General features: G+C 43.3%; 1 protein-coding gene across 3 annotated transcripts; it reads right to left on the reverse strand.

Annotated features, from left to right (window-relative positions):
• Nucleotides 1-4,209: 4,209 nt before the first annotated feature.
• Nucleotides 4,210-121,262, reverse strand: cacnb3b (calcium channel, voltage-dependent, beta 3b). 3 transcript variants are annotated; one of them, XM_034172342.1, is made up of 14 exons: nucleotides 121,180-121,262; nucleotides 33,926-34,045; nucleotides 31,222-31,344; nucleotides 30,362-30,483; nucleotides 30,123-30,175; nucleotides 29,808-29,827; nucleotides 29,563-29,643; nucleotides 26,904-26,962; nucleotides 26,641-26,741; nucleotides 26,352-26,503; nucleotides 13,681-13,776; nucleotides 13,418-13,591; nucleotides 4,510-4,557; nucleotides 4,210-4,429 (listed from the first exon to the last, which is right to left on the reverse strand). In XM_034172342.1, exons 1-13 carry the CDS (start codon nucleotides 121,216-121,218, stop codon nucleotides 4,528-4,530), a joined length of 1,170 nt encoding a protein of 389 aa, XP_034028233.1. In that variant the 5' UTR covers nucleotides 121,219-121,262; the 3' UTR covers nucleotides 4,210-4,429; nucleotides 4,510-4,527. The 3 variants fall into 3 exon arrangements, with proteins under 3 accessions (XP_034028233.1, XP_034028232.1, XP_034028231.1); XM_034172341.1 differs by lacking the exon at nucleotides 121,180-121,262 and adding an exon at nucleotides 87,442-87,506 and having other exon boundaries at nucleotides 4,210-4,411; XM_034172340.1 differs by lacking the exon at nucleotides 121,180-121,262 and adding an exon at nucleotides 87,442-87,506.
• Between the last annotated feature and the right edge of the window lie 22,917 nt (nucleotides 121,263-144,179).

Consider the following 144,179-nt stretch of genomic DNA (forward strand, 5'->3'; position numbering starts at 1 on the left):
GGAATGTGACCTAGGAATATCCTTGATATTTTTACACTGAGTGACCTAGATAACATTATCACATATTAACTTCATGCCAAGTCAGTGTTTACATGACGGTTATATATATTAACTTTAAGTCTGAGAGTGTTAAATTTGTGATTTCAGATGAGCGGTGTCTCTTCAAATAATATATTAATATAGTTGTAAATATTAAGCAATTGTAACCAGTTTTTAGTGATTAAATGAATGGAGATATTATGGCTTGAAGCCATGGTAGCTTAACGTTATGACTGGAAATTGTGCTAAATCTTACTAATATACACTGAAGCGTATTTCTGTCCTGTTTTTTTGCAATGACCAGTCAAGACGCCTGATAACAAATGTACCACCAGAGGTCTCCCCACACTCATGTCTTTCAGCTCATAGTTCTTTTTGCATAAATGTAAAAAATACAAACTTTTCTCAGCAACATACTTTTGAAGTTTCATTTATGTCCTTTCACTCTGTCATCAAGGCACACGCATCTGTATATTTCACACTGTCTGCATTAATGCATTCATTTCCCAAAGGAAACACTAAAAGCATTTCTATGCAAATGGCTCACCTTACCATGATATTTTAGATTGCACATAACTAGGGATGTCCCGATCAGATTTTTCTGCTCTCAATACCGACACAAGTCACTTATTGAGTATCTGCCCGTACAGAATCCCGATATGATGCTTATATTTTCCGTGATATTACATTTTGCAACAAACAGAATGGACACACATTAAAGTCTAGCCATCATATATGGTTGTTGCTTTAACAGCTCTGCCATGAATTAAGAAAATACACCTTCAATTCAACCTGCTTCTTAATGTTTGTATTCATTTATTTTATTTTTTAAAAATTAAGTAAACAGATTTTTTTTATGTCTGAAAAGAATTGTAAAATGTAATTTAATGTAAAAAATTGTAATGTCTGTAGAATTGTAAAACTAGGACACTAAGAGTAATGGTGATTTGTTAGTTGGTAAATATTATTAATGTTATTATTATTATAATCTTTACTATTATAATAAAAATATTATTATTATTATCTCTGTTGCTAAGCACCTGTAAACATGCTCTGTAAAGAGGAGAAAAACACAACGAGGAATGGGAAGAGAACTTTTTTTTTGAAAATTGCTATCTGACTAACTGGGAGGAAGGTTACATCACATGCGCTGTCCATCAAAAACAGAGCGTGTGTGTATAAGTAGTGATATGAAATATGTTTTTGAAACTCTGACCATCTCAGCTGTGAGCGCCTCTTATCACTTTGTACTTATCTAACAGAGGGATAGAGGCACTGCTGATCACTTGTTGCATATTTATAAAGCAAACCAGAGACAACACATGTACATTTATATGATGGCTTGGATTTAATCTGATTTAATTAACCAATACTGATAAAAAAAAAAAACAAAAAACAAAAAAACAAGCCTTTATTGGACTGATTTTGATCAGCTCCAATCAGATCGGGACACCCCTACACAATTTATTTATTTACCTATTTTTGTTCTCTTATTTTAATGAAGAAAATTACATTTTAAAAATTGCCAATATAATTTCTGAAAAACGATCAAAGAAAAAACATCTATGTGGGCTTTAAATTATGTTTGCTGTGACATACCGTGCCTGTAAAAAGTAGTAATCCCCTGAGTTTCTATGTCTGTGTTTTTGTTTTTACACCAAAATGAACCAAAATGATAAAAAAAAAGATATGACCTCCAAATTTAGCAACTGCATGTCAGTTCAATCAATTATTAAGAAACTAGCTGGGGTACCCGGCGCTACCCGGGTTAACCTGTTTTAGACATAAGCCAAATGCCAATCATTTTTACTTTGATTTTATTCACAGTTTTAATCAATTTTTATGCCCCATTAAATAGACACATCAATACAGACATAATTTACATATTGACTTTCACTACTGATCACATATTTGTGCATAATGCAGTGCAATGTGTGTGCACAAACATGCACACACAGTCTGTGAGAGTCTGGCACAGCTATGAATGTATGATTGTGGCCCACTGGTTAGCAGGACGGCAGGGTCATTTAAAATAACTGTGGTTTAATAGCCTGTGACCTGGTTTGATGAAAATACAAGTTAATACTATCAAAATACTTTACTTACATTCCCTGAGGCAAAATGAACAAACACACAAAGCATCCAAATTCAGTTTTAGAATACATTATATAGCCCACTGTCTCAATTTGTTAGTTGATCGACTTTTTTTTTTCTTTCTGTGTGACAGTTTGTGAATGTGAGCATGTTTTTACAATTACAGTTCCTATAAAAAGTAATATTTATGGCATCAAATCAAAATCAGAAGCATGAGGCCTCTCAGTACAAAATAAAAAAGCTTTAATTACAACCTCAAAATAACACTGACAACATGATTTCTATATATATATATATATATATATATATATATATATATATATATATATATATATATATATATATATATATATATATATATATAAAGTATATACATATACAGCCCTGTATATGTGTTGGCCATCTTGGTTTATTTAATCCCTTTCTTCAGCTACTTTATGTTAAGCACCTGACTGTCCTGTACAACTCAGTTTGCCTTCATGTCTGAATACACTCATTTTATGTTTGTAAAATTGCAATGTAAAAACAGTGAAATACACCACTACCTCAATTTTGATTAATTGATATTTACATTTACTGTTACCTACCTTTTGTGTGTAATTTTGTTATAAATTAGATTGCAAAACAAAGTCTGCATGAAGGACTTCAAATGTGTTTGTCTTTCAACCAAGTATTTCCACTTAGTTTGGGGAGTCCACCTCTTATAGTTCTGCTGGACAAACTTTAGCCCATTAACTATTATATTTATAAGACATCAGCATTACAAAAACAAATGTTGGGCAGTTGTTTTGATTAAAATGATTGGCATTTGGCTTATGTCTAAAACAGGTTAACCCGGGCAGCACCGGGTACCCCAGCTACTGTATATATATGTATATATATATATATATATATATATATATATATATATATATATATATATATATATATATATATATATATATATATATATAAATCATGTTGTCAGTGTTATTTTGAGGTTGTAATTAAAGCTTTTTTATTTTGTACTGAGAGGCCTCATGCTTCTGATTTTGATTTGATGCCATAAATATTACTTTTTATAGGAACTGTAATTGTAAAAACATGCTCACATTCACAAACTGTCACACAGAAAAAAAAAAAGTCGATTAACTAACAAATTGAGACAATGGGATATATAATGTATTCTAAAACTGAATTTGGATGCTTTGTGTGTTTGTTCATTTTGCCTCAGGGAATGTAAGTAAAGTATTTTGATAGTATTAACTTGTATTTTCATTAAACCAGGTCACAGGCTATTAAACCACAGTTATTTTAAATAACCCTGCCGTCCTGCTAACCAGTGGGCCACAATCATACATTCATAGCTGTGCCAGACTCTCACAGACTGTGTGTGCATGTTTGTGCACACACATTGCACTGCATTATGCACAAATATGTGATCAGTAGTGAAAGTCAATATGTAAATTATGTCTGTATTGATGTGTCTATTTAATAGGGCATAAAAATTGATTAAAACTGCGAATAAAATCAAAGTATTTTCTGAAAGTGTCTCAGCACAGGTGATACAGTGTTGGCTGGAAAAAGTTTGGATGAACTGAAACAGCAGCATGCATCAAACTCTGGAGATGGAAGACATATAGATTTGGTTTTCTGTCGCATTCTACTCTTTGGTCGGAGACGGAACTTTTACCAGAGTGGAAACCTCAACAATGTTGTATTTTACTGATTGTGTTGGTGTGCTGTAGTACTGCATAATGACATACACTGATTTGTGAGTGTGTGTGTGTAATTTGTTGACGATGGGAGCTGGACCTGCCTGTTTCCTGATGTCTCAGCATTAGAAAAAAGCAGGGAGGAGGTATGTGGTGAGGGTTTGGGTGGGGGATGAGGTGGGGTGGGGGTGGGGGGCTGCACTCTTGTACTGTTATGCTGTCAGTAATGTGCAGATGTAGATGGCGGCCCTGAGTTTGTCACATTGTGGTGAGAGTTGGGAGTTCTTTCCGAGGGTGCAGCAGAAAGGCAGTGGTGTGACCCTGCATCTGATCTGGTGGAGGCCAAATCTTTCTCCTCCTCACCCTGTGTCTTCCTTTCTCCTCTTGCTCTGGCACACCAGCCTCCTGCTCCTTCTCGCTCAGGGGGCTCACCTCTTGGTCTCCACTCCACCCCTTTTTTAACCAGAGAAGGCGGTGGCTGGCTACAGTGAGATAAGGGTTGCTGATGCTGCCCCCTGGTGGCGCCCCAGTTCCCGTGCTCTATGACCTCGTAGCGTGACCCCAGTGGCGAGCACAGGATGTTCCTGCAGAGGAGCAGGAGGCTTCAAGAGACAAAACCAGTGGGAAAACAAAGTCAGCTTGACAAAATGTAAAAAATATAAGAAAAATTTGTTTTCCTCACCTGTGTTTGTGACAGTGATCATTCTATCAATTCTTGAGTCTCAGAAAACTGGTGCAGAGACAGAAAGAAAGCAAGAGGTATTCATTAAATGTAACATAAATAACATCACCAACCTGTATCTGGTTCTGTGAGTGCTATATGGAGTGGGGACAGAATCTCTGAGTTTTTCCCAGTGAAAACTGGTGTTCATCAGGGGTGTGTTTCTGGCTCCTAAACTGTCCAGTTCTTGCACAGACTGGGTACTGAGTAAGGTTGTGGAAACCTGCAATTTAGCTGCCTTTGTTGGTGAGGAATTATATACTGGCCTTGACTTCATGGACCATGTGATCTTTGTGGAAGCAATGGATGTGCTGAGTGCAGCACTTAAGAAGGTGAAGTAGGAATCAATGTGTCTGGGTTTGTGATTGTCCTGGATTAAGACTAAGATCCAGGGCCCGTAACTCCTAGTGACATTATTCTAAGAAAAATCTTAGAAATCCTCAAATTCTTAGACATTTCTTAGAATTCTCCCTTGGTAAGATGAAAGTTGACCACAGAGCACCTTAGGCCTTCAGAGAGCTCCTAAAGCCTGGTTCACACGACAGGATTTTAAAATTATCTGTAGGTTTCCAAAACCTGAGAGACCACACACGTGAAGATAAAAAATCATGGATCTAACAGGTTTGGTCGTACAGTGTGTAGTGTTCAGCCACACGGTAATAACAACAACACCACACAAACAGATTTCACACACAAACATTTACAGTTCAGAAAGGAAATCTTGCAAAATCTCTCAAGATTAAACGTGACTTCACAGTAAACAAACGGAGGTACTTTGTGGACTATTTAAAACAGAGGAAAAAAATGATAAGGAGTGGAGACAGCGCGACCACCGGACTTTCTGGTAAGTCAGAACAGCTGTTTTGATTTTATTTTCCGCTCCGTACATTCGTCACCTCGCTTTCTGATTGGCTGCACGTCACATTCAGCAGGTTGTGTGCTCGTTTGTGGTCGGAGGACACAACACACGCCACGATATCGGGCCAAAAAAATCAACATGTTGAATATCCCCAATTTGCGATCGGAGCGCCCCTGACGCCCTTCCTTCCGCTCTGAACACACCACACACGGCAGGAATATCTGAGAAGATTATCTTTAGCGTCATCACGATTGTCGGGGCGTCCTTAAGACTGTCGGAAGGGGAAGATCGGCCTAATTATCCTGCCGTGTGAACCCGGCCTAAGGTGCCAAACTGGTAAGAGCACGGAGGAGGATCTTTAAGGAGCCTAAGGCCGAGTTCACACTGCAGGATAATTAGGCCGAAGAAGATATGAAAGAATGAAATGAAATTAAAGAAATTAAGAAATTTCTTCTCTACAAGAGTCTAGACAGAAGTCAGACTACCAGAGCAAGAATTTTAGCTGAAGAAGCTTCTGCAATTTGAAGCGAAACGTCCTCGCATCAAGCAACCCAGTCCAGTCGAAGATTCAAGCTTCTCTACTTCACGTGTGTGGTCTCTCAGGTTTTGGAAACCTACAGATAATTTTAAAATCCTGTTGTGTGAACCAGACTTAAGAGTGTCTTAAGCAGAGAAGATGGCAGAAAAGACAGAGGAAGCAGAGATATTCTCTGTATGTAGGATTATAGTAAGTCAGTAACACACTACCCGCTTGATCTACGTAATTATTTTATGTTAACTTACTGTCTTAATGTATTTATAAATAGTTTAGGTTCTTGTTATCATATACACACTATTATATTATTATTATTATTATTATTATTATTATTATTATCATTATTATAATCATCAGTATTATTAATATTTTTCTTTTATTATTACTTCTATTTTGTCATTTGGTTTTAAATGGACCACAATGGAAATAAGTGTTTTCACTTTCTTGTGTCATGCATGTATTTTTAATGTATTTACAATTATATTATGTAGTTAAAATTGACTAAAAAAGCTCATGCATGCACACATGCTTTTAATATATAAATATTCAGCATATGAATGACGTACAGTCAAACATTTTCAAGCTGTGTAACAATTTATTTAATTTTGCTGAGTTTCATCATCATGACATTAAATTATTTTCACGATTACATGTCTTAATACAGTTCAGGTTATATGAGCGGTTGATTTCTCTGTCCATTCATAAATAGGAGGGCAGAGCGCATTTGTTATTTTTTTTATTTCTCCTCCCCTTTCTGTGACAACCAATCACAGCTCTTAGAGGACTAGCAACAGGGTCAACCCCACCTCCTCACAAAGATAGAAATTTCTGTCCCCTCCCGCTCAGAGTTGCTCTCAGACACCTCTTCAATCTCTCCTAGACTAGGATTCCTTGCCAGCAAATTTTAGGCTACGTTAGGAGCTCTTTGAGAGGACTTTGAGTTGCTTTGCAGATACAGGCTCAGGCTTTTACCTACTTCCTGAACTCAGTCATCAGAAGTGTTGAACTTTCACAGTAAAATCACCAGTGTTAGTTTTACACTGGTGATTTTGCTGTGTATAGAGAAGTTCTCTTATCCTAGCAGTGAAGTGACATTTGTGTCTCTGGTGTTGTGTGGGCCGCCAGAAGAGGAGGTACTGCTGGCCCACCACCAGAGGGCGCCCTGCCTGAAGTGAGGGCTTCAGGCACGAGAGGGCGCTGCCGCCTCAGGAACAAGCCGTGGTGACAGCTGTCACCCATCATCCGTGACAGCTGTCACTAATCATCCAATCCACATCTGGAATAAAAGCAGGAAGACACCTCCACCACACTGCCGAGATATCATCTTCTACCAGAGGAGTACCAGTCCTTTTTGTGGAGGCTGTGCAAGACGGCACTCTTTTTCCTCTGAGGGATCGCTGCAACGTATTGAGTGAGAGGTGGAGGTGGAATTCCCACCAGGATTGTTACTGGGTGTTCACACACCCACCCTTGACTGTCTTTGCTTTCTGCCAGCAGTACCAGATCCGACACGCCGTGAAGGTGGCCACCTGGGGACTTCGGGACTTGGCAGCTCCAGTATTCCTCGGGTTCGGTAGCAGTGGAAATCGTGTGGTTCCGGTTCGTTTCCAGACGGGCGTCTCCTATCGTCGAGCCTGCCCACACGACACCTTTATTGATTGACTTTTGCACATTCTGTAATCTGCTGTGTTTGGTTGTGTCATTCACAACAGTAAAGTGTTATAATTTGACTCCTTCCATTGTCTGTTCATTTACGCCCCCTGTTGTGGGTCCGTGTCACTACACTTTCCCAACAGGATATCTCGGCCAGTGTCATGGTCACCAGGCTGTTGAACAACCAATGGGAGAGCAGGGAGCGCAGGCGTCTGCAGGAGGCGTGATTGGTGAGCTACAGCATATTCTCACCGCCTTTACGGCTCGGATGGATCAAATAGCCGAGCAAAACATCCTCCTGAACCACAGGGTGGAGGCTCTCTCCGTGCAAGTGGAGGCGAGCGCTCAGGGCGCTGCTGCAGCTCCTCCTCCTGCCGACCCTGTGCTGGATATAAATGTTCCAGTGGTGGTTCAACAACCCCTCTCACCATCCCCTGAAGCATACATAAGCCCTCCTGAGCCGTACGGAGGTTGTGTGGAGACGTGCGCAGACTTTCTTATGCAGTGTTCGCTCGTCCCGTCATGTACGCGTCAGACGCAAGCAAAATAGCTTATGTGATCACTCTGCTTCGGGGAGAGGCACGCGCTTGGGCTACGGCGCTTTGGGAGCAAAATTCACGGCTCCTTCACACGTACACTGGGTTTGTGAGGGAGTTCAGAACTGTGTTTGATCACCCTAACAGGGGAGAGACCGCTTCAACTGTGCTGCTGTCGATGAGACAGGGACGCCGAAGCGCAGCTGCTTATGCAGTCGACTTCCGTATCGCGGCTGCGAGGTCCGGCTGGAATAACGCTGCGCTCCGCGCCGCCTTTGTAAACGGACTGTCATCAGTCCTAAAGGAGCACCTAGTGGCCAAGGATGAACCGCGGGAATTAGATGGGCTTATTGATCTCGTTATACGGTTAGACAATCGGTTGGAGGAACGCCGTCGGGAACGAGACGAAGGACGTGGCCGGGCGCGCGCCATCCCTCTTCCTTCCGGGTCCGAGAAAGGTCCGCCCTTCCCACGCTCCCTGGCCTCTACGTCCCGTGGGGCGACAGCTCCCCCTGCTGACGAAGCTATGGACACGACCAGGGCCACATTTAGACCACCTAATAGACAGAGGAGGTTTCCACGCGGGGCGTGTTTTGTTTGTGGCTCAAAGGAGCATCAATTGAGCAATTGCCCCGAACGGTTAAACACCAACGCCCGCCCCTAGAAACTGGGCTTAGGGTGGGCCAAGAAATTCACGTGGGACACACACATATTGCCGCACGGCTCCTAGTTACAATCCTTAGTGGGGATTTAACCCTTCAGGCCCCAGCACTGGTAGACACAGGGTCAGAAGGGAATCTGCTAGACAGCAGATGGGCCAGGGAGGTAGGGCTCCCTCTGGTGGCGCTACCTACACCATTGCAGGTGCGAGCACTAGATGGCACCCTACTCCCTTTAATCACACACAGGACACCACCAGTAACTCTGGTAGTGTCAGGGAATCATAGGGAGGAGATTGAGTTTTTTGTGACTCCTTCTACCTCCCGTGTGATTCTGGGGTTCCCCTGGATGTTGAAACACAATCCCCGGATTGATTGGCCGTCCGGGGTGGTGGTACAGTGGAGCGAGACCTGCCATCGGATGTGTTTGGGATCCTCGGTTCCTCCCGGTTCCCAGGCTATGGAGCAGGTCAAAGTTCCCCCCAATCTGTCGGCGGTGCCGGTTGAGTACCACGATCTTGCTGACGTTTTTAGCAAGGATCGGGCACTCACTCTCCCCCTGCATCGTCCGTACGATTGTGCCATCGATTTGTTGCCAGGTGTGGAGTTCCCGTCCAGCAGGCTGTACAACCTCTCCCGACCTGAGCGCGAATCAATGGAGACCTACATCCGGGACTCCTTAGCTGCCAGGCTGATCCATAACTCCACCTCTCCGATGGGAGCAGGTTTCTTTTTTGTGGGCAAAAAAGATGGCGGTCTTCGTCCATGCATTGATTATCGGGGGCTGAACGAGATCACGGTTCGCAACCAATACCCGTTGCCTTTGTTGGATTCGGTGTTCACCCCCCTGCATGGAGCCAAAATCTTCACAAAGTTGGATCTTAGGAACGCATACCACCTAGTTCGGATCCGGAAGGGAGACGAATGGAAGACGGCATTCAACACCCCGTTAGGTCATTTTGAGTACCTGGTCATGCCGTTCGGTCTCACTAACGCCCCGCGACGTTCCAAGCTTTGGTTAATGACGTCTTGCGGGACTTCCTGCACCGATTCGTCTTCGTATACCTGGATGATATACTCATCTTTTCTCCGGACCCTGAGACCCATGTACGGCATGTACGTCAGGTCCTGCAGCGGTTGTTGGAGAACCGGCTGTTTGTGAAGGGCGAGAAGTGTGAGTTTCACCGCACTTCTTTGTCCTTCCTGGGGTTTATCATCTCCTCCAACTCCGTCGCCCCGGATCCAGCCAAGGTCGCAGCGGTGAGAGACTGGCCCCAACCTACGAGCCGTAGGAAGCTGCAACAGTTCCTCGGCTTCGCAAATTTTTACAGGAGGTTCATTAAGGGGTATAGTCAGGTAGTTAGCCCCCTGACGGCCCTGACCTCATCAAAAGTTCCCTTCACCTGGTCGGATCGGTGCAAAGCCGCGTTTAGGGAGTTGAAACGCCGGTTCTCGACTGCACCGGTCTTGGTGCAGCCCGATCCTAGTCGCCAGTTTGTGGTTGAAGTGGACGCCTCTGACTCAGGGATAGGAGCCGTGCTATCCCAGAGCGGAGAAACCGATAAGGTTCTTCACCCGTGTGCCTATTTTTCCCGCAGGTTGACCCCAGCAGAGCGGAACTATGACGTGGGCAATCGAGAGCTCCTTGTGGTGAAAGAGGCTCTTGAGGAGTGGAGACACCTGCTGGAGGGAGCATCAGTACCTTTCACAGTTTTCATGGACCACCGGAACCTGGAGTATATCAGGACCGCCAAGCGACTGAACCCCAGGCAAGCCCGCTGGTCACTGTTTTTCGGCCGTTTTGACTTCCGGATCACCTACTGCCCCGGGACCAAGAACCAAAGATCGGATGCCCTGTCCCGGGTGCATGAACGGGAAGTCAAGACCGAGCTGTCGGATCCACCGGAACCCATTCTACCGGAGTCCACTATCATGGCCACCCTCACCTGGGACGTGGAGAAGACCATCCGGGAGGCCCTGGCACGGAGCCCGGATCCCGGAACAGGACCGAAAGACAGATTGTACGTCCCACCAGAGGCCAGAGCTGCCGTTCTGGACTTCTGTCACGGGTCCAAGCTCTCCTGCCACCCAGGGGTGCGTAGGACCGTGGCAGTGGTCCGGCAGCGCTTCTGGTGGGCGTCCCTGGAGACTGATGTCCGGGCTTACATCCAGGCCTGCACCACCTGCACCAGGGGCAAGGCGGACCACCAGAAGGCACAGGGACTCCTACAGCCACTTCCTGTGCCTCACCGCCCCTGGTCCCACATTGGTCTGGATTTTGTCACGGGCCTCCCGCCGTCCCGGGGACACACCACCATTCTCACGATAGTGGACCGATTCTCCAAGGCGGCCCACTTCGTGGCCCTCCCGAAGCTCCCGTCGGCCCAGGAGACGGTGGATCTCTTGGTCCACCATGTTGTCCGGCTGCATGGGATACCAACAGACATCGTGTTGGATCGCGGTCCCCAGTTCTCCTCGCAGGTGTGGAGAAGTTTCTGCCGGGAACTGGGGGCCACCGTAAGCCTCTCGTCTGGGTATCACCCACAGACTAACGGACAGGTCGAACGGGCCAACCAGGAGTTGGAGCAGGCCCTTAGGTGCACGACCTCCGCACACCCGACGGCTTGGAGTGAACATCTGGCCTGGATCGAGTACGCTCATAACAGCCAAGTGTCCTCTGCCACCGGCCTCTCCCCGTTCGAGGTGTGTCTGGGGTACCAACCCCCTTTGTTTCCTTTGGTGGAGGGAGAGGTCGGTGTGCCCTCGGTCCAGGCCCACCTGCGCAGATGCCGTCGGGTGTGGCGCACCGCCCATTCGGCCTTGTTGAGGGCCCGGATGAGAGCTAAAGCCCATGCAGACCGTTGACGGTCCCCAGCCCCCGCATACCAGCCCGGGCAGGAGGTATGGCTTTCCACCAAGGACATTCCACTACAGGTCGAGTCTCCTAAACTAAAAGACCGCTTCATTGGACCCTTTACCATCCTCAAGGTTCTCAGTCCTACCGCAGTGAGGCTCCAACTCCCGGCCTCACTGCGGATCCATCCGGTTTTCCATGTCTCCAGAATCAAGCCGCATCACACCTCACCCCTCTGTGCACCCGGTCCGGCGCTGCCTCCTGCCCGTATTATCGACGGGGAGCCGGCTTGGACAGTTCGCCGGCTCTTGGACGTCCGTCGAATGGGCCGGGGCTTTCAGTGTTTGGTGGACTGGGAGGGGTATGGACCCGAAGAACGCTCCTGGGTGAAGAGGAGCTTCATCCTGGACCCGGCCCTCCTGGCCAATTTCTATCGTCGCCACCCGAACAAGCCTGGTCGGGCGCCAGGAGGCGCCCGTTGAGGGGGGGGGTCCTGTTGTGTGGGCCGCCAGAAGAGGAGGTACTGCTGGCCCACCACCAGAGGGCGCCCTGCCTGAAGTGCGGGCTTCAGGCACGAGAGGGCGCTGCCGCCTCAGGAACAAGCCATGGTGACAGCTGTCACCCATCATCCGTGACAGCTGTCACTAATCATCCAATCCACATCTGGAATAAAAGCAGGAAGACACCTCCACCACACTGCCGAGATATCATCTTCTACCAGAGGAGTACCGGTCCTTTTTGTGGAGGCTGTGCAAGACGGCACTCTTTTTCCTCTGAGGGATCGCTGCAACGTATTGAGTGAGAGGTGGAGGTGGAATTCCCACCAGGATTGTTACTGGGTGTTCACACACCCACCCTTGACTGTCTTTGCTTTCTGCCAGCAGTACCAGATCCGACACGCCGTGAAGGTGGCCACCTGGGGACTTCGGGACTTGGCGGCTCCAGTATTCCTCGGGTTCGGTGGCAGTGGAAATCGTGTGGTTCCGGTTCGTTTCCAGACGGGCGTCTCCTATCGTCGAGCCTGCCCACACGACACCTTTATTGATTGACTTTTGCACATTCTGTAATCTGCTGTGTTTGGTTGTGTCATTCACAACAGTAAAGTGTTATAATTTGACTCCTTCCATTGTCCGTTCATTTACGCCCCCTGTTGTGGGTCCGTGTCACTACACTTTCCCAACATCTGGTTCTTCATCCTTTGAGAGCAGGAGATGCCTGGGAAGAACTTATGGAGCCATGAGGTCACTGGACAGAGGTGTTTGGTGATGATGCTGATACCTTTACAGGAGAACCAAGGTTCAGTTCCTTAAGGTACTGGTGTTTCCTGTTTAATTGTATGGCTGTGAGACCTAAGGCAATGATAGCTACCTTTGGCATTCGGTCTCTTTGAAAGGTCCTTGGGTACCACTGGAATGGTTGCTTAGAGAGACTAATGTGAGGAGTACTTGCACTGTGAGGGAATGTCAGCTATGACATTTTGGCCACGTGTGTGCTTCTTTGTCCATGATCCAGTGCATAAGTGCCTCAGTGAGGATCCCAGCAGCTTGAAAAGGCCAAAGTGATGTCCATATTTCATCTGACTGCAGTAAATAGAGGTTTACTTTTGACAGATGGGGATGGACTGTTGGTCTGCCTGAGTGGTTACCATCCAAACCCAAGACAATTCTGTGGCGTGATGGAAGCAGCAACCACAGCGCCAGTACATTCTCAAAGACCTGACCTAAACATAAATAAAACATTAATAAGCCCAACATCAGTTTGGTGCTCATCTACCTGTTGGCTGGAGTTAGCTGAGGGTGGGGTGATCACACTTTGGTCCAGTAAGGGGTTGTTGACTGGAGCAGAACAAGGGAAGTGAGTGGCACGCCAGTAAATGTCCAGATACTCTGCCAGATGTTCACATGCATCTTCCAGCTGGTTCTCATCAAGAATCACATCAAACATTTCCTAGCAAGTGAAAAAAACAAGTTGAGATGCATCGCGCAAATATGGATATGTTCAGTTAACATATGAGTGTGTTAGTGTAAGTGACGTACAGGCGGACACTGAGCCAGCTTGTCCCCTGCCATCATCTGGACATTGAGGTGTTTGCTCTGTGACTTCCCTCGTGACTTGATCAACCTCTGAAGAACCTGGGAGATGAATCAGAGTCAGTCAGGCAATGAAGAAGGTTGAGGGGGCGGCTGGAGCCTATCCTAGTGGTCCCTAGGTGAGAGGAGGAGTACACCTTGGACAGGCTGCCAGACTGTTGCAGAGCCAATAGATATAGGACACACACATTCACACTCACACCTACAGCCAATTTAGAGTCACCAATTCATTGTCTTTGAAATTAGGAGGAAGCCGGAAACCCACACAAATACGGGGAGAGCACTGTGTGTATACGAGGGCTGTCAATAAAGTTACGGTCCTTTTTATTTTTTTCAAAAACTATATGGATTTCATTCATATGTTTTTACGTCAGACATGCTTGAACCCTCGTGCGCATGCGTGAGTTTTTCCACGCCTGTCGGTGACGTCATTCGCCTGTGAGCACTCATTGTGGGAGGAGTCGTCCAGCCCCTCGTCGGAATTCCTTTGTCTGAGAAGTTGCTGAGAGACTGGCGCGTTGTTTGATCAGAATTTTTTCTAAACCTGTGAGACACATCGAAGTGGACATGGTTCGAAAAATTAAGCTGGTTTTCAGTGAAAATTTTAACAGCTGATGAGAGATTTTGAGGTGATTCTGTCGCTTTAAGGACTTTTCACGGTGTGAGACGTCGCGCAGCGCTCTCAGGCGGCGTCATCAGCCTGTTCAAGCTGAAAACCTCCACATTTCAGGCTCTATTGATCCAGGACGTCGTGAGAGAACAGAGAAGTTTCAGAAGAAGTCGGTTTCAGCATTTTATCCGGATATTCCACTGTTAAAGGAGATTTTTTTAATGAAAGACGTGCGGACGGGTCCGCGCGTCGGGACGCAGCCGACGCGGTGCGGCGGCACAGGAAAAACACCTCCGTGTTGATAACCATTTGTAAAATCCAGGCGGCTTTTGATGGCTTTCAGTGGAGTGAGTATATGAGAAATTGTTTAACAGGCAGGACATGTTCCAACTTGTCCTTAAGGCTTTCAACAGAGGTGTTTTTCCTGTGGCGGAGCGTCGCGGCGGCTGCGTCCCGACGCGCGGACCCGTCCGCACGTCTTTCATTAAAAAAATCTCCTTTAACAGTGGAATATCCGGATAAAATGCTGAAACCGACTTCTTCTGAAACTTCTCTGTTCTCTCACGACGTCCTGGATCAATAGAGCCTGAAATGTGGATGTTTTCAGCTTGAACAGGCTGACGACGCCGCCTGAGAGCGCAGCGCGACGTCTCGCACCGTGAAAAGTCCTTAAAGCGACAGAATCACCTCAAAATCTCTCATCAGCCGTTAAAATTTTCACTGAAAACCAGCTTAATTTTTCGAACCGTGTCCACTTCGATGTGTCTCACAGGTTTAGAAAAAATTTTGATCAAACAACGCGCCAGTCTCTCAGCAACTTCTCAGACAAAGGAATTCCGACGAGGGGCTGGACGACTCCTCCCACAAGGAGTGCTCACAGGCGAATGACGTCACCGACAGGCGTGGAAAAACTCACGCACGCGCACGAGGGTTCAAGCATGTCTGACGTAAAAACATATGAATGAAATCCATATAGTTTTTGAAAAAAATAAAAAGGACCGTAACTTTATTGACAGCCCTCGTATATATATATATATATATATATATACATACATATACATACGAGGTCTGTCAATAAAGTAACGGTCCTTTTTATTTATTTTTTTTTAATTATATGGATTTGATTCATATGTTTTTACGTCAGACAAGCTTGAACCCTCGTGCGCATGCGTGAGTTTTTCCACGCCTGTCGGTGACGTCATTCGCCTGTGAGCACGCCTTGTGGAAGGAGTGGTCCCGCCCCCTCGTCGGATTTTCATTGTCTGGAAATGGTGGAATGATTTGGACTTTTTTTCCATCAGAATTTTTTCAGAAGCTGTTAGAGACTGGCACCTGGAAACCATTTGAAAAATGTATCTGGCTTTCGGTGAAAATTTTACGGGCTTCACAGAGAATAAGGACTGTTACTACAGCTTTAAGGGCAGCTTTAAGGGCGGCTTTAAGGACGGCTTTAAGGACGCTCGGCGCGCCGTGCTCCGAGCTGCGACGACGAGGCAGAAAACGCCAGATCATTTCTAAGCTGATGGCTCTGTGGATACGAGACCGTCGTGTGCACTTTCTCTGGTTATCACAAGAGCTGGACATCAGCCATTTTCCAGCAGATTTCACTTTTAACAAGAGATTTTGTCATGGAAAGCCGCTGGAGGCTTTGTGCTTAACGACCGATTCGCTGTTTGAGTGAGACAAAGGAACACCTCCGTTTCGGCATGTCAGAGGACAAGTTAGGACAAGCCCAGCTCTCCACAATTTCTCTGATACTTACTGGACTGGTAAGCATTGAAAGCCGAGATAGGCATGTCCCAACTTGTCCCATGACACGCCGAAACAGAGGTGTTCTTTGTCTCACTTATACAGCAAATCGGTCGTTACGCACGAAGCCTTCGCGCGGCTTTCCATGACAAAATCTCTTGTTAAAAGTGAAATCTGCCGGAAAATGGCTGATGTCCAGCTCTTGTGATAACCAGAGAAAGTGCACACAACGGTCTCGTATCCACAGAGCCATGAGCTTAGAAATGATCTGGCATTTTCTGCCTCGTCGCAGCTCGGAGCGCGGCGCACCGAGCGTCCTTAAAGCCGTCCTTAAAGCTGTAGTAACAGTCCTTATTCTCTGTGAAGCCCGTAAAATTTTCACCGAAAGCCAGATAAATTTTTCAAATGGTTTCCAGGTGCCAGTCTCTAACAGCTTCTGAAAAAATTCTGATGGAAAAAAAGTCCAAATCATTCCGCCATTTCCAGACAATGAAAATCCGATGAGGGGGCGGGACCACTCCTTCCACAAGGTGTTCTCACAGGCGAATGACGTCACCGACAGGCATGGAAACCTCACGCATGCGCACGAGGGTTCAAGCTTGTCTGACTTAAAAACATATGAATGAAATCCATATAGTTTTTGAAAAAAATAAAAAGGACCGTTACTTTATTGACAGACCTCGTATATATATACACACACACACACACACACACATATATATATATATATATATATATATATATATATATATATACACACAGTGAGGAAAATAAGTATTTGAACACCCTGTGATTTTGCAAGTTCTCCGACTTAGAAATCATGGAGGGGTCTGAAATTTACATCTTAGGTGCATGTCCACTGTGAGAGACATAATCCAAAAAAAAAAAAAAATCCGGAAATTACAATGTATGAGTTTTTTATAATTTATTTGCATGTTACTGCTGCAAATAAGTATTTCAACACCTGCCAATCAGCAAAAATTCTGGCCCTCAAAGACCTGTTAGTCCGCCTCTAAAAAGTCCACCTCCACTCCACTTATTATTCCAAATTAGAAGCACCTATTTGAGGTCTTTAGCTGCATAAAGACACCTGTCCACCCCACACAATCAGTAAGACTCCAGCTTCTCACATGGCTAAGACCAAAGAGCTGTCCAAAGACACCAGAGACAAAATTGTAGACCTCCACAAGGCTGGAAAGGGCTGCAGGGCAAATGCCAAGCAGTTTGGTGAAAAAAGATCAACTGTTGGAGCAATTATTAGAAAATGGAAGAAGCTAAACATGACATGTTAAACATGTTAATCTCCCTCAGACTGGGGCTCCATGCAAGATCCCACCTTGTGGCGTTATCAATTATCCTAAGAAAGGTGTTGTGTGGGCCGCCAGAAGAGGAGGTACTGCTGGCCCACCACCAGAGGGCGCCCTGCCTGAAGTGCGGGCTTCAGGCACGAGAGGGCGCTGCCGCCATGGACACAGCCGGGGGTGACAGCTGTCGCTCATTACCTCTTGACAGCTGTCACCCATCTACTCAACATCATCTCACTCCATAAAGACCAGACTTCATCTCCACCTCGTTGCCGAGATATCATACTTCATAGGAGGTAATACTCTCAGCCTTTTTGTGAGATTTGTAACTCTGTTATTGTGAGAATTTGCAGGAGAACCGGTCGTTTGTGAGGAGGCTGTGCAAGACGGCGCTCCTTTTCAGCTGAGACCGCTGCAACATATTGAATGAGAGGTGCAGATGGCATTCCCACCGTTGTTGTTACTGGGTGTACACACACCCACACTTGACTGTCTTTGTTCTTCGCCTGCAGTACCAGATCCGACAGTCGGGGACGGTGATCACCTGGGAATTCGGGACTTGGCGGCTCCAGTATTCACCAGGTTCTGGGGCGGCGGAAATCGTGTGGTTCCGGCTCTTCTCAGGACAGACGTCTTCTATCCTCGAGCCTGCCCACACATCACCTCTGTGTATTGACTGTTATGATATTCTGTGATTGTCTGTATGTTCGTTGTGCACATTCACAACATTAAATTGTTACTTTTTGGCTCATCTATTGACCGTTCATTTGCGCCCCCTGTTGTGGGTCCGTGTCACTACACTTTCCCAACAAAAGGTGAGGAATCAGCCCAGAACTGCACAGAAGGAGCTGGTCAATGACCTGAAGAGAGCTGGCACCACTGTTACTGGCACCACCATGCACAAAACCTCTACTGGTGGTTGGCTCTCACTGCGGTATTGTATCACTTCCTGTTCCGGAGCACAGTGGTGTTTTGCTGTATCTGTTAGCTGTTTAATCTGCACAGTTAGATTGATCTAGTTAACTAGATAACGATTTGTTTCACAGTGTAATCTTCACGTGCCTTAACTAAAGCACTCCCTCTGCTGAATCACCTCTAAATTATTTACACATGATTCACTTTGCGTGTTTTTAGGAATCCGCTAGCTTAGCGCAGCTACTAGCTCTTAGCCGGTTTAGCATGGCGGCTTTTCCTGTCTCTCCCGCACTTTTCTGCTCTGGGTGTGAAATGTTTAGTTATTCCTCGGCCTCCTTTAGCAGTAATGGTACTTGTAATAAGTGTAGCTTATTCGTAGCTTTGGAGGCCAGGCTGGGCGAATTGGAGACTCGGCTCCACACCTTGGAAAATCCTACAGCTAGCCAGGCACCTGTAGTCGGTGCGGACCAAGGTAGCTTAGCCGCCGTTAGTTCCCTCCCGGCAGATCTCGAGCAGCCGGGAAAGCAGGCCGACTGGGTGACTGTGAGGAGGAAGCGTAGTCCTAAACAGAAGCCAACCCATTCACATCTCTAACTGTTATTCCCCACTCGGCAACACACCCGCTGAGGATCAAACTCTGGTTATTGGCGACTCTGTTTTGAGAAATGTGAAGTTAGCGACACCAGCAACCATAGTCAATTGTCTTCCGGGGGCCAGAGCAGGTGACATTGAAGGAAATTTGAAACTGCTGGCTAAGGCTAAGCGTAAATTTGGTAAGATTGTAATTCACGTCGGCAGTAATGACACCCGGTTACACCAATCAGAGGTCACTAAAATTAATATTGAATCGGTGTGTAACTTTGCAAAAACAATAGTTTTTGCAAAGTTTTGCAAAAACTGTAGTTTTCTCTGGGCCCCTCCCAGTGACATGTTTAGCCGCATGTTCTCCTTGAATTGCTGGCTGTCTGAGTGGTGTCCAAAAAATGAGGTGGGCTTCATAGATAATTGGCAAAGCTTCTGGGGAAAACCTGGTCTTGTTAGGAGAGATGGCATCCATCCCACTTTGGATGGAGCAGCTCTCATTTCTAGAAATCTGGCCAATTTTCTTAAATCCTCCAAACCTTTACTATCCAGGGTTGGGACCAGGAAGCAGAGTTGTAGTCTTACACACCTCTCTGCAGCTTATCTCCCCCTGCCATCCCCTCATTACCCCATCCCCGTAGAGACGGTGCCTGCTCCCAGACCACCAACAACCAGTAAAAATCTATTTAAGCATAAAAATTCAAAAAGAAAAAATAATATAGCACCTTCAACTGCACCACAGACTAAAACAGTTAAATGTGGTCTATTAAACATTAGATCTCTCTCTTCTAAGTCCCTGTTAGTAAATGATATAATAATGGATCAACATATTGATTTATTCTGCCTTACAGAAACCTGGTTACAGCAGGATGAATATGTTAGTTTAAATGAGTCAACACCCCTGAGTTACACTAACTGCCAGAATGCTCGTAGCACGGGCCGAGGCGGAGGATTAGCAGCAATCTTCCACTCCAGCTTATTAATTAATCAAAAACCCAGACAGAGCTTTAATTCATTTGAAAGCTTGTCTCTTAGTCTTGTCCATCCAAATTGGAAGTCCCAAAAACCAGTTTTATTTGTTGTTATCTATCGTCCTCCTGGTCATTACTGTGAGTTTCTCTGTGAATTTTCAAACCTTTTGTCTGACTTAGTGTTTAGCTCAGATAAGATAATTATAGTGGGCGATTTTAACATCCACACAGATGCTGAGAATGACTGCCTCAACACTGCATTTAATCTATTGTTAGACTCAATTGGCTTTTCTCAAAATGTAAATGAGTCCACCCACCACTTTAATCATACCTTAGATCTTGTTCTGACGTATGGTATGGAAATTGAAGACTTAACAGTATTCCCTGAAAACCCCCTTCTGTCCGATCATTTCTTAATAACATTTACATTTACTCTGATGACTACCCAGTAGTGGGGAATAAGTTTCATTACAGTAGAAGTCTTTCAGAAAGCGCTGTAACTAGGTTTAAGGATATGATTCCTTCTTTATGTTCTCCAATGCCATATACTAACACAAGGCAGAGTAGCTACCTAAACTCTGTGAGTGAGATAGATTATCTCGTCAATAGTTTTATATCCTCATTGAGGACAAGTTTGGATGCTGTATTCCTCTGAAAAAGAGAGCCTTAAATCAGAAGTGCCTGACTCCGTGGTATAACTCACAAACTCCCAGCTTAAAGCAGATAACCCGTAAGTTGGAGAGGAAATGGCGTCTCACTAATTTAGAAGATCTTCACTTAGCCTGGAAAAAGAGTCTGTTGCTCTATAAAAAAGCCCTCCGTAAAGCTAGGACATCTTACTACTCATCACTAATTGAAGAAAATAAGAACAACCCCAGGTTTCTTTTCAGCACTGTAGCCAGGCTGACAAAGAGTCAGAGCTCTATTGAGCCGAGTATTCCTTTAACTTTAACTAGTAATGACTTCATGACTTTCTTTGCTAATAAAATTTTAACTATTAGAGAAAAAATTACTCATAACCATCCCAAAGACATATCGTTCTCTTTGGCTGCTTTCAGTGATGCCGGTATTTGGTTAGACTCTTTCTCTCCGATTGTTCTGTCTGAGTTATTTTCATTAGTTACTTCCTCCAAACCATCAACATGTCTATTAGACCCCAATCCTACCAGGCTGCTCAAGGAAGCCCTACCATTAATTAATGCTTCGATCTTAAATATGATCAATCTGTCTTTATTAGTTGGCTATGTACCACAGGCTTTTAAGGTGGCAATAATTAAACCATTACTTAAAAAGCTATCACTTGACCCAGATATCTTAGCTAATTATAGGCCAATCTCCAACCTTCCTTTTCTCTCAAAAATTCTTGAAAGGGTAGTTGTAAAACAGCTAACTGATCATCTGCAGAGGAATGGTCTATTTGAAGAGTTTCAGTCAGGGTTTAGAATTCGTCATAGTACAGAAAAAGCATTAGTGAAGGTTACAAATGATCTTCTTATGGCCTCAGACAGTGGACTCATCTCTGTGCTTGTTCTGTTAGACCTCAGTGCTGCTTTTGATACTGTTGACCATAAAATTTTATTACAGAGATTAGAGCATGCCATAGGTATTAAAGGCACTGCGCTGCGGTGGTTTGAATCACATTTATCTAATAGATTACAATTTGTTCATGTAAATGGGGAATCTTCTTCACAGACTAAGGTTAATTATGGAGTTCCACAAGGTTCTGTGCTAAGACCAATTTTATTCACTTTATACATGCTTCCCTTAGGCAGTATTATTAGACAGCATTGCTTAAATTTTCATTGTTACACAGATGATACTCAGCTTTATCTATCCATGAAGCCAGAGGACACACACCAATTAGCTAAACTGCAAGTTTGTCTTACAGACATAAAGACATGGATGACCTCTAATTTCCTGCTTTTAAACTCAGATAAAACTGAAGTTATTGTACTTGGCCCCACAAATCTTAGAAACATGGTGTCTAACCAGATCCTTACTCTGGATGGCATTACCCTGACCTCTAGTAATACTGTGAGAAATGTTGGAGTCATTTTTGATCAGGATATGTCATTCAATGCGCATATTAAACAAATATGTAGGACTGCTTTTTTGCATTTGCGCAATATCTCTTCTTCTCTTTTTGCTCTGTATGCACCACTCTGCATTTAATCATTAGTGATTGATCTCTGCTCCCCTCCACAGCATGTCTTTTTCCTGGTTCTCTCCCTCAGCCCCAACCAGTCCCAGCAGAAGACTGCCCCTCCCTGAGCCTGGTTCTGCTGGAGGTTTCTTCCTGTTAAAAGGGAGTTTTTCCTTCCCACTGTCGCCAAGTGCTTACTCACAGGGGGTCGTTTTGACAGTTGGGGTTTTTCTGTAATTATTGTATGGCTTTGCCTTGCAATATGAAGCACCTTGGGGCAACTGTTTGTTGTGATTTGGCGCTATATAAATGAAATTGATTTGATTTGATTTACTGTTACAAGGTTACTGTGGGTAATACACCAAGACATCATGGGTTAAAATCATGCATGGCACAGAAGGTTCCCCTGCTTAAATCAGCACACATACAGGCCTGTCTTAAGTTTGCCCATGACCATTTGGATGATCCAGAGGAGTCATGGGAGAAAGTTATGTGGTCAGATGAGACCAAAATAGTACTTTCTGGTCTTAATTCCACTAGCCGTGTTTGGAGGAAGAAGAATGCTGAGTACCATCCCAAAAACACAGTCCCTAATGTGAAGCATGGGGGTGGAAGCATCATGCTTTGGGGGTGTTTTTCGCCACATGGGACAGGACACAAATGCAAAACTCTCACAAACAGATTGGTGTAAGGAAAAGGTTTAATTACAAGCTGGGATTCGGTACACGGGAAGTCCAGCAGCGATGCAAAGGTACAGTCAGGCTTGAGGCTGAGGCTTGGTCGAGAAAACAGGCAAAGGTCAAATTACACCGCGTGGTGGCAATCAAAGGCAGAGACAAAATCGTGGTCATGGACAAAGCAAGGTCAAATACCGGCAGGCTGAATTCAGGGCAAAACAAGGCAAGGTCGTGAGTGCTGGAAAGTGAAATCGTTCAACAATCCAGCAAGGGACTGTGAGACTGTGAGGGCTTAAATAACTGGTGAGGTAATTAGTGGAACACGGGTGTTAGTGAAGGTTCTGGAAGGGGCGTGACCAGGGAAGACAAAGGTAAGTGCAAAAGAGTGAAGGCAGGAAAACACAGTGGAGTGATGAAAGAAACAAAGACGTGAGCAAGTGCAAGAGTGGGAGTGAGTGAAAATACAAAGCAGACAGAAAAAGTGTGAGACAAAAACACAATGGCTGGTGCAGTGATATGGAGTGGGAACATATTTGGGCAGGCGTGAAAGAAACATAGAACAATGAACAGAGCTAAAACAGAATCATATATAAACCAGACCTGACAGAACTAAGTAGATGGCAGTAAACAAAGAAATCAATTATCTTAAAACTATAACCGGAGTGAGATGGCTCAAAACATAAAAGTGAATGCAATAAACAATGGTGAGATGACAGCATAAACCAAGACTAAATAATGAACAGAATGACAACAGCCAGTGACTATAAGATATAAATAAAAGGACTTAACAGATAAATAATGACCAATACCTGTGACAAAACAAAATACCAAAAATGCGATAAACCGAACTGTAGACCAAAGCATAAACACAAACAAACTAGGACTGAATGTTGTGAAAGTGTAGGAACACGGACCCACAACAGGGGGCGCAAATGAACGGACAATGGAGGAAGTCAAATAACAACACTTTACTGTTGTGAATAAGCACAACAAACAGCAGATTACAATAATAGTCAATGACGTCAATTCACAAAAATGTGTCGCGTGGGCAGGCTCGAAGATAAGAGACGTCTGTCCAAAGCAGAACCGGAACCACACGATTTCCTCCGCCACCGAACCCCGGAAATACTGGAGCCGCCAAGTCCCGAACTCCCAGGTGGCCACTGCCTCCGCTTGTCGGATCTGGTACTGCTGGCGAGGAACAAAAACAGTTAGATGTGGGTGCGTCTGCACCCAGCAACACGTATGGTGGAAAACCACCTCCACCTCTCGTCGGAAAAAAGGAAACAAAATATCTGCTATCCAACACACAAAGCAACAGGTCTTCCAGTCATGAAGACAACAAAGTCGGCTGAGTACGTTACCTCCTCGGTAGAGCGATATCTCGGCAAAGAGGTGGAGATGTCGTCTTGCTGATATACCACTGAAGATCAGATGATTGGTGACAGCTGTCGTAGGTGATAAGTGACAGCTGTCACCCCGGCTGCTCCTGTGAGGCGGCAGCGCCCTCTTGTGCCTGGAGCCCGCACTCCAGGCAGGGTGCCCTCTGGTGGTGGTGGGCCAGCAGTACCTCCTCTTCAGCGGCCCACACAACACTGAAGTGACTAAGTGAACATGAATGACAAATACCAGGATAACAGAAACAAAACCAATTATAACATAAACCTGACGAGACATGGATAAACATACCAAAGGCAGAGAATATAGACGAGGACAGAAGGCGGACTAATAACAGATGGCCCTAAAGGGCCAGATCCTGACAGTAAGAAGCATATCAAGGTTCTGGAGTGGCCTAGCCAGTCTCCAGACCTAAACCCAATAGAAAATCTTTGGAGGGAGCTCAAACTCCGTGTTTCTCAGTAACAGCCCAGTAACCTGGCTGATCTAGAGAAGACCTGTGTGGAGGAATGGGCCAAAATCCCTGCTGCAGTGTGTGCAAACCTGGTGAAAAACTACAGGAAATGTTTGACCTCTGTAATTGCAAACAAAGGCTACTGTACCAAATATTAACATTGATTTTCACAGGTGTTCAAATACTTATTTGCAGCAGTAACATACTAATAAAATATTAAAAAAATCATACATTGTGATTTCCGGATTTTTTTTTTTTTTTTTTTGATTATGTCTCTTACAGTGGACATCAATCAATCAATCAATCAATCAATCAATCAATCAATCAATCAATTTTTTTATATAGCGCCAAATCACAACAAACAGTTGACATGCACGTAAGATGAAAATTACTTGCAAAATCGCAGGGTGTTCAAATACTTATTTTCCTCACTGAGTATATATATACATATATATATATATATATATATATATATATATGTATTAGATAGTAAAACACATATATAATGGATTCAGGTGGACCAGCCGGTTTTGTCCGTTATAATAAAAATCTGGTATATGTATAAAACAGACAAAATCCATTATATGTATGTACTGGATTACAGTAGTTACAGTTAGGAGGCACCAAACGATCTACAGGGAATCCCCAGCACCAATTAGACTTACGTATTTCCTTGATTAAACACCTGACCTTGAATAGGGACCTGCCTCATTTAATGACCAGGTCAAAACTTCACCTGAAAAAAATAAATGCCTATCTTAATTAAGCGGCGAACATTATGCCCATTAAAAAGTTTACACTTGGTTGAGTCACTCTTTTTTCTAAGTCTGCTGTGGAGTGGTACCTTCATTTCCTAAAGCCTGATTTTTGCTTCTACAACTTCGTAACTGTGGCGATACAGTGATGTTGATGTGCGTGTGACCCTGTTAAAGTTCTCTGTCTCATTGGTGGGTGTCTTAATGCAATTTACCATGAACAGTGGCTTTTTCTGGATCAGTTTGTCCTTCAACAAGCCTCACTTGTTTATACAATCATCAACCTCCAAACCAGTGTTCCGGTACGTGCAATTTTCCTCCACGAATTGCAGGTCATCTGAGCGTCTTTTTCTGGCTCATTTTAAAATATGACGGGAGAGGAAGGAGTGAAAGCGTAAAACGTAAACTAAGGAGAGGGTTTGCAGCAACACTGAGGGCTCTGATCTAAAACCATTGTCTTTTGTTTTCCACATCCAGGGATATGAGTGAAAATTAACACCATATTACAGTGTAGGCAGCAAGCAGCATTTTGTTAATAATCACCAGCCTTGAATAAAGGCCTGCCCCGTTTAGGCACCGGGTCTGAGCACAGTTTGAAAAAATAAATGCTTGGGCTTTTAATCAAGGAAATAAGGTCCCACTTTCCTCGAATCGGCGAGTGCCAGTGCTGAACTTCATTTCATACCTCTGTTGCAACTGGGCACGCCCAGACTGCTCTGTCTGGTACACGTGAGGAGTTTTTAATGGAAATACTTTGTGATGGGATGGGATGTTTTGTCCGATGTGACTGAAAATCTGCTATACAAAATCAATGTTTATTACATGGAAAACCATACAAATCATTGAGACTTTTGCTTTTGTCTGGTGAATGTGAATACCTGGTTTATACGATTATGGTTTAGGCATGTTCTAATGTGGGTATATATATATATATATATATATATATATATATATATATATATATATAATACCTGATCACTATTATGTGTTGTATTGTATAATATTGTATCTCTGTATTGCCGTAATAATGAAAGTTTTCTGTCAGTGTCTTTGCTTTACTTTAGGTGAAGAGACTTTGACATAGACGATGATGGGAGCCAACGATGTTTTGAGGAGCTGTGCTGGGTGGTTGATGGTGTCTGCATCAAGAACGACCAGTTGAAGAGACTTGGCCAGCTCAAAGATCCTCTCAATCTCACTCTGCACCTCAACTGTGAGGAACCCATGCATACAGCGACAGTCATGTGAGATACACGTTTACTTCAGATCTGACACAAAGAAGCTGATGCATCTATTTTTACCCCGTGTTAATCTTTATTTAGCAGAGGATAGATCAAAAACTACTCACCCAGACTGGAGCGTGTGTTGGATCGTTCCATGATGGCCTTTTTGTTCAGCACTGAGCGCTTAGCAAGTGACAAATCAGCAGTCACCCTCGTAATGGAGATCCTACAAAAAAAGTTATCACAGCCACAACTGTTCCATTTCAAAAGATGAGATAAAGTGCATCTAAAAATACACCATCATGTGTCTTTAGGAGGATGTGCATCCACAAGCAGCTTTTCAAGCTCGATCACAGCACCCCTATGGCACCCAGACATCTGCACTGACCTGCCATCAAATCTGTGCTTCAGGAAGTCAAACAAGGCTTTCTGCATCATGTCTGTTACCTAGGAAACAGGTAGGAGAAAGGAAGAGTCAGTGTTCTGTACATCCACTCACTCGTTCTTTGTTTGGGGAGAATGTTAAACAGAAATATGCATTGTCAGATGGTGATGAGCGATGACAGTGGATAGAAATAGATGCATCATAGAGGGTGCATGTGTGCATGTGTGTGTGTGCACGTGCATGCACGGAAACAATAGAGTCTATTTGTAAACAGTCCTCATGAATGGAAATTGTTTCTCAGCAACAAGAATATATGGAATTTGAAAAATAGAAAAAGAATGCAAGAGAGGAAACAATGGCAAGCAACAGAATAGGAGAGAGAGAGAGAGAATATACAGGGAAAGGAGTGGGATGGAGCTGGTGTTCACTACGGGAGCATCCTTACAGCACATTGCCAAAGTAATGAATGAATATTTCAAATGCACACAAAACAAACAACTTGGCACACAGCATTCGCAGTCACAGCAGTACGAGCAAGGCAGACAGGAAAATGTTGCAGCGCTGTAACCTTCTGTTCAATTACACAGCAAATACTGCCAAATTCAGCTGCATTCATCTTCAGTTTGGAGAAGGGACAAATGCTGCATGTGCAATGCATGATCTTGATCTTATATGTGATCCCGCATGTGAGTGCCCCCTTGTGTGTGCTGTGACTTCATCATATGACTGTAGCATTTAGCATCAGTGCTAATGCAATCATGAGCACAAATGTGTCATGTCAAATTAAGGACATTCATCCTGGGCTATAAAAGCAAGCCTAATGAAATAATAGAGCGGCACCAAACAGTTATATGCTGCTGACATTGTTAATATCTTTTTCCTTTTCTGAATAATCAGTTAAAATAAATCAATAAATCATATACAATAAAAGAAAATCAAGTCAAATAAATCAGATTGCTTTTCATATCAGATTTGACCTATTTTCATATAAAAACAAGATAAATAAACAACAGTCTCATTAACTGTGAAACAGGTGAGGTCTGGTTAAATTGTTTTTATTTTCTTCTTAACATCTTTGTGCAAGGACTTTAAACTGTGATCATTCATTTGTCTAAGTTCCTACAGACACCCAGACAGACACCCTCTCTACTTTTAAGATTAGGCTTAAAACTTTCCTTTTTGCTAAAGCTTATAGTTAGGGCTGGATCAGGTGACCCTGAACCATCCCTTAGTTATGCTGCTATAGACTTAGACTGCTGGGGGGTTCCCATGATGCACTCTCTTTTTGCTCTGTATGCACCACTCTGCATTTAATCATTAGTGATTGATCTCTGCTCCCCTCCACAGCATGTCTTTTTCCTGGTTCTCTCCCTCAGCCCCAACCAGTCCCAGCAGAAGACTGCCCCTCCCTGAGCCTGGTTCTGCTGGAGGTTTCTTCCTGTTAAAAGGGAGTTTTTCCTTCCCACTGTCGCCAAGTGCTTGCTCACAGGGGGTCGTTTTGACTGTTGGGGTTTTTCCGTAAGGCTCCGTATGGCTTTGCCTTACAATATAAAGCGCCTTGGGGCAACTGTTTGTTGTGATTTGGCGCTATATAAATAAAATTGATTTGATTTGATTTAAGTTCACAGTCTGTCATCATGTCCATTCTGTGGCCAAAATGAACAACTGCTACATTACATTTTTACTCCCATTATCATTTTGCAATACATATATTTTTCCCTGGTTCAGTATTGCAGTACAACTCCTCTGGATGAGGCTTTGATTTACTTCCTGGACTTGGCCATAGACGGCTAATCTGCAAGTTTAGCCGTCTATGTGAAACGGTGATTCTTATCAATTACATTTGTTCTGCAAATCTGATTGGTTGAGATTTCAGACCATAAAATATTCGACCGTTTCACATTTGATGTATAACTCTGCCCTAACTGCATTGCTGCACAGGTGTCAATAATGGAGCTGTCAGCTGAGAGTGACAGAAACTAGTGTAGTGACGACGATGTGAAAATGCCTGGATTTAATGGATTTAACTAGATTAACTGATGGATTTAACTCAGTGCAGCTGACGAGATGGAGAAATCTGTGGGTCTGCTCACAGAATTTCCAGTTTGGCATGAAGACACTGTTGTTATGGTAAGCTTTGACGAGCCAACCACACCCTTTCACAACAATTCGCTGAATTAATTACTTACAGAAAAATAAACCATGCAAACGATGGAATTGTTTTAGAATGGGAATAACATTGTTGTGTCTGATGATTTGCAGACGTTTATGTTGGATTTTACCGTTGCAAATTGAGTTTTACTGGCGCGTGCGAGTAAAACGTCGTAAATCATCAGACACAACAGGATTATTCCCTAATTAGACAGCTAATGTTAGGTGACTTACCTTAGTTGACTAAATAAGCTTAGTAGACTAAAAAACTAGACTGTTTTAAAAACCAGGCCTAGGACCTGGGGCGGGTCAGTAGTGTGGTAGATGCAGTGATGTGCAGCTTCAGCGTATGCTCCCAGACCTGACTTGATTATTGCATACAGATTAAATATTGTTACTGAGTACATAGTTGCATTCAGTATAAGGTCAGCTACAGGTCATTTTCCAACATATTAAGCATCGTGATAGACGTCAGCACATTCAGCCTGTAACGTTGACATGGTCGGCTCACCTCATAGCCTTTCAATGAAGGACCCACCAGCACCACTGGCCGCATAGATGGAACCACATCATATGGAGGAACATGCTCAGTCTGCAGAGACCATGATACATACACGTGAGCAGCAGGGAAGCCGGTATCACACATCTGGCTCATACAGCAGTGCGTTCAGAAAGACAGTAGCAGTGCTGTACAGTAAGTGTGTTTCATGTTGTCCCTGAATAAAGCATACAGCTCATTCGTGGTGACAGACGTACCTGTTTCTGCTTCTGTTTGGCTTCAAAAACAACAGAACAAACATTAAGGAAGAGGAGAAATGCTAGATTGGTGTGACATTTTAGCAAAGAGCACATGCATGGCACCCCGTGTCGGTCAGAGATGAAGCTCAAGATCTGAGCCGGTAAGGATGTTGATCTCAATTCATTTTTAAGGAACACTATTATTTTGATGTGCAAGTGAAATCACATTCAGGTGATATTTGCCATTAAATGTTACTCTTTAAAGCAACATTTTATTGTTTGTGAAACTGTGCATGCCGTGCACAGCAGCAAGATTACATTAGTTCCACTCACCTGCAGACGGAGGGGTAGACCTCCAGCCTCCGGAGGAAGCATTTCCTGTTTTCCTGTTGAGCAATAAAATGGGAAGCTTGATGATGCAGAAATCTCCCCAAGAGGTAATTTAGGAAGAACAGTTTCCAAAACAGATGAGCACAAGAACTAGTTATATCCAAAAAGTTTTTATACAGCCAATGTTTCTGAGAGGACTCGATTGAAATCAAGACAAAGAGTGGGTCAGTGTGACCTCTGACCTTGCTGCTTGTTTCTGCTCCTGTTTGATCCTAATGGCTTCCAGTTTGACTGGGCTCGGGATGAAAGTGATGTCCGCCCCTTCTTTCACCAGCCTGCCAATCCACCAGTCGTTGTTGTATTTCTGCACAAGACACAACCACACCTTTGGCATTTGTCAAGAAAGAGACTCAGAGCTGATGTGTTGCTAAATGTCTACTGGAGTACCAAGAGTGCTTTCATTTACAGTTTCATTTCAATTTGACACAAAGTTTACTTTTTGGTACAAAATTCAAGTTGAGTGTCTCAGTAACAGTTTTATGCTGGGTGGACAATGATCAATTCATTTTGGGGAACAGTGGGGCACATGGAAACACAGAGCAAAGAGTATAGGAGCCCAATACGAGAGAAATGCCAGTCAGCAAATCTCTCATAATGTTTGACGTCACGTTATGGTCCAAAGTGGATTCCGTGAATTACAACCATAAATATAAGTCATTTCTTTCCAGTAGTCACGATGCTGATGGTTTGTTCAAAAATCCATTATAAATATTGGTTTTATGCTTTTTCAGAAAAAAAAAACAATATGATTGGCTTTTTTGTTAAATTTGGTTCAATTACATCGATCTACAGTGCATCCAGAAAGTATTCACAGGGCTTCACTTTTTCCATATTTACGTCTGCCAAGGATGTAATAAAATCATCTGCATTTATTTATTAATTTGTCTGTCTTTTAAAACTTTTAAAGCTTTAAAAAACTAAGCTTAATGCTTTATTATGTTATTCTTGCCAATGTCATCGACCATAAATAAATAAAAAAAAATTGCACATTATTAAATTTTATCGATTAAATCATGAAATCCACAGTCCTATCTTCACTCACCTCTTTAATGTGCAGAAAGTCTTTGGCTTCAAAGTTAATAGCAGCACCTTGGACTGGACAATCTTCATCAAGGGCCCCACAGTAACTCACATTAGTTTTTACTGCAAATGCTACTGGTTTAGACTGTTGACAAAGAAATAAAAAGTGGCATATAAATATTGAGGTAGTTAAAGAAAAAAAATCAAACTTTGTCAGGGTGCTGAAGTTTCTTCACTTTTTTAAAAAAGTGTGATACATTTGCAGTTTTTAAAACCTTGTGTGCAGTAATGACTTTATTTGCTAGCTCACACACATTTATATTTATGACTGTAAGGACAGCTGACTCACAACATGCAAGATCATCAGTGTTTGTTGAAGTTACACTTTTGGTCATTTTAAAATCATCCCATAGCCTCTGACATGCTCTCCCAAATGATTTATTCACCTTTGCTTGTCACTGAGCTATCTCTTCATTGAGGTTAGCAGAGATGGAGATCATCCTTCCTCTATAGCAAAAATTTCTTGACTGGCCTAAGCGGTGTGTTATCTACCAGCAGATCAGTGCAGTTGGTTGACGGTGCTGGCTGGTACAAAAATTGACACTATAGAGAGCACATGCAATTCATTGGGCATTATTAAGGGCCCCTTCACACGTAGTGTGAAGTTTGGGTGAAGTGCATACTTAGTGTGCATGACGCAGGAATCGTGTGCAAACTGTCATGTCGTCCCCGCCTCCAATGCCTCGTACACCGGTTGCTACAACTATTTGCGCACACAAGCACTTGAAAGACAAAGTGTGCACTGTGCGAACCCATCACACCCTCTCGTGGCAGGTGTCGGCCAAATTCCAGGTGACATGCACGAACATCTAACACTGCTCACATGGCACTTAGAAAATATGTGGCCAGTTACACTCTTCACACGACAACAGAATGCAGACAATCACTGTCGTACTGCTGTGAACTTTGTCTAAGTTCCCCATGAGTGACTGCAAACACACACACTGACACGTGGGTGTGTGCGATCCACTCACGGGAGGTGTGGCTTCAGACAGAAGCAGCTGTGGTGATCTGTCATTCTGGACGTTCCAGCTACACAACACCTACTGTGTTTGGACAATCATGGACTAACAACTGTCCATTGTGAGGCACATGTGTCTGATTGCTGTATTTCTGCGGACATAAATAAAAACATATATCGCCGTGGTGGCGACAAGCTGCAGCAAGCGAGCACGCACACAGAGCGGACACTGACAGACCCCCAGGTTGAAACGGAACGTCAGATCAGAACACGCAGCCATGTTCTGTCTGGTGACATGATCTGACCGTCACGTCACCCACGTGAGCTCTATTCCACATGATGCGATGTCTGTGCTTCGGTGCGCCACCCACAAGATATGCGTGATGGGCAGAACACACGCACGGCTGACTGGACGCACCTGACCAGTAGATGTGGACATCAGAGCACACTGCTTCTCATTCATGTCATTTCATGACTGTATGTCTGTGACCATGGGTCATCACCAGAGGAACAGGCAGATCATATTTGTATTGCTCGCTTGATAAATGCAGTGTTTTTATATGGTGTGGGATTTAAATTTTTTTTTGTAATACTTCCATGTCCTTGCTGATATGAGGCAGCTTCCCTCAGCTTTCAGTGTGTTTTTCTTTCTTTTTTTTAATTATTCCACTTAAGTGCCGTGATGTGGTTCCACACTTACCAGCTGGTTTTTATTTCTTCCACATAAGCAGTGCCATGTGCTGCACCTGGCACTGTTCCTGCTTGACGGACACCGGTGCATGTATGAACTCTTGCACCGGGTTCGTGCATGCCTGCCCGTTGGCGCGACGTTTCGTGCTCCATGTTTCGTGTGCTAATTTTGCACAAGACCTCAAGTTGGGTTTGAATCGACATCCTTTTGGTTATGCACTGGCAAAACTCTACCACTGAAAACTCACCTCATGTGTCACAAGACCTCCTTTTTATTATTTCTCACTAAACTGATGGACAAGTAGAGATCAACACTGGTATGACAAACTGGAAAATAACCGGCACAGAGCTTTGGTCTCATGAGCACGAAGTGTGGTGTTCTAATCCCACCAAAGGCTACAAAGATATGTCTCTCAGGAAAAGCACCCACAAGTACTTTGCACTCTCTTTTGTGCTTGTTTACATTCACTACTGGTTTCATTGACAGTTGCTTGAATCTTCCTCAGCTCTTCAGATCTTGCCCTTACATAATTCAGTGATGAGTATGGTTGTTTTCCAGACAGACTGTTCATGTGTTTAGCTTAATGTTGATTATTAGCTCCCTGAATCCTTGATGCTGCTCAGATTGTTAGGAGTGGATACCTGAAATGACAAATCCACATCCATCAAATCAAAATGCATAACCATTTGCTATGAATGGCCAGTGAGTCAATGCGAACATCTCTGTCTGGGCTTAGTATGGAGGATGAATTTCCAGTAACAAAGTTTCACAAAATAAAGAAAATATAAAATGATTTTTCCAAAAATGAAAAACATGTTGTAAACTGTTAATAGAAATGCCTATAGAAATGTTTATATAGTTTAAAATATTTTGTGATAGGGATTTCAATCTTAATTTTAAAATGTAATTTATTTTATTTTGCAGCGGAACTACTTGTACCGATGCACTTTTGAAAAATGAAGCAAGACAGACCTGACTAAGGCAAAACCTGGACTTTGACTTCATAAATCTCACCTTGGCTCTCTCCAGCTGCTGCTGAGCCTGGCGCTCGGCTTCACGCCGAGACGCCTCCTGGTCCTCCTCCAGGGACAGGTCGGAATCCGACGGTCGACTAGTGTAGGAATCGGCTGAACCCTAAAGCAAGGAAAGCAGAGACCATTACAGTCGAGCAGTATTGCAGTCAAGACCAGCTAAACCAAGACCAAATTGTGACGGAGACCAGTTCAAGATTAAGGCAAAACCAATAGTAATGCAGGGTGAAACCGAATCAAGAACTGGAACAGACCAGTAGGCGTCCCACCTTACACAACACATTGATAATAAAATGTGGAATATGCACTTCACAAGCACAATTGATGATCCACATTCCCATCAAAACTATATACAAACAAACACTAAGAGCTGAAATCAGTCTTTATTCAATACTGCTTTTCCATATTTTACCATCCATGATCACAATAAAATTTTTAGTGTGCATCAGGTTTTGTTACCCCAAGTTCTACACCATCCACTGGACCCCAAAAATTAACTCCCAGAAACACACAAATGGATACTAGCTGGGAAACTTGAAACAACCTAAAATTCCACTTTTGCTAGACTGCACAGTTGATGTTTGATGACTATTTTTGTGTACTCTGCTTGTTCGACCTCTGCTATTGTTAGAATGGCCAAAGGCAGTGGGTCACCCCTCTGAGACTGGTCCGCTTCAGATTTCTTCCTCAAAAACACCAAGGGGGGCTTTTCCTTACCATGAAGTGATTTGGGGTGATTTATGTTGTGATTTGGTCCCAAAATCAACTGAATTGAATTACAATAACTACAAAACAGAACAAGTTTTAAATATCAAACAAATATTGTAGCTTAGGGACTTGCAAGTACAACATAATGACAGAGGATTTAGCAATTATATGTAAAATGTTACTTATATATTATATTACAGTAAAGAACAATCATTGAGAGTGTCACTTCCAAATATTAATTCTAAGTTTGCTTTTGAATGAATGTGTCAGCTTGTCAGCAATGATGTTTGACAATCTCAACTTTAATATATTTCAAATACAGTTTAAATTTCAATTACATCTTTTACATCTACTTTGAAGACCTCTGGAATACAATTAGCACCAGAAATGTCAACTGCTTGCTTAACAGACAGCGCATGCGTGAGCGGGGTGCGCTCGAGCATTTGGAGCTACGCAGGAGTCTAAAACATTTGGTCTTTTGCACTATATATTTTGGGAATTTTAATCCTTGTTGCACTCTGCTTTTTTTTTAATGATTTTTGATTAAACAAATGGGACCAAAGAAAGTTCAAGCAGCTGAGGATCTCGATGACATCAAACGATCTCTGGAGTTTTTGTCAGAAGAGGTTTCCGCTGATGCTGAAAAGGATAAGCGGATTGCTTTTTTGGAGAAACGAGTGTCGGACTTAGAGCGGTACACGTGACGGAACGATGTGATTATCATCGGGCTGTGGGTCAAGCCACGCTTGTATGCGTGAGCGGTGACAGCAGAAGTTGACGGGGCCGCACTTGAGAAACAGTCGGATTCCGTTGAACAACAGGTGGCTTCTTTTCTTCTGTTCAAGGCAATAGAGGTTGACCTGAGTAACGTGGAAGCCTGTCACTCGCTCCCCAGGAAGAATAGCAATGACAAACAGGCCATCACCATGAGGTTTTTGAATAGGAAGTACAAGGCTGCTCTGCTGGGACAAGGAACGAAGCTGAGAGGTTCCAACATCTACATAAACAAACATTTGACCAAATGTAATGCAGACATTGCTAGAAAACCCCGTATCCTGAAGAAGCAAGGAAAGATCCAGACAACGTGGTCTCCAACTGCAATCAGTGTAGCGGAGGCACATTTTACCCAGAATGCAATCTGTCTGTGTTTGTTACAAAACTTCAGAATTAGTGCATTATTCAACATTAAAAGATATATGTGATATCTTAACTTTGCACAAATGACAGAATTGACATTAATGGAGTTATTCTATCAGTATTCATTTTATTTACGAGGGCTGTCCGTAAAGTATAGGTCCTTTTTATTTTTTCAAAAACTATATGGATTTCATTCATATGTTTTTACGTCAGACATGCTTGCACCCTCATGCGCATGCGTGAGTTTTTCCATGCCTGTTGGTGACGTCATTCGCCTGTGAGCACTCCTTGTGGGAGGAGTCGTCCAGCCCCTCGTCGGAATTCCTTTGTCTGAGAAGTTGCTGAGAGACTGGCGCTTTGTTTGATCAAAATTTTTTCTAAACCTGTGAGACACATCGAAGTGGACATGGTTCGAAAAATTAAGCTGGTTTTCAGTGAAAATTTTAACAGCTGATGAGAGATTTTGAGGTGATTCTGTCGCTTTAAGGACTTTTCACGGTGCGAGATGTCGCTCAGCGCTCTCAGGCAGCATCATCAGCCTGTTTCAAGCTTAAAACCTCCACATTTCAGGCTCTATTGATCCAGGACGTCGTGAGAGAACAGAGAAGTTTCAGAAGAAGTCGGTTTCAGCATTTTATCCGGATATTCCACTGTTAAAGGAGATTTTTTTAATGAAAGACGTGCGGACGGGTCCGCGCGTCGGGACGCAGCCGACGCGGCGCGGCGGCACAGGAAAAACACCTCCGTGTTGATAACCATTTGTAAAATCCAGGCGGCTTTTGATGGCTTTCAGTGGAGTGAGTATATGAGAAATTGTTTATCAGCTGGAGATGTTCCAACTTGTCCTCAAGGCTTCCAACAGAGGTGTTTTTCCTGTGGCGGAGTGTCGCGGCGGCTGCGAGCCGACGCTGCAATCCGCCTGCACGTCTTTCATTAAAAAAATCTCCTTTAACAGTGGAATATCCGAATAAAATGCTGAAACCGACTTCTTCTGAAACTTCTCTGTTCTCTCACGACGTCCTGGATCAATAAAGCCTGAAATGTGGAGGTTTTAAGCTTGAAACAGGCTGATGACGCCGCCTGAGAGCGCTGCGCGACGTCTCGCACCGTGACAAGTCCTTAAAGCGACAGAATCACCTCAAAATCTCTCACCAGCTGTTAAAATTTTCACTGAAGACCAGCTTAATTTTTCGAACCATGTCCACTTCGATGTGTCTCACAGGTTTAGAAAAAATTTTGATCAAACAAAGCGCCAGTCTCTCAGCAACTTCTCAGACAAAGGAATTCCGACGAGGGGCTGGACGACTCCTCCCACAAGGAGTGCTCACAGGCGAATGACGTCACCGACAGGCGTGGAAAAACTCACGCATGCGCACGAGGGTTCAAGCATGTCTGACGTAAAAACATATGAATGAAATCCATATAGTTTTAGAAAAAAATAAAAAGGACCTATACTTTACGGACAGCCCTCGTATACACCAAACTATAACTCAGGAGGGCTTTATTTTCCAAGACCTCGGCCTGATGGCAGCGCTGTGATTTTAGAGTTGAGTTTTTTTTTTTGGCTCTTCTCAGTTGCGTCTGTGTTGGAAGCCATGTAGTAAACTGGAGCTTCCAGCAGGGAGCAGGACAATGAAAGACAGAAGTGCTGACTCATTGTTTGGGTCTGTTGTCGCGTTTGATGCTTCCAGAAGCGATCCCGGTGTTAAAGCTCAAAATCAGCATGTTAGTAGTTGCAACTATACCAGAGACTTTGCTGGAATTTATCGGTTATCTGTAACTTCCGATATATTTTTGGGTGGTTTATCGTTTTATCTTCATCAAAGATAACTTTTCAGTTATCTGATTATCTGTTATCGAAGTTCATTTTTTGGTTATCTGTGCCCACCACTGGCTGCATGTATAGAACACTAGGTTCAAACATGGAAATCTTTAGGGCGTGGTTTGAGGAAACATACATCTTCAACCCAAAAGATCTTCATCTATGGAGATTTTAATATTGATCTGCTGAACCCCCCCCAAAAAAATAATCAAAAGTCAACTAAAGAATTTATTGGTACAGTATACAGTCTGAGTCTCTATCCTAAAATTACCAGACCTAACAGAATGACAGCTCAAAGTGTCACGTTAATAGATAATATATTTACAAATATAATAGATAACAATACAATAAGTGGATTATTAATCATTTAGCAGTTTTTGTAGTATATGACAACTGCTACAAGAAAGATAAACACGATATTGGACAAAGGTTTAAAAGAGTGAAGACGGAGGAAGCAATTAATGCATTTAAAGAAGAATTGTTGGTACAGACCTGGGAGTCAGTATTAAGGGAAGGTAGCATTGATAAAGCATATGAAGATTTGTTGTATATTTTTAAATCATTATACACTCAACAAAAATATAAACGCAACACTTTTGGTTTTGCTCCCATTTTGTATGAGATGAACTCAAAGATCTAAAACTTTTTCCACATACACGATATCAGCATTTCCCTCAAATATTGTTCACAAACCAGTCTAAATCTGTGATAGTGAGCACTTCTCCTTTGCTGAGATAATCCATCCCACCTCACAGGTGTGCCATATCAAGATGCTGATTAGACACCATGATTAGTGCACAGGTGTGCCTTAGACTGCCCACAATAAAAGGCCACTCTGAAAGGTGCAGTTTTATCACACAGCATAATGCCACAGATGTCACAAGATTTGAGGGAGCGTGCGATTGGCATGCTGACAGCAGGAATGTCAACCAGAGCTGTTGTTTGTGTATTGAATGTTAATTTCTCTACCATAAGCCGTCTCCAAAGGCGTTTCAGAGAATTTGGCAGTACATCCAACCAGCCTCACAACAACAGACCACGTGTAACCACATCAGCCCAGGACCTCCATATCCAGCATGTTCACCTCCAAGATCGTCTGAGACCAGCCACTCGGACAGCTGCTGAAACAATCGGTTTGCATAACCAAAGAATTTCTGCACAAACTGTCAGAAACCGTCTCAGGGAAGCTCATCTGCATGCTCGTCATCCTCATCGGGGTCTCGACCTGACTCCTGTTCATCGTCGTAACTGACTTAAGTGGGCAAATGCTCACATTCGCTGGTGTTTGGCACGTTGGAGAGGTGTTTGTTGTGAAAAGTGTAATGACACGGACCCACAACAGGGGACGTAAATGAACGGTCAATGGAAATAAGAAGTAACACTTTTAATGTTGTGAAATGTGCACAACGGATACAGATACAATTCAATACTACGGTCAATTATAAAGTTGGAGTCGTGTGGGCAGGCTCGAGGATAGGAGACGCCTGTCCAGAGAAGAGTCGGGACCCACACGATTTCCACCGCCAACGGATCTGGAACACACCGGAGCCGCCAAGTCCCGAGTCACCAGGTGGCCACCGTCTCCAGCTGTCAGATCGGGTACTGCTGGCAGGAAGCAGAAACAGTCAATAGTGGGTGTGTGAGCACACACCCAGTAAACAGTCAGCAGAGTTCTTCTGATAAATTGAATCACTAATTGAAGAAAATAAGAACAACCCCAGGTTTCTTTTCAGCACTGTAGCCAGGCTGACAAAGAGTCAGAGCTCTATTGAGCTGAGTATTCCATTAACTTTAACTAGTAATGACTTCATGACTTTCTTTGCTAACAAAATTTTAACTATTAGAGAAAAAATTACTCATAACCATCCCAAAGACGTATCGTTATCTTTGGCTGCTTTCAGTGATGCCGGTATTTGGTTAGACTCATTCTCTCCGATTGTTCTGTCTGAGTTATTTTCATTAGTTACTTCATCCAAACCATCAACATGTTTATTAGACCCCATTCCTACCAGGCTGCTCAAGGAAGCCCTACCATTATTTAATGCTTCGATCTTAAATATGATTAATCTATCTTTGTTAGTTGGCTATGTACCACAGGCTTTTAAGGTGGCAGTAATTAAACCATTACTTAAAAAGCCATCACTTGACCCAGCTATCTTAGCTAATTATAGGCCAATCTCCAACCTTCCTTTTCTCTCAAAAATTCTTGAAAGGGTAGTTGTAAAACAGCTAACTGATCATCTGCAGAGGAATGGTCTATTTGAAGAGTTTCAGTCAGGTTTTAGAATTCATCATAGTACAGAAACAGCATTAGTGAAGGTTACAAATGATCTTCTTATGGCCTCGGACAGTGGACTCATCTCTGTGCTTGTTCTGTTAGACCTCAGTGCTGCTTTTGATACTGTTGACCATAAAATTTTATTACAGAGATTAGAGCATGCCATAGGTATTAAAGGCACTGCGCTGCGGTGGTTTGAATCATATTTGTCTAATAGATTACAATTTGTTCATGTACATGGGGAATCTTCTTCACAGACTAGGGTTAATTATGGAGTTCCACAAGGTTCTGTGGTAGGACCAATTTTATTCACTTTATACATGCTTCCCTTAGGTAGTATTATTAGACGGTATTGCTTAAATTTTCATTGTTACGCAGATGATACCCAGCTTTATCTATCCATGAAGCCAGAGGACACACACCAATTAGCTAAACTGCAGGATTGTCTTACAGACATAAAGACATGGATGACCTCTAATTTCCTGCTTTTAAACTCAGATAAAACTGAAGTTATTGTACTTGGCCCCACAAATCTTAGAAACATGGTGTCTAACCAGATCCTTACTCTGGATGGCATTGCCCTGGCCTCTAGCAATACTGTGAGAAATCTTGGAGTCATTTTTGATCAGGATATGTCATTCAAAGCGCATATTAAACAAATATGTAGGACTGCTTTTTTGCATTTATGCAATATCTCTAAAATCAGAAAGGTCTTGTCTCAGAGTGATGCTGAAAAACTAATTCATGCATTTATTTCCTCTAGGCTGGACTATTGTAATTCATTATTATCAGGTTGTCCTAAAAGTTCCCTAAAAAGCCTTCAGTTAATTCAAAATGCTGCAGCTAGAGTACTGACGGGGACTAGAAGGAGAGAGCATATCTCACCCATATTGGCCTCTCTTCATTGGCTTCCTGTTAATTCTAGAATAGAATTTAAAATTCTTCTTCTTACTTAAAAGGTTTTGAATAATCAGGTCCCATCTTATCTTAGGGACCTCGTAGCACCATATCACCCCAATAGAGCGCTTCGCTCTCAGACTGCAGGCTTACTTGTAGTTCCTAGGGTTTGTAAGAGTAGAATGGGAGGCAGAGCCTTCAGCTTTCAGGCTCCTCTCCTGTGGAACCAGCTCCCAATTCAGATCAGGGAGACAGACACCCTCTCTACTTTTAAGATTAGGCTTAAAACTTTCCTTTTTGCTAAAGCTTATAGTTAGGGCTGGATCGGGTGACCCTGAACCATCCCTTAGTTATGCTGCTATAGACGTAGACTGCTGGGGGGTTCCCATGATGCACTGTTTCTTTCTCTTTTTGCTCTGTATGCACCATTCTGCATTTAATCATTAGTGATCGATCTCTGCTCCCCTCCACAGCATGTCTTTTTCCTGGTTCTCTCCCTCAGCCCCAACCAGTCCCAGCAGAAGACTGCCCCTCCCTGAGCCTGGTTCTGCTGGAGGTTTCTTCCTGTTAAAAGGGAGTTTTTCCTTCCCACTGTAGCCAAGTGCTTGCTCACAGGGGGTCGTTTTGACCGTTGGGGTTTTACATAATTATTGTATGGACTTGCCTTACAATATAAAGCGCCTTGGGGCAACTGTTTGTTGTGATTTGGCGCTATATAAAAAAAATTGATTGATTGATTGATTGATTGATCGATCTCTGCTCCCCTCCACAGCATGTCTTTTTCCTGGTTCTCTCCCTCAGCCCCAACCAGTTCCAGCAGAAGACTGCCCCTCCCTGAGCCTGGTTCTGCTGGAGGTTTCTTCCTGTTAAAAGGGAGTTTTTCCTTCCCACTGTAGCCAAGTGCTTGCTCACAGGGGGTCGTTTTGACCGTTGGGGTTTTACATAATTATTGTATGGCCTTGCCTTACAATATAAAGCGCCTTGGGGCAACTGTTTGTTGTGATTTGGCGCTATATAAAAAAAAAATTGATTGAATTGATAAAGGGAGAAAACACCACCTCCCAATCACACAATATCCACAGTCGTGCAGATCCCCAAATTACACTTAACCGTTGAGGAGCGGGAACACCAACTCCTCCCGACTTCTACAACCTCAGCTCCAGCTGCAAGTGTAATGGGTTACGTCTGCAAACTCAGAATTGATAATTAAACAACTCTCCAAGCCTAGATGCAAAGGACGTTACAACTACGCTTAGCTGCAAGCTCAATATGTGCAAACTGCACAAGATGGCTGAGTCGTTTTACCTGAATACTTCAGACGATTTCTCGGCAGGGGTGGTGTCTTCTCCAGGCTTTTATGGATGGCATAATGAGGTGATGAGTGACAGCTTTCAGAGGTCCTGGAGGTCCTGGAGCTCCTGGCGGCGAACTGCGCCCTCTGGTGCCTGAAGCCCTTCTACAGGCAGGGTGCCCTCTGGTGTTGGGCCAGCAGTACCTCCTCTTCGGGCGGCCCACACAACAGGACCCCCCCCTCAACAGGCGCCTCCTGGCACCCGACCAGGCTTGTCGGGATGTCGTTGGTACAAATCGGCCAGGAGGGCCGGGTCCAGAATGAAGCTCGGCTTCACCCAGGAGCGTTCTTCGGGTCCGTACCCCTCCCAGTCCACCAGATATTGGAACCCCCGGCCCCGTCGACGGCCGTTCAGAAGCCCGCGGACGGTCCACGCAGGCTCTCCATCGATGAGATGGAGAGCCTGCCTTCTTTCTCTTTTTGCTCTGTATGCACCACTCTGCATTTAATCATTAGTGATCGATCTCTGCTCCCCTCCACAGCATGTCTTTTTCTTGATTCTCTCCCCTCAGACCCAACCAGTCCCAGCAGGAGACTGCCCCTCCCTGAGCCTGGTTCTGCTGGAGGTTTCTTCCTGTTAAAAGGGAGTTTTTCCTTCCCACTGTAGCCAAGTGCTTGCTCACAGGGGGTCGTTTTGACCGTTGGGGTTTTACATAATTATTGTATGGCCTTGCCTTACAATATAAAGCGCCTTGGGGCAACTGTTTGTTGTGATTTGGCGCTATATAAAAAAATTGATTGATTGATTGATTGATTGATGATCCGGGCAGGAGGCGGCGCTGGTCGAGGAGTGCAGAGGTTGGAGGAGTGACACGGTTTTATCCGGGACACGTGGAAGACTGGATCTAAGCTGGCAGCCTCAGCTTCACTGCAGCTGGACTGAGGACTTTGGTGATAGGGAAAGGTCCGATGTATCTGTCCTTCAGTTTTTGGGAGTCCACCTGCAGAGGGATGTCCTTAGTTGACAGCCAAACCTCCTGCCCGGGCTGCTATGCAGGGGCCGGGGTACGCTGGCGGTCTGCATGGTCCTTAGCCCTCGTCCGGGCTGTCAGAAGGGCAGTGCGCCACACCCGACGGCATCTTCTGAGGTGGGCCTGGACCGAGGGGACCTCGACCTCTCCCCCTATGGCTGGAAACAATGGGGCCTGGTACCCCAAACACGCCTCAAAGGGGGAGAGGCCGGTGGCAGATGAGACCTGACTGTTGTGGGTGTATTCGATCCAGGCCATGTGTTGACTCCAGGCCATCAGGTGTGCGGAGGTGACACACCGCAGGGCCTGCTCCAGGTCTTGATTCGTCCGCTCTGCCTGTCCATTGGTCTGAGGGTGGTACCCGGACGAGAGGCTCACGGTGGCCCCCAGTTCCCTACAGAAACTCCTCCACACTTGCGAGGAGAACTGGGGACCACAATCCGAGACTACGTTCGTGGGGATACCATGCAGATGCACGACATGGTGGAACAGGAGGTCTGCAGTCTCCTGGGCCATCGGGAAATTTGAGAGGGCCACGAAGTGGCCCGCCTTGGAGAACCGGTCCACTATCGTCAGGATGGTCATCATACCCTGGGACGCAGGGAGACCCGTGACGAAGTCCAGGCCTATGTGGGACCAGGGGCGACGAGGCACCGTCAGCGGCTGGAGGAGTCCTTGGGCCTTCTTGTGTTCTGCCTTGTCCCTGGCACAGGTGGTGCAGGCCTGGACATACTCCCGGACGTCGGTCTCCATCGACGCCCACCAGAAGTGCTGCCGGACCACTGCCATGGTTCTTGGCACCCCTGTGTGACAGGAGAGCTTTGAACCGTGACAGAAGTCCCAGACCGCAGCCCTGGCCTCTGGTGGGACGTACAGCCGGTTCTTAGGTCCATCTCCGGGGTCCGGGTGTCATGTCAGGGCCTCCCGGATGGTCTTCTCCACATCCCAGGTGAGGGTTGCGACGACAGTGGACTCGGGGATGATGGTGTCCGGTGGATCCGACAGCTCTGGCTTGACTCCCTCTTCATGCACCCGGGACAGTGCATCGGACCGTTGGTTTTTGGTCCCGGGGCGATACGTGATCTGGAAGTCAAACTGACCAAAGAACAGTGACCAACGGGCTTGCCTGGGGTTCAGACGCTTGGCGGTCCGGATGTATTCCAGGTTCCGATGGTCCGTGAAAATCTTGAAGGGAACCGTGGCTCCCTCCAGAAGGTGTCTCCACTCCTCAAGAGCCTCTTTCACCGCTAGAAGTTCCCGATTGCCAACGTCATAGTTCCTCTCAGCCGGGGTCAACCTGCGGGAATAGTAGGCACAAGGATGGAGTACCTTATCGGACTTCCCACTCTGGGACAGCATGGCTCCTATTGCTGAGTCAGAGGTATCCACTTCGACAATAAACTGGCGATCAGGGTCAGGCTGCACCACAACTGGTGCAGTCGAGAACCGACGTTTCAACTCCTTAAACGCGGCTTCGCACCGATTTGACCAGGTGAAGGGGACTTTAGTGGAGGTCAGGGCTGTTAGGGGGCTAACAACCTGACTGTAGCCCTTAATGAACCTCCGACAGAAATTCGCAAAACCGAGGAACTGTTGCAGCTTCCTACGGCTTGTTGGTTGGGGCTAATCTCTCACCACTGCAACCTTGGCCGGATCAGGGGCGACGGAGTTGGAGGAGATTATGAACCCCAGGAAGGACAAAGAAGCGCGGTGGAACTCACACTTCTCGCCCTTCACAAACAGCCGGTTCTCCAACAACCGCTGCAGGACCTGACGTACATGCTTAACATGGTTCTCAGGATCCGGGGAGAAGATGAGAATATCGTCCACATATACGAAGACGAACCGATGCAGGAAGTCCCGCAAGACGTCATTAACCAAGGCTTGGAACATCGCGGGCGCATTGGTGAGACCAAACGGCATGACCAGGTACTCAAAGTGCCCTAAGGGGGTGTTAAATGCCGTCTTCCACTCGTCTCCCTCCCGGATCCAAACCAGGTGATACGCATTTCTAAGATCCAACTTTGTGAAAATTTGGGCTCCATGCAGGGGCGTGAACACCGAATCCAGCAGAGGTAACGGGTATCGGTTGCGAACCGTGATCTCGTTCAGCCCTCTGTAATCGATGCATGGACGGAGTCCGCCATCCTTCTTACCCACAAAAAAGAAACCAGCCCCCATCGGGGATGTGGAGTTCCGGATCAACCCGGCAGCCAAAGATTCCCGGATGTAGGTCTCCATTGATTCGCGTTCCGGACATGAGAGGTTGTACAACCTGCTGGACGGGTACTCAGCGCCCGGTACCAAATCTATGGCACAATCGTACGGACGGTGCGGGGGCAGCGTGAGTGCCAGATCCTTGCTGAAGACGTCAGCAAGATCATGGTACTCAGCTGGCACCGCCGCGAGATTGGGGGGGACTTGAACCTCCTCCTTGGCTAGTACACCGGGTGGAACCAAGGATCCTGAACATTCCTGGTGGCATGTTTCGCTCCACTGCGTTACAACCCCAGACGGCCAATCAATCCGGGGATTGTGTTTTACCATCCAGGGATAACCCAAAATCACCCGGGAGGTAGAAGGTGTTACATAAAACACAATCTCCTCCCTGTGATTCCCAGACACAACCAATGTCAATGGCTGTGTCTGGTGTGTGATTAATGGGAGAAGGGTGCCATCTAGTGCCCGAACCGACAAAGGTGACGGTAAGGCCACCAGAGGGAGCCCTACCTCCCTAGCCCATCTGCTGTCCAGCAGATTCCCCTCCGACCCCAGTGTCCACCAGTGCTGGGGCATGAAGGGTGAGATCCCCACTCAGGATCATAAGTGGGATTCGTGCGGATTTGCGGGATTTCCCCTCGTGAGTGTTATGGCCCACCCTTAGCCCAGTCTCTAAGGGCGGGCATTGTAGTTTGACCGTTTGGGGCAATTTCTCTGTATATGCTCACTTGAGCCGCAGAAAAAACACTCCCCACGGGCCAGCCTCCGTTGTCTGTTTTCTGATTTTACTTTAGCCCTGCTCGTGTCCATAGCTTCGTCAGCAGGGGAGCTGTCGCCTCACGGAGGGCTCTGGCAGTGGCGCGGGGGGACGACGACATCCGTTCGGACCCGGAAGGAAGAGGGACGGCTCGTGCCCGGCCACGCCCCTCGCCTCGCTCCCGGCGATGTTCTTCTAGTCGGTTGTCTAGCCGTATAACTAGATCGACAAGCCCATCGAAATCCCGCGGCTCATCCTTCACCAGCAAATGCTCCTTCAGGACCGGAGACAGTCCATTTACGAAGGCGGCGCGGAGCGCAACGTTATTCCAGCCGGACCTCGCTGCCGCGATGCGGAAGTCGACTGCATATTTGGCTGCACTCCCACGCCCCTGTCTCATCGACAGCAGCATGTTCGAAGCGGTCTCGCCTCTATTGGGGTGATCAAATACTTGTTTGAACTCCCGCACAAACCCAGTGTATGTAGTTAGGAGCCGTGAGTTCTGCTCCCAAATGCCGTAGCCCAGGCGCGTGCCTCTCCTCGAAGCAGATTTACCACATAAGCCACCCTGCTAGCGTCAGACGCATACATAACCGGACGCTGTGAAAAGACGAGCGAACACTGCATTAAAAAGTCAGCGCACGTCTCGACACAGCCTCCGTACGGCTCTGGAGGGCTTATGTATGCTTCAGGGGACGGGGGGGGTTCGTTGAACGGCCACTGGAATATCTGTATCAGGCACTCGGGCAGCAGGAGGAGGTGCCGCAGCAGCGCCCTGTGCGTGCGCTTCCACCTGAGCGGTGAGAGCCTCCATCCTCCGATTGAGGATAACGTTCTGCTCGGTTACCAAGTCCAACCGTGAAGACGGTTAGGATTTGCTGCAGCTCACCTAGTATGCCTCCTGCTGGCCCCCGTGCACCCTGCGTTTCCATTGGTGGTTCACTCGATGGTTGACGCCCCTCAGGATCCATGACGATGGCCGAGAAATCCTGTTGTGAAAAGTGTAATGACATGGACCCACAACAGGGGGCGTAAATGAACGGTCAATGGAAATAAGAAGTAACACTTTTAATGTTGTGAAATGTGCACAACAGATACAGATACAATTCAATACTACGGTCAATTATAAAGTTGGTGTCGTGTGGGCAGGCTTGAGGATAGGAGACGCCTGTCCAGAGAAGAGTCGGGACCCACACGATTTCCACCGCCAACGGATCTGGAACACACCGGAGCCGCCAAGTCCCGAGTCACCAGGTGGCCACCGTCTCCAGCTGTCACCCTCTGGTGCCTGAAGCCCATCTACAGGGAGGGCGCCCTCTGGTGTTGGGCCAGCAGTACCTCCTCTTCGGGCGGCCCACACAACAGTGTTCTCTTCACGGATGAATCCCAGTTCACACTGTCCAGAGCAGATGGCAGACAGCGTGTGTGGCGTCGTGTGTGTGAGCGGTTTTCTGATGTCAATGTTGTGGATCGAGTGGCCCATGGTGGCGGTGGGGTTATGGTATGGGTAGGCGTCTGTTATGGACGAAGAACACAGGTGCATTTTATTGATGGCATTTTGAATGCACAGAGATACCGTGACGAGATCCTGAGGCCCATTGTTGTGCCTTACATCCAAGAACATCACCTCATGTTGCAGCAGGATAATGCACGGCCCCATGTTGCAAGGATCTGTACACAATTCTTGGAAGCTGAAAATGTCCCAGTTCTTGCATGGCCGGCATACTCACCGGACATGTCACCCATTGAGCATGTTTGGGATGCTCTGGACCGGCGTATACGACAGCGTGTACCAGTTCCTGCCAATATCCAGCAACTTCGCACAGCCACTGAAGAGGAGTGGACCAATATTCCACAGGCCACAGTTGACAACCTGATCAACTCTATGCGAAGGAGATGTGTTGCACTGCATGAGGCAAATGGTGGTCACACCAGATACTGACTGGTATCCCCCCATAAAACAAAACTGCACCTTTCAGAGTGGCCTTATATTGTGGGCAGTCTAAGGCACACCTGTGCACTAATCATGATGTCTAATCAGCATCTTGATATGGCACACCTGTGAGGTGGGATGGATTATCTCAGCAAAGGAGAAGTGCTCACTATCACAGATTTAGACTGATTTGTGAACAATATTTGAGGGAAATGGTGATATTGTGTATGTGAACAAAGTTTTAGATCTTTGAGTTCATCTCATACAAAATGGGAGCAAAACCAAAAGTGTTGCGTTTATATTTTTGTTGAGTGTATGATAGAAAGTGTCCAATAAAAAAAAAAAATACAGCAATAAAAATAAATATTCTGACACACCATGGATCACAAAGGGATTGCAAAATGTCTGTAAACAAAAAGAACACACTCTACGGATAATTTATTAAGTATAAGACAGTAGAAGCTGAGAATAAGTACAAGAAATACAAAAACAAACTGATAACATTTATACGGATATGCAAACAAGAATATTATAGCAAATTATTAGGGCCCAGTCCCACTGGCGTTTAGGAAGATTTGCGTATGAATTGAGCACAAAACTGGTTCATATTCGCTAAACATCCACAATATCCATGAAACATGCTTGTATGAGTTGGCCAACATCTGCCAGATCCGCAGAAGCCATTGCCAGGATTTTTGAGCTGCACAAAATTTTGGTTGCAAATGACATCTGCCTTACATATGCAATACATACACAATCTATGCACTGTATATCCGCCGTTATCCACTGATATCCGCAACTGATGGGGTATTGTGGCTTGGCAGGGGACTGGGACAGTGTGTAAAACAGATATATAGCGTGCCTATCACATCCACATCACAAACTAAAATAAGTAGTAGCGAATGCATACAGACTGGCCATGAAAAAAGCGTTTGTATTACGTCTGCTTTGCATCTGATTTGTGGACAATTTGCGAATGCATAACAAACAGAAATCAATATACCTGCCAGTCATTGCCAGTCCAGCTGTGGAGATGTACAATAGTAGTTATGGATCCCCAAAGACGTAGTGTGATAGTTGCTGCCATGCAGCAACCTACCAATCAACGTGGCCAAGTCGAGCAATTGCACCAGAGGCTGTGGTGTTGGTGTGAATAGTGATGCCAACAGGCCCGGTTGCGCTTCTGTTATGACCGCAATGCAGATGCCATGCACACGCATTACAGCCGCTGTTGCCGCCACACATGCACGATGCATTCACAATACATGCGTTATACATCCGTGATTGTTCGTCATATATTCACTATACATTATTAATATATCCGTAATTCATACTGAGACATTTTCCATTTTTGGCCAATTTTGAGGCAGACAACAACGAACGCCCTTAATTTGTATCCTCAATTCATGCCCAATTAATCCTCTCCCCAGTTAAGTGTGACCGGGCCCTTAGATAGGAATAAGAATAACATTAAAGGTATTCTGAAGGTTTTGAATAATATTATTAATAAAAGTTCAAGACAGTATAATCAGGCGGATCAGGTGACCCTGAACCATCCCTTAGTTATGCTGCTATAGACTTAGACTGCTGGGGGTTCCCATGATGCACTGAGTGTTTCTTTCTCTTTTTGCTCTGTATGCACCACTCTGCATTAATCATTAGTGATTGATCTCTGCTCCCCTCCACAGCATGTCTTTTTCCTGGTTCTCTCCCTCAGCCCCAACCAGTCCCAGCAGAAGACTGCCCCTCCCTGAGCCTGGTTCTGCTGGAGGTTTCTTCCTGTTAAAATTGAGTTTTTCCTTCCCACTGTCGCCAAGTGCTTGCTTACAGGGGGTCGTTTTGACTGTTGGGGTTTTTCCATAATTATTGTATGGCTTTGCCTTACAATATAAAGCGCCTTGGGGCAACTGTTTGTTGTGATTTGGCGCTATATAAATAAAATTGATTTGATTTGATTTTATAATTATCCACAATATTTTGTTAATAATGAGAAAAACATTGATGATATGAATGATGTGGTAAATAAATTGAATAAGTATTTTGTAAATGTTGGTGCAATGTTGGCAGAAAAAAATCCCTGATCCTGGAACAGCTGATGAGTGGAGTGAGATTTTAATAAATAGAAATCCAAAGTCATTGTTCCTCACAGCAGTGGAGGAGATAGAAATTACAGAGATTGTCAATACATGTAAAAACAAGATGTCATCTTACTGTGATGACATCAATATGATGAAAGTTAAAAAGGTTATTGAAGTAATAATTCAAACACTGACATATGAGGTGTATTAGATAAGAAACCAACACTTTTTTTTAACTATATGGATTTGAATGACGTGCGATAACACCAATCATGCTTGAACCCTCGTGCGCATGCGTGAGTTTTTTTACGCGTCGGTGACGTCATTTCCCTGTGGGCAGGCCTTGAGTGAGATGTGGTCCAGCCCTCTCGGCTGAATTCCTTTGTTTCACACGCTGCTCGAGACAGCGCGCGTTGCTTTATCAAAATTTTTTCTGGACCTGTGAGGAATATCCGAGTGGACACTATTCGAGAAATTTAGCTGGTTTTCGGTGAAAAGTTTAACGGCTGATGAGAGATTATGGGGTGTTTCTGTCGCTGTAAGGACTTCCCACGGAGCGGGACGTCGCGCAGCGCTTCCAGGCGCCGTCGTTGGCCTGTTTCGACCTGAAAACATCCTAATTTAAGGCTTAATTCACCCAGGACGTTGTGAGAGAACAGAGAACATTCAGAAGAGGCCGGCATGAGGACTTTATGCGGACATTCCACTGTTTAAGGACATTTTGTAATGAAAGACGTGCGCGCAAATTCGCTGAGTCATTTCCGTGACGACTCGGTGAATCTGTGTGCGCCACGACAGGAAAAACACCCCCGTGTTGAAAACCGTTTGTAAAATTCAGGCGGCTTTTGATGGCTTTCAACAAGTGAGTAACTGAGAAATTGTTTAACAGCTTGGGCATGTTCCAACTTGCCCGTTAAGGTTTTCAACGGAGGTGTTTTTCCTGTCGCGACCCCCCGCGGTCCGGTCCGGCCCGACATGCGACTCTGCCCGCACATTCTTTCATTACAAAATGTCCGTTAACAATGGAATGTCTGAATAAACTCCTCATGCCAACTTCTTCTGAAAGTTCTCTGTTCTCTGACGACTTCCTGGGTCAACAGAGCCTGAAATGTGGAAGTTTTCAACTTGAAATGGCGAGACGCTGCCGCCTTGAAGCGCAGATCGCCATCAGGCGCCATGGGCCGTCCTTAAAGCGACACTACCAGACCAAAATTTCTCATCAGCCGTTAAAATTTTTACCGAAAACCAGCTGAATTTATCGAATGGTGTCCACTCAGTTGTGCCTTACAGTTTTTGAAAAAATTTTTATCAAACAAAGCAGCAGTCTCTGAGCCATTCCTAAACAATGAAAAAATCGAGAGGGTGGGCGACTCCTCACTCAAAGACTGCCCACAGGCGAATGACGTAACCGACAGGCGTGAAAAAACTCTCGCATGCCCACGAGGGTTCAAGCATGTCTGATGTAATCACACGTGATTCAAATCCATATGGTTTTTGAAAAAAATAATAAGGTCGGATACTTTTCTAACAGACCTCGTACATCTGTAATCTGTCATTTCAAACAGGTAAATTTTCAAATAAAATGAAAACTTCAAAAAATCATCCTGTTATATAAAACAGTAACAGACACCATTTCACAAATTACAGGCCTGGCAGCTCTGTTAATGTGTAAAGATAGACACAAACAACTATACCAGATAACTTACAGAAAGGTTTTACTGATAGAGAGGGGGGTTATAATTACAGGGGAAACCTTAACTTCAAAACCAGAATTGTTTGAACAACTATGAAGAGAATGTGTATTTCAGTTAGTGGTGTGAAGGTTTGGAATAAACTTAGTGATGAGCTGAAACAGTCTCAGAAAGACAACAAATACAGTATACTTTGTTGGCATTAAACAACAAAAAAAGAAGAAGAAGAAATACTAAGGTGATCGCCGGCCACTAGCTCAAAGCTTCACTATGACAATGACAATGACAAATGACAAAGTTTTTTATTCGGCACACAAAATATTCAAATAGAAAAAAATGAACAATTCCACAAACAAACACAGACAAAACTAGTGAGTCCGAAAGGGTGTGGGCTGAAGCAAAGCTTATTAGCGCCCACCCCTGCTAGTACAAGTCCAACAATTCTAATCAGTCATATTTACATAAATATAAATTCACTACTACATGTCGACACACAGACATACACATCAATATACTATTCACTTATAATTATATTTATATAGTACCAGATCACAAGAAAGTCGAATCAAGGCACTTTACGCCAGTAAGGACTAACCTTACCAACCCCCAGTGCAAGCACTAGGCAACTGTGGTGAGGAAAAACTCCCTATAAGGAAGAAACCTCAAGCAGACCAGGCTCTTGGGGGTGACCCTCTGCTTGGGCTGTGCCATATATACCTATATACATACGTATATACTTTACAAACATAAATATACATACATATACACAGTCACTTATATACATATACACCTACCCATATCTATATATCTACATACGCATATACATACCCACACATTCAAATATACAATAAGTCCCACTTATAAATTGAACATTCCATATAAATCAAATTATATTTGCTTCTTTATGATACTTAGACATGATGTTCTTTTTGAGTAGTTTCTTAAATCTTACTAAGGTACTACTCATTCTAACCTCTGTTGAACATTTGTTCCATTTCCTCACCCCAACCACAGACACACAAAAACCCTTTACATTTGTTCTTACTGGTGGTTTCATAAAAATTGCACAACCTCTTAAACTATATCTGGATTCCCTCAATCGGAACAGACTCTGGACATGTCTCGGTAAGGCTTGGTTTTTCGCTCGAAATAAAGTTTGAATTGTAATGTAATCGACCAAATCAATGAATTTGAATAAGTTTAAAGACACAAATAGAGAATGAGTTGGTTCACGATATTGTTTATTGCAGATGATTCGTATGGCTCGTTTTTGCAAAACGAATATTGGATTGGTATTTGATTTGTAAGTGTTTCCCCATGACTCAACACAATATGTCATATATGGTACCAACAGAGAATGATATAAAGTAAGTAACCCTTCTTGCGGCAGTAGGTCTTTGGCTTTATACAAAATGGCTATAGTTTTTGACAATTTTGATTTCACATAATTTATATGTGGTTTCCAGCTAAGTTTATTATCAATTATAACACCTAAAAATTTATTCTCTGTTACTAACTCAATTTCCTTATTGTTTATAGTTAAATTTTTACATTTGGGTGCCTGTTTATTTCCAAATATAATACATTTAGTTTTCCCAAGGTTGAATTTAAATTTTTCCAGTTCTTTCTCCACTATGTCCAGAAGCTGTTCAAGATTTTCACCGCTACAGAACACAGTTGTATCATCCGCAAAAAGGACACATCTCAGTGAACTCGACACCCAACTTATATCATTTATATAGATTATAAACAACAAAGGACCCAGCACTGAGCCCTGCAGCACCCCACATGTGACATCCTGAGTTCAGAATTTGTATTATTGAATTGAACATACTGAAATCTGCCTTGTAAATAACTAGCTATCCATTCATATGCCAGACCTCTGATTCCATATTTCTGCAGTTTACTTAATAGTATTCCATGGTTAATTGTGTCAAACGCTTTCTGTAAATAAAAAAAAAAACACCTATTGTGTATTGTTTATTGTCAATTGCAGTTGCTATACTTTCCACAAAGTCCATCAAAGCATGTGATGTAGTTCGAGACCTTCTGAATCCATATTGTTCTTCACAAATGATGTTATGCTTCAGTAAATAATCATTTAATCTTTTAGCAAATATTTTTTCCAAAAGTCTGGAAAATTGTGGCAGGAGTGATATAGGTCTATAATTAGAAAATGTGTGTTTGTCACCAGTTTTAAACAGAGGAATTACTTTGGCTATTTTCATTTGAGAAGGAAATTTACCAGTACTTAGTGACATATTGCAAATATAATTGAACGGTTTTACTATACAATCAATAACTTTTTTTTAATAAAGCCATATCCAAATTATTAAAATCAGTCGATTTCTTACTTTTTGAACCATGAACCAGATCAACTATTTCCCTTTCATGAGTACCACCAATGAACATTGAAACAGATTTGTTAAACGTTGAATTATTTACCCAGAAGTTATTAGTTGATGAGTCAATTTTACTGGCAAGATTTTTACCCACATTAACGAAGTATTCATTAAAGTGTTCAGCAATAGACTCGTCGTTATCAATCGTGATGTAGTTGTTACTCTGAAAAAATGAAGGATAATCTCTAGTTACTCTATTCTTTTTTACTATTTCATTTAATATGCTCCATGTGTTTTTGATGTTATTTCTATTTTTGACAAGTAACTCATTATATGTTTTTTTACTGAGTCTCATGATATTGATTAACTTATTCTTATATGTTTTATACTTACTTTCAGCTTCCTTAGTTCGTAGTTTTATGAATTGTTTATATAGTACGTTTTTCTTTTTACATGCCCTCTGAAGTCCCTTAGTTATCCATGGTTTGTTGCTATATTGATTTCTATATATTTTGTCAACAAATGGACAGTGTTTATTATACAAACTGGAAAAAATGGAAATGAAAGCATCATATGACCTGTCAACATCATCAACAAAAACATCTGACCAATTCTGACTTGATAAATCCTCCCTTAAATTATCAATTGTTTCAGGTGTTACTTTTCTACTCATGAATTTGATATTGCTTCAATACATACAACAACCCTCCAATGCAAAGACTGAGAAAACTGGCAAGTGATCACTGATATCACTGAGCAGTAGTCCCCCACTAAGATTACCGGATATAACGTTAGTTAAAATATTGTCAATGAGAGTTGTTGTATCCATAGTTATTCTGCTAGGATGAATGATGGTTGGAAACAGTCCTAAACAGTACAAGGTGTTTATAAATGAGGTAATTTGTGGATGATTGTGAGGGTTTAAAAAATCTATATTGAAATCTCCACAGACAAATAAATGCTTATTTCTGTTGATTTTGTTGTACATTCCTAAGATAATGTCTTCAAAGGTGTCAATATTTGTCCCAGGAGCTCTGTAAATGCAACTAACAACTATGTTTTTGGAGTTTATAGATGTAATTTCTATGGTAACACATTCCATGATGTTGTCCACTGTAAATGACATGTTGTTAATGAGTTTACAGTTATAATCTGACCTTACAAACAATGCAACACCTCCGCCCCTTCTCGTCTGCCTATTAACCAGGAACAATTCATAACCATCAAGATATACCAGATCTTTATTATCCTCATTTAACCATGTTTCTGAAATTGCAATAACTGAAAAACATTTTTTGGATGTTTTCAAACAATCATTAATAGTGGACAGATTACGAGAAAGACTTCTGCTGTTGAAATGTATAATTGAAAAATCTTCATCATTGATTTTATAATTTTTGAATTGTTCTTCTGTAAAATATTTGCACTGTCTCACAATATTCTCACTGAAAAAGGTATCAGGATCATTTTCAGATTCGAAGGGGTGGTTAGCAGAGTTATTATAATTAAATGTATCTAGACAGAGCTCCTGGGCAGAAATAAACGGATCATTATCCTTAGTCATTATGTCTCTCTTGTCTCCGGGTGTAGATGATGTGGATGAGTGGGTTGCTCCAGTCTGCATCATGGTGCTGTGATGTGTTTGAGTCCTCATACCTATTGTTCATATTTGTCCAGCTCCTCGATGTTCCTTATTGCCATGACTTTTGCTTGTTCTGGTGATCCGTTCAGTTTGATGAATATTTTACAGTTTGAAGTCCATGTGTGCTGGATTTTTCCCTGTTTCTTTAAGAAGCGTGCTTTCCTGGCGATGTCGGCATTCCGTTTGGTGAGATGTTCATTGATGAATACGTTTGTCCCTTTCAGTTTTCTTCCTTGTTTTAACAGTGCTGTTTTGTGTTTTCTGTTGATGAATCTCATGATGACGGTTTGTTTATCACCGTTATTTCTCCGGGGCAGAGGATGGCACGCTTCAATGTTATTTAAATCCATTTCTATACCTTTAGATAGGAGGAAATCAGCAACCTGTTTTTCCACAGAGCTGACCTCCTGTTCACTGGGCTCCCCTCCGCTCTCATCTGTTACCGCCCGTGCGTAGGACCGTGGTTTGATGTGAAGACCTGTGATGATGACGTTGTTGATTCTGGTGTACTGCTCCAATTCAGCCACTCTATTTTCCAGCTGCACCAGATGCCAGTCTTTCTTGGCGTTCTGGAGCCGTAATGCATTCACCTCCTCCACCAGATCCATGATTGATTTCTGTTGCTGCTTCACAACAGAAATCTCCTCTGATAGAAAGTCCAGAGATTTTTTAATATCGTCACCTTCCTCCGCTGTCAGAACCTTCTTAGGCCCCATGGTCGGCTTATGAGCAGCTTGTCGATCGCCGATGTTAACAGCCTGCGTTGTTTGTCACCGGGATGGATCTGCACTGCGCTGGTGCCGCGCGGCCTCGGTGTTTCCGCGCTGATGGATCCGCGGTGGCTGCACGAGGCCTCGGGGAAGCGGCACTCGTGACGCGCGGCTTTAATGATGCAGCGCGCGGCCTCAGTGAATTCACCACGTTGAGCGGGCCTCGGACGTTGTTGCCGTCCAGTCGCGGGGCTAAGTTGCCGGTTGAGGTGGTATTCCCACTGTCCGGGTTGGCAAACACCGGCGTGGCAGATGGCAACTACAAACACCACCTCAGAAAACTCAGGTACAAACTTTGCAGCTCGCTCTGACGACACGCAGCTCTCTAGTGACGACACGCAGCGACCCACTAAAAGACCCACACTTTAGATAAAGTTGAGGCGCGGGCCCACTCTCTTTACTACAACCCCTGGCAAAAATTATGGAATCACCGGCCTCGGAGGATGTTCATTAAGTTGTTTAATTTTGTAGGAAAAAAAGCAGATCACAGACATGACACAAAACTAAAGTCATTTCAAATGGCAACTTTCTGGCTTTAAGAAACACTATAAGAAATCAGGAAAAAAATTGTGGCAGTCAGTAACGGTTACTATTTTAGACCAAGCAGAGGGAACAAACAATATGGACTCACTCAATTCTGAGGAGTAAATTATGGAATCACCCAGTAAATTTTCATCCCCAAAACTAACACCTGCATCAAATCAGATCTGCTTGCTAGTCTGCATCTAAAAAGGAGTGATCACACCTTGGAGAGCTGTTGCACCAAGTGGACTGACATGAATCATGGCTCCAACACGAGAGATGTCAATTGAAACAAAGGAGAGGATTATCAAACTCTTAAAAGAGGGTAAATTATCACGCAATGTTGCAAAAGATGTTGGTTGTTCACAGTCAGCTGTGTCTAAACTCTGGACCATATACAAACATGAGAAGGTTGTTAAAGGCAAACATACTGGTAGACCAAGGAAGACATCAAAGCGTCAAGACAGAAAACTTAAAGCAATATGTCTCAAAAATCGAAAATGCACAACAAAACAAATGAGGAACGTATGGGAGGAAACTGGAGTCAACCTCTGTGACCGAACTGTAAGAAACCGCCTAAAGGAAATGGGATTTACATACAGAAAAGCTAAACGAAAGCCATCATTAACACCTAAACAGAAAAAAAACAAGGTTACAATGGGCTAAGGAAAAGCAATCGTGGACTGTGGATGACTGGATGAAAGTCATATTCAGCGATGAATCTCGAATCTGCATTGGGCAAGGTGATGATGCTGGAACTTTTGTTTGGTGCCGTTCCAATGAGATTTATAAAGATGACTGACTGAAGAGAACATGTAAATTCCCACAGTCATTGATGATATGGGGCTGCATGTCAGGTAAAGGCACTGGGGAGATGGCTGTCATTACATCATCAATAAATGCACAAGTTTACATTGATATTTTGGACACTTTTCTTATCCCATCAATTGAAAGGATGTTTGGGGATGATGAAATCATTTTTCAAGATGATCATGCATCTTGCCATAGAACAAAAACTGTGAAAACATTCCTTGCAAAAAGACACATAGGGTCAATGTCATGGCCTGCAAATAGTCTGGATCTTAATCCAATTGAAAATCTTTGGTGGAAGTTGAAGAAAATGGTCCATGACAAGGCTCCAACCTGCAAAGATGATCTGGCAACAGAGAAAGTTGGAGCCAGATTGATGAAGAGTACTGTTTGTCACTCATTAAGTCCATGCCTCAGAGACTGCAAGTTGTTATAAAAGCCAGAGGTGGTGCAACAAAATACTAGTGATGTGTTGGAGCGTTCTTTTGTTTTTCACGATTCCATAATTTTTTCCTCAGAATTGAGTGATTCCATATTTTTTTCCCTCTGCTTGGTCTAAAAAAGTAACCATTACTGACTGCCACAATTTCTTTTCCTGATTTCTTATAGTGTTTCTTAAAGCCAGAAAGTTGCCATTTGAAATGACTTTAGTTTTGTGTCATGTCTGTGATCTCCTTTTTTTTCTACAAAATTAAACAACTGAATGAACATCCTCCGAGGCTGGTGATTCCATAATTTTTGCCAGGGGTTGACTTTAATAGGGTAAAAAGCATAGTAACATACTATGCCAGTATGCTAGCCATATGAAAGGGAAAATACGTGTGTCAAGTCTGGAGTAGAAAGTCTCTACAGAATCTGACTGTTTCCTTGATGCAGAGAGATCATTCCACAAAGCAGGTGCATGATAAGAGAAAGCTTTTTTTTATTCACTTTATGGACACAAAATAGCCCTGCACCCTGAGAATGCAGGATTCGGCTGGTACATAGGATTTAAGTAGGTAAGCTAAGTAGGGAGGTGCTAGTCTGTGAACAATTTTATATGTTCATAGCAGAACCTTAAAATATGGTCTCACAGGGACAGGAAGCCAGTTAAGCGACGCCAAAATGCGTGTAATGTGGTCAAATTTTCTGCTTCCTGTCAAGGCAGCATTTTGACCCAGTTGGATACCCCCAATGCTGGACTTCAGTAAACCAGAAAACAGGACATTGCAGGAGTCCAATCTAGAAGAAACAAACGCATGAATCAGGCTCTCAGCATCAGCCATAGACAGGATGGGATGAATCTTCGCTATATTTCGCAGGTGGAAGAAAGCAGTCCTCATAATATCTCTAATGTGGAGGACAAAGGACAACTTTGTATCAAAAATTACCCCAAGGTTCCTCAATTTGTCAGTGGGATGTATGACACACAAGCATAGGCTAAATGTTAGCTGGTCAAATTAATGCTGATATCTCCTTGGACAAAGAACCATCATTTCAGTCTTATCAGAGTTTAAACTTAGGAAATTGCTAGACATCCAGCTTTTCACTGATGCCAGGCAATCTTCTAAGGATTTTATGTGGATGAGTTTACCAGCAGTTATAGGCATGTATAACTGAGTATCATCAGCATAGCAATGAAATGTAATCCCAAAATGCTGCAATATGTGCCCAAGGGGTGCTACATAAAGGGAGAAAAGCAGGGGGCCTAAGACGGACCCTTGTGGAACCCCAATTTTCATGTCACTAAGGTTAGAGGTAGTGTTATTTTACACAGTGAGAATGACTGGTCACGCATGATGTCACCCATGCAAGGGCATTCCCACTAATCCTAAAATGATTCTCCAGCCTATTGAGTAAAATATGGTGATCCACAGTATCAAACGCAGCACTAAGATCTAACAGCATCAGAATCGTAGTGGTGTCCGAATCCATTGCAAGCAGAGATAATTCACCACTTTAGTGAGAGCTGTCTCTGTGGAATGACATTTTCTAAAAGCAGACAGCAATGGCTCAAAAAGATTATTCTCAGTAAGGTGGTCCATGAGCTGTTGTGAAACCACCAAAATTATAGCTTTGGTATCGGCCTATAGTTTTTCAATATACTAGGGTCAAGATTAAATTTCTTAAGTAATGGTTTAATCACTGCAGATTTGAAACATTTATGAACAGATCCAGAGGTTAATGAGAGATGAATCATTTCCAGCACAGCTGTCTCAAGAATGGGCCGCAGGTCCTTAAACTGTCGGGCATGTTAGGTAGGAGACAATTGCAAGACTCACTTACACAGCTCTGTTTGAAAATAGGCTTTAATGAGGTCGGAAGCAATGGTCGGTGCACGGGAAGGCAGTCCAAAAAATACAGCAGCAGTACCAAGAACATCAGGCAAAAACGAGGTCGGAATAAACAGGCAGGAGGTCGAGTCATCACTGAAGCAGGCAGATCTAGAGAATACAAGAACAAGAGCTGGTATGAAGGCACAGGGCGCTGTGAGCTAATAAAGCCCCAGGTGGCAATCAATGAATCACACACAGGTATGCACAGCAAGAACCAGAAGAGGGGCATGGCCCGAGAGAGAGAAAGAACCACAAACAGGCCCCAGCAACAAAATCCCACAAACCCAGAAAACACAGAAAAGAAATACAAAAGCAAGAAGAAAACAAAACAATCCAAAACCCCAGCAACGGAATACATAAAGAGTCAGGCCCTGACAGTACCCCCGCCTCCACGACCAACCCCCGACTTCCCAGGGGAGGAAGGGTGAGCTGCATGAAAGGCCCGAATGAGACCAGGGTCCAAAACAAACTGGCAGGGAACCCAAGACCGCTCCTCAGGGCCATAACCCTCCCAATCAACCAGATACTGGAAACCATGCCCACAACGGCGAGAGGCCAAAAGGCGGTGCACGGCATAAACCAGGCCACCATCCATGAACCGGGTGAGGGGAGGGGGACCGGCAGGAGAGCACAGCGAACTAGACCGGACCGGCTTGACCTGACTAACGTGGAAAGTGGGATGGACGCGCATGGACCGGGGAAGGCAGAGACGCACAGAAACAGGATTAATGACCCTAGACACTGGGAAGGGACCAACGAACCGGGGAGTCAGTTTTCTGGGAACCCCTCGTAGGGTCAAGTGGTGCGTTGACAACCAAACCTTCTGTCCTAGAGTGTACGGTGGCGCAGCAGACCTCTTGTGATCCGCGGCGGTCTTATAGGCTGCGGAAGAACGCAATAAAGCGCGCCTAGCCCACTCCCAGGTTCGTCGGCAACAGAGGATAAGACTAAGGGCCGAGGGAACAGACGAGCTGTTGTTAATTGTGGGAAAAATGGAAGGTTGGTGACCGAAAACCACCTGGAACGGGGAGTAATTGGAGGACGTGGAAGGCAAACTATTGTGCACGAACTTGATCCAAGGAAGTTGTGATGACCAGGACGCCGGATGTTGGGAAGCGAGGATGTGGAGACCTTTTTCTAACTCCTGGTTAAACCGCTCCGACTGCCCATTGGCTTGCGGATGGTAGCCCGAGGTTAAACTTGACGTGACCCCGAGAAGGCGGCAGAACTCCCTCCAGAAATGGGACACAAACTGTGGGCCCCGGTCAGACACAACATCCTGTGGCAATCCATGTAATTTGAAAATATGTGTCAACATGACTACTGCCGTCTCCTTAGCGGACGGGAGGCGTGGCAACGGGACAAAATGAACCATCTTGGACAGGCGATCGACAACTGTTAGAATCACTGTGTTACCCTTTGAGGGTGGAAGACCACTAACAAAGTTCAAGGTGATGTGTAACCATGGATGGGTAGGAACCGGTAACGGTAATAGCGCACCCGCAGGTGAACGGTTGGCGGATTTCTGCGTAGCGCAAACCTGACAGGCGTTCACATACTCCGTCACATCCCTGACAAGTCCTATCCACCAAAACCGCTGTTGTATCACGGCGATGGTCTTCTTGATCCCCGGATGGCAGAATAACCGGCTATCATGACACCATCGAATCACCTCACCCCGAAGCGCAGTGGGAACATAAAGTCGACCGGCGGACACCCTGCGGGAGTAGGATCCATACTTAATGCCGATTTGACCCTCGAGTCAATGTCCCAAGGAAGCGCGGACACAAAACAGGACTCGGGTAGTATGGTGTCTGGATCAGCGGGTGCGTCATCCGGATCCCCCTGACGGGATAATGCATCTGGCTTCCCGTTTTTGGAGCCTGGTCGATAGGACAGCGTAAAATTAAATCGGCTAAAGAAAATAGCCCACCTGGCCTGACGGGAGTTTAGACGTTTAGCTGCCCGGAGGTACTCAAGGTTCTTGTAATCAGTATAAACAATGAATGGTACCTGTGCTCCCTCCAACCAGTGCTGCCACTCCTGTAAGGCCACTTTAACCACCAACACTTTGCGGTCGCTGATGCCGTAATTTTGTTCCGCCGGCGACAGTTTTTTAGACAAGCAGGCGCACGGATGCAACCTATTGTCTGTGGGGTTACGCTGCGAAAGCACTGTCCCCACCACAATATTGGAGGCATCGACTTCCACCACAAACTGCCGAATGGGGTCAGGGAGGAGTAGCACGGGGGCCGCGGTAAAGCGATGTTTTAAGGTCTTGAATGCTTTCTCGCATTCCGGGGTCCAGGTAAATGGACGCAGTGACGAGGTGACCACATGCAGTGGCGCTGCTACCGTACTGAAATTCTGAATGAACTTCCGATAGAAATTTGCGAACCCTAAAAAATGTTGAACCTCTTTACGAGTTATGGGTACTGGCCAATCCCGCACCGCTGCCACTTTCTCCGGATCCATCCTTATCTCACCTTGTGAAATAATGAAACCCAAGAAGGAGATTGTGGATCTGTAAAACTCACACTTCTCTGCTTTGACAAAGAGCTCATTATTAAGGAGGGTTCGTAAAACAGTGTGTACGTGATCATGGTGTGTAGCTAAATCCTGGGAGAAAATGAGTATATCATCCAGATATACGAAAACAAACTTATTAAAGTAGTCACGTAGCACATCATTCACTAAATTCTGAAAGACGGCGGGAGCGTTGGTGAGACCAAAAGGCATGACTAAGTATTCATAATGACCGGTTGGGGAATTAAAAGCTGTTTTCCACTCATCTCCTTGTCTTATTCGGACTAAATGATAAGCATTACGCAAGTCAAGCTTAGTGAAAACTGTGGCTCCCTCCAACAACTCGAATGCAGAGGAGATGAATGGCAACAGATAACAGTTCTTAATGGTGACGTCATTAAGACCTCGGTAATCGATACAGGGACGGAGCGTCTTGTCCTTCTTTTTGACAAAAAAGAACCCCGCCCCTGCAGGAGAAGAAGAGGGACGAATTAGTCCTGCTGCCAGTGATTCCTGTATGTAATCATTCATCGCGTGGCGTTCAGGTGCTAACAGAGAAAAGAGTTTTCCCCGTGGCGGACTCGCCCCGGGGAGGAGTTCTATGGCACAATCATATTCGCGATGCAGAGGTAAGGATTTGGCTTTTACCTTACTGAATACAGCAGCTAGATCGTGGTAACATTCGGGAACCCCTGCGAGGTCTGGATTATTGCCCTGCGGAGAACGTTCGGTTTAGGCAGGCATGAATAGTTACAGGCTGGACCCCAGGACGTGATCTCGCCCTTGACCCAATCGAAATTCGGGCTGTGCCATGGCAGCCAGGGATCCCCCAAGATTAGCGAGTGAGTCATGTTATCCAACACATGAAAACTGATTGACTCTGAATGTGTATGGGAAATCAGTAATTTGACAGACTGAGTACGATGTGTGATTTCGCCCAGGACATGACTGTCCACAGCACGTACCACCAGAGGCCGAGTGATCCTATATAGTTTCAGACGCAGGTACATGGCAAGAGAAGAGAGAATCAGGTTGGCGTCAGAGCCAGAATCAATAAAAGCCGAAATGGATGTGGACGTATGGTCTGACATTAATGTGGCTGGAATTATATTTTGTGTAGAAACAGTGGAGATGGAATTTTGACTCACCCGCAATTCAGCCTTTGACCACATGGTGGCACCCCTGGCTTGACAATTGGATCTTGGATTTCTGCAGACAAACCCTGGAAAATAGTGTCGTGGAGTGCAGCCGGGTTCCATTCGCTTTTCGCTGCCAGGATCCGGAAGTCTACGGCGTAATCTGCGACTCGGCGGCTGCCTTGCTTTAGTTTAAGGAGGGATCGTGCTGCTTCACGTCCTGGGGCTGTGTGCTGAAAAACCTGCTCGAGGGCTCTTGTGAACGCTGGGAGCGAAGCACAGGCGGGTGATTGACGGCCCCACTCGGCTGTGGCCCAGGCTGCTGCTCGACCGGAAAGGTGAGTGATGATGTAAGCAATCTTGGATCTGTCAGACGAAAACATTGAGGCCATGAGTTCCAAATGTAATTCACATTGTGTGATGAATGGTCTAATGTCTCCTGAGTCACCTGAAAAACATTCTGGACGTGACAGCTGGTTGCAAACAACTGGCGCCGGAACAGTGGCCAATGAAACAGCTGGCAGCCCCGGTGGTTGGCTGGGATTGCCGGTGGCTGCATCCGACTTTGCCTGATGATCGAGTCGGGACAGTAGTTTGTTCATCTGATCGCTAACTGATGCCATAAAGGTCTCTTGGCGAGTAACAAGCTCACTAAACCCAGAGCTTAGAGTATCTAGCTTGTCGCCCTGTTGTGCGAGCTGCTGGCTGTGGTGGCGAACTGCCAGGTGGAACGGATCTGAGTCTGCTGTCACCATCGTTGGCCAGTTTGTTCTGTCGGGCAGGTTAGGTAGGAGACAATTGCAAGACTCACTTACACAGCTCTGTTTGAAAATAGGCTTTAATGAGGTCGGAAGCAATGGTCAGTGCACGGGAAGGCAGTCCAAAAAATACAGCAGCAGTACCAAGAACATCAGGCAAAAACGAGGTCAGAATAAACAGGCAGGAGGTCAAGTCAACACTGAAGCAGGCAGATCTAGAGAATACAAGAACAAGAGCTGGTATGAAGGCACAGGGCGCAACAAACTGGCAAACAGCTGGTACAAGAAGTGAGCTAATAAAGCCCCAGGTGGCAATCAATGAATCACACACACACAGGTGTGCACAGCAAGAACCAGAAGAGGGGCGTGGCCAGAGAGAGAGAAAGAACCACAGACAGGCCCCAGCAACAAAACCCCACAAACACAGAAAACACAGAAAAGAAATACAAAAGCAAGAAGAAAAAAAAAAACAATCCAAAACCCCAGCAACGGAATACATAAACAGTCAGGCCCTGACATAAACAGTTTTGTTGGTATAGGATCACATAAGCAGGTTGTGCTTTTTGTAGACATTATGAGTTTTGTCAGCATATGCCTAGTGAGATACTATCAAATTCTGTAAATCTAGGTAATACCTCAGTGATGGCACCCACCTCAATAGCATGTCATGACTGGGTTAAGGCATGCTGGGATATGTTTATCCTAATGGCGTCTATTTTCTTCTCGAAGTAATCCAAGAAATCTTGTGCTGTAAAAGCAGAGGGACTTACAGGTGGTTGTCCATGTATAAGTGTTGCCACCATGTCGAACAAGAACTTTGAGGTATGCTTGTTTTTGTTGATCAAATCAGAGTAATAGGCCCACTTTGTAGCCAGTAGTGAATGCTTATTGTCTAAGATAGCATCACGCCACACGAGGTGAAATACTTCTCATTTTGAACTAAGCCATTTCCATTCTAGACCTCTAGCCTTATGCTTGAGGTCACACAAGTAATCACTGAACCAAGGTGACTGTGTTTTTTTGAGGGGGGGCGTGGTTTTAATAGAGATGGCACAATCATGTCGAGTGAAGTATTGAGCACCGAGTTTAAACTGCACACAAGACTGTCTGATGATTGGACATTTTCTAAATGTGAAGCCAAGATATCAGGCAGTCTAGCTTTGAGTTCAGTCGTAGTTGAGGATTTGATGTGTCACCGCAATGATGAATAAGGTTGTTGTTCCAGTAAACACAGCAACAAAATTGTAAACCTAGTAAGTGAGTGATCAGAGACCACTGATGCAAGAGGCATGATGTCAATATTTGTGACAGCAATACCACATGCGAGAACCAAATCCAGAGTATTTCCACTAATGTATGTCGAAACCTGGATGCATTGCTGGAATCCTAATACATCTATAATGTCCATAAATGATTTGCAGAGGAGTTCAGAAGGCTTATTTATATGAATGTTGAAGTCACCAATAATCAGAATGTTATCTGCACTAGTTGACAAGCTAGAGATAAACTCACTAAATTCATCTAAGAATTCAGAGTATGGGCCAGGGGGCCTATATACAGTGATAAAGTAATACCGGTGATTTTAATAATATCTTTCTCCAACACCAACTGCACCAACTCATCATCAAAATCAAGTCTCAAGACGAAATACCTGCAGACCTGAAAGATTCAATGACTGACATCAACTACAAGCAGAAGGGAGACAAGTCTGACTTTGGAAACCATCACAGACACTCCTTTGTGTCTACCACAGAAAAGGTTCTTGCACAGATTGCCAATAACTGTCTGAGAACACTAGCAGGAAACATACTTTCTGAAACCCAGAGATAGATTCCAAGCATCAAGAGGGACAAGAGATATGCTCTTCACTGTCTGCCAATTGCAAGAAAAGTGTCAAGAGCAACACCAATCATTGTAGCTTTCCTTCTGTTAAGGATTTTATATATATATATATATATATATATATATATATATATATATATATATATATATGTTATCACTGTTAAACATTTGTACCTTCGTCTTCTTTCTTATGAAAACGGTGTTGTGCTGTTTGCACCTAACCCTGAGAATGTATGTGTTATTCAACCTTGTTTTAGCACTCTGGGGTCAATCTGAGCTGGGAATGAAGGGCTGGATGTACTTATTATTATAATATAACTTTGTTTTCGCAGCCTCTAACGACTGGGAGTAAGAGAACGTTTTGACTGTTGTGATGTGGTGCTTAGTGTGAAGGAGTGTGAAGGACAGGACACTTCAGGCAGATGCAGAACAGCTGATAACTGCAACAGACGAACGAGATGTGCTGACCTGTGTAAAAGAAAGTGTTCTTCCTTACAGCTGCACTTATTGACGTATGCGTTTATGTTACGGGAAGAAACTTGTCTTGCGTCATCACCCCCACCCTTAGGACAAGTTTTTGTTTATGTGATGAGGGCGTCTCTTAATAAAAAGAGCGGAAAAGCAGGCCAGACTTTAGTGTAGCCTTGGTGTACAGCCTGACTGCACTCCGCGCGTAAAATTTGACTTTCTGTCTCACTGGTGTTTCTTGACTCTGTTTGTCTTGTTAAAGGTTTTAAAAATGTTTGGAGGAGAAAATACCCAACATTGACTGGGGGCTCGTCCGGGAGCTCAACAACACCGGAGGTGTCCAGCGGAGGTCGTCAAGTCCAGACGTAAATCCTTGGCCAAGGTCCGATCGATTGATCGTGTCTGCAATTGTCGACCACCGTTGGCATCGTCTGGTTGACGAGATTTTCCCGAAGAAGACAGACAGGAAGTCGAGTCAGTGAGTAAAATTTCTTTGTAAACAGTACTGAGTGAGTGGTGATCAGATCGCATAAAACAGTTAAATTCCGCAAGCGATGATACAGAATCGTCTGTTAATGCAAAGCAGTTAAACTCTGTAAGGAGGGTGCGGACTCCTCTGTTTATATACGCGTACCGGTAGGGGATAAAAGTGATCACATAAAACAGTTAAACTCCGTAAACGATGATACAGAATCGTCTGTTAATGAAACACAGTTAAACTCTGTAAGGAGGGCGGACTCCTCTACGGTTGCGAGGGACGCACGTAGTTAAATTCCGGAAGGAGGATACGGACTCCTCTGTTTTAATACGTAAAGGAAATCCCGGGTAGAAATACGTGCACTGTAAAAAAGCAGTTAAATCTGGCAGGGACGGCGGAGTCCCCTAATGCAGGACATTAGTGAAATTTCACGGGAGGGCGAGCTCCCCTGGCATAAGAATACGCGTACGATTATTAAAAGTGTTTCTATGTGTAAATAGTGTTTTGTGTAAGTGTAAATAACTGTGTGAAAGTGTAATACTTTGGACAACGTTAGTGACAACCGTGCGTGTGGAAGCAGAGGCAAGTGATTCCGCTTCCTACGGGGAGGTGAAAGGAATCAACCACACGACGGCAAATTAATTGTCACGTCCAAAGAAAGTGTGAAAACTTCAGATTTAGAACACCCTAGGTGTGCCCCCGTCTGAAGTCCAAATTATAACAAGGGATAATAAAAATGGGGGGTAAGACGTCTAAAAATAAGGAAAACTTATCAACTGACGACTGGAAATTTATGGAGGCAAAAAATCCAAAAGCAACAAAGAAATTGGAGACCTGGATAAATAAACATGACTTTGACGGACGACTGAACCTGATCAGCATACAAAAGCTGAAGAAGGAGTTAGAACGGGAACATAAAGGTGATGAGAAAAAGATGCAGAAAGTAGGGGCAGATTTAGTGGCATTTTGGGAGGAGGAAGCAGAGAACAGACAGAAGGGAGCAGAGAAGCGACGATTAGAGAAAGCAAGGAAAAAGAAAGCTGTAGGTAAGGCAGAAGAAGATGTGATAATTCAGCACAGAGAGCCAGAACAGCCTCAACAATCACCGCCGGCTGGATCGTCGGTGACAAAGAGACCTTTATCTCCTCTACCAGAGGATGACGATGTACCGCCACCACAGTATGATTTGGCAGTAAAACCTAAGGTAAAAAGTGAAAAACCTGAAAAACCTGAAAAACCACAAACACGCAGTCAAGCGAAAGTGCCTACAGCCCCTCCCATGGTGGAACACAGTGACCAGGGAGGTGCCTATCCTATGGTAGAAGTACCAAATCCTCGTGCAGGAACAGCAGGACATCGAACAACCATGCTCGTATATCGAACATGGAATGCTGATGATATCAGCAGCAGTCGACATGATACCATCGCCACATGTCGATATTGAGGGATTTATGCAGGATATAGAAAACATTAGAAATTCTTACCACCTTAATGGACCTGAAGTCCAACAGGTGTGGATGAAAGCATGTGGCCCTAAATGGAGTCAGGTACGCGGAGACTGGAATCCTGCAGACCAACAAGGCGTACCACTGACACATGATGATCTAGTCTTGAAAACAAGAGTGGAAGCTATGATTACACGTGCAAAAGGTGTGTTAGGACCAAAGATAAATTATACTGAAATTACCAGGACAACACAGAAAGAAGGAGAACCATGGACAGAGTTTAGATGCAGATTTGAGAGTGTATTTAGGGTCCATAGTGGCATATTGCCAGGAACACCAGTGTATGAAAACAAATTGAAAAATATTTCACCTGTGAAGCTGACAATGACCGATTTGATTCATGATGGCAACTCAACAGCTGTCATAACAGTAACAGGTGCCACTGAAGATGTTTTAAAATTGAGATTCACAGGTATGCCATTACATGTGTCACTTTGTAAACCATATTTGACAGAATGGCAAGAATTGGGACTGACAGTCATAACAGCTTTGTCAGCCTCTGATTGGAGCAGAGTTGGACCACGAACGGAGTTCAGTCCATCAACCAAGTTGTATAAAGTGCCAGTTAATGTCTCATTGGTGCTGACAGCTGGAACACACATTGATGTGTCCACTTCACAATCCTGAGTGTTTCAGTTGAGTCCTGAAGAAGATGCTCTTCTCTCTTCAGTACCGTCAGGATTGTGGACAACAGGTCCTTCAGACGTAGGACTGATTAAAAATGCACAACCTGTAGTTATAAGGCCAAAAACAGAATACAGACCATGTGTAAGACAGTATCCATTGAAACCTGATGCAATTGAAGGAATCAGGCCAGTAATAGAGAATTTATTAACAGCAGGAGTAATAGTGCCATGTCCAGATTCACCATGTAACACACCCATATTTCCTGTAAAAAAGGCTCCGCCCTCAGTGGGGTGGAGAATGATTCAAGATCTGCAGGCAGTAAATGCTGCTGTGATTAAAAGAGCACCATGTGTACCAGATACACACACCTTGTTAAATTCGCTGAGACCAAATTCTAATAGTTTCTCAGTAATTGACATAAGTAATGCATTTTTCTCTGTGCCAGTACATCCAGATAGTCAATTCTGGTTTGCTTTTACCTTTAAAGGACAACGATATACATTCACCAGATTACAGCAGGGTTACGCAGAGAGCCCAACTATTTATTCTCAAGTCATGTCAGCATGTTTAGCTAATTTCGTTCCACCGGCAGATAGCCAACTATTAGTGTATGTCGATGACATTTTGATTGCCTCTGACACACGAGAAAACTGCATAATTGACACAGTAGCATTATTATGTTTCTTATTTTTTGACAATGGCCACAGAGTGAGTAGAAACAAAGTTCAGTTGTGTAGGGATAAAATAAAATATTTAGGACATGAGTTATCAGCCACAGGGCGCACGATCCTGTCTGACAGGAAGGAAGCAATTTTGCACGCTCCAAAACCACAAACCAAAAAGCAGATGATGTCATTTCTTGGATTGACAAATTATTGCAGGGCATGGATTCCCTGTTATGCAGAGTTGACTAGTCCACTTTCTGATTTGATGTACAAAGATGATATTTCAATGTCAACCGTGTTGGAATGGAACAAAGATGCTGAGGAAGCCTTTGTAAAAGTAAAACAAACATTAGTGTCATCCACAGTTTTGGCACTACCAGATTATAGTAAACCATTCATTCAAACAGTTGATTGTAAGAATAAGTTCATGACTAGTGTTTTGGTTCAAGTGTATGGCTCAAAATTGAGGCCAGTTGCCTACTACTCATCTAAATTGGATGCAGTAGCAAGTGCTTTACCACCATGTGTACAGGCTGTTGTTGCAGCCTCTATGGCTGTTCAGTTGACACTGAAAGTTCAAAACAGCATTGTAGAGCATGCATGATATGTGCAAAACACAACTCACAAGGCAATTTGAGACCCCAAAGAGGTAAATTTCCAACACCACAATATCCCTTTCAAGTGATTCATATGGATTATATACAGCTGAGTAAACATGAAGGGAAGGAATTTTGTTTAGTCATAATTGATGCCTTCTCAAAATGGGTAGAATTGTTCCCTACAAAACATGCAGATTCACTTACAGTGGCTAAAGCATTATGCAAAGACATCATCCCACGATTTGGAATACCAGAAACAGTCTATTCAGATAATGGAGCGCATTTTGTTAATACAATAGTGCAATACATAGGAGAAGCGCTACAGGTTAATCTCAAAAATCATTGTGCTTATCATCCACAAAGTGCTGGATTAGTGGAAAGGACAAAGGGCACAATAAAAATAAGATTAAGGAAATGTATAGAAGAGACAAAACGAACCTGGATTGAATGTTTGGACCTAGTAAAATTGTATATGAGAATAACACCAACACCATCAGGGTTAACACCATTTGAGATACTTTATGGACGACCATATCGTCTACCAATTTTGACATGGATACTAAAACAGCAGATGAGGAACAAACATTAGCAAATTTTATGAAAAAGACATTAACACAGAAAGAGATAACTTAAACACATTTACTGCCGAATAATTTTGATCTTCCACAGGACGGCCTTCCAGTAGTCTAGCCAGGAGACTGGGTGTTCATCAAAGTCCAGTCCTCGTTGGGAAGGTCTATACCAAGTGCTGTTAACAACACCAACTGCAGTAAAGATAGCGGAGAGATCAACGTGGATACATCACTGTAAGATACAGCGTGTGTTGGCGGCCTCCACAGTGGAAGGGGAAGTCTGGCTACAAAGGGAGTCTATTTAATTAGCAATAGATTGTCTCAATGCCAGTGAAGCAGGGAGATCCTTGCACTATTAGGTGAGGTGGCTAACAACACTGTATCCTAGCAATCATGACTGAACTACAGCAGACCCCGGAGCGGCGTGCTCAGCGCCGCCGCTGCCGGACTGTTGGTAGGGCAGCCGGTTGCGTTGTGATCTTAGTGTGTTTCGTGCTCCTCGGATTCCTGGCCTGGTGGTTGACCCAAGAATTGCAGCTCACTGTGGACCGAGCCAGAGAACAACGCAAGCAACGTCAGAAGAGGTTTATTCATAATGTGAACGAGACAGATGGACACCCTCATATATACCATACTAATATGTGGTACAGATATGTTCATTTATTGGCTATGGAATTACGTTACTAATTGTTATGTTTGTTCGCAAATACCTATATCCTCAACACACCCAGCTCTGACGGCTAAACCGTACCCTGCTAGGGTGACAGAATGTCTTATCATACGGATGCATAATCAAACTGTATTTCGGGGGCAGTTCTAACACCACTTGCCTCAGTGCAACCACTTATATGTTAGGGATTTCAACAGAGGACGTACAAGCGTGCCCAAGTGCTGCTCCATTGACTAGACTGAAGGGAAACGCAAAAATATCATCACGTTAAATTGTCATCACAACGGCCATTCCCAAATTGCTTTTACGGGACAGGGAATAAAACTGTAGGTAAAATTAAGAAACGTCTGTGTACCCAAACGTATGTTTTATCAAATAATTTAAGCCTAGCCAAAACATAATATGTGGATGGTACTTATCTTCATCACATTGGACGGGGATGTAATTATACAGGCTCCTGTCCATGGGGAATGGATGAATCATGTGCTTATGTTAGTAAGTTTTTGCTACCACCTGTAAATGGTACTCCGGTGTATGATGACATCTATTGGCTTTGTGGTTCCAGACTGTACATGAGTCTCCCACCAAATTGGGGTGGTGTGTGTGCACCTACCCAGGTGACTGACCATACATATGTGGTAGGACCTCCACAGAGAAGAATGGCAGCACCAGACGGAGGAGATTGATATACCCAGATGTGTTACCACATGATCACATGTGGGGCTCGGATGTACTAAAGGACCAAAAAATTGTGGTCTGTAGGAGATAAAATAGCACATTCATTGTTCCCCTGGATAGGAGTGGGAAAAAATTCATTAATGATTGAAACTCTGAATTATCGATTGGGTCTGTTCATGAATGTAACTAAAAAAATAGTAGCAGCTCAAAACACTGAAATAGATGCTTTACGTACCATGGTGATGCAAAATCGCATGGTTTTAGACTTGCTTACTGGTTCACAGGGAGGAGTTTGTGTTCTGCTGAACACAACATGCTGTACTTTCATCCCAGACTCCATTCAGTGGATATGCAGGACGCATTGGAAGAGCTGAATAAACTTCGTGATGCAATGCATAAAGACACCCTAGCCGTGAACCGGTGGAATCCCTGGTCCTGGTTGACTTCAGGACCATGTTGGCCTAATTCTGATTGGACTTTGCATGTGTTGTGTGATCCCTTAACAATGGTTGGCAAAATGGTGTCAAATACATTTGTACAGTGTAATCTGGCCTTCCAAATGAAGCTTTAGCTGAAAAAGTAATAAGACAAGTGGTGTAGTCGAATAATACAGAAAAACGGTTCATTTATACCAGTCAGCCGAAGTGATGTATGGTGGTGGTGTGGTGATAACAGAATCTTTGACAGACTGCCACGAAATGTGTCAGGTTATTGTGCATTAATATCATTATTGTTACCCATGACCCCTGAAGACGTTACGACATATGCAGCCTCTCTTATTCCTGAGGATTGGCAGAAAGGCATAGCCAGACATAGAGTAAAAAGAGATTGGAAAGGAGTAGGAAATCCAACATATATTGACGCAATAGGAGTCCCCAGAGGAGTGCCTGACGAGTATAAACTGGTTGATCAAATAGCAGCTGGATTCGAATCTTCCATCTGTTGGTGGTGTTCAATTAATAAAAACGTGGACAGAATAGATTAAGTTAATAAACTAACTAACTAAGCTGGGTGATGCCTACTGTATGTTTAACAGGTGATAAACAGGTGGGAAATGTTAAGGATTTTATATATATATATATATGTTATCACTGTTAAACATTTGTACCTTCGTCTTCTTTCTTATGAAAACGGTGTTGTGCTGTTTGCACCTAACCCCGAGAATGTATGTGTTATTCAACCTTGTTTTAGCACTCTGGGGTCAATCTGAGCTGGGAATGAAGGGCTGGATGTACTTATTATTATAATATAACTTTGTTTTCGCAGCCTCTAACGACTGGGAGTAAGAGAACGTTTTGACTGTTGTGATGTGGTGCTTAGTGTGAAGGAGTGTGAAGGACAGGACACTTCAGGCAGATGCAGAACAGCTGATAACTGCAACAGACGAACGAGATGTGCTGACCTGTGTAAAAGAAAGTGTTCTTCCTTACAGCTGCACTTATTGACGTATGCGTTTATGTTACGGGAAGAAACTTGTCTTGCGTCATCACCCCCACCCTTAGGACAAGTTTTTGTTTATGTGATGAGGGCGTCTCTTAATAAAAAGAGCGGAAAAGCAGGCCAGACTTTAGTGTAGCCTTGGTGTACAGCCTGACTGCACTCCGCGCGTAAAATTTGACTTTCTGTCTCACTGGTGTTTCTTGACTCTGTTTGTCTTGTTAAAGGTTTTAAAAATGTTTGGAGGAGAAAATACCCAACACCTTCATTGACTTGACAAAGGCATTTGACAGAGTGCCACGCCCATTTTGTGGAAATTCCTGAACAAAATAGGCTGTTCAAAGAAATTCATCATAATCCTGAGGCTTCTTCACAATGACATGTTGGCCACAGTTCTGGTAAATGGCATAAAAATAATCCTACAATTTTCAATCAGGAGTAAAGCAGGGCTTTACTCTTCATGGCAACAATCTTCTACCTAATCAAGGACAAAGTACCACCATTAATTGACATCATGTACAGAATGGATGGAAAGAACTTCAACCTAAGCCGACTGAGAACCAAGAAGAAATTCACCACCACTTCACTTCCAGTATGTTGACAACTGCCGTGTGTCATCCTTTCTAAAAGGTCTTCAGAAAATCCTTGAAACCTTCGGCAAAGCCTACACCAACTTTGGTCTTCACAGTAACCTAAAGAAGACATAGGTGGTGTATAAGCCTCCACCCAACATGGTCAATATAAAGCTTCCTGCTGTGAAAATGCATGGATAGCTAGATAGTTAGATGTTGACATCCAACACGGACTCAAGTGTGCAGGAACCAGCCTTTGGCCGTCTTCACACCCGTGTTTTCAACAACAGAGACCTTTGACAAAAATCCTCATCAACAAAGCCATTTTCATGCCAACCCTGCTGTACAAATTTGAGACCTGAACCACATACTGCTGTCACCTGAAGACCCTTGAGCAATTCCAGCAACACAACCTGAGGAGTATCCTCTGCATCAGGTGTGAAGACTACCGTACCAACATCAGTGTCCAGGCTGAAGCCAAGCTCCAGAGCATCAAGTGTGTCATCATCAAGAACCAGCTGTGGTGGGTGGATCACATCATTAAGATGGATGCCAACCAACATCATATGCAAATTTTCTACTCCCAGCTAAGTGAAGGGAAACAGTCCAGAGGATGGCAGAAGAAACACTACAAGGACCTCCTGAAGTACAACCTCAAGAGCTGCTCCATCCAATGAAGACGTGGGAAAAACACATGCAGGACCAAGCCAGCTGGCTTCAGAGTCTTCAAAACAAATGCAGATGAACAACACAGAGGAAAATTGGAGAAAAAGGAAGGACAGAAAGCAAGATCCTGACTGGCAGAAGCTTCCCACAGCAATCACATGCAGCATCTGTAAGAAAGCGCATGTGTCTAGACTGCGTCTGTTTGGCACCTTCACCTTTACAGGCGTGTCCAAAACCTGCTCCCTTCTCACACTACTGATCACAATTTCATCTGCAAACATCATATTTCATGGGGTCTCCTGTCTCATCTCCTCCATCATGCGGTTCATCACCTTTGAAAATGAGAAACGGCTCAGAGGTGATCCTTGGTACAAGCTCAACTCCATGCTGAATACATTCATGGTGTCATGCATGACACCGTCGCAGCAGGAACACAATGTGCGCAGCTGGAGCATGTGTAACCACATCACACAGCTGTTGTGAAAAAAAAAAATACATGCCATCCACGGGATTTGAACCTGCAATTTACAAAAGCTCTGATTGCCAGCCAGAAATGTTACCACTGTGCTACCACTGCTAGCCTGTAAAAAGTGTGGAGAAAAATGCCTGAAATCAACAAGGAAATGGACGTATTTAAAAAAAAGTAAAACCACACACCATAACAACAACACCGCATTTTATTGAATTGGTCTTATCAAGCAGACAATACAAGTATTCCATACTTCCATTTGGTCCTCTGTAGATGACCCATGGTCACAGACGTACAGTCATGAAATGACATGAATGAGAAGCAGGGCGCTCTTTTGTCCACATCTGCTGAACTTGGCGTGTCCAGCTGGCCCTGCCCGCGTGTCTGGCCCGACACGCATATCTTGTGGACGGCGCGCCGCAGGACAGACACCACATCATGTGAAACAGAGCTGGCGTGGGTGACGGGACATTCAGATCGCCCGCTGCATGTTATAATCTGACAGTCCCTATCACCTGGGACAGCCTGTCATTATGCGCATTCTCAAGCCCGTCGCAAAAGTGATATATGTTTTTATATATTTCCACGTGAGGACAGCAAGCACACACACGTGTGTGTCTGTCAAAATGTGGTACATGTTCTCCAGCTGTGATGTTTGGGACCAGCGATGTCAACTGCTACTGTTGACAGCCAGCCATGCCCCCTGTCCATTCAGCACACAGACCAAGGCGTCACTCTGTGATCAGTTGAGAGGTGCCTTGCCTGTGGGGTGGGGAGGGCTAATCACACGCATGCCATGTGTGCACACGTGTTGTGGGCAGTGCCAGCACTTTGGCATTCCACATGTCTACTTGGCAACTTCACAGTCGTGGGGCACTTAGACAAATTTCACATCCAGCTCAAAAGTGATTGTCTGCTGACTGTTTTTATGCTAACAGCGCAAATGGCCACACATTTTCTAAGTGCCAAGCGGTGTTAGATGTTTGTGTGTGTCACCTGGAATTTGGCGGACACCTGCTGTGAGAGGGATTGAATGGACTGTCACAGGACACACTCTGTCTTTCAGCCACTGGTGTGCGTAAATAGTTGTAGCAACAGGTGCATGAGGTGTTGAAGGCAGTAGCGACACGTGTACGAGGTATGGAGGCAGTTCCAATTTTTCCCATTTGGCATACAATTCCTTCTTCGTGCGCTAGTCGATGTAGATTGCGTTATGTGTGAAGGGGCCCTAACCCAAGTGACCAAGTTATTTTAGTTACCAATATAACTAAGTGGGGTTATTTATGACCCCATTGACCTGATATTGGAATACTTCTATATAAATGATTGTTTTAGAGTTCTTCATATTTATTTCACTCTGTAATATCATCACAGTCCATCATCCTTTTCATCCTCACTCTGGCCATCAAGAATCAGTCTCAATGCTTGTGCAGCTGTAAATCTTTCTATTCTAGGTCCCTTGGCCATGCTTCCTTGCAAAACACTCTCTTGAGTGGGCTTCATAGATAATTGGCAAAGCTTCTGGGGAAAACCTGGTCTTGTTAGGAGAGACGGCATCCATCCCACTTTGGATGGAGCAGCTCTCATTTCTAGAAATCTGGCCAATTTTCTTAAATCCTCCAAACCGTGACTATCCAGGGTTGGGACCAGGAAGCAGAGTTGTAGTCTTACACACCTCTCTGCAGCTTCTCTCCCCCTGCCATCCCCTCATTACCCCATCCCCGTAGAGACGGTGCCTGCTCCCAGACCACCAATAACCAGAAAAAATCTATTTAAGCATACAAATTCAAAAAGAAAAAAATAATATAGCACCTTCAACTGCACCACAGACTAAAACAGTTAAATGTGGTCTATTAAACATTAGGTCTCTCTCTTCTAAGTCCCTGTTAGTAAATGATATAATAATTGATCAACATATTGATTTATTCTGCCTTACAGAAACCTGGTTACAGCAGGATGAATATGTTAGTTTAAATGAGTCAACACCCCCGAGTCACATTAACTGCCAGAATGCTCGTAGCACGGGCCGAGGCGGAGGATTAGCAGCAATCTTCCATTCCAGCTTATTAATTAATCAAAAACCCAGACAGAGCTTTAATTCATTTGAAAGCTTGACTCTTAGTCTTGTCCATCCAAATTGGAAGTCCCAAAAACCAGTTTTATTTGTTATTATCTATCGTCCACCTGGTCGTTACTGTGAGTTTCTCTGTGAATTTTCAGACCTTTTGTCTGACTTAGTGCTTAGCTCAGATAAGATAATTATAGTGGGCGATTTTAACATCCACACAGATGCTGAGAATGACAGCCTCAACACTGCATTTAATCTATTATTAGACTCAATTGGCTTTACTTAAAATGTAAATGAGTCCACCCACCACTTTAATCATATCTTAGATCTTGTTCTGACTTATGGTATGGAAATTGAAGACTTAACAGTATTCCCTGAAAACTCCCTTCTGTCTGATAATTTCTTAATAACATTTACATTTACTCTGATGGACTACCCAGCAGTGGGGAATAAGTTTCATTACACTAGAAGTCTTTCAGAAAGCGCTGTAACTAGGTTTAAGGATATGATTCCTTCTTTATGTTCTCTAATGCCATATACCAACACAATGCAGAGTAGCTACCTAAACTCTGTAAGTGAGATAGAGTATCTCATCAATAGTTTTACATCCTCATTGAAGACAACTTTGGATGCTGTAGCTCCTCTGAAAAAGAGAGCTTTAAATCAGAAGTGCCTGACTCCGTGGTATAACTCACAAACTCGCAGCTTAAAGCAGATAACCCGTAAGTTGGAGAGGAAATGGCGTCTCACTAATTTAGAAGATCTTCACTTAGCCTGGAAAAAGAGTCTGTTGCTCTATAAAAAAAGCCCTTCGTAATGCTAGGACATCTTAATACTCATCACTAATTGAAGAAAATAAGAACAACCCCAGGTTTCTTTTCAGCACTGTAGCCAGGCTGACAAAGAGTCGGAGCTCTATTGAGCCAAGTATTCCTTTAACTTTAACTAGTAATGACTTCATGACTTTCTTTGCTAATAAAATTTTAACTATTAGAGAAAAAATTACTCATAACCATCCCAAAGACGTATCGTTATCTTTCAGTGATGCCGGTATTTGGTTAGACTCTTTCTCTCAGATTGTTCGGTCTGAGTTATTTTCATTAGTTACTTCATCCAAACCATCAACATGTCTATTAGACCCCATTCCTACCAGGCTGCTCAAGGAAGCCCTACCATTATTTAATGCTTTGATCTTAAATATGATCAATCTATCTTTATTAGTTGGCTATGTACCACAGGCTTTTAAGGTGGCAGTAATTAAACCATTACTTAAAAAGCCATCACTTGACCCAGCTATCTTAGCTAATTATAGGCCAATCTCCAACTTTCCTTTTCTCTCAAAAATTCTTGAAAGGGTAGTTTTAAAACAGCTAACTGATCATCTGCAGAGGAATGGTCTATTTGAAGAGTTTCAGTCAGGTTTTAGAATTCATCATAGTACAGAAACAGCATTAGTGAAGGTTACAAATGATCTTCTTATGGCCTCAGACAGTGGACTCATCTCTGTGCTTGTTCTGTTAGACCTCAGTGCTGCTTTTGGTACTGTTGACCATAAAATTTTATTACAGAGATTAGAGCATGCCATAGGTATTAAAGGCACTGTGCTGCGGTGGTTTGAATCATATTTATCTAATAGATTACAATTTGTTCATGTAAATGTGGAATCTTCTTTACAGACTAAGGTTAATTATGGAGTTCCACAAGGTTCTGTGCTAGGACCAATTTTATTCACTTTATACATGCTTCCCTTAGGCAGTATTATTAGACGGCATTGCTTAAATTTTCATTGTTACGCAGATGATACCCAGCTTTATCTATCCATGAAGCCAGAGGACACACACCAATTAGCTAAACTGCAGGATTGTCTTACAGACATAAAGACATGGATGACCTCTAATTTCCTGCTTTTAAATTCAGATAAAACTGAAGTTATTGTACTTGGCCCCACAAATCTTAGAAACATGGTGTCTAAATGATCCTTACTCTGGATGGCATTACCCTGACCTCTAGTAATACTGTGAGAAATCTTGGATTCATTTTTGATCAGGATATGTCATTCAAAGCGCATATTAAACAGATATGTAGGACTGCTTTTTTGCATTTACGCAATATCTATAAAATTAGAAAGGTCTTGTCTCGGAGTGATGCTGAAAAACTAATTCATGCATTTATTTCCTCTAGGCTGGACTATTGTAATTCATTATTATCAGGTTGTCCTAAAAGTGTTGTGTGGGCCGCTGAAGAGGAGGTACTGCTGGCCCACCACCACCAGATGGTGCCCTGCTTGGAGTGCGGGCTTCAAGCACGAGAGGGCGCCGGAGCCACTGGGAGTGACAGCTGTCACTCTTCATCAGCACCAGCTGTCACTCAGCCAACTCATCACCATCTCCATAAAGGCCGGACTGCGACTCCACCTCCTCGCCGAGAAATCAACTACCAATCAGGTAATTTTCTCTGCTGACTCAAAACATTGAGTAATAATCTGAACTTCTTTGCAGCCGTTTTCCTGTGGTGTGTCCTTATCTGTGGGATTGGCGTTTGGTGTGATCAGCGACGGCTTCGCTTCACACCCCAACCAGATAAGTGGTTAGACAGGAGCTGCACGAGTGTGTGATTGGAGGTGGAGGTGCTCCCTCCTTACTGAATACAGACTGTGGGATTACTGAGTGTGCAACCTCACACTCATCAGGACTGTCTCTGTTCTCTGCCAGCAGTACCGGGTCTGACTGCTGAAGACAGCGGCCACCTGGGGCGCAGGGCTTGGCGGCTCCGGTGTTCTTCAGCTCTGTTGGCAGTGGAAGCTGTGTGGATCTGACTCTTCTCTCGCCAGGCGTCTTCTATCGTCGAGCCTGCCCACACGTCACCTGGTGTATGATTGACAGTCACTATATTGTTATTGTCTGTACGTCATTGTGTGATTCACAACATTAAATTGTTACTTTTGGCTTATCCATTGTCCATTCACAACAGGATTTCTCGGCCAGCGTCATGGATCCTGAGGGGCGTCAACCATCGCTTGAACAGCCAATGGAAGAGCGAGGTGCACAGGCGCCAGCAGGAGGCGTGTTGGGTGAAATGCAGCACATCTTAACCGCCTTTACCGCTCGGTTGGACTTAGTTACCGAGCAGAGCAGTGTTCTCAATCGTAGGATGGAGGCTCTCACCGCCCAGGTGGAAGCGCGTGCTCAGGGCGCTGCTGCAGTACCTCCTCCTGCTGACCGTGTGCCAGAAACAGACATTCCGCTGGTCGTTCAACGAACCCCCCCACCTTCCCCTGAAGCATACATAAGCCCTCCGGAGCCGTACGGAGGCTGTGTGGAGACGTGCGCGGACATCTTGATGCAGTGCTCGCTCGTCTTTTCACAGCGTCCCATCATGTACGCAGCAGACGCCAGCTGGGTGGCTTATGTGATCAATTTGCTTCGAGGAGAGGCACGCGCCTGGGCTACGGCGCTTTGGGAGCAGAATTCACGGCTCCTAACGGTTTATACTGAGTTTGTGAGGGAGTTCCGACAGGTGTTCGACCACCCTCATAGAGGCGAGACCGCTTCAAGTGTGCTGCTGTCGATACGGCAGGGGCGTCAGAGCGCAGCGAAGTATGCAGTCGACTTCCGCATCGCGGCAGCGCGAGCTGGCTGGAATGCTGTTGCGCTCTGCGTCGCCTTTGTAAACGGACTGTCTCTGGTCCTTAAGGAGCACCTGGTGGCGAAGGACGAGCCGCGGGATTTAGATGGGCTTATCGACCTGGTTATACGGTTACACAACCGATTAACGGAACACCGACGGGAGCGAGACGAGGGGCGTGGACAGGCACAAGCCGTCCCTCTTCCTCCCGGGTCCGAAAGGAAGCCGACTTTCCCACGCTCCACTGCCAGGGCTCTCCACGTGACAACAGCTCCCCCTGCTGACGTTGCTATGGAAACGAGCAGGGCCAAAAAAGGATCAGATCAGAGACAAAGGAGGCTGATCCGTGGAGAGTGTTTTCTCTGCAGCTCTACCGAGCACACACAGAGAGACGGTCAAAACAGCAGCACTCGTCCTTAGAGACTGGGCTAAGGGTGGGTCACAACACCCACGTGGGGAAACCCCGACGATCTGCACGAATCCCAGTCACGATCCTGAGTGGGGATCTAACCCTTCATGCCCCAGCACTGGTGGACACGGGGTCGGAGGGGAATCTGCTGGATAGCAGATGGGCAAAGGAGGTTGGGCTCCCTCTAGTGGCCTTACCGTCACCATTGTCAGTGCGGGCGCTAGATGGCACCCTTCTTCCACTAATCACACACCAGACACAGCCAGTGACATTGGTGGTGTCTGGGAATCACAGGGAGGAGATTGTGTTTTATGTAACACCTTCTACCTCCTGAGTAATTTTGGGTTTTCCATGGGTGCTAAAACACAATCCCCAGATTGATTGGCCGTCTGGGGCTGTGGTTCAGTGGAGTGAAACCTGCCACCGGGAGTGTTTAGGATCCTCGGTTCCACCCGGTGTGACAGCTAAGGAGGAGGTTTTAGTCCCCCCCAATCTGGCGGCGGTGCCAGCCGAGTACCATGACCTTGCTGACGTCTTCAGCAAGGATCTGGCACTCACGCTGCCCCCGCACCGTCCGTACGATTGTGCCATTGATTTGATACCGGGCGCTGAGTACCCGTCCAGCAGGCTGTACAACCTCTCACGTCCGGAACGCGAATCAATGGAGACCTACATCCGAGACTCGTTAGCTGCCGGGTTGATCCGGAACTCCACCTCCCCGATGGGTGCTGGTTTCTTTTTTGTGGGCAAGAAGGACGGCGGACTCCGTCCATGCATTGATTACAGAGGGCTGAACGAGATCACGGTTCGCAACCGATACCCGTTACCTCTGTTGGATTCAGTGTTCACGCCCCTGCATAGAGCCCAAATTTTCACGAAATTGGATCTTAGGAATGCTTATCACCTGGTTCAGATCCGGGAGGGAGACGAGTGGAAGACGGCATTTAACACCCCATTAGGTCACTTTGAGTACCTGGTCATGCCGTTCGGCCTCACCAATGTGCCCGCGACGTTCCAAGCATTGGTTAATGACGTCTTGCGGGACTTCCTGCATCGGTTTGTCTTCGTATATCTAGACGATATACTCATCTTTTCTCCGGATCCTGAGACCCATGTCAAGCATGTACGTCAGGTCCTACAGCGGTTGTTGGAGAACCGGCTGTTTGTGAAGGGCGAGAAGTGTGAGTTCCACCGCACTTCTTTGTCTTTCCTGGGGTTCATAATCTCCTCCAACTCCGTCGCCCCTGATCCGGCCAAGGTTGAGGCGGTGAGAGATTGGCCCCAACCAACGAACCGTAGGAAACTACAACAGTTCCTTGGTTTTGCAAATTTCTACCGGAGGTTCATCAAGGGCTACAGTCAGGTAGTTAGCCCTCTGACAGCCCTGACCTCCACAAAAGTCCCCTTCACCTGGTCGGATCGGTGCGAAGCCGCGTTTAGGGAGTTGAAACGCCGGTTCTCGACTGCACCGGTTCTGGTGCAGCCCGATCCCAAGCGCCAGTTTGTTGTTGAAGTGGATGCGTCTGACTCAGGGATAGGAGCCGTGCTGTCCCAGAGCGGGGAGTCCGACAAGGTTCTCCATCCATGTGCCTACTTTTCCCGCAGGTTGACCCCAGCTGAACGGAACTATGACGTCGGCAATCGGGAACTTCTTGCGGTGAAGGAGGCTCTTGAGGAGTGGAGACACCTGTTGGAGGGAGCATCGGTACCATTTACGGTTTTCACGGACCATCGGAACCTGGAGTACATCCGGACCGCGAAGCGTCTGAACCCCAGGCAAGCCCGCTGGTTGCTGTTCTTCGGGCGTCCCGGGTGCATGAAGAGGATGTCAAGACCGAGCCGTCAGACCCCCCTGACACCATCATCCCCGAGTCCACTGTCGTGGCCACCCTTACCTGGGACGTGGAGAAGACCATCCAGGAGGCCCTGACACGGAGCCCGGACCCGGGGACAGGTCCGAAGGACAAGCTGTATGTCCCACCAGAGGCCAGGAATGCGGTCCTTGACTTCTGTCACGGTTCCAAGCTCTCCTGTTATCCAGGGGAGCAAAGGACCGTGGTAGTGGTCCGGCAGCGCTTCTGGTGGGCGTCTATGGAAGCCGACGTCCGGGAATATGTCCAGGCCTGCACCACCTGTGCCAGGGGCAAAGCCGACCACCACAAGGCCCAAGGCCTCCTCCAGCCTCTGCCCGTGCCTCGTCGCCCCTGGTCTCATATTGGCCTGGACTTTGTCACGGGCCTCCCGCCGTCCCAGGGCAACACCACCATCTTAACGATAGTGGACCGGTTCTCCAAGGCAGCCCACTTCGTGGCCCTCCCGAAGCTCCTGACGGCCCAGGAGACTGCAGACCTCCTGGTCCACCACGTCGTGCGTCTGCATGGGATTCCAGCAGACATTGTCTCAGATCGTGGTCCTCAGTTCTCCTCCCAGGTCTGGAGGAGTTTCTGCAGGGAACTGGGGGCCACCGTCAGTCTCTCATCTGGGTACCACCCCCAGACGAACGGGCAGGCAGAGCGGACGAACCAGGAACTGGCGCAGGCCCTCCGCTGCATGACCTCCGCGCACCCGATGGCCTGGAGTGACCATCTGGCCTGGATCAAGTACGCTCATAATAGCCAAGTTTCATCTGCCACCGGCCTCTCCCCGTTTGAGGTGTGTTTGGGGTACCAGCCCCCATTGTTTCCGCTAGTGGAGGGAGAGGTCGGGGTGCCCTCGGTCCAGGCCCATCTGAGGAAGTGCCGTCGGGTGTGGCATACCGCCCGCTCTGCCCTGCTCAGAGCCCGGACGAGGGCTAAAGCCCATGCAGACCGCCGGCGTTCCCCGGCCCCTGCATACCAGCCCGGGCAGGAGGTTTGGCTATCCACAAAGGACATCCCCCTGCAGGTGGAATCCCAGAAGCTCAAGGACAGGTACATAGGACCTTTTGCCATAACCAAAGTCCTCAGTCCGTCCGCAGTGAAGCTGGTAGCTTCAGCTTCACTGCGGATTCATCCAGTGTTCCATACCTCAAGGATCAAACCCTACCACACGTCGACTCTCTGCACCCCCGGACCGGCGCCGCCTCCTGCCCGGATCATAGCTGGAGAGCCTGCCTGGACCGTGCGCAGGCTCCTGGATGTCCGTCGAAAGGGCCGGGGGTTCCAGTATCTGGTGGACTGGGAGGGGTATGGACCCGAAGAACGCTCCTGGGTGAAGAGGAGCTTCATCCTGGACCCGGCCCTCCTGGCCGACTTCTACCGGCGGCACCCGGACAAGCCTGGTCGGACGCCAGGAGGCGCCCGTTGAGGGGGGGGTCCTGTTGTGTGGGCCACTGAAGAGGAGGTACTGCTGGCCCACCACCACCAGATGGCGCCCTGCTTGGAGTGCGGGCTTCAAGCACGAGAGGGTGCCGGAGCCACTGGGAGTGACAGCTGTCACTCTTCATCAGCACCAGCTGTCACTCAGCCAACTCATCACCATCTCCATAAAGGCCGGATTGCGACTCCACCTCCTCGCTGAGAAATCAACTACCAATCAGGTAATTTTCTCTGCTGACTCAAAACATTGAGTAATAATCTGAACTTCTTTGCAGCCATTTTCCTGTGGTGTGTCCTTATCTGTGGGATTGGCGTTTGGTGTGATCAGCGACGGCTTCGCTTCACACCCCAACCAGATAAGTGGTTAGACAGGAGCTGCACGAGTGTGTGATTGGAGGTGGAGGTGCTCCCTCCTTACTGAATACAGACTGTGGGATTACTGAGTGTGCGACCTCACACTCATCAGGACTGTCTCTGTTCTCTGCCAGCAGTACCGGGTCTGACTGCTGAAGACAGCGGCCACCTGGGGCGCAGGGCTTGGTGGCTCCGGTGTTCTTCAGCTCCATTGGCAGTGGAAGCTGTGTGGATCTGGCTCTTCTCTCGCCAGGCGTCTTCTATCGTCGAGCCTGCCCACACGTCACCTGGTGTATGATTGACAGTCACTATATTGTTATTGTCTGTACGTCGTTGTGTGATTCACAACATTAAATTGTTATTTTTGGCTTATCCATTGTCCGTTCATTTACGCCCCCTGTTGTGGGTCCGTGTCACGACACTTTCACAACAAAAAGTTCCCTGAAAAAGCCAAAGTCAATTGCATTATTTTCATAATCACCATAATCACTGGAAGCCAAAATTGTAGTTTCAATCAAAATTCAATAAAGCATCATATGAAACTGCTGTTTTGTGATGTTAAACGTGGCACTGATTGCCAAAATGGCTCCAGCATGCGCCACTCATCAACCAAATTTAATGAAAACATCATCAAAAATCAGGCCTTCAGTCAAGTCAACACAATATTCCACCACAGAGCACTCAGGGTGTAGAATCAGACAAACTCATTCTGCCTCATTGCAGAGCTTTAACTGTCGAAACCCTGCTACTAAATGCACAGTGCTCGGATCAATATTGGAATCTAATACAATTACAGACGAGTATTTGTCTCAGAGTTGGAACAGCACTTTCTTAATGTGTCTGGCAAAACTCTCCCACGCCGCTGTGTTTCCTGACTGCCGGTATCTTGACTTTTAAAAAGGTAATAAACTTGGCTTTTGAAAGAAAATGGGAAGAGATGACAAGAAATGTTTCACATGCTGAAAACTCTACTAGGGCATGATTAGATAATAACACTGCAGCAATCACTGACTCTCACCAGCAGAGGGTAGCATGCTCGTTACACACAACTTGTCTTTGTGCAACATCTTCAGTGATTCACACTGACTGGTGGCCTAATTCTACTGTCCTGACTGAGTTGTGCTGTAGCTAAAATATAACATCCAGTAACACACTGAGCAGCACTTTACCTCCTTTTTTTGGTTTTGATAACACTTTTAAATAAATGTTTAGACATTTTAGCAAGTCCCTTCAACTGCTTCCTTGTTTGCACTTGGGGTCACTGCAGCAAATCTAAGGTAGGTCTGATTGTTGAAGTGGCACAGGTTTAATGCCGGATGCCCTTCGTAGCCCAACTCCACATTACATGGAGAAATGTGGCAGGAGTGGGGTTTGAACCGGGAACCAAGTGTGGTAACCGCTTGGCCACGATCCCTAGTGTAGACATTTTTACAACGTAATAATGGTCTCCAAAAGGCTGTTGGGCAGCTTATAAATGATAGTATCATCACCTAGGATCAACAAAGGAAATAAAAGCTCCTACACAACGCTTGAAATACTTGAAGCCTGCAAAGAATAATCCATGAAGTTCAACAGATGGGTCTCTCAGTGAGGTACAAGTTCAAACCAGATCTGCAAAGTCCTCCAAAAGTCCAGATAGAGTCCAATATGAATGAAGCAAGATGAGGGAGGAGAGAAAAAAGAGAGTGGAGATACTCAAAAAAGTGGCTGAACAACAAAAGAGACTTCTGGTGAGACAAGAGAACAGACAATTTGTCAGAGTGGACAGATGGGGGGCTCAGAGATGAACAGACCAAGCTGCATGTCAAGCAATTTAAAAAGGAGCATCAACAGTACCTTCTTACAGATGAGTCCTGTAGCGCTCGAGTCGGATGCAGACATGATTCTGCTGCCACTGCTCTCTTCCCCCCCATTTCGCAAGAAAGCAGAGCCCTCCTCCCATCAAGCCGTGGTTAGGAGAGAGAGAGAGAGCGAGCGGGCGAGCAGTGCATTCAGCCTAAGTGCTACACAGCTGACGCTGCTGCCTCAACAGCCATTTCCCATACAAAATTGATGCTCTGACTGCAGCAATGGTATGCACATGCCTGCATGCTGGTACAGTGGGCTCCTTCATCTTCAGCCTCTCTGTCTCCCTGTGAGGAAACAATCACATTTGGCTTTATTCATCCCCTTATGTCTCCCTTCTGGCATAAATCTCATGGACCTTTTTTCACTTTGCCTCACTTCACATGGTCAGCCATGCATTTGCTTCAACACAAACTTTGCATTTCAGGCATCAAAAATGTCTTCTTCTGAAAAAGCAGCCAAATCCATGGGTTTGAGCCTATGGCATTCACTCCAGTATTATGGGGCATCATTTTAAACTGAGGATGCACACACTGTCTGCAGATGGACCACGTTCACTGATTATCACAATCACCGACCTATAATAAGCAACATTAAGTACTAGCGCATCTACAGATACGACGCTAACTGTAGCCTTTAAATATGAAATTCGAAAACAGTGCAATACTTGTTCATTCACTCATGATTTAATATGTCTCCCCACCAGAGGGAGCAAATCACCTGGAACTTTTTGGAGCATTTGTTTTTCAATCAGTTGAGGCCCCATTATCACAGCTATATTGATGTCTTCCTTCATGTTCAGAACAGGTTTCAGTATACTTTGAAGCAGTGTTACGTTATCCATGACCAATTTGCAGTACCACTGAAAACATTTGGCACCATCCCCAGTCACACGTTCTATCTATTATTTAATTCCAATTTTACTTTCCCGTTCTTTTATATATTTCATTTCATATTTGCACCCATAGTGGGCATTGTGTTTCTATGTTGTTAGCAGGTTTGAGCAGAGTTGAGAGTGCTCAGGAGGCAGAGAAACTACATGTGTGCTTCAACCACAGTGCTTCATAATATATTTGACAATTTATCGCACATCCACTAAGCATCCATGTCTTGTTAGCTGATGTATATGTGAACTTGTGTGACTCCACTACCCAACCAGCAGGAGGCAGGTACATCTGTGGATATGACAGAGACAAAACAAGTTTGCTGTTTCAGTCAGTCTGAACCAATGTTCACCAGATGCAATAGAGTTTGCCTTATTTTGGTGATATGGTGCATTTACTTTATGAAAAACAGTGGAATTGTAACAGAGCGACACCTGACCTACAATAACCACGTCAACCACAAAATCAACAAAGCAAACAATATGATGGCACTGATAAGACGAAGCTTCACTCATTTGAAAGAAACCACCAAGTGGCTCTACATGTCATGATTCATGGCATGGAATGAACAGAATGCTGGACACAATATGCAGACTCACAGACTCAAGTGGTGAAGCAATAAAAAAAGCTTTATCTTACATTAACAGGCTCAGGTACGGGTCACAGGAAATCACACAGCATAGCAACGGTAACTGGCAAACATGAGGCTGAGGCATGGTCAAAAACAGGCAGGGTTCAAAAACACAGTGAGTCCAAATACACAAGGCTGTGGCAAAAAGTAAGGTCAAACATGAAGCAAGGTCAAACACGGCAGAGCAGACAGTCATGGACAAAACAAGAGCAAAGTAAGGCTAGAACACAAACAATAAGGTCAAACAAACTGGCAGAGAACAGACAAAGGTGAGAGAAGCTGGTGCAAGATAGTGCAGTGACACAAATGCAAAGTGAACAGAACCTGACAAGATGATGAACCTAAAACCACAATGATCAAAACAGAATACCAAAACCAAACATGAACAAAGCCCAAATCCAAATATAAACCAGAAACAATTACAAGAACTGAAAAGTGCTCAAGAAGAAAATAACAGCTAAGACTAAACTAGAATGAACTCACATGTGGCAAAAGTATCATAAACAGGTAATTCAACATATAACTACATTGGTAAAATGGAAAATAAAACCGGTGTTGCAGACCGAACGGTCCCCCTAAAAATCAGTCCCCCCGATGACGCGGTTCACAGATTAACACCTTGTTTCTGCTTCAAACTGCACACCAGTCATCATCTGTCTCAGCAAAAGATATCTGAAGTTTTGTACAGCAATCATTTCCACATAAATTCAGCATTATTTCATCATAAAAGGCAGCGGAAGCGATCAGACTACCACAACTAAATGAGCTGCTAGCTGATGCGTTCATTGCGCGTCGGACATTTCAAAGCGTCACAGAATTTCGCTTCGTTTCTGCTTAAAACTGACTTTAGAATGATTTAAGAGGTTTTACCTTCATCATCTGATGGTTAATAATCCCATTAATCCATTTGACTGCTTTGGGTGAAAAGACTCCATCCCATACGTGCTGCTGTGGTCCAAAATGATTCATGCATGGATGTAAAAGGTGGACCAATTATAAGGGGCGGGCCATTCGGTCTGCAACACCGGTGACTAAAGTAACCATACACTGAAATTCAAAAACAGAAGATCAAAGACTGGGGACATGGGCACAGACAAGAGACAAAATCATGACATGAACCAGGCACGGGGCAGAGCATGACACGACAACGCAACTGTTCATCCACACCTTGAGTACGGAAACACAATGTGGAGTCAGTCAATAAAGAAGGATATGACATCATTAGAGAATGTGCAAAGAAGAACCACAAAGGTGATTCCACCCTTTTAAGACCTGAGCTTCGACAGACAAAGAAAATTATATTGACCAACCCACTGATGTGGAGATGATAGAGATGGTGGCCCATATATATGACGAGGAAGCAATGCCTCACTCAGAAAAGTAGCAAGACAAGGGGAAGCAGCTTGAAGCTGATCAAACCTTGCTGTAGCACTAACATAGAGCTGAACAGCATCACACAGACTTACAATAATTTAGTAGAAAAGGTCATTTGACCTCCAAGCACTCTTGCCTTTGAGCAAAAACTTGAGCAGCTTTGGGCTAAACTGGAAGTGAAATACAATTTTGAAGCTGATAGAGATGTCAAAACAAATGTCAGAACCAACCAACCAACCACCAAACGAACATCCAGATATACAGGACCAACACAAGGACTATCTATGTATCTATGGACCCCGTTACACAGGAAAGCGTCATTTGTGAGTCTGTTGTGCACTGTAAAACTTTGCCAAGATGCAGAAGGGACACGAAAATACCTTTCTGTGTAACTGCTTCAGCGTCCCTTGTGCGTCATTGTTGTCTACGGTGGTGTTAGGTGTCACATTTCCACAGAGATCTAACGCTTTTTTACATATATGCAGGATTTGAGCGGTTTGCTGTGGTCTAAACACATGATGTCATATTTAATCACTGTTTGTGCACACTCCAAAAGACAGTGATAGAGGCAGCGAGAGAGAGAGAGAGAGAGTTGGACAAAACCAGCTAAATTTTAAATGATTAATTTTGCCACACTCTTCAGTTTGGATTTATCTTTTGTGCATACATGTGTCGTGTGTTTATCCGTCATTCAAGCGAATGGCTTCAGCTAAATTACATCACTGTATAATTAACACCTTTCACTGGACTGTCTATGGCTGGAAAACAACATGAAAAATGGAAATATTAAAAAAAAAAATTAAAGTGACTGAAAACAAGCCACGTGATTGTTGTCCAGTTCAGAAAACTCACTTGTCCTCTTTCAGCCAGAGGTCCACACAGAGTGCTGCTAGCCCCCAAAACGTGAATCAGCTGCAAATTGAGAATTATCCACAAACTGTTAATTGCAAAACGTGAATACTGAACAAATATTTCCCGAAACGTGAAAGCAGGTCTCACAAAATGTGACTATCATTCATGATATGTATATATACTTGTATATAAAACAGAGTTTTATGGATTTCAGTTTACGGATCAATTACTACAGGAAATCTTGATCGCAAACCCTATCACCGCAAACATGATTTTTTGTTGTTTAGTACAGCCGGTGAGGCGGGGAGGTGATCCGAGTGGCCTCTCGCTTCTGGAGTCAATCACCCAACCCACTCCAGGGACAGTGGCAGGTGCGGAGTTTGACTGGGGCGGTACAACTGTCAAACAGTAGTGTAGGTGTCAAACTCAGGGACAGTGGTGGTCCTAGGGCGAAACCCCCTGCGTGCGCCCCCCCCCCGCGCACACTAACGTGGCCACCACCTCCACCCCACCACCCATGAAAATACTAACTTCGTCCAGAACACCCACAATCCCACAAATTAACTCACAACAGCTATTTTCAAGAACAAATTTCCGGTTTTAATGTCTACTGCAATAACAAACACAAAGATAAACAATAATTACTTCAATAAAGTTTTTGAACATAAAAAAAACAAAAGACTCAGTGACTTCACATTACAACTATGTACAGTACAGGTATTTAAGAAAGCACAACTGCACTACATCACCACCCGATGGGCAAAATATTGCACGTCATTCAGTTTTACCAACAGAGTGCACTTTGCATTATCATAGAGTACCATTCACCATAATGAACAAGACTTAAACCTCCATTAAAGTCGCACCATATAAATAACAAAAGAAGTTAAACAATCTGTATATTACAGAATACCATGAAGTGACAAAAAATGTACAAAAACAACCCTATAAATTAAAGTGGAAAAAATGGTAAAGCGCAATCATGTATCATAAATAAATGAACTAACGACAGAGGTAAATTCTGTACCCATTACTGTACACATAAGAAGAAATAACAAACACTATTGTGTATCATAAGTAACAGGAAGCAACAAGTGAAGAAGTTAACACTCTTTAAAGGCAAAAATGGCAAACCACAATAATTTGTCATAAATAACAAGAAGTGCAAAAGAAGTAAGAGGAAAACAACAGTCTATATACATAAGTTTGCAGGAGGGCATCATAACTGTTTGCCACAGTGCTCACTATCCGTGACGTGAAATTCCATCGAGTAGGAGCATTTCTGGGCAACCTTGAGCAGCCTGCAGACTCAAGAAAAGACATCCTCTTTGTGGATTTTGAGAAAAATGTGGCAAACCCAGAGAGTGATGCAAAAAATATTCTGCACTCAGATAAGCATTTAGCCCCCTGAGACAGAACCAGATTCAGTCTGTGTGCATAGCAACGCACAAACATTGCACTGGGGGCTGTTGCTTTAACTTTGGCCTGCAAACCATTGAGAGATGAAGCCATGACAGCAGCCATGGCTTCTTCGTAAGGAAGACTATCAAATGGCTTCGCCAAAATCTGGTCCACAACATTCAAATTGTCTGCCATTATGTGCAGTTTGCTACCTAGCTAGCTCGCTAGCTGGGACTGGCGCGAGGCTCGTGTGAAGTTTGTCCGCCTGTGAGTTGCTTTGTGACGGTGGAGGAGCTCAGCAGCACCCGCTGCTCGCTAGGGACAGAAACTGCGACAGACGTCAGACAGAGTGATAGAAGTCAGTCTCCAAACACAAGCAGCTACAAAAAAACACACCAGAAATAGAAGCTCGATTAGTCGCTAGTCGTTTTTAACAAAGAAAATGCCGCTAAGAGGATTAGGAAAGTCTCCGGTTCAACTCAGAACAGAATGAAAATTTAAAAAAATGCTCCCACGGATGCAGAAGCTGAGCATCCGGGTCGGCCGAGGCCAGCCCACTGCCCCATAGACCCCAGACACGCTGAGTGTCCGATGGGCGGGACAAAGCCCAGCATTTATCCAGTGACTCGTCTCGTTTCGCTGCAGTCTTTGCTTCGCTATTAAACTCTGTGGTCGCTCAGCGTCCACACTGTTTAAAGCACTGTGAAGCTGCGGGATTATGTAAATCAATACATACCTTTTTCCTTTGCTCGTTTCTTCTTTCTTTTTCTTTCGAAATTGGGCACCTGATGGCTTTGATCGTTTCCTATCCATGATTATGTCTTACTCCGTTTCGACCACCTCCTCATCCAAACATTGAATGATTCCCCCCTCCTCCTGCACAAACTCTGCACTGTGCAGCGTTGCTCACCTAACGCGAGAGGTGAGATGGGGGGGGGGGGGGGGCGCTCTGCCATAACGTAACCACGAACTCCCCCGTCAGGACAAAAATTCCCACCATAATAGACAGTAATAATGACAATAATTATTGTCAATCAAATGTTTTATTATTACTACCATTTTTTTAATTGCTATTGATATTGCAGGTGTCATTCCTTAAGCCATTTTCATATGTCAATAAATTCCCCACATTTACTCAGAAAATGACTATTTAAAGGACTATTCTTGTGTGTGTCGATGGTAATTCTGTCTCAATATATATATATATATATATATATATATATATATATATATATATATATATATATATATATATATATATCATACATGCGAACATACATACACAAAATACACACATACATCACCTATACACACATGTATACACATAATACATATACACATATACAATTATGCTACATTAATTTAATTATTTTATTAATTTAATTACCTTAACTTTTTTATTAATTTATCATTATTATTATCATTATTTTCTTTTTTTTTCCCCCTTCCCCTCCTTCCCCATTTGTCATGTGTGTGGTGCATTAAAAGATGCAAAGTATTTTGTAAACCTGCTGCCAGAGAGGGGTCGCCCCCTGACGCAGGTCCACCCTTTGCTGAATGTCCTACGCTCTGCATTAAAAGACAAGGTTTTGGAGTCTGCTGGCAGAAGGGGGAGACCTTTGAGCAACAGACCCCCACTTGCCGACCCTGATCTGGTGATAATGATGTAAGTGATGTAAGAGGGGGAAACAAGGAGGAAAGAAAAGGAAAAGTCTTTTTATGTATCAATAAACTTACATACTCGTATGTACATATTTATATAAATGTAAACATAAATATACATATATGTATATATACATACATACACATATATATATATATACATACATACATACATACACACGCATACACACACATACACATATATATACGCATACATATATACATACATACATATACATGTTTCCCCCTCTCTCTAAGTTATTACCATCATCACTATACTTCTATTTGACTAGCATTTCAACTACAGGATCATGATGTATAAAAATAATACTTTTGACCATGGTTACGACACCGGCAATAACAGGTATTATGCAAATATGTTAACATCTATTATATTAACAAACATATAGTAAGATTTTATTATCATTATTATCATTTTTTTTATAATATAGTTTACAATTATGGCTATGGTATATATAATTAAATTGATGTACAGGATAATTCCAGGTATTTTATGAAAGTTTGTGTGTCCTAGCGAGACCCCTTCTATTGCTGACAAGGCAAAAAAGCAAAGGTAAATTAACTAGAAATAAATTAAAAAGACGTGACGATCACACACCTCTCTCCTCATTCATGTATTTCAACTCATGTATTTTTTTGAATTGATGGATGTTAGGACATCGCTTGAGCTGAGGTGCCAAACTATTCCACAGCTTAATGCCACACAGGGACACACAGAAACATTTCCTGGTAGTTCTCACTGCCTCGACTTTAAAGTTACCACATCCCCTCAAGTTATAGCTTCCTTCTCTCTGGGTGAAGAGACTCAAAATATTACTGGGTAATGAGTTTTTACTGGCTTTATATAATAATTGTGCAGTGTGAAAATTAACCAGATCTGGCATTTTCAACAATTTGGATTGCAAAAATAGACTATTTGTGTGATCAAGATATCCTACCTTATATATGATTTACCACATTAATAAGTTTGCTATAGTTATCACTGGAATAGAATATATTGGTATCATCTGCAAATAATAATTTTAATAATTGTGACACATTAAATATGTCATTTATATAAAGATTAAAACAATGTGGACCCAGTATGGATCCCTGTGGGACCCCACAAAGGATGCCCAAACACCCAGATTTAAATGCACCCATCTGCACAAACTGATGTCTCTCCGTTAAATAGCTTTGAATCCAGTTCCAAGCCACTCCCCTGATACCATATCTTTCCAATTTATTGAGTAGAATTGAGTGATTAAGTGTGTCAAACGCTTTCTTTAAATCAATGAATATTCCAACTATATAGTTTTTACTATCTAAGGTGTTTGTAATCTCTTCTATTGCTTCAATTATTACAAGTGAAGTTGACCTACCAGACCTAAACCCATATTGACATTCGTTAATTATGTTATATTTTTCTATAAAGGATCCTAACCTGTTGTTAAAAAGCTTTTCTAAAATTTTGGAAAATTGTGGAAGTAGAGAGACCGGTCTGTAGTTTGTGAAGATAGGTTTATTTCCATTTTTGTATAGTGGAATAACTTTTGCCATCTTCATTTTGTTCGGGAATGTCCCAGTTTGAAATGACAAGGGTTTTGATATGCTTTTGATTATTGTTTTTACTAGCTTCATATCTATGTCATAACAGTCAGTTGATTTTTTATTTTTACATTTATTAACAATATCTATTATTTCGGCTTCACTAACACTGGAGAGAAACATTGTGTTTGGATTGATTTTTATGATTGATATTCCTGCTCTTTGTTACAACCATCAGGAATTTTTGCTGCCAAGTCGGGTCCAATATTAACAAAGAAGTTATTAAAATCATTAACTATGTTATACATATTATAGATGTCCTTGTTCTTATCAATAAAATAATTTGGATAAGAATTACCTCTTACCTTATTTTTGATTATAGTGTTAAGAATTTCCAAGATTCTCTTGGTGTCATTTTTATTATTATTTAATAGATTGGTATAATATAATTTCTTGCTGGCTCTGATTATATTAGTTAGTTTGTTTTTATATAATTTATATCTGTGTTCAGATTCTTTTGTCCTTAGTCTAACAAATTGTCTGTATAATGTATTCTTCTTTTTACAAGCATTTTGTAGACCTTTTGTTAACCATGGACTTTTGGCGACAGTACTGTTTTTGTTGACTTGGCGTATTGGACAATTTATCTCATATAATGAATTGAAAATGTCTAGAAATTTATTGAAGGCACATTGATGTGAACAAGCAGGCGGCAAAGAAAAGGAAGCCTATGGACCATCTACAAAGTGCAAAAAACAAAAGAGTCACCAGAAAAATATTCAATAAATTCATGTGTGGTGTCATCAAATTCACTGAACACATCAATGGTCTCCTGCTGGTTATACAGCTCTTTTGATCATCAGAGTAAACATAGGTGTTTGACAATAAATGGCTTCACCCAACCACGAACCATGAGTGGAAAAAAACTTTTTGTCTTATTCATACTCTCTGAAAAATGGCCAAAAAAAAAAAAAAAATTCTGCCAGGGTATGTAAATGTTTGAGCACAACTGTATGCACATGTGATTTCTTAGTTTTTTATTATTTTTAATAAATTTGCAAAAAATGTAAAAAATATATTTCATGTTGTCATTATGGGGTGTTGTGAGTAGAATTTTGAGGGTAAAAATGAATTTACTCCATTTTGGAATAAGCCTGTAACATAAAAAGAAAAAGTGAAGTGCTCTGAATACTTTCCAGATGCACTTATACTGGATGACAGAACAGCACCCGCCCGCCTGCCTGTCTACGCCCTCCTGACAGGAAGGTGATGCATGAGCATACAGAACAGAAATGCAGTGGTGAGTCACCAGGCAGCCAAATACAGTCCATCAGAAGTCTTAATAAGCAAGCAGAGAGTTGCCTATTGTGGGAGACAGCCTGGATGTTCCTGGCAAGCCGGGGCTGCAGCTTTCTCCTCTCCAGGTCGCCCCAGGCACTGAAGACTTTACTCTGGCCTCCATTATGCTGCCAGCATACGCTCGCTCACTCTCATTCAACTTTGGCTGCTCAGAATTAAGTGCACTCCATCAGAGCTTTCAGGGCCATATTACTGCATGCCATGAAGCACACACACACACACACACACACACACACACGCACAAATGCAAATTATTGTCGTTAGAGGATCTAGAGTCCCTCGGCTGCCTCTGGAAGTGAGAAGATAGAGGGAGTATTTACATCATTAGTGCTGCACTGAGAGCCACGGCTGCTCAAACACATGGACCCAGGGAGGGAGAGGAAAGACAGAGAGGAAGAGGTTTTTACTTTATGAGAAAGCCTTGTTTGCTGTTCTCATTATGTTTACTATTAAAACTCTTTAAATTTAAGTGAAAGAGAGAGAAAAAGAAAAGAATCAATCAAAATCAATCAATCAATCAATCAATCAAAAAAAGAATCAATGAATATCAAAGAGACAAAAAGTACAGAGAGGGGTGAAAAAGAGGTGTAGATCAGAATAACAGGACTATCAGCAGAGAGGGTTTTTTTTGTTTCGTTATTATTTTTAGCATTTGGATGATCTAAATATAGAGCTCCTCTCTAATTGTCCTATTACTGTCTGAAAACTGGGAGTACAAAATGGACAGTAAGTTCCTTCGGCTGCTCCCTTGTTTTCACTCTGGGTCGCCACAGCAGATCCGAGGTGGATCTGCATGTTGATTTGGCACAAGTTTTATGCCAAATGCCCTTCATGACGCAATTCAACATTACATGGAGAAATGGGCAGGGGTGGGGTTTGAACTGGGAATCTTCCGCACTGAACCCAAGGGCACTAACCACTTCAAAATGGACATTGGAGGTTACCAAAGTTCAATAAGTTTTGATGAATTCCCTCAAGAAAGCGGAAAGCTGATATAAAACTTGCCTCAACTCACTGATGCCAAAACGGCCGTCGGAATGTGACAGATAATGCTACATGCATCCATTCATTTTCTATACCCACTTACTCCAATTAATGGTCACGGGGCAGGGAGGGGGAGGTGGAGCCTATCACAGCAGTCATAGGGTGTGAGGCAGGGTACACCCTGGACAGGATGCCAGTCTATCACAGGGCCACATATAGACAGATAAACTCATTCAAAACTCACCTACACTCAAATTTAGAGTCATCTGTTTGGCTCGCCTGCTTGTCTTTGGAAGTGGCAGGAAGCTGGAGCACCCAGAGAACCCACATGAACTCCACACAGAAAAGACCAGGTGGGAAGCAATCCCACAACCTTCTTGCTGAGGCAACAGTGCTAACCACTAATCTACCATGCCACTCAGAAAAAAAAAGATATTTAACACTCAATGTTAATTTATTTGGGGTTGTCTCAAATCAACACAGGATCAAAATTGTAAATATGGCACACCTAATCGTTGGTAGGTTTTGCCTTAACCAAATTCTTGTGGTAGCCATCAACAGGCATCTGCCAGAATTCAGGCTGGCTATTTGATCGCTTGTGCCAGAATGGGTAGAGTTCAAAGTCTCCGGGTATGGATCCAATACTTAAGCACAGTCCAAAAAGTTGGGACAATACGGAAAATGCAAATAATTAAAAACAAAAAACAGTGATTCTTATGTTGACTTTGAACAGTTTTGTGTGGTCAACTTCACTTCAGGGCAGCAGTGTGGCTGGCTTAGCAGTTGGCACTGTCCCCTCACAGTGAGAAGCGTTTGTGTGGGTTCTCCAAATGTGCTCCAGTCTCTTCCCACTTCCAAAAAACATGCAATTTAGGTGAAGTGGAACCTTTTAATTGACCATAAAAAAAAACAAAAAAAAAACACCATTTTGCACAACTGTAACTTTTCATTACATCCACCAAGGACATACTAAAATCATCAGCGTTATTTATTTATTTGTTTGTCTTTTAACAGGATTACGTCAAAACTACTACAGGGATTTTGACAAAAATTTCACCACAGATAGATAGACTCCATTAAATTTTGGTGGTGATCTGGATCCGGATTCTGGATCGACATTTCACTTAATATAGGCTTTGAAAGATTACGTTTAAAAAAAACCCTACTTTATGGATTCTCACCAAATTTTCACCACCAATAGATATTCAGCCATGGAAGACTCCACTGAATTTTGGAGGTGAACCCGATGTGGATTCTGGATCAAGATTTCACTCATAGGCTTTGAAGGATTATGTCAAAACTACTTCACGGATTCTCACCAAATTTGCACCACAGATAGATATTAGGGCATACAAGATTCCACTGAATTTTGAAGGTGATCCAGATCTGAATTGGCAGTCATCAGAATTCGACTGAATACACCACAAAGACAAGATATTTAATGTTCAAACTGATAAACTTTATTGTTTTTGTGCAAATATTTGCTCATTTTTAAATGGATGCCTGCAACATGTTTCAAAAAAGCTGGGACAGTGGTATGTTTGCCACTGTGTTACATCACCTTTCCTTCTAACAACACTCAATAAGTGTTTGGGAACTGATAACACTAATTGTTGAAGCTTTGTAGGTGGAATTCTTTCTCATTCTTGCTTGATGTACGACTTTAGTTGTTCAACAGTCCGGGGTCTCCATTGTCGTATTTTGTGTTTCATAATGTGCCACACATTTTTAATGGGCGACAGGTCTGGACTGCAGGCAGGCCAGTCTAGTATCTGCACTCTTTTACCTTGAAGCCATGCTGTTGTAACACATGCAGAATGTGGCTTGGCATTGTCTTGCTGAAATAAGCAGGGACGTCCAAAAGATGTTGCTTGGATGGCAGCATGTGTTGCTCCAAAACCTGGATGTATCTTTCAGCATTGATGGTGCCATCACAGATGTGTAAGTTGCTCATGCCATGGGCACTAACACACCCCCATACCATCACAGATGCTGGCTTTTGAACTTTGCGCTGGTAACAATCTGGATGGTCTTTTTCCACTTTTGTCTGGAGGACACAACGTCCATGATTTCCAAAAACAATTTGAAATGTGGACTCATCAGACCACAGCACACTTTTCCACTTTGCATCTGTCCATTTCAAATGAGCTCGGGCTCAGAGAAGGCAGCGGCATTTCTGGATGTTGTTGATGTATGGCTTTCGCTTTGCGTGGTAGAGTTTTAACTTGCACTTGTAGATGTAGCGACGAACTGTGTTAACTGACAATGGTTTTCTGAAGTGTTCCTGAGCCCACACGGTAAGATCCTTTTCACAATGATGTTGCTTTTTAATGCAGTGCTGCCTGAGGGATCAAAGGTCACGTGCATTCAATGTTGGTTTTCGGGCTTGCTGCTTACATGTGGAAAGTTCTCCAGATTCTCTGTATCTTCTGATTATATTATGGACTGTAGATGATGGAATCCCTAAATTCCTTGCAATTGAACGTTGAGAAACATTGTTCTTAAACTGTTGGACTATTTTTTCATGCAGGGGTTCATAAAGTGGTGATACTCATCCCATCTTTGCTTGTGAATGGCTGAGCCTTTTGGGGATGCTCCTTTTATACCGAATCATGACACTCACCTGTTTCCAATTAACCTGTTCACCTGTGGAATGTTCCAAACAGGTGTCCTTTGAGCATTCATCAACTTTCCCAGTCTTTTGTTGCCCCTGTCCCAGCTTTTTTGAAATGTGTTACAGTCATCCATTTGAAAATGAGCAAATATTTGCACAAAAACTAAAAAAGTCTATCAGTTTGAACATTAAATATCTTCTCTTTGTGATGCATTCAATTGAATTAGGTTGAAGAGGATTTGCAAATCATTGTATTCTGTATTTATTTACATTTCACACAATGTTTCAACTTCATTGGAATTGGGGTTGTACATGTCATTTCTTTGCTTTTTTATTTTTAATACATTTGCAAAAAACTAAAAAAAAAAACTTTTTCACATTGTCTATTACAGGGTATTGGGTGTAGGAGTTTCAGGAAAAGTTTTTTTCATCCATTTTGGGAAAAGGCTATAACATAACAAAATGTGAACAATATGAAGTGCTGTGAATACTTTCTGGATGCGCTGTAGCTTTTAATGCCTTCACTCATCCCACCCATTAATGTTTTAATCTTACACCTGAACCAAAGTTAGCCTGTTCGCTGGAGCTTTATTTCTTTGAGAACTGGGAGACGTGTTCAGACTTCATTCATCCTGCCCAGGTCATGCAGGTCTCAGCCTGGAGTTAGGCAGAGACGGCAACATTTGAAACTGCCCCATTTGAGCTTCCAAACCGCTCTTAAGAAAACCTATGGGTGATGTCACAGATGGTTTGTCCATTGTATATACAGTCTGTGGAAAGAAGCAGTCATCAGCCCCTGAAGGGGGAGCAGTCAGTGTAACCTAGTGTTCGAATATTTGAACTGTGTGGGCGTGTATCAGTGAGCAAGCAGGAGTTCAGATCTGACCTTCTGTGACCTATGTCACAGGAGTCTAACACAAACTGTTTCAGGCCTCATCTCCGCTTACAGCAGTGACGCTTCATACACAGTTATAGAATCATACAACTCTGAAGATCACTCCAACCATATTGGATAAAAACTGATTTTGCACAATATGAACCATTTAAATGAGTGAACAGAAACACTATTACCAGTGGATACAGCAGCAGCGTTGTCAGCAGAGGTGCATCAACTGAAACAAGAAAATTTTTCCTGACGATGCAACCAGACGATGCAGAGTGGATCAATAGGAGAGCTACACAGATTGATACTGCATTCTGTCCTGAGCATCTCCACCCGCTTCCAGCGCTAATGTTACCTCAAGATACTTTCCCCCTGCCAGTAATAAGCTTTTGTCAGGCCCTGCAGACAAGAAATAAGCACTTCTACAACCCCTGGCAATAATTATGGAATCACCGGCCTCGGCGGATGTTCATTCAGTTGTTTAATTTTGTAGAAAAAAAAGCAGATTACAGACATGACACAAAACTAAAGTCATTTCAAGATGTTGGTTGTTCACAGTCAGCTGTGTCTAAACTCTGGACCAAATACAAACAACATGGGAAGGTTGTTAAAGGCAAACATACTGGTAGACCAAGGAAGACATCAAAGCATCAAGACAGAAAACTTAAAGCAATATGTCTCAAAAATCGAAAATGCACAACAAAATAAATGAGGAATGAATGGGAGGAAACTGGAGTCAACGTCTGTGACCAAACTGTAAGAAACCGCCTAAAGGAAATGGGATTTACATACAGAAAAGCTAAATGAAAGCCATCATTAACACCTAAACAGAAAAAAAAACAAGGTTACAATGGGCTAAGGAAAAGCAATCGTGGACTGTGGATGACTGGATGAAAGTCATATTCAGTGATGAATCTCGAATCTGCATTGGGCAAGGTGATGATGCTGGAACTTTTGTTTGGTGCCGATCCAATGAGATTTATAAAGATGACTGCCTGAAGAGAACATGTAAATTTCCACAGTCATTGATGATATGGGGCTGCATGTCAGGTAAAGGCAGTGGGGAGATGGCTGTCATTACATCATCAATAAATGCACAAGTTTACGTTGATATTTTGGACACTTTTCTTATCCCATCAATTGAAAGGATGTTTGGGGATGATGAAATCATTTTTCAAGATGATAATGCATCTTGTCATAGAGCAAAAACTGTGAAAACATTCCTTGCAAAAAGACACATAGGGTCAATGTCATGGCCTGTAAATAGTCCGGATCTTAATCCAATTGAAAATCTTTGGAAGTTGAAGAAAATGGTCCATGACAAGGCTGCAACCTGCAAAGCTGATCTGGCAACAGCAATCAGAGAAAGTTGGAGCCAGATTGATGAAGAGTACTGTTTGTCACTCATTAAGTCCATGCCTCAGAGACTGCAAGCTGTTATAAAAGCCAGAGGTGGTGCAACAAAATACTAGTGATGTGTTGGAGCGTTCTTTTGTTTTTCATGATTCCATATTTTTTTTCCCTCTGCTTGGTCTAAAAAAGTAACCCTTACTGACTGCCACAATTTTTTTTTCCTGATTTCTTATAGTGTTTGTTAAAGCCAGAAAGTTGCCATTTGAAATGACTTTAGTTTTGTGTCATGTCTGTGATCTGCTTTTTTTCTACAAAATTAAACAACTGAATGAACATCCTCCGAGGCCGGTGATTCCATAATTTTTGCAGGGGTTGCAAGTCATAGCAATACTTGCTACAGTGCTTTCTCTTCCAAATCACCAAGTTGTCACTTTTAAAAACGAAGATACGGATATAAGACAACTGCAAAAAGAAACGCCGCTGGTGCTTTGTGTATCATCAACTCAAAAGCTGACAGGACGGAGTGAGCCTGGTCACTTTGGCTCTCTCTTTCATCCATTATGTTGTGCATACTTTGGCTTTTACCCCCCCCCCCCAGGGACCCCTCATCCTGACTTCACTAAACTGCTTCCTGCTGCACAGAGACTGGAGGTAACCCATATAAAGCTGCGCACCACCGCAGTGGTACAGAATAGCATAACACTGCATCCTTCATTAAAGCAGATGTGTTTGTTAGGGTGACCTGATTTGGGTTTGAGAAAGTCTTAATTGGTGCATCTTGACTGTACTGGGTTGAGCCAACTGAGGGAATGTCAGACTTATCAATTTGTAATGTGTCCTACATATCTGCACATGAGCTTTACATCTAAAACGGGCTTTTTGTCCAAGTTTACCCCATTATTAACATTTTCAGTAATTGCATGAGCTTTTCTTATCAAAGTGAAAGTCCTTTGTGCATATAACATCTCAATATAATAGCCAAAGGAAGAAGGCCTTCCAAAAGAAAGCAAGATTGAAAAAAAAAAACATGGGAATGAATGTCGTGCACCAGTTTTGAGCACAGCTGAAATAAAACCATCGAATTGAGTACTATAAAGTACAGGCTCAGTTTGCAGTATTTACATTAAGTGAGGGTATATAGTTACCAAAGGTAATTTGAATTTTTACCTCCGCCAAGGAGGTTATGTTTTCGGTCGCGTCCGTTTGTTTGTTGATTGGTTGGTTTGTTAGCAGGATTACTGAAAAAATCCTCAACGGATTTCAATGAAATTTTTTACCAGGGGTAAAAATCATTAGAAGTCATTAAATTTTGGTAATGATCTGGAACACGATCCGGATCCAGTAATTTTTTTAAGGATTCTTTATCATTGCAAGATAGGGCCAATTTCAACATTTTTGCATCTAACTTCATGAAGACGGGTCACAAAGGCTGAACAAGAATTAAATTACGACACAACAATAATTCAGCATTTGTTTCTCCTCATTGAATAAGCTTGTTATTAGAAAATAAAAAAAATGTGTAGTTCATGCAGTTTCTCTTTATAAATACATTTGCTGAAGAGCTAAGGGTTTAACCAATGAATCTGAAACATGACGGTAGATGCGTGAAAAGACATGGAATAAGTCCCTTTGCCAAAGGGTATTCCATGTGACGTCAGTGACCCTATGGCCTTGGTGGAGGTTTGTGCTCTCCGAGTGCTTCTAGTTATCAGTGCTTTAATTTTGAGGTTTTTTTTTTTTTTTTTTTTTTTACCTATTTTCACATGATTTGTTGTATTGCAGTTTTATTATGGTTGTTTGTTTGTTCAGTGCTTTGATTCCTGGGAAAGAGCTAAATATATAAATATATATAAAACAAGAGCAATCTGAGTTTCCTGACATCCTCCAATCCAGATTCGGATCAACTCCAAAATTCAGTGGAGTCTTCCATGCCCTAATATCCATCTGTGGTGTAAATTTGGTGAGAATCCATGAAGTAGTTTTGACGTAATCCTTCAAAGCGTATATAAAGTGAAATCTTGATCCAGACTTCGGATTTGGATCCAGATCACCTCCACAATTTAATGGAGTCTTCCATGACCGAATATGTATCTATGGTGAAAATTTGGTAAGAGTCCGTAGTTTTGGCGCATTCCTTCAAAGCCTATATAAAGTGAAACTTGATCCAGAATCTCGATACGGATCCAGATCACCTCCAAAATTTAATGGACTCTTCCACGACCTAATATGTATCTGTGTTGAAAATTTTGTCAAAATCCGTGCAGTAGTTTTGACGTAATCCTGCTAAAACTAATCCTTCAAAGTCTATATAAAGTGAAACTTGATCCAGAATCTGGATCTGGATCACCTCCAAAATTTTAATGGGTTCTTCCATGGCCTAATATCTATCTGTGGTGAAAAGCTTGTCAAAATCCGTGCAGTAGTTTTGACGTAATCCTGCTAAAACTAATCCTTCAAAGTCTATATAAAGTGAAACTTGATCCAGAATCTGGATCTGGATCACCTCCAAAATTTTAATGGGTTCTTCCATGGCCTAATATCTATCTGTGGTGAAAAGCTTGTCAAAATCTGTGCAGTAGTTTTGACATAATCCTGCTAACAGGCAGATAGACAAATAAATGCTAATGATTTTATTACATCCTTGGCGGACGAAATAAGGATTATGATGATAATAATAATAACAATGTCGCACTCCAAACCAAGAACTCCCAAAGAAGCTTAGACTGCAACCTTTTACCAGTGCTACTTCATCAAATTTATTTAAGACATTGTACACTGATGCAGCAACACACACACATATGTATCCACGCACACAAAGACACACACACACTCACAAAGCACTTGGCTCCTCATGGGACAAGCTTTTAGTGCTCTGTCTCATGCAGTATTTAATTGACCCCACACAGGAAGCCTAGCGGTCCCAAATGCACTCCTTTCTCCCTCACCGACACAGAAAGCAGGAATGTCAGTGAGTGTGCCCACAGCTTCCCATCACTGCTGCTCTGTAACACAGCTGCGTTCTGCTTTAATGCAATTCATGCTTTCCTCATAACTGTCAGCACTGAGGGTGAAGAATTCAGACAAATTAGTTCATAGCCTCCAGTGTCAGGGAAAAGTTTGCAGTGGCAAGCTTTGCACGGTGCATCAACTCTAAGTTTCAATTACAAATAAGAGGGATGAGGGTTTTTTAAATAGTAAAACTATAATATTTAACACCACCTCATTAGGTATTACTGCAAAAGCATGTGCAGATGTATTGTGAAGGTCTGCCAATGCAATGTGCTGTGAGCTTGCCAGAGAAATCAAAAACAGTGTACTTACTCAGTTGGAGGTAGGAGAGCACTCCCCTCTCTCTGCTAGTCAGTCATGGTGTGCTCTCTCTCTTGGGTACCACTGAAGTGTACTGTGCTATTCTTCTCTCTCTACACAGCTCTCTCTCTCTCTCTCTTTCTCTCTCCAGCACACAACCCTTTGCCACGTCAGAGAGACTCTCTACTGTTTTCTTCTAAGCCCTTTCCTATCCTCTACTCCATCTACACATTGAAAATTGGAACTACATCGTCCCAATCCACCCAGCTGTAAAAAAGTACCAGGCTAGGCTGGGGAACTAATTTACAATGGATTGGTATCCCGTCCAAAGGGAGCCGTAGACTCTCATCTGCAAAACCTAAACGAGAGTAGGCTACTCACTAGGTGTTCACAGGAAACAGTTATTTATTCTATATGTATTTATTTATTTTCATTGTTACATGTTTTTTTTTTTTATTAGGTTATTTTTGTCTCTTTCTCTAAAATTGTATTGTAACATTATTAGTCTATTATTATTGACTATTATTGTCTATTATGTAGACTATTATTGTTGTTGCTATTATTAATATATGAATAAAAATAAATTAAAAAATTACAATTTCACTCTTTTACGACAACGAACGCTGAGCCATTAATTATACAGAAAACAAATCAACACAAACGTGCTGACGCGAACAGCTTAATGCTAACTTTAACATTGAAAACGCCATAGACATGCTAACGCGTTAGCATCGGTCCCGTTTTTAAGTTTTAAAATACATCTATCAACTGTTTCAGAAGACCATAACAGGTCGGTTTAACATAAAAATATTAAATATTACTCACAGACATATGCTCTTCAGGGTTTTAGCGGGGGAAAAATTAGGATATTAGCACTGCTTCGACCTGCGAATCACTGCTTCGATTGGTTCAAGGTTCAAAGCAAAGCCGCGCTGCAGAAAAGTTGATTACAGACCCGCTGCAGGTCTGTAATCAATGTAGAGAAATTATCATTTTCCTGACAAACACCCCCCAATTGCGCAACTACCGGACATGCCTCATGACAAATCGGTCTGACTTCGTTGCAGTCACTAGTAATCAGTGGTGTCTCTGGGTGAAAACACGACTTTTTTCGTGTGTGTGTGTGTGTGTGTGTGTGTGTGTGTGTGTGTGTGTGTGTGTGTGTGTGTGTGTGTGTGTGTGTGTGTGTGTGTGTGTGTGTGTGTGTGTGTGTGTAACAAGTAACGGCATGGCGCATAGAAAATGTATCGGAGTAGAAGTATGCAATTAAGGTCAGAAATGCAGTGAAGTAAAAGTGAAAGTAAGCTAAATTTAAAAAAAGACTCAAGTACAAAGTCTCCCAAAATGTACTTAAGTACAGTAGTGAAGTATTTTTACTTTGTTACTATACAATACTGCACAGTACACACACTGTACTAGGTTTAAATACCTAAAAGTCACTCTAGTGTATACGTACACTTTAAATCACTCTCAGCACAGCAACACAATTTTTTTAAACAATCACTAAATGGAATAACATATTTCCACCACACAGGGTAACCTATAGTCTAACTCAGGTCTATAGGTTCTTGTGCAGCATGCGTCCGACTACTGTATTCCACACTCTATTAGAACACCTACAGCGGAAAACACCTACGCTAGGCTGCTCTTTCTTGACTTCAGTTAAGCTTTTAATACAGTCTGGCCTAACAAACTCCTATCCACACTATACCATCTTGGACTGAACACCATATTGTGCACTTGGGTTTTGGATTTTCTAACAAATCGCTCACAGTATGTTAGAGTTGGCAAGCACACTTCATCCACCCTTCTCATCAACACCAGCGCCCCCCAAGGTTGTGTGCTTAGCCCATTACTCTATGCACTTTTCACACATGACTGCTACACCACCCTCCCTACTAATGTCATCATCAAATTTAAAGACAATACCACTGTGCTTGGACTCAGCAACAACAACGATGATTCTGCTTACAGAAGTAAGGTTTAACATCTGGCATCATGATGTGAGAACCATAACTTGGCCCTTAACATCAAAAAGAGAAATGAAATGATTGTGGACTTCAGGAAGTCAGACCGATCCGTCCCTGCTTCATTCTCCATTGAGAGTGAGGTGGTTGAGAGAGTCACACAATTCAAATTCCTGGGTGTGACTGTGTCAGAGGACCTGACCTGGAACACTAACACCACCTCAGCTGTGGGAAAGGCCTAACAACGCCTCTTCTTAGGAAACTTAAGAGTGTATTCGAATCCCTCAGCAGCTCATGGTGAACTTCTACCACTGTGCAGTTGGCAGCATATTGACCTATGGATTCTTAGTGTGGTTTTCTAGCTGAACTAAGGCTGAGCAGCAGGCCCTCCAGAGGGTGGTGAAAATAGCAGGGAGACTCATCGGGACCAGTCTCCCAGAGATCAGCACCATATACACCACCTGCTGTGTGAGGCAGGTACACAACATCTTGTGTGACCAGCATCATCATGGACATCACCTCTTCCACCTGCTGTCCTCCAGGAGAAGATACAGGTCCATCTGCACCAGAACAACCAGATTGGACAACAGCCTCTGCCCTCAGGGAGTGAGGCTATTAAATGAACTACTCCCCAAGCTCCCCACCCCCCATCCATCTTCACACACCATATTCAACCACGACAATAACTGTGAACTACGTCTTGCATTGCTGCAGCTTTCACACAACATTCCACTCACCTTCATCTACTGGCTCCCTGCTTTGGTTCACACAGAGGATGGCAGTTGAACACAATTCTACTGCACTGTAATACTGTAAAACTTTTATACTTCTGTTGGGTTCCTCTGACTTCTATTTCAAACATGCCATTTTTATCAAACGTTTTGGAGAAAATGGTCGTTGCACAACTTCACAACCACGTCAAGCACAATAATCTTTTTGAGAAGGTCCAGTCAGGCTTTTGCCCTGGTCATAGCACAGAAACAGCCTTGGTCAGGGTCACCAATGACCTTTTGATGGCATCAGATTCTGGTTCCCCATCTCTTCTCATCCTCCTTGACCTAACAGCTTTTAACACAATTGGCCACAGAATCCTCCTCCATCGCCTGCAACATACCATTGGACGCTCAGAAAATATTTTAAATTGGTTTCCTTCCTATCTGACTGACAGAACCGAGCATGTCACCCTGGGCAAAGCAAGATCACACACCCACAACGTCATCTGCAGTTTCCCCCAGGGTTCTGTTCTGGGCCCCACCCTTTTCACCCTCTACCTGCTTCCCCTGGGCCAGGTCATCAGCAAGCATGGGATATCTTACCATTGCTACGCTGATGACACACAACTCTATCTGAGAACAACTCCCACTTCCACAGCTCCCCTGCCAACATCCACACTGATCACCTGCTTGGAGGAAATGGAGGTGTGGATGAAGCTAAATTTCCTTCAACTAAACAGCTCCAAAACACAAGCCATTCTCATTGGCACTCCCCATCAGCTCCGTTCTACCACCATCACCAGCATTACCTTCACTGGCCAAAGCATTCCCCTCTCCACGTCTGTCACAAACCAAGGTGTCAAAATCGACCCACAACTCACTTTTGACACCCACATCAAACATCTCTGTAAAACATCATTCTACCAGCTCAGGAACATTGCCAAAATCCAGATAAGCTCGTCCACACAGAGATGATGCAGATAAGCTCGTCCACGCCTTTGTCTCCTCCAGGCTGGATTATTGTAATGCGCTCCTCATCAGGATCCTGGCAGCACTGTTCTGGATGTATTGCAGTCTCTGTAAGCTCCCGCCAGAGATCCTGATGAGGATGCGCAAATACAATCACATCACCCCCATCTTCAAATCTCTCCCCTAGCTCCCTGTCCCACTCAGAATTGAGTATAAGGTCTCCCTTCTCACCCACCAGTGCCTTTATGGATATACCCCCAATATCTCAAGGAACTCCTCACCTCCCCAGCCCACCACACACACCCTCCGATTCACAAATACAAATGCCCTCAAAGCCCCCAGAACCAAGCTCCTCACCATGGGTGACCAGGCCTTTTGCTCTGCAGCTCCAAGGCTGTGGAACGCCCTCCCTGACCACCTGAGGGCCCCACAGACCACTGATGTTTTCAAACAAAACTTAGAGGTATTTATTTATGAAAGCTTTCCGCTAAATTTAAGTACACCTTTTACTGATTTTTTTTTTAAATTAATTTTGCCTTGTGTCTCTTTCTAATTAACTCTGCACTATAGCACTTTGAGATTGCTTAAATGTAAAGTGCATTATAAATAAAATGTATTATTATTATTATGACAGCAATGAGTTGCTCTAACTGACATTGTGTTGTTATTTATAACTGTTATTATGACAGTGACAAATAAAGTACTGATTGATTGTTTGATTGATATGTTATAAGGCTGCCTTTTTAAAAGGATCACATTATGGAAAATTGTTCTATCGGCCTTTTAAACTAAAATAAGGTTGAGGTTTTATGTTAAGCATCTTCAAAATCTGATAATTGCAAGCTTGTGCATGTAGGAAGTCCGCTGTTTTATGCTCTGCCACACAGGTGGTCACCTAGGTTGCCACAGTGCTGCTGCAAGTGCTAAAAAAAAAAGAAGAAAATACAGCCCTCGACCTTAATGCTTGTCCGATTGTCCAAGACACATAAAAAATGTGATCGGACAGTACAGATCCTTTATAACTTGCCCAAATCGAACAAGTCCAATTTTTCTTTCTAATGTGGTCAAATCATTTATTTTTCTGTGCTGTTGTGAGTTTCAGAGCTTTCCTGACAGCGTGTGACCGCAACCTGTGAAAAACAACCTCACGTGTGTGAAGCTTTTTCACAAACTCCACATTGAAGATGAAGAAGAGCTTCTTAGGCCCCACAGCACGTGTCTCTCCTCCTCCCCGGCACACCTGTTAAAGTATCAGTTGGGAGCCTGGATGCAAACCCTGATTGCTAGCCTCCCAGTCCATTGACCATAGGTGTCAAACTGATTCCAGAAAGGGCCAAGAGGGTGCAGGGGTTCGTTGTAACCACCAACTCCACCAGGTGATTTCACTGATTAACATCACTGAGTAGATGGGATGAGTTCATCAATGAATAATAACAATAATAACTCGCACTGAGCCAGTTTCCCCAGAGCCTGTGCAAGAGAGGGAATGATGCCACCTCTTTGGAGGGTGATGCAGAGTGGGTTGCACCAGCTACTTTTCACTGAAGGCAACAAGCTGCGAAATAATTCATTTCTTGGATACCTGACATGTTTTGTTTGTTTGTTTGTGTCATCACCTCAGTGTCATGATTCTCAGGGGAGCTGGGCACAGCAGGAGGCAGGAGGCACAATGCAGACTCACAAGCAGGTGGTAGGATGTAAAAGGCTTTATTATAAATTCTGGCAGAGGGTCTGGTACACAAAAAGGCAGTCAGCGAGGCGAAGGTACAGGCAGGTGTAATACAAAGGCGTCGTCAAAAAAACAGGCTGAGGTCTAAGCACGGCAATCAAAGTTACAAGGGCTAAGACAAAAGGCAAGGTCAAGAAAAACAGGCACAGTCTGCAACACGAACTAGGGCTAGGAACTTGGAACACAGATACGTGAGCTGAAACAGAGATAGGAACATCAACGATCAAGTGAAAAGAAATCTAGCAGGGCTTAAATACACAGCGGTGTAATTAGGATGTGATTTGAAGCAGGTGTGGTGAGCAGGCAGGAGAAGGGCGTAGCCAAAGAAAAATGAGACATTGTGTGGCAAGAGAGTGCAGTGACAAGTGGGTGAGGATGACAGAGAAAACGGGGTGTGGCCAACAGAGATGAAGAAGTGCAGGTTCAGGCCAAGAGAGTGCAGTGATTAGAAGGAGATGGTGATACAAATTAAACTGGGCATGAATACATGAGAACAGAAAGTGTAGACGAGGGAGTGCAGAGACAACATGGACATGACTCAAAAACAAAAACTAACAATACTAAAGTAACAAGACTGAAAAGAACTAATGGACAAAAGATGCATGGACTTGTTACAAGAAAAGATTAATACTTGACCATAAAAAGAAAAGCAGACATCAAGAAATTCAAAGGTCAAAACTAGAACAGAACTGACATGCATAATACACCTGAAGACTAATGTGGTAAACCTGACAAGTCAAAGTAGTGACATATGCAATCATGAAACAATCAAAAACAGTGGATCAAAATGAAACAAGAACGGAACTCAGCATGTGGCTGTAGTGTGATGAACAGAAAACAACAAGCTGTGACAAAAGCAATGATGAACAAAAATCAAAAACAGTGGATCAAAGACTAAACTAAACCAGAATGGAACTCAAGATGTGATTGAAGTGTGATGAACTGAAAACCAGCAGCTGTGACAAAGCAAAATAAACAGTCTCTGGGTTCCTGACCTCTGAGATTGAGAAATGCCTGGGAAGAGCTTCGGGAGTCATGAATTCGCTAGACAGAGGTGTTTGGTGATGCTGATATTTTTGCAGGAGAATGAAGGTCCAAGTGTCCTGTGCTACCTGTCTTATTGTATGATTGTGAGACCCTGGATGCTAACCAGTGACCTAAGGCAAAGGTTCAATGTCTTTGGTGCTAGTTTCCTTCAGGGGGCCCTTAAGTAACACTGTAAAGACTTAGTTAAAAAAAAAGTTTAGTTTGGGAGATTGAGATGAGGAGTATCACTTGTAGTGTGAAAAGGTGTCATCTATGATATTTGGCAATGTGGTGCATTTATCTGTACATCCAGATTTTGAGACCTAAAAACACTTTGTTTTTGTTTTTGCAAAATAAGGAGGTTAACACATCAGAGGGAGTTTTTCCTTACCACTGTCACCTGGGTGTTTGCTCTAGGGGTTGTAAGCTTAGACCTTACTCATGTGAAGCACCTTGAGGCAGCTTTGTTGTGATTTGGTGCTATATAAATAAAATAAATTGCAATTGAAACACACATTTGAATAACAAACAAAAGTATGAGTGTTGCTTTATAAGAACTATAATTTATGTTTGTACTTTTAATCTCACTTGCATAAAATATCTCAATATTAGGAACTGGAACGTGCAGCAGGAAACTGCCCCAGAATATTGGATCTACATTAAACACCCTTTTTTGGAGAGGTGATGGTCTAGTGGTTAAGCATTGTGCTTGAGACCAGAGGATCCTCAGTTCAAATCCCAGCCTGACTGGAAAGTCACTTAGGGCCCTTGGGCAAGTCCCTTAATCCCCTAGTTGTTCCCGGTGTGTAGTGAGAACCTTGTATGGCAGCACTCTGACACTGGGGTGAATGTGAGGCATTATTGTAAAGCGCTTTGAGTGTCTGATGCAGATGGAAAAGTGCTATATAAATGCAGTCCATTTACCATTTTTTGTTATTTTGCAGAGGCAACAAAAATATCCCTTTGTCATAGTGAGTCGCTATTTTAGCAATCTAGACATCTAAAGCTTTCTAATGGTACAAAAGTTATGGGATTGTGTGTGTGTATGGTGATAGTGGTAGTGGGGGTCGCGGGGGGGGGGGGGTGCACGAGGGGCCATGCAGGCCCATGGCCTACTTTATTCTGTTTGCACAGTTCCAAGAAATCCACACAAAATGCAAAATGCATCTCTTTCTCCATGGCAGTCAGATGGCGGTGGCGGCCACTGACATGACCGTGGATACAGCACAAAACAGCAAATGATAACAGGCATCTGAAGACAGACCAGCTTGGCTGTGCACTGACTGAGGGATGCACAATACTGGTTGGTATTCTTTCAATGGTAGGAAGGTGAAGTGCACCTTCATCATAGGACTACTGCATGCAAACACACACGCACAGACAATTCAACCTGTATATCTGACACAAGGAGAAAAGTCTCCAGGACCTTCTTCCTTCTGATACAAGAGCACTAATAGTGCTGCAGATATTTACAGAGGAATCCTTCAAATGGTGATACAAGCACCAAATTTGGCAAAAGTACACCTTAGATATTACTGTTTTGAAAAAACCAATGGGCCACTTGAATTTTCAATAGGTGGCCATGTAGGGGTCAATTGAAAAATTACATAGGGGTCAAAATATAAAAATGCTCCAGTCATATTGAAAATTATGCCACATTATTTGTCTGATTGTAAAGATTCCAAAAAGGTATAGTTTGGACTATCTATGACTGAATTCTATAGAGGTATGGGGTAAAAACAACAAGAATGGTAACAAAGTTCAGTTTCAGTTTGTACAGGGGTCAATGGACGTCAACATTATTTGACCTTTACTTTAGTGACCAAGCATTCAACACAGTCAAAACTATTCCCTTTATTAATCCAAGAAGCTCAAGCAACATTTTGCACCATTTTTTACTAAAATTGGTGCAACTTTAACTTTTGACCCCTGTAGAAACTGAAACTGACCTTTGTCACCATTCTTAAGGTTTTGAACCCCATAACTCCATAACATTCAGTCATAGATAGTCCAAACTATACCTTTTTGGAATCTTTATGATCAGACAAATAATGTGGTATAGTTTTCAATATGATTGGAGCATTTTTAAATTTTAACCCCTGTGTAATTCTTCAATTGACTCCTACGTGGCCACCTATTGAAAATTCAAGTGGCCCATTGTTTTTTCAATAGAGCAATGTCTAAGGAGAATTTGTGTTGGATTTGGTGCTTGTATCACCATGTGAAGTATTGTTTCAGTTATTTGCTGCACTATAAACAGTGCCCCATGAGCAGCAAAGTGTCCATTCATAATTCAAAGGTGAGGTCGTAGCAAGCATTGAGGCAATACAGAGGTGCAGGAGGCAATGAGAGGGGAATTCTCCATGAGTGCAGATGTGAATAAAACATGAATGAGTGAAGGTTTGATAGTTAAACTGCAAAATGCATTGAGTGCAGAAGACTGTTGGTCAGTCCCACATGAAGCACCTCTGTGAGCAGAACTGCTGCTGGTGCATTATGGATGAATGAGGTATTTTTAAAAGGTACCAGGGATGGTGCATTTTAAATTTTTGAGTCTGGGAAGTAGGGGGACACCTGGCTGCTGCAAAATCCTTTGGTGAGAGTTCCAATTGATGGGTTCAGACACACAGGTGCAGCATGTGCTCTCAGCACATGCCTGATCCCTGTTTGCAGTGTGCACGCAAACAGCAGGCATGAGGCCATGTGAGTAAGTGTCACTGAGCAAGTGGTATGGAAAACATGCAAATGTGATATAATGTCTGATGGGGTTGTTAGCAGCTACAGCAAAGAGAGAAGGATGCAACTGAGTAGTTATCTCTGCAGAAGCTAATAAAGTTAATGTTCGATCATGTGACATGCTGCAAAATAAACCAGCAATTATTGTGTAAAAATGGAGTGAATGTAATAAACAAAGATACTATGGTGGAAAAAAAAAAAAAAAAAGGTATCAGATAGTCAGGTCCATAAGTATTTGGACAATATCACAATTTTATGATGTTGCCTCTGACAACCCTCAGTACGTGCGGCTGCGCGGCTGTCAGTCTGAGGTGGTAAGGTGCAGCACCGGAGCCCCCCCAGGGCACCGTCCTCTCACCTTTCCTCTTCACCCTTTACACCTCGGACCTCACGTACAACACAGACAGCTGCCATCTCCAGAAGTTCTCTGATGACTCCGCCATTGTGGGTCGTGTGTCTGAGGGAAACAAGTTGGAGTACCGGTCAATCATCACAGACTTCGTGGACTGGTGTGAGCACAACCGCTTGTGTCTCAACACCAGTAAGATGAAGGAGATGGTGATCGACTTCAGGAGGAAACCACCACCTCACCCACCAGTGAAAATCCTGGGGGAGGACATAGAGACTGTGGACAGTTTCAAATACCTGAGTTTTCACCTCAACAACAAACTGGACTGGACTCACAACACTGACGCCCTGTACAAGAATGGACAGAGTCGCCTCCACCTCCTGAGGAGACTGAGATCCTTTGGAGTGAGCAGGCCTCTGCTTAAGACCTTCTACAAGTCTGTTGTAGCCTCTGCTCTCCTCTATGCTGTCGTCTGTTGGGCCCCGGGCAGCACAGAGCAGGAGAGAAAGAGACTGAACAAGCTGGTCAGGAAGTCCAGCTCTGTCCTGGGCTGTCCTCTGGACTCTTTGGAGGAGGTGGCAGAGAGGAGGGTGTTAGCCAAGTTCAAATCCATCATGAGTAACTCCTCTCACCCTCTCCACCAGACTGTAGTGGAGCTGAACAGCTCGTTCAGTGACAGGCTGATGCACCCTCAGTGCAAGAAGGAACGATACCGCAGGTCGTTCCTCCCTGCTGCTGTCAGACTGTACAATAACACTGTGAAATAACCACATGCAATAATATGTCCACAAATCACGTGCAATATTAATATATCTACAAATCATGTGCAATAACAACTCGGTTACAAATCCCAGCACTAATGTCACCTTATCACATCTAAATTCCACTTCACATATTGTAAATAAGATGCTCCTATTTTTTTTCAATTCCAATCATGTTTATATATATGCATATGTACATATGTATATATATATATATATATATATATATATATATATATATATATATATATATATATATATATATATATATATATATATATATTCTATTTCTACCTCATTTTCTTATTTTATTGTATTGTTACAAGTATTATTATTGCTTATCCTTGCACACGCTATTTGATGCACATTTTCCTCTACTCGCACCCATCTTGTGTGTTTTTCTTAAGAGCTGACATAACATGTGAATTTCTCCACTGTGAGATTAATAAAGTCTTATCTTATCTTATCTTATTGAAGTAACAATGGAACTACTCATCTCACAATAATTGGAAAGCCGGCCTTCCTGATCTTCTTCTCAACCTTTTCATTGTCATAGAGTTTATATGGTTAATAATTGTATATAATAATAGTTTTGTAATATTTTGTAGTTTATCTTGTGTGTATATGCTAATTTTATGACTGTCAAGCTGGATTTGATATCAGCACAGCAAACGCACACACGCACACACACACACACACACACACACACACACACACACACACACACACACACACACACACACACACACACACACACACACACACACACACACACACACACACACACACACATGCACACAGTGAGCTGCTCTGTAGGGTGAGCCACTGAGCTATTCACTTCAGCACTAGGCCCATGTTAAATAAAATTTTTCTAAAAACTGAATGATATCATCTATAAATTGGGTAGGAAATGTAATATCTTCAAATAACTGTGGTAATTATGGTTGGGTATATACCATACATCAACTGTAAAAAAAAAAAAAAAAATCAGTATAATTTGTAAAACAGTGATCCTACAAATATACCACTTTGGTGTAATTATCAGTTTATTATCTACATCCTGGTTAGCTGGCATGAGGCTCACAAATATGTAATGAATAGGTCCCTTCAGCTGCTCTCTTGTTTTCACTCTGGGTCACCACAGCAAATCTGATGTGGATTCGCATGTTGAATTGGCAGAGGTTTCATGCCAGATGCCCATCCTGATACAACTCTGCATTACATGGAGAATCCAGTAGGGGTGGAGTTTGAAACAGGAACCTTCGGCACTAAAACCAAGAGCACTAACTACTTGGCCACCATCCCTGCTCAGGGTCACAAATATATACATATAAAGTCAAAATAATTTTGCTGTCAGGTTGCTACGTCGTTAATTTATTTGGCCTTATTAAGCAATTGTTCTTTTTGTCTTGAAATGGAGTGTTGAAGTCTAAACCACTTAAAGAAACAAAAATGAAAACCAGAAATTATAGAGTTTTTAAATGTTCCAGAATAGAAATGTCTATTTGATTTTTTTTAAAAATAAATTCAAATATCTTCTCCTTGCAATAATTTGGCTGAAACCTGTCTTCCGATCTTATTCCAAACATAAAGCAGGTGGATCCTAAAACTCAGAAATATTCTGAGACATCTCAGACACATTTCAGAAACACTCGGAAACATCTTGGAAAAGGAAATATTACTTATGATGTAGACTAATTCATTTTATGATGTCTGTCTAATTAAATTTTTTTCCTTACCACTGTTGCTCTGGGGGTAAGGTTAGACCTTACTTGTGTGAAGTGCCTTGAGGCAACTCTGTTGTGATTTGGCGCTATATAAATGAAAATAAATTGAAAATTAAAAGTAATATTGTAAAAGATGTTTTAAATGGGGTAATTTTGTGTAGTTTTAAGAACAACGTATGGAGAAATCATTATGTTTCTGACCAGGTTGCGTTCAGAAGCAAAACAAAAATGACTAAATCATTCTTAAAAACAGAATAGAACAGAATAGAATAGAATAGAATAGAGACTTTATTGTCTTTGCACATATACGTATACATACATACAACAAAATTTGTCCTCTGCATTTAACCCATCTAAACAACACTACATCATTCTTAAAATGTATGTAAATTATCCCATCTTAAACATCTTCAACAATATTACTTTTAATTATAGCCACAAATGTCATAAAATGCATTAATCTGCATAAGTAATGTTTCCGAGATATCTCCGGGTTGTAGGATCCACCCATAAAGCACGTCTTTGAACAATGAAGAAAAATTTAACCCCAGCATGAGATGAAAGTAACACGTGGTATCTCCCTGATTCCAACCACGGGAAGTAAATATTTTGCTATAAACATCATGAACATCTTACAAACATCAGCTTCATACATGTTTCATGACCAAACAAAACACTGTCACAGTGCACCAGGAGAGAAAAAAAAACATCGGCACAGTGCGCCAGTAGAGAACAAACAAAACACCGTCACAATGCACCAGTAAAGAACAAACAAAACACCGTCACAGTGCACCAGCAGACAACAACCAAGTGCTCCAGGAGAGAACAACAAAAAAAAAACATCAGCACAGTGCACCAGGAGAGAGAGAGAGAGAGAGAGAGAGAGAGAGAGAGAGAGAGAGAAAACACCAGCACAGTGCACCAGTAGAGAACAAACAAACACCGGCAAAGTGCACCAGGAGAGAACAACAACAACAAAAAAACACCGGCACAGTGCACCAGTAGACAACAAACAAAACACTGGCACAGTGCACCAGGAGAGAAAAAAAAAAAAAACATCGGCACAGTGCACCAGTAGAGAACAAACAAAACACTGTCACATTGCACCAGTAGAGAACAAACAAAACACCGTCACAGTGCACCAGCAGACAACAACCAAGTGCTCCAGGAGAGAACAACAAAAACAACATCAGCACAGTGCACCAGGAGAGAGAGAGAGAGAGAAAACCCCACCAGCACAGTGCACCAGGAGAGAACAAACAAGACACCAGCACAGTGCACCAGGACAGAACAAACAAAACACCGACACAGTGCACCAGGAGAGAACAACAACAAAAAAACACTGGCACAGTGCACCAGTAGACAATAAACAAAACACAGGCACAGTGCACCAGTAGACAACAAACAAAACACAGGCACAGTGTACCAGTAGACAACAAACAAAACACCGGCACAGCGCACCAGTAGACAATAAATAAAACACCGGCACAGTGCACCAGTAGACAATAAATAAAACACCGGCACAGTGCACCAGTAGACAATAAACAAAACACTGGCACAGTGCACCAGTAGACAATAAACAAAACACCGCCACAGTGGACCAGTAGACAATAAACAAAACACTGGCACAGTGCACCAGTAGACAACAAACAAAACACAGGCACAGTGCACCAGTAGACAATAAACAAAACACCGGCACAGTGCACCAGTAGACAATAAACAAAACACTGGCACAGTGCACCAGTAGACAACAAACAAAACACAGGCACAGTGCACCACGAGAGAGCAAATAAAACACCGGCACAGTGCAACAAAGTTTGATAGATAGATATAGATAGATAGCTAGATAGATAGATAGGATCCAAAAAGTATTCACGGCGCTTAACCACATGACCATTGCCTCCCCTGGTTTTAACCAGTTCTGCAACAACAATTTTAAGTTGGAGCCCAAAACCAGAATCAACACAACTTTCACCCTGGTACAAAATAATGGCAGTTACAAGATATATATGCTAGACACTTCACCAATTTATTTTTTATTAATGAATTTGAAATTGTTACTTTTGCAGTCCTTAGTATATGTAAATTTAACACTGCAAAATTCTGTGTGTAAGTGATTCAAATTAATTTCCACGCTATTTTTCCCCATGTTATTTTCTATTTAAGATGATTTTTATTTAATGAAACTCATGTTATAGAGATTTATTTTCAATTTGAGTGTAAATAACATAATTTTATGTATTTATTTGTTTGTTAATTTCAATTTGCTCTCAAAACATGCAGTTTTTATAGGTATTGAATCTGTCTGTCAGAAGATGCAATCAATTATATTTGGAAAAATAGCTGTAAAATAGTAATTAACAAGAAAATACAAGTTAATAGTAACTAAGCAACAATATAAAACCTTGAGGATTAAAAATGAAAAAAGAAAGATGAAATGTCTTTTAACTTTTATTCATATTTGACCTTGTCAGCTTTACATTCACTAAAGAGACATAATACATCAGTTATATAAAAATACCGTTTGGAGCAATCTAAATAGTATTTATGAGCTTTTTTGCAACAGTTGCAGCAACTATAGCATGTTAATTTGTTATGGATAATCTTGATTTGTAGTTATTTCCCATTTTTATCAAAACTTTGTGCATGCAAGCAGAGCTTTTTATCATTAGTATAATAGTGAGTTTGCCATATGCTGAGACAGTTTATATCCTGATTATAATCATTTCCCCAATATAATTCTGTTGCAAATTACACTAAGAAAAGCTTGTCACAACGCTAACTATAATTTACCATTTCTCCTTTTTTGATGTCTTTACTACAAGACCACACTACACCAGCTGTTATTATCCGATAACATCCGATCAAACCCGACAAGATTAAAAAAACAGAACCAACCTCATTAAGCAGAAAGACGCTTGAATTGGTGAGGGACATCCGCAATTAACAGGATCCTGGTCACTTCAGCTCAACCTCGGTGGGGGGAAAGCAAGCCACAGATTTTGAGTCAAGTAAAATCAAAGCATCAGTCCCTCCATTCGTGACATTCTCCTGCAGAAGAGAATGACCACTTATTTGGGTGAAGCTTCAGCTGCTTCTGAGCTGTGAAACCTCTAGTTTGTGGATTTCATGATCAATGACTGTACACAAAGTGCACAGACGCATGGCTGGATAGATTTCAGCTTTCTTCATAAATAATGCAAGAGCTGCACTTTTCACACAGCCCGGTTCCTGAGCTTTTCTGCAGCTTCTTATCACATTTCTAGTTTTGATTTTGAATGAACACAGGCCATCTCATCCATTTGCATCAATATTCTTTTAAAACTATGCTGGTCATTCACTGAGACATCATTTTTGTTGGAGTTTAAAGAAGTACTATTATGCATCATTGGTTTTTATTTGCCTTTCACAGTCAAATATGGTTGATGCTTCCTGATTAACATCAAATACCCAAATTTCTGTCTTTGCACATGGTACCCACCCTTTTTCAAAAACATTTAGGCTTGGAATACCTTGATGTAGACTTTTGTAGTGTCACAGAAATTCACATCTGATCGGTTATTTGTGCTACAACACACGTGCAACAGTGTGACCCGGTTTGTTTACTATGCATGCAAATGTGTAGCATCTGCAGGATTTGAAGAAATAAATAATAAAGCTGGCATCTGATGAATGTCTCTTTGTAAGTAACACATTTATTTGCTTGTGTACTGATGAGAGATGACTGCATTGTAATTTGCAGTTATCTATAAAATGTCAAAATGCTTGTTTTACTGTGATGACATTTTTAAGACAAAGGCGACGTCTAGTGTCTGCTGAGGTAGAAGATAAGATGCAGCATTTCTCATGTTTAACTGATTTGGCACTTTGTCCTGCTCACATCCTGCAAGTGGCATCCAGTTGCACAGGGTCAATCGACCGCTAGAGACACACACACACACACACACACAGAGAGAGAGAGAGAGAGCGAGAGAGCGAGAGAGAGAGAGAGAGAGAGAGAGAGAGAGAGAGAGAGAGAGAGAGACAGCCCCAGGTTGACAGGGAGGAACCTAAAAATGCCTCAACCATTTCTTGGCTCTGTAGACACAAAGTACTTTACAAAGATCATTCACATTCACGTATTCATAATATCAGGGTTGTTACAGTGAAGATCAAAGAAGAAGGTTAGCACCCAAAATGCAGGAAACTGAAATGAGAAATAACCAAATAATTTTATCATGCAAGAATAAATAAATGATAAATGTACAAATTCAAGGGGTCAGACACTGGCAGAGAGAGACACTGACTGGACCAGAATGATGAACAGAAGAGGAAGAGGTCCCAAACCAGATGGCCCTAGTAGTACACAGAACCTGGACCAGGCAGCCGTGTGGGAGCTGACAAGATGCTGGAATGCTGATAACACTAGAAAAAAAAAAAAAAGGTTCATAAATCCAGGGAGCACGGAGTCAAACACTGCAAAGAGTGACCACAAAGAACACACATGTAGAACTGAGTTTGCGGTGGTTGTAGAGAAGCATGACCAGGGTTCAAATACAGGCGGATGTGATTGCTGACAGGTGTACTCAGTGGCGGCACCAGGAAATTTTTGTTGGGGGGGGGCTGAGGGGGGCTGGGGTAAAAGTTGAAGGGGCTCCAAAAAATGTTGTTGAAATGAACAATATATAGTAAATTGCTTTATAAATACCAAGGTATATGTTTTAGTCACCCGTGCTCCTCTAAAATGTGGTATCAATGCACACACATCACTTAGAATCACGTGCTTTGTGATCCACAAACACAAGTTTCTGATTTGTAACTTGTGTGTGGGTTTTTACAAATAAATGTTTATTTGCAAAACGGAAAATTCTGTTTGTGAAGGGTGATTCAGCATTGGTGGATCACCGAACACACACATTCATCACTTTGCTCAGTTATGCAATATTGAGACATTCTCAGTGCAAAACTGCAGTTGAGATCCACAAATATGTCAGTCACTGTTCACATTATTGGCAGAATTATTGGGGGGGGGGGGGGGGGCTTGGATCATTATAGTGGTGGTGCCCCCCCTTGGCACCGCCATTGGGTATGCTGAATCAGCTCCGTGATGCAGCGGTAGCGCCTGGAGAAACAGGAATGGGGGGGGGGGGGGGGGGGGGAGCACAGCAAACACCAAGGCAACACAATAACGGTGCTGCCATGCAACAGGCCCAACTCCATATCAGGAACTTGGTCCTGATATGGAGCTCCTTTTCTCAAGGGACAACCTTGATTTTTTTTTTTCTGTCTGATCAGAGATTTGGACTGAGGATCCTCTGGTCACAACCTGAAACTCTAACCTCCACTTGGTACAGCTAATATCAACAAGTCAGGTCAGGTCTTTGAGCATACACTGGTGTCACGTGTTGCTGCTCCCTTTATTCAGTCCCTTTATTCAGAGAGTAGTGGAATGACGAGTCGAAAAAGGTCATGTGACTCGTGGTGCCATCTTGAGGCTAAAATAACATTTGCTGTTAATCTGTCTGCATACATTCATCTATTTAATTTATTTATTCACTGAAAATGCCGGGTTGCTGTGCATTTGGATGCACAAATAGACACAGCAAGGAGTTCAAGATGTACAGATTCCCTTCAGATCCAAACAGAAGAAAAGTTTGGGAAAATAAAGTTAGCCGGGTGTATGGAAGCAACTGCCTTGTCAAAGCTTTGCAGAGTACATTTATTGTTCAGTCCCATGTACAGTAAAACTTACCTAAACCGTCATTGTATAAACCACATATTCGCAGTCACCAGACAAAAAAAGTCCCAGTTTTTTTGTATTGGTTTCCATGTAATAAACACCGTATATGATTTTGTATAACGGATTTTTGCTCACATTGGATAAAATGTCCTGTCCGATCGCAATGTATTTCCATTAAAAACCCCTCGTATGTACCAGACAGTACCCTTTGCGTGCACAGTAACAGAGATACAAAATTAAAGTTCAGCGCTCTGACACTCGCCGATTCGAGTAAAGTGGGACAGGAGTCAATTCTCTGATTAAAAGACCGACCGTTTATTTATTTTTTTCATACCTCATTCAGACTCAGAGCTGCAACCTGACGTGCGCCTGTTAAATCAGACACTGCAAAAGGCTGTGATTTGACACTTTTCTGCTTTCACTCTTTCCTCTCATATTTTAATAGTTTTTTGCAGTGCGCATGCTGATTACAAATGGATCAGAAAAGTCTGCAAATTTACAACACAGAGTCTGAAAAAGAGGAAAATGTACACCTTTGAATTGTAGGTGATGATTGTAGAAATAAAAGCTTGTCAGAAGTATAAATCAGGCTTTAAATTAATTAAATAAATCATCATAAATTGTGAATTTATGTAAATTTGATAGCTTAACTATTTTTATATTTATTTTGATAGCACTTGTACCTGGCTCTGTTGCTGTATGTAGTTAACTGATTAAAAAATGTTGAAAATATAAATGGTTCATTCAGATGTTCAGCACAATTGGCCCCAAAATGGCACCATGTTCTCAGTTGAAGCTACTCTCTGAATAAAGGGACTCTAGCTGCTTCTACACCACTACAGAAGCAGCACCCTGAGTCCCGGCCCTGGTTAGAAGCCACCCAGGAAAAATATCATTCCATCCCCACCTCTCAAAAGTGCCCACCTGCTGTAACCAGATGATACGTTAAGTGTCCTCTTGGCCTGTTCCAGTTCCTGTGATCTTCAGCACTGAGGAACCTGTGTGCTGGAACACACTCAGGAAAACACACCATCTGGTCGTACCATCTGGTCATAGCTCATGTTCTCCCACAGTGCAAGCAGGCGCTGCATCTGAATCTTCCTTACCTCATTTTACACAAAGTCATTCCAGCAGTACCCAGACATTCTCCAAAGACATTCCATCATCACTTTGGGTCCCTGGTTAAAATCTTACACTCTAATAGCAACAATAACATTACAGTATTATTGATGTTATTAGGCTCTGCAACAAACTGCCGTCTTGTCCAGGGTGTACCCTGTGTCATGACCTATGACTGCTGGGATAGGTTCCAGCCCCCCCAACCAGCCCCATGACCCTGAACTGGAGTAAGCGAGTATACAAAATGGGTTGGGTGTGTATGTGTGTGTGTGTGTGTATGTTGTAAAGCGACTTACGTCAGGCCGGTCTGACTGTTGCACTACCTGTTTTTTTTTTATTAGTGTATGACATAATTCCACATGTCGTTTTTTTGGACATAATTTCTTTCACAGGAAACATGATTTTTACACTTATTTATGTGATCAAATATTGCAATGAGTCTTGAATGTCCCACTTTGCAGAGTGAGCCATCCCTGGGGACAAAGAACAATCATATAAGTAGGCACAATTTGGCCTGTTTTGATGTTCTGTGGGTTTCATTGTGCTTTGAGGCATGTATCAAATGCACTGTGTTCTTCTTACAAAGTTGGTGAAAATAAAAGTATAATTAGTGGCTGATTTCTGCCTATCTACAAGGTAGGTCTGCACTTATATGGGTTTGGACACTTTTTTTGTTCTTTCTTTCTTTGTTTGCACCCGATTTCATTGTAAACAGTGACAATACAGTGACAATAAAGACTATTCTATTCTACTGTAGGTCAACCATATTTGATAAAACCCGACTAAAAACCTGTGCACATTGGCGCAACTATACATCTTGGACACTAGATGGCGATATAACGCTGTCTGAGTGAACCCTGACAGTTACAAGGTTTGAAGTTGCTTTCTACGGCCGAATATGATTCTGCTGTGTGTTTTCGATGTCAGGATGAATGTGTTTGTTTGTATTATTCAGATTACTGAACAATACAAACTGTTTTCTCCATTAGAAAAACAACTCAAACATAACAAACCTATTAGAAAAATAGAGTAACAAACCATTATTGCCAAAGAACCTTTTTGAACAGTTTTAAATTAAGAATAAGAAATAACTTTATTCATCCTGAAGAAAATTGTTTTGCCCGAGTGCCGAAAAAGTAAACAGTAAACAATTTTTTCTTTTTTTTCTTTCTTTTTTTTTCTTTTTTATACAATGAGAACAATGAGTACAAGTTTATGCGAAATGACTGAAAGACACTTGCACAAGATGTTTGACAGTATTGCACATAGCTCTGAGTAACTAAAAACGCTGACTGTTATGTATCCATCCTGCATAAGGGGGAGGAGTTACACAGTCTGACTGCCACAGGCAGGAAGGACCTCCTGTGGCATTCTGTGGTGCACCTCGGTGGCCTCAGTCTTTGTCTGAAGGTGATCTGACAGGACATTGCAGCGTAGAAGGTGACGCTGGAGACCACTGAGCGATAAAACATCTGCAACATATTTCTGCAGACACTGAAAGACCTGAGCCTCCTGAGGAAGTACAGTCAGTTCTGACCTTTCTTATATACACAGCATCTGTGTTTACAGCCCAGTCCAGTTTGCTGTCTATATGGACACCCAGGTACTTGTAGTAGTCCACAATGTCCACTTCAATTCCATTAATGGTAACTGGGTTTGGACGGGTCTTTTATCTTCTGTCCACCACCAGGACCTTCGTCTTAGATATATTGAGCTGCTAGTGGTTGAGTCCGGACCACTCCACAATCCTATCCACCACACTCCTGTCCTCAGCCTCCTGGTCATGGCCAGTGGCAGAGTCATCTGAAAACTTCTGCAGGTGACAGGAATGTGACCAGAACCTGAAGTCTGAGGTGTAGAGTGTGAACAGAAAGGGAGACAGGGCCATCTCCTGTGGTGCCCTCGTGCTGCCCTTGATGGTGTTGGATGTAATGTGTCCAATTCTGCAATGGACAAACATTTGACAAATTTGGATACATGGCTTCATGTTGTTTAGTTACAATCTTTAGCATAGAGCCCATCCTAAAATGAACATTACTTTAAAAGCCCTGGCCACCATAGCTAATTACAACCCCAATTCCAATAATGTTGGGACACATGTAAAATGTAAATAAAAACAAAATACAATGATTTGCAAATCATCTTCAACCTATATTCAATTGAATACACCACAAAGACAAGATATTTAATATTCAAACGGATAAACTTTATTGTTTTTGTGCAAATATTTGCCCATTTTGAAATGGATGCCAACAATTGACATGAAAACGGCAGCACAGTGGATTAGTAGTTAGCACTGTTGCCTCAAAGTGAGAAGATCATGTGTTTGATTCCCACTTGTGGCCTTTCTGTGTGGAGTTTCCATGTTCTCCTCATGTATGCGTGGGTTCCCTCTGGGTGCTCCAGCTTCCTCCAACATCCAAAGACATGTAGGTTAGGTGAACTGGAAACTTTAAATTGCCTGTAGGTGTGCGTGCAGGTGTGAATGTGTTTGTTTGTCTGTATGTGGCCCTGCTACAGACTGGCGTCCTGTCCAGGGTGAACCCCACCTTATGACTGGGATAGGCTCCAGCTCCCCACAACCCTTCATTGGACTAAGCAGTTGAAGATAAGAGTGTGTGACATGAAAACATGTTAATATGTCAAAAACATTAATACTATTAACTTTTCATGTGAAAATGAAGCCATCCTCTCTCTCTCTCTCTCTCTCTCTCTCTCTCTCTCTCTCTCTAAGCAAACAGAGCATTTTGGAAACACAAAACCTTTAAAATGTAAAATGCACCTGAATGTATCAGCATCTACAGACACAGGAACTCTAGATTATTTAATGAAAGATTTTGATGACTTTTTTCCTTTCAGTCAGAGCAGACAGAGCTGTCCATCTTCAGCGTGTGGCTTCACACAGAACAATGAAAGCAGCTGACTGCTGATTTTAGATGAAGAAAACAAGATATTAGTTTCTTATTTCTTTAATTATTTGGTTGAAATGGCAAATCCGTGTTGGGGAGTGCAGCCAATTTGAACCCAACAACCAGGCGGAATTTGCAGTACTGGGTGGCCCCGCCCGGTGCCGCCCACTGTACTTAGAACCCTGCTGTTGTTAGACCTTTACATCCTTTACATGGATCCCCTCAGTATCTCTTCCAGGTTCTCTTCTTTTGAGGTGCTTATAAAGGTTTGCTGTGTTGCCATTCCATCCAATGTGTGAACATCATCTTTGCAATACTTAGCCATTTTGGTTTTGGTTTCTGCACATTGCAAACCATGACGCTTACCAAATAGGGAACATGACCTTAGTTGCATGTTTGGATGACGCACCACAGGAAGAGGAGAATAAATGAAATGCTGAGACACACAACTGCAAATAACACCCCTATCACACTTTGACGATTTAGCCAGCATATGCCAACCGTATTAAAAATGCTGGCATCCACAGGCATACGTCTACTAAGTTACAGGTAAGTTTTGTATAAGTTAAGAGCATGTTGGCGCACGCTGATATACATTGTAATACAGCAAGCATGTTGAAAATTTTGGGCATGCACAATGCAGGACAATGTATGTCTCATACATCCCACATACATGGGCCATAAGCTGTAGGTAAGTTATACGAATGCAAAACTTGTAAATTCGTAGCTGCTTCCAATGCTTCGTACACCTGTTGCTACAATTTGAGCACACCAGGGGTTGAAAGACAAAGTGTGCGCTGTAAGAGCCCATCGAAATCTCTCGCGGCAGTTGTCGGCCAAATTCCAGCTGACACACATGAACATCTAACACTGCACACTTGGCACTTAGAAAATGTGTGGCCATTCGTACTATCATCACAAAAACAGTCAGCACTATTGAGCTGGATGTGAAATTTGTCTAACTCCCACGACTGTGGAGTTGCAAAAAGCCACACACGTTTGGTGCGTGTGTCTTGCTCGTGTACACTTGTGTCATGCTCCAACACATGCCCCAGTCCCCCAACACATCTGGCATGCCGGGGGGAGCACACTTGCATAAAATGCTCATTATGTATGTACAGATCTGATCACATGGGGACACAGCACAGGCTGATCACAGCACACTGACAGCTGGATGGCAGCTCAGTGCACACATTACAACACAGAAACCACCACCAGGTCAGTTATATAAATAATTACGACAATACCTACATGCACAATTACATAACAAATAATGAAAATGAATGACCACATAACACAGTGCCACGTTGGTCTGGGCACTGAACGGGCGCGGGGGGGGGGGGGGGGGTGTCTGCTCACAGCCACGGCTGTAAAGATCTCTGCTCCTGGATGTCCCAGCTGGTAGACACATTCTGTGTTTGGAAGTACATGAACTGAAAACATTCCTCCGTGAGGCACGTGTCTCTGCCTGCTCCCGTGGAAATATATAAAACATCTGTCACCTTTGCGCTGGGCTACAGTGGCCACAGCAAAGGTGGACAGACATGGACAGCACACCTTGTCCATGTCTTTCTTGATTTCAGTCATTTTTCTGCAGAAATTACAGGCTAGCAATGGTAGCGCAGTGGTAAAGTTTCCATCTGGTAATCAGAGTTTATGGGTTTGAATCCTGTGAGTGGCATGTTTTTTTATTTAACCAGGGTTATTTAACCGTGGGGTTCTGTATTGTGTCCTCTTTTATGTATTATTTATATCAACCCAGTGATATTCACTAAATGTACAGCTGGTTTTTATTTTATTGTTCTCCACATCAGCAGCACAGTGTGGTACAGCTGCTCATACTGTGTTCCTGCTCAAAAGACACTGTCGCGTGCACGAATCGTCGCAGCGGCATCGTGCATGCCTGCCCTTCGGCTCGATGTTTGCATGGTTTGCGCATACGAGCTGTTTCGTGGTGAGTCGCCCTGAGTTCTACTTATTTGTTCTATGTGTGAAGGGGCCTTAACAACTTCTGAAAATGCTTTAATTCCTTGTCGTGGTCTGGGGAGCGGCCCGCTGGGTTCATGTTGTGGCTGGTTTCTTCTGTTACATTTTAGTAATGTCAAATTGAACCCAAAATGCAAGCAGCAAACAAACTGGAGGTGAGATGAAAACACAAGGTGATTTATTCTTCCAAAAAGATGAATGACAGTCTAACAGTCAATGTGAGAGCAATGGGGGTCCAAGAGTCCAAAACAAACACATAACAAAAAAAAAAAAAACAACTATAAAGGTAATGAGGAATGAACAAAACACAAAAACTAAACACCACAGTAAACAGGAGGTAACAAGAATCTCCAAGTACTCACGCATGAAAATCACAGGAGGGACCAATGCGAAGAAACCAGACCAAACAAGGAAAAGGTGCGGCTAAAAATACGCAGAGGAACTAATAATCAAATGAACTGTTGGTGTGTGAAATAGGGGAGACAGAGTCAAAATGCATGTGACAAATGAAACAACCAAAAGGTGACTCAGAACTAACAAGATATCTGAGGGAAAGTAAAACCACAACATAAAGATAACCAAACAACCTAATCAAGAGTTCACAAAACTAAAAATACAAAACCAAGTACAAAAAAAAGCAAAAACACCCATGGGACTCAAAGGTGTACAAAGTGTCAACAGGGAAACATAAAATAAACTGGGGCACAAATAATGAGAATGCGAATGACATAAAAATAAGCAAACCACAAGGGGAACTGTAACCAAACCAAAAACCAAACCAAGGAACCAAACCGGGGGAACTCAACATGACAAGCAGGTAACCACGGGACAGAAACATGATGACAGCACACAGACAGAGGACTGATCATAAAGATGATAAAGAGACACACCACAGACAAGGACAGAGGACCACAAGGAGGACACGCCCAGATGACTGCCAAAGATAGGGGAGTGAACACAATGATTACCAATTACAGGACACAGACAGAAGACAATGACAAAAGACAATGGGCTAACCATAGAGAAAGACAGGGGACAGGACACAAATAAGAGGACACCGACATGGACAGTGAGCAACACCAAGACAAAAAAAAACGTGTACGCGTGCTCACTGACATGATTGTCAGTATATGTGTGCTCCGCCTAGCTGCTAGACATACCTGTAAAGGTTCTGCTGGCGGTGGAAACACAAACCAAGCCAGACTTGCCTGTTCTGACCCGTACCATGCCCTGCAGTACAAACCCAAACCGCTAAGTGAAAACGAGGCTGTCAGCATATGCTAGCTAAATTGTAATGGTGTGACACACTCCTAACCACCACTGTGTTGGGTGAAAATGAGCATCAACAATGCTTACATTGTGCTGTGTGCCACTTTGGACTGGATGGAAGATGGGGCCCCCAGTCTTGTGACCACATATCCGAAACAAAACAAAACAAAACAGCATGAACATACTTTTCAACTAATTGTTCCTTATAAAATGATCTGATCTGCTTAAGGTTTCTTCCTCAGAGGGAGTTTTTCCTTAACACTGTTGCCTGTGTGCTTGCTCTAGGGGTTGGCAAGGTTAGACCTTACTTATGCATTGCACCTGAGGCAGCTTTGTTGTGATTTGGCGCTATGTAAATAAAATAAAATTAAATAATTTCTTACTACTCTTTACTCTTTATTTTACTTCTCTTCTCCTTCTGAGATGGCGGCGCGCACGGGTGCAGCAGCTTTTAGTGCTCCAATTTTGTGCTTGTTTTTGTTACTTTTTGCGTATATTCTTTGAGTTTTGTAAAGCGACCCACAGCTTCAGCCATCAGAACCTTATTGACCTTAGTCTGAGGTACAAATTGTCGGTTACGAGCGAATTCCACCAGTACCACAACATCCCGGAGGACATAGTGAGAACACCGGGCTCTCCATGGATTACCAGCCTGCCCAGCAGGCGGAGAAGGCGGTGCAGAGACAGGAAGCAGAAGCGAGAATGTCGGTCCGGCTCCGATGCTAGGCTACATAAACAACCACACAGGCCAGCATTACCGAGCCTCTTCCTCTCCAACGCTAGATCCATCAGCCACAAAATGGATGAATTGGAGCTACAGATGGCTACAAACAGCTTTGTGCTGAACTGCAGCGATTTTTTTCATCACGGAGATGTGGCTTCACCTGCTGATCCCTGACACTGCAGTCGAGCTAGCAGGCCGCACGCTACACTGGAACTGCAAGTGGTGCTGTAGCAGCAGGATCATTGACTCTCACTGTTCTCCTGATTTAGAGGTGCTTACAGTCTTGTGCAGACCTTTTTATCTCCCAAGGGAGTTCACAGTAGTCGTTGTGTTTACTGTTTACATCCCACCCGATGCTAACATTAGCACAGCCCTTAGCCTCTTGCTCGCCTGTGTAAATAAACAGCAGCTGGCCCACCCGGATGGCGTTTGTATTGTTGCTGGTGACTTCAACCAAGCGTGTTTAAAGACTGTGCTCCCTAAGTTCGTCCAGTACGTGAAGTGTGCCACCAGAGGGGAAAATACTTTGGACCATGTTTACTGAAACATAAAACATGCGTACAAAATCACTCCCCTCCCCCATCTTGCTGGATCAGACCATCTCTGCCTGTCTGTCACTCCCACCTACACCCCCCTGCTAAGGCGAACAAAGCCACAACAAAAGACTATCCAAACCTGGCCTGAGGGAGCGCTCTCCCAGCTACAGGACTGCTTCTCATGGACTGTATGGGATTTATTTTCCAGCCACAACCTGTAGGAGTACACTGACACTGTACTCTCTTACATTAAGAACTGTGTTGACACTGTCACCATCAACAAAAGGGTCAGGGTTTTTCCCAACCAGAAACCCTGGATCAACAGCGTAGTCCAGTCCCTATTAAAAAGCCACAACACTGCCTTTAAATCAGGGGACAGGGTCCTGTACAGGACGGCCATGTCCAACCTGAAAAGAGGCATCATGGAGGCCAAGGCCGCCTACAAGAAAAAGATAGAGGACCACTTCGTTGTGAATGACCCCAGAAAGATGTGGCAGGGAATAAATCATATAACCAACTACAGAAGCAGCAACCCAGGAAATGCTAGGTCTGACGCCTCGCTAGCAGAGGAGCTGAACTGCTTCTTTGCCCGCTTCGAAGGAAACAGACCAGCAGCAACTCCACACCCACCACCCTCTAGCACTAGCATGCTAACACTTCAGGAACACGAAGTGAGACATACTGAAGGCAGTGATCCCCAGGAAGGCGGCTGGCCGCAATGGTGTACCTGGCAAGGTACTCAAAGCGTGCGCTGACCAACTGGCTGGAGTTTTCACCTGCATCTTTAACCTGTCCCTGTCACAAGCCATCATTCCACTCTGCCTCAAATCCTCCACCATCATTCCAGTCCCAAAGAAGTCAGCAGTGGAGAGCATAAATGACTACAGGCCTGTTGCACTTACGCATGTGGTCATGAAGTGCTTTGAAAGACTGGTCTCTCAGCACATCAGGGCCTGTCTGCCTCCCACTCTGGACCCCCACCAGTTTGCCTACAGGGCAAACCGCTCCACAGAGGATGCTATCACCACAGCGTTCCACACCACACTGAGCCACCTGGAGCACCAGGGGAGCTATGTGAGGATGCTCTTCCTGGACTTCAGCTCAGCCTTCAACCACATAATCCCGGAGATCCTGGTCCAGAAACTGACACATCTGGGCATCTCCACCCCAATCTGCCAGTGGATCAAGGACGTAATTCCTCACAAACCGCCCACAGTCCGTGAAACTTGGCCCCCACCTTTCCTCCACCATCACACTCAGCACCGGTTCCCCTCAAGGCTGTGTACTGAGCCCCCTCCTGTTCACCCTTACACTCACGACTGCTCTCCGACCCATCTCTCAAACACAATCATAAAGTTTGTGGATGATACCACCGTGGTTGGGCTCATCTCAGGAGGGGATGAGTCTGATTACAGAGATGAGGTCAATCGACTGACAGCATGGTGTTCAGCTAACAACCTGCCGCTGAACACCACAAAAACAAAAGAAATAATTCTGGACTTCAGGAAGGGCAGGGCTGACCCAGCCCCGCTCTACATCCAAGGGGACTGTGTGGAAAGGGTCAGCTCCATCAGGTTCCTGGGAGTGCAGCTCTCTGACAGCCTCTCCTGGACTGCCAACACCACAGTAGTGGTGAAGAAAGCCCAGCAGCGACTCCACTTCCTGAGGGTGCTCAGGAGGAACAATCTGGAGGAGAAGCTGCTGGTGTTGTTCTACAGAGCCACCATCGAGAGCATCCTGATGTACTGCATCACAGCGTGGTACGGGGGGTGCTTAGCAGCAGACAGGAGAGCGCTGCAGAGGGTGATCAAACCGGCCCAGAGGATCACTGGTTGCTCTCTGCTCAGCCTGGAGGACATTGCCAGCTCTCACTACCTCAGCAGAGTTGCCAGCATCAGCAAAGACACATCCCACCCCAGCAACCACCTGTTTGACCTACTACCCTCCGGCCGACGGTATAGGTCAATCAAAACTAGGACAAACAGACTCGGACAGGTTTCTCCCCTGAGCGATCACTGCTCTGAACAATAACAAACCACTTTAATCTACACTTTCAAGGTCCTTGTGCAATATCTGTAACCATGTGCAATATTTCCCATGCAATATTATTCCACGGTTTTAAATAATTCTCGTTTTACATTTTACTTTGGTCCAAATTTTATTTAGTTGTACATATATTTAAATAATTTATTGTGAATATTCATTATCTTTTATTTGGCTAACAATACAAGAGTAGCTACCTAAACTGTGTGAGTGAGATAGATTATCTCGTCAATAGTTTTACATCCTCATTGAGCACAACTTTGGATGCTGTAGCTCCTCTGAAAAAGAGAGCCTTAAATCAGAAGTGCCTGACTCTGTGGTATAACCCACAAACTCGCAGCTTAAAGCAGATAACCCGTAAGTTGGAGAGGAAATGGCATCTCACTAATTTAGAAGATCTTCACTTAGCCTGGAAAAAGAGTCTGTTGCTCTATAAAAAAGCCCTCCGTAAAGCTAGGACATCTTACTACTCATCACTAATGGAAGAAAACAAGAACAACCCCAGGTTTCTTTTCAGCACTGTAGCCAGGGTGACAAAGAGTCAGAGCTCTATTGAGCCGAGTATTCCTTTAACTTTAACTAGTAATGACTTCATGACTTTCTTTGCTAATAAAATTTTAACTAATAGAGAAAAAATTGCTCATAACCATCCCAAAGACGTATCGTTATCTTTGGCTGCTTTCAGTGATGCCGGTATTTGGTTAGACTCTTTCTCTCCGATTGTTCTGTCTGAGTTATTTTCATTAGTTACTTCATCCAAACCATCAACATGTCTATTAGACTCCATTCCTACCAGGCTGCTCAAGGAAGCCCTACCATTATTTAATGCTTCGATCTTAAATATGATCAATCTATCTTTATTAGTTGGCTATGTACCACAGGCTTTTAAGGTGGCAGTAATTAAACCATTACTTAAAAAGCCATCACTTGACCCAGCTATCTTAGCTAATTATAGGCCAATCTCCAACCTTCCTTTTCTCTCAAAAATTCTTGAAAGGGTAGTTGTAAAACAGCTAACTGATCATCTGCAGAGGAATGGTCTATTTGAAGAGTTTCAGTCAGGTTTTAGAATTCATCATAGTACAGAAACAGCATTAGTGAAGGTTACAAATGATCTTCTTATGGCCTCAGACAGTGGACTCATCTCTGTGCTTGTTCTGTTAGACCTCAGTGCTGCTTTTGATACTGTTGACCATAAAATTTTATTACAGAGATTACAGCATGCCATAGGTATTAAAGGCACTGCGCTGCGGTGGTTTGAATCATATTTATCTAATAGATTACAATTTGTTCATGTAAATGGGGAATCTTCTTCACAGACTAAGGTTAATTATGGAGTTCCACAAGGTTCTGTGCTAGGACCAATTTTATTCACTTTATACATGCTTCCCTTAGGCAGTATTATTAGACGGCATTGCTTAAATTTTCATTGTTACGCAGATGATACCCAGCTTTATCTATCCATGAAGCCAGAGGACACACACCAATTAGCTAAACGGCAGGATTGTCTTACAGACATAAAGACATGGATGACCTCTAATTTCCTGCTTTTAAACTCAGATAAAACTGAAGTTATTGTACTTGTCCCCACAAATCTTAGAAACATGGTGTCTAACCAGATCCTTACTCTGGATGGCATTACCCTGACCTCTAGTAATACTCTGAGAAATCTTGGAGCCATGTTTGATCAGGATATGTCATTCAATGCGCATATTAAACAAATATGTAGGACTGCTTTTTTGCATTTACGCAATATCTCTAAAATTAGAAAGGTCTTGTCTCAGAGTGATGCTGAAAAACTAATTCATGCATTTATTTCCTCTAGGCTGGACTATTGTAATTCATTATTATCAGGTTGTCCTAAAAGTTCCCTGAAAAGCCTTCCGTTAATTCAAAATGCTGCAGCTAGAGCACTAACGGGGACTAGAAGGAGAGAGCACATCTCACACATATTGGCCTCTCTTCATTGGCTTCCTGTTAATTCTAGAATAGAATTTAAAATTCTTCTTCTTACTTATAATGTTTTGAATAATCAGGTCCCATCTTATCTTAGGGACCTCATAGTACCATATCACCCCAATAGAGCGCTTCGCTCTCAGACTGCAGGCTTACTTGTAGTTCCTAGGGTTTGTAAGAGTAGAATGGGAGGCAGAGCCTTCAGCTTTCAGGCTCCTCTCCTGTGGAACCAGCTCCCAATTCAGATCAGGGAGACAGACACCCTCTCTACTTTTAAGATTAGGCTTAAAACTTTCCTTTTTGCTAAAGCTTATAGTTAGGGCTGGATCAGGTGACCCTGAGCCATCCCTTAGTTATGCTGCTATAGACTTAGACTGCTGGGGGGTTCCCATGATGCACTGAGTGTTTCTTTCTCTTTTTGCTCTGTATGCACCACTCTGCATTTAATCATTAGTGATTGATCTCTGCTCCCCTCCACAGCATGTCTTTTTCCTGGTTCTCTCCCTCAGCCCCAACCAGTCCCAGCAGAAGACTGCCCCTCCCTGAGCCTGGTTCTGCTGGAGGTTTCTTCCTGTTAAAAGGGAGGTTTTCCTTCCCACTGTCGCCAAGTGCTTGCTCACAGGGGGTCGTTTTGACCGTTGGGGGTTTATGTAATTATTGTATGGCCTTGCCTTACAATATAAAGCGCCTTGGGGCAACTGTTTGTTGTGATTTGGCGCTATATAAATAAAATTGATTGATTGATTAATTGAAGATACAAGAAGGTCCGCCACAGCCAAATCCATTCAGAAGGTAAAACAGGTGCTGAGAAGCCAGCACAATGGTTGGAACAAGATCCGAGCCATCAATACATACACCCTACCAGTCATCAAATCAAATCAAATCAATTTTATTTATATAGCGCCAAATCACAACAACAGTTGCCCCAAGGCGCTTTATATTGTAAGGCAAAAGCCATACAATAATTACAGAAAAACCCCAATGGTCAAAACGACCCCCTGTGAGCAAGCACTTGGTGACAGTGGGAAGGAAAAACTCCCTTTTAACAGGAAGAAACCTCCAGCAGAACCAGGCTCAGGGAGGGGCAGTCTCCTGCTGGGACTGGTTGGGGCTGAGGGGAGAGAATCAGGAAAAAGACATGCTGTGGAAGACAGCAGAGATCAGTCACTAATGATTAAATGCAGTGTGGTGCATACAGAGCAAAAAGAGAAAGAAACACTCAGTGCATCATGGGAACCCTCCAGCAGTCTAAGTCTATAGCAACATAACTAGGGGATGGTTCAGGGTCACCTGATCCAGCCCTAACTATAAGCTTTAGCAAAAAGGAAAGTTTTAAGCCTAATCTTAAAAGTAGAGAGGGTGTCTCTCTCCCTGATCCAAATTGGGAGCTGGTTCCACAGGAGAGGAGCCTGAAAGCTGAAGGCTCTGCCTCCCATTCTACTCTTAAAAACCCTAGGAACTACAAGTAAGCCTGCAGTCTGAGAGCGAAGCGCTCTATTGGGGTGATATGGTACTAAGAGGTCCCTAAGATAAGATGGGACCTGATTATTCAAAACCTTATAAGTAAGAAGAAGAATTTTAAATTCTATTCTAGAATTAACAGGAAGCCAATGAAGAGAGGCCAATATGTGTGAGATGTGCTCTCTCCTTCTAGTCCCCGTTAGTACTCTAGCTGCAGCATTTTGAATTAACTGAAGGCTTTTCAGGGAACTTTTAGGACAACCTGATAATAATGAATTACAATAGTCCAGCCTAGAGGAAATAAATGTATGAATTAGTTTTTCAGCATCACTCTGAGACAAGACCTTTCTAATTTTAGAGATACTGTGCAAATGTAAAAAAGCAGTCCTACATATTTGCTTAATATGCGCATTGAAGGACATATCCTGATCAAAAATGACTCCAAGATTTCTCACAGTATTACTAGAGGTCAGGGTAATGCCATCCAGAGTAAGGATCTGGTTAGACACCATGTTTCTAAGATTTGTGGAGCCAAGTACAATAACTTCAGTTTTATCTGAATTTAAAAGCAGGAAATTAGAGGTCATCCATGTCTTTATGTCTGTAAGACATTCCTGCAGTTTAACTAATTGGTGTGTGTCCTCTGGCTTCATGGATAGATAAAGCTGGGTATCATCTGCGTAACAATGAAAATTTAAGCAATGCTTTCTAATAATACTGCCTAACGGAAGCATGTATAAAGTGAATAAAATTGGTCCTAGCACAGAACCTTGTGGAACTCCATAATTAACCTTAGTCTGTGAAGAAGATGTTATGTGTTGGGGGGGTTTGGCTGGCCAAGATACTGTTTGTGTTTTGTGTGCACTCCAGGTGGTTTGTGGGGGGCGTGTCTGAAGCTGTGATGATGGATGAAGCGTCTCTCACCCTCCACTGTCATCACGCCAACCCCATGCACCTGATGAGCAGTTCATGTGCAGATCTAAAGGACTACCAGCTGAAGAGGATGCACCTAATGAGCAGTTCACGTGCAGAGCTAAAGGACTACCAGCTGAAGAGGATGCACCTAATGAGCAGTTCACGTGCAGAGCTAAAGGACTACCAGCTGAAGAGGATGCACCTAATGAGCAGTTCACTTGCAGAGCTAAAGGACTACCAGCTGAAGTGGATATCCTGATCAGCAGTTCACGTGCAGTTCCAAAGGACTTCCAGCTGAAGTAGATATCCTAATGATGTACTACATTTAAGCCATGACTGCTCTGTGTAAGGTGCTGGGGACTCAACCTTGTTGCCGCTGTGAGACGGTCGTTTGTCTAACACTGTGACGCCGAGGATCACTCCAGGTTTGACGCACCGTGCCTGTTAAGGAGATGGGTGAGGGGCATGCTCCATCAGCCCACTTCAGAGGTAACTAAAGCTTTAAATGACTTTGAGTAATTAACAGTAGTAATTTGGCGTCTTGCACGCGGCAATATTTGAGCTACTCTGATAGTTGTGTAAATTCACTCTTCACAGCTGTGGCGTGTGGATTGATGGTCCTCCACGGGCTGTGAGAGCTGTTTCTGTAATTTGAGTCTGAATTAGAACCTGCATGTGTTTGCTGATGGTGTGAACCCTAAACAGTATTTGTGTGAACAGTGTTGACTTACCTCGCCTCTCATCCTTAACAGGCGCTGTCCGACTCATTAACCACCTGGGGGGTGCTGGCGGGAATTTCTGGGTCCAGAACTGTCGGGCTCCAATCCCTTGGGTGCTAGGAAGAGCGCGTCGTCCTCCACCCCACCAGGCCGTTAATTCACTTTTTGTTTATACATTGCACTTGAAGTAAATCTGTTATGTTCTTTTGAACCGCTCTCTGTTTATTTAGCGCTGGGTCCTTGTCAGACGCTGGTTCGCTCCTCTAACCCGCGTCCCAACATAACAGAAGACTCCCCATTTACATGAATAAATTGTAATCTATTAGATAAATATGATTCAAACCACTGCAGCGCAGTGCCTTTAATACCTATGGCATGCTCTAATCTCTGTAATAAAATGTTATGGTCAACAGTATCAAAAGCAGCACTGAGGTCTAACAGGACAAGCACAGAGATGAGTCAACTGTCTGAGGCCATAAGATCATTTGTAACCTTCACTAATGCTGTTTCTGTACTATGATGAATTCTAAAACCTGACTGAAACTCTTCAAATAGACCATTCCTCTGCAGATGATCAGTTAGCTGTTTTACAACTACCCTTTCAAGAATTTTTGAGAGAAAAGGAAGGTTGGAGATTGGCCTATAATTAGCTAAGATAGCTGAGTCAAGTGATGGCTTTTTAAGTAATGGTTTAATTACTGCCACCTTAAAAGCCTGTGGTACATAGCCAACTAATAAAGATAGATTGATCATATTTAAGATCGAAGCATTCATTAATGGTAGGGCTTCCTTGAGCAGCCTGGTAGGAATGGGGTCTAATAAACATGTTGATGGTTTGGAGAAAGTGACTAATGAAAATAACTCAGACAGAACAATCGGAGAGAAAGAGTCTAACCAAATACCAGCATCACTGAAAGCAGCCAAAGATAACGATACGTCTTTGGGATGGTTATGAATAATTTTTTCTCTAATAGTTAAAATTTTATTAGCAGAGAAAGTCATGAAGTCATTACTAGTTAAAGTTAAAGGAATACTCAGCTCAACAGAGCTCTGACTCTTTGTCAGCCTGGCTACAGTGCTGAAAAGAAACCTGGGGTTGTTCTTATTTTGGAGCTGCGTCAGTCACAGTCAGTCAGAGCTGCGTGTCGTCAGAGCGAGGTGCAAAAAGTTTGTACCTGAGTTTTCAGAGGTGGTGTTTGTAGTTGCCATCTGCCACGCCGGTGTTTGCCAACCCGGACAGTGGGAATACCACCTCAACCGGCAACTTAGCCCCGCGACTGGACAGCAACAACGTCCGAGGCCCAACGTGGTGAATTCACTGAGGCCGCGAGCTGCGTCACGAGTGCCGCTTCCCCGAGGCCTCATGCAGCCACCGCGGATCCATCAGCGCGGAAACACCGAGGCCGCGCGGCACCAGCGCAGTGCAGATCCATCCCGGTGACAAACAACACAGGCTGTTAACATCGGCGATCGACAAGCTGCCCATAAGCCGACCATGGGGCCTAAGAAGGTTCTGACAGCGGAGGAAGGTGACGATATTAAAAAATCTCTGGACTTTCTATCAGAGGAGATTTCTGTTGTGAAGCAGCAACAGAAATCAATCATGGATCTGGTGGAGGAGGTGAAGGCATTACGGCTCCAGAACGCCGAGAAAGACCGGCATCTGGTGCAGCTGGAAAATAGAGTGGCTGAATTGGAGCAGTACACCAGAATCAACGACGTCATCATCACAGGTCTTCACATCAAACCACGGTCCTACGCACGGGCAGTAACAGATGAGAGCGGAGGGGAGCCCAGTGAACAGGAGGTCAGCTCTGTGGAAAAACAGGTTGCTGATTTCCTCCTATCTAAAGGTATAGAAATGGATTTAAATAACATTGACGCGTGCCACCCTCTGCCCCGGAGAAATGACGGTGATAAACGAACCGTCATCATGAGATTCATCAACAGAAAACACAAAACAGCAATGTTAAAACAAGGAAGAAAACTGAAAGGGACAAACGTATTCATCAATGAACATCTCACCAAACGGAATGCCGACATCGCCAGGAAAGCACGCTTCTTAAAGAAACAGGGAAAATCCAGCACACATGGACTTCAAACTGTAAAATATTCATCAAACTGAACAGATCACCAGAACAAGCAAAAGTCATGGCAATAAGGAACATCGAGGAGCTGGACAAATATGAACAATAGGTATGAGGACTCAAACACATCACAGCACCATGATGCAGACTGGAGCAACCCACTCATCCACATCATCTACACCCGGAGACAAGAGAGACATAATGACTAAGGATAATGATCCGTTTATTTCTGCCCAGGAGCTCTGTCTAGATACATTTAATTATAATAACTCTGCTAACCACCCCTTCGAATCTGAAAATGATCCTGATACCTTTTTCAGTGAGAATATTGTGAGACAGTGCAAATATTTTACAGAAGAACAATTCAAAAATTATAAAATCAATGACGAAAATTTTTCAATTATACATTTCAACAGCAGAAGTCTTTCTCGTAATCAGTCCACTATTAATGATTGTTTGAAAACATCCAAAAAACGTTTTTCAGTTATTGCAATTTCAGAAACATGGTTAAATGAGGATAATAAAGATCTGGTATATCTTGATGGTTATGAATTGTTCCTGGTTAATAGGCAGACGAGAAGGGGCGGAGGCGTCGCATTATATGTAAGGTCAGATTATAACTGTGAACTCATTAACAACATGTCATTTACAGTGGACAACATCATGGAATGTGTTACCATAGAAATGACATCTATAAACTCCAAAAACATAGTTGTTAGTTGCATTTACAGAGCTCCTGGGACAAATATTGACACCTTTGAAGACATTATCTTAGGAATGTACAACAAAATCAACAGAAATAAGCATTTATTTGTCTGTGGAGATTTCAATATAGATTTTTTAAACCCTCACAATCATCCACAAATTACCTCATTTATAAACACCTTGTACTGTTTAGGACTGTTTCCAACCATCATTCATCCTAGCAGCATAACTATGGACTCAACAACTCTCATTGACAATATTTTAACTAACGTTATATCCGGTAATCTTAGTGGGGGACTACTGCTCAGTGATATCAGTGATCACTTGCCAGTTTTCTCAGTCTTTGCATTGGAGGGTTGTTGTAAGTATCGAAGCAATATCAAATTCATGAGTAGAAAAGTAACACCTGAAACAATTGATAATTTAAGGGAGGATTTATCAAGTCAGAATTGGTCAGATGTTTTTGTTGATGATGTTGACAGGTCATATGATGCTTTCATTTCCATTTTTTCCAGTTTGTATAATAAACACTGTCCATTTGTTGACAAAATATATAGAAATCAATATAGCAACAAACCATGGATAACTAAGGGACTTCAGAGGGCATGTAAAAAGAAAAACGTACTATATAAACAATTCATAAAACTACGAACTAAGGAAGCTGAAAGTAAGTATAAAACATATAAGAATAAGTTAATCAATATCATGAGACTCAGTAAAAAAACATATTATAATGAGTTACTTGTCAAAAATAGAAATAACATCAAAAACACATGGAACATATTAAATGAAATAGTAAAAAAGAATAGAGTAACTAGAGATTATCCTTCATTTTTTCAGAGTAACAACTACATCACGATTGATAACGACGAGTCTATTGCTGAACACTTTAATGAATACTTCGTTAATGTGGGTAAAAATCTTGCCAGTAAGATTGACTCATCAACTAATAACTTCTGGGTAAATAATTCAACGTTTAACAAATCTGTTTCAATGTCCATTGGTGGTACTCATGAAAGGGAAATACTTGATCTGGTTCATGGTTCAAAAAGTAAGAAATCGACTGATTTTAATAATTTGGATATGGCTTTATTAAAAAAAGTTATTGATTGTATAGTAAAACCGTTCAATTATATTTGCAATATGTCACTAAGTACTGGTAAATTTCCTTCTCAAATGAAAATAGCCAAAGTAATTCCTCTGTTTAAAACTGGTGACAAACACACATTTTCTAATTATAGACCTATATCACTCCTGCCACAATTTTCCAAAATTTTAGAAAAAATATTTGCTAAAAGATTAATGATTATTTACTGAAGCATAACATCATTTGGGAAGAACAATATGGATTCAGAAGGTCTCGAACTACATCACATGCTTTGATGGACTTTGTGGAAAGTATAGCAACTGCAATTGATAATAAAGAATACACAATAGGTGTTTTTTTTTATTTACAGAAAGCGTTTGACACAATTAACCATGGAATACTATTAAGTAAACTGCAGAAATATGGAATCAGAGGTCTGGCATATGAATGGAGAGCTAGTTATTTACAAGGCAGATTTCAGTATGTTCAATTCAATAATACAAATTCTGAACTCCGGGATGTCACATGTGGGGTGCCGCAGGGCTCAGTGCTGGGTCCTTTGTTGTTTATAATCTATATAAATGATATAAGTTGGGTGTCGAGTTCACTGAGATGTGTCCTTTTTGCGGATGATACAACTGTGTTCTGTAGCGGTGAAAATCT

Source organism: Thalassophryne amazonica, chromosome 6 (genome assembly GCF_902500255.1).
Source record: "Thalassophryne amazonica chromosome 6, fThaAma1.1, whole genome shotgun sequence".
In the NCBI taxonomy this organism is placed as follows: domain Eukaryota; kingdom Metazoa; phylum Chordata; class Actinopteri; order Batrachoidiformes; family Batrachoididae; genus Thalassophryne; species Thalassophryne amazonica.

Bases quoted from the DNA above. Each gene is read 5' to 3' on its own strand.
- cacnb3b (XM_034172341.1), bottom strand. From the start codon at position 87,486: ATGTCTGCATCCGACTCGAGCGCTACAGGACTCATCTGTAAGAAG. The intron at 30,176-30,361 runs GTCAGAGGTCAC...ATTGCTCAACAG, and splicing joins GAGCAGAAACAAGCAGCAAG to GAAAACAGGAAATGCTTCCT. The intron at 13,592-13,680 runs GTACGTCACTTA...TTCACTTGCTAG, and splicing joins AGCTGGCTCAGTGTCCGCCT to GAAATGTTTGATGTGATTCT.